The sequence below is a fragment of the Nyctereutes procyonoides genome, unplaced genomic scaffold (genome assembly GCF_905146905.1).
Source record: "Nyctereutes procyonoides isolate TBG_1078 unplaced genomic scaffold, NYPRO_anot_genome, whole genome shotgun sequence".
NCBI lineage: Eukaryota > Metazoa > Chordata > Mammalia > Carnivora > Canidae > Nyctereutes > Nyctereutes procyonoides.
In genome coordinates this window covers 71,258,853-71,402,582 of record NW_026575135.1, presented here as the reverse complement: position 1 = coordinate 71,402,582, position 143,730 = coordinate 71,258,853, and the positions used below count along the sequence as shown (strand labels likewise).

The window sequence follows — 143,730 nt, the reverse complement described above, 5'->3', positions numbered from 1 at the left end:
GGGACCTCTGAGTAGGCGGCGTGCGCGGGTGACTCGGCTAGGAGCCCGGGCCGTGGGGGGAGGTGTGTGTGCCGCCACCTGGGAACGCGAGGTGCGAGGCGGCGCTCGCGGAGGGGGCAGTGGAAGGGGCGCGAAGATGGCAAGCGGGGGCAGGCGGTGGCGTTCTTGGCCCCAGGGACGGAGGACCGGGTCCGGGAGGCAGCGATGCCTTGGGGTGATGGAGAGTGAGGTGAGGCCGCCGGGCGGAGGGGGCGCGGCTTCCCCCTAGGTCCCCCGGGCTTAGAGGCGCCCCTCAGGCCAGAGGGGTTTCAACCTGAGGCCAGAGTGAGTGTATTTTTTAAATTTAAATATTTTATTTATTTATTCATGGGAGACCGAGAGAGAGAGAGAGAGAGAGAGAGAGAGAGAGAGACAGACAGACAGAGGGAGAAGCAGGCTCCCTGCAGGGAGCGCAGTGCGGGACGGCATCCCGGGATCCCGGGATCCCGTCTAGGGACCACGACCGGAGCCAAAGGCGGATGCTCAACCACTGAGCCACCCAGGTGCCCCAGAGTCAGTGTATATTATGCGGCTTTCTGGAAACTGGGCTCAGCCTCTCCCACCTGGCTGTGTGGCTTCTGGCGAATGTCTTCTCTATTACAGGGCTCTTTTTCTCCTCTGTAGAATAAAGGGTTTGTCTCACCCCGGGTACAAGTAAGCACTCTCCAGGGCAAATCCTGCACACAGATAGGACTTGCTCCTATATTGTTTAAAAATTTTGCATTCGTTGCCAACATTTCAGAATTTGCAGATTTCACATTAAATATCCAGATTTCTTGTGTTCTTTTGAAAAAGAGACTTGGTCACCCTGGATCTCCTTCATTCTGTCCAGCAGCAGTTCCCTTGGGCTGAAGTGTGACTGTCACCTCCTGGTAGCTTCACTTCTTTCTTTTTGTAGGTGTCTGAGTGTGATCTCTTCCTAGATCCCTTCTGGATTAGTGTTCTTTCTCAGGACTTGGGGAGCCCATCTCCCCAACCCCCATATATACAAGGTATTATATAAGGTGCTTCAGGGAGTGTACTGTACTTGTGGATGATGTGGCTGCACAACAAAAGATGGTGACACTGGTCTCAGCAATCTGTAACCTTTTCCCTGGAATGTAGACTGCATTTCTGCAGCCACTGAAACTTGACACTGTGGATTCATTTCCCTAGGGCCATATGACAGCTGTGAGAGAAGTGGGTGTCCTGCCCCAGCCTAACCTTGTTTCAGGAGTAGACTAGGGATTACTGGACAACTACTTCGTTTTTTTTTTTTAAAAGATTGATTTATTTATGATAGACATAGAGAGAGAGAGAGAGGCAGAGACACAGGAGGAGGGAGAAGCAGGCTCCATGCCAGGAGCCCGACGCGGGACTTGATCCCGGGACTCCAGGATCGCGCCCTGGGCCAAAGGCAGGTGCCAAACCACTGAGCCATCCAGGGATCCCCTGGACAACTACTTTCTATTAAAAGGTGGCCTTATTAATTCAATCAGCAAAACAACACAAACAGGACATTAGACACTAAGTTTAAAAACATTTCTTTTGAGCAGTACTTTTTTTGTATTTTAATAATTCTATATTTACATTAATATCAATTAAAGTATTTAAAATAGTTATGAACTAAAATTTGAAATAAATTTGAAATAAATTTTCCTTTTAAACTAAGAAAGGGGGAGGGTCTTGCTGGCTTATTTGGAAGAGCAAATGACTCTTGATCTCTGGGTGGTGAGTTCAAGCCCCACGTTGCATGTAGAGATGATTTTTTTTTTAAGATTTTATTTATTGGGGGATCCCTGGGTGGCTTAGCAGTATAGCACCTGCCTGCAGCCCAGGGCATGACCCTAGAGTCCCGGGATCGAGTCCCACGTCGGGCTCCCTGCATGGAGCCTGCTTCTCCCTCTGCCTGTGTCTCTGCCTCTCTCTCTCTCTGTCTCTTTCATAAATAAGTGGCAGACACAGGCAGAGGGAGAAGCAGGCTACCCACAGGGATCCCCAGGACCCTGAGATCTCGAGATGGCCCAGAGATTACTTAAAAACATATATATACAGGGATCCCTGGGTGGCACAGTGGTTTGGCGCTTGCCTTTGGCCCAGGGCGCGATCCTGGAGACCCGGGATCGAATCCCACGTCGGGCTCCCTGTGCATGGAGCCTGCTTCTCCCTCTGCCTGTGTCTCTGCCTCTCTCTATCTCTCTGTGACTATCATAAATAAATAAAAATTTAAAAATTAAAAAAAAAATATATATATATACATATATATATATCTAGAGAGAGAGAGAGAGAGAGACCTGGGTAGCTCAGCTGTTGAGCATCTGCCTTTGGTTCAGGGCCTAATCCTGGAGTCCTGAGATTGAGTCCCACATCGGGCTCCCTGCATAGAGTCTGGGAGTCTGCAAAATTTTAAATATATATATATATATACACACTAGGGCACCTAGATGGCTTCTCTCCCTCTGCCCCTCCCTCCTATGCTTTCTCTCTAATTCAACTAAATAAAATTGTAAATATATAGATTAAATAAAATTTAAAAAATAAAATGTTTAAAATAACACAACTAAGAAAAAAAACTATATACAGAAAAGGAAATGAGAAGGGAACCAAAATAATAACACTAGGGGAAAAAACGAAAAGAAGGCACTAATGGAGAAATATTAAGTGAAAGAAGCTATACAGAAAGAACCATGTATTTTATGATTCTGCTTATTTTTTTGTTAAGATTTTGAGAGAACATGAGTGAGGAGGTAAGAAAGAATCAGAGGAACAGGGAGAAGCAGACTCCTCCCTGAGTGGGGACCCCAAAGCGGAACTTGATCTCAGGACCCTGGGATCATGACCTGAGCCAAAGGCAGATCCTCAACAGACTGAGCCATCGGCACCCCTACATAATTCTGTTTATATAAAATATCCATAATAGGCAAATCCATAGAGACAGGAAGCAGATTGGTGGTCACCAAGGGCTGGGGGAAGAGGGAAGGAGGGAGGAACTGCTTGGCAGATGAAGAGTTCCATTTTATTTTATTTTATTTTATTTATTTTTATTTTTTAAAGATTTTATTTATTCATGAGCGACATAGAGAGGCAGACATAGGCAGAGGGAGAAGCAGGCTCCCCACGGGGAGCCCGATGCAGGACTTGATCTGAAGGCATATGCTTAACCACCAAGCCACCCAGGCATCCCAAGAATTCCCTTTTAGAGTGATGAAAAAGGTTTTGGAACTGTTTGGTAATGGTGGCACAACACTGTAAATGTTCTAAAAGCCACTGAATTGTACACTTTTTTTTTTTAAAGGATTTTATTTATTCATGAGAGACACAGAGAGACAGAGGGAGAAGCAGACTCCATGCAGGGAGCCCAACGCAGGACTCGATCCCAGGTCTCCAAGATCAGGCCCTGGGCTGAAGGCAGCATTAAACCGCTGAGCCACCTGGGCTGCCCAGAAGGAGAAGCAGGCTCCCTGCAAGGAGCCTGATGTGGGACTCCATCCTGGATCCCAGGATTATGCCCTGAGTCGAAGGCAGATGCTCAACCACTGAGCCACCCAGGCGTCCCTGAATTGTACACTTTAGTGAGTTTTAGGCCAGGCGAATTTTACCACAATAAAAAAGAATGTTAAAGGAAAGTGTTTTATATAAAAATATGGAGTAAAAACTATAGGAGCTGTGGCAAAACAGCCAAAATCATAACAGTGATTCAGGAATGCCTAAAGTATAGGGAATATCGCTTTACTCAGAATATTTGAAAATAAATAGTTCTAGAGTAAAGTATCTGCCCTACCAGACAGGTGGGCAGGCAGGGAGCCCCACGTTTAGGGAAAGTCATCCAAGTGGCTAAAGGGCCCAAAATAAATGGAGCAGGATGATATTTTGAGATATCTGACTTTGTTCTTTCTGCTGTGGAATTTCACCCCCTTACAGAGGCAGCTAAACTCATTGCCCCAGGGAGGGATGTGACAGAGCAGAAAGCAGGAACAAAGGACTCTTTGTAGCTTTCACCTCCTCCAGCTCTGAACTCTTAGGGGATAAGACCTCTGCAAAAATATTTTTGGACCTGAGCAGGGAGGTCAAAAAGGCCACAAATTTGTCAACAGCTAGAGGAAAGATGAAGGGAAATGAGAGTAGAGTACCTGGTAGGTCTTCCATCTTGCAAAACCTATCCTTTCTTGACCTGACATACCTTTCCAGCTACTGCCCCATTTCTTCACTTCCCTTTGTAAGGAAACTCCAAAAAGTTGCTTGTATTCACTGGCCTCAGTTCCTCCCTTCCCTCTTCACTCTTAATCCCCCTTGAGTTGGGGTGTCTCTGCATTCCCCCTCTCCCCAGTCTGCTCTCCTCAAAGATGCCATAACTGCCAGTGTTGTTGACTTTGGCCAATTCTTCATCCTCATCTTGGCCCATCAGCAGCATTTCTTGCACTTGACCCCTCCTCGTCCTCCTCAAAACTGTCGTCACCTGGCTTCTGGGGCATTACAAGCTCCTGATATCCCTCCTCCCTCACTCTTCCTTCTCCTCAGTGTCTGGCTGGTTTTACTCTCACTTCCTTTGGGTGTCTGCTTAAATGTCACGGCACCTGAATCCCAGGGAGCAGATGGTATTTGGCCTTTGGCATTGTCACAGATTTCTTTCTTTTTTTTTTTTTTAAGATTTTATTTATTCATGAGAGACACACAGAGAGAGGCAGAGACACAGGCAGAGGGGAGAAGCAGTCTTCCTGCGGGGAGCCCAATGCAGGACTCAATCCCAGAACCCCAAGATCACAACCTAAGTCAAAGGCAGACAATCACTGAGCCACCCCGGTGCCCTGTCACAGATTTCTGCCCCCTTGTTAGATGTTTTGGAACTTCTTGTTATATCTGAGCAGCTCACCTCTGACTTTAGCCACAGCTATGGTAGATGGCCCCATGTACACTGTCAGTGCCTCATTTCAAGTGTCTCCTGTGGCTTTCTCCTAAGCCTCAGAAGCTCTCTCAACCCACAGGCCTAGCCTGGGAGTGCAGATGAGTTAATGCCTTTCTGAGCCAACCTTCACATAAGGGACAGGAGCCAGAATACACTTTGTTGAATTTTCCTTCTACCTGGTATCACTCCCTTTCTCCTGTTTCCTGGATTCATCTCTACCAAATCAACTGCACTCAAGTTCTAGATGCAGGCTCTGCTTTTATGGGGCCTCAAGCTAAAACAGTAGGGAGTAGCCCTAGAAGGGAGACTGTAGGAATAGGAATCTAGAAGAATGGCTCCTCTGCCATTCAGAAGGCAACAATCACCACTCTTGGTCAGGGAGTTGGTGACAACCCCGCATGTCCTGAAGCATAAGATTGGTAGATTGGAATGAGAAGTTGAAGGGAGAGCTTGGCTCATAAATAGCTTTGTCACTTGAAAGATAGGGAAGGGGTGGCCCAGGTGGCTTAGCACTTTAGCACTGCCTTCAGCCCAGGGCCTGATCCTGGAGACCCGGGAACGAATCCTGCATTGGGCTCCCTGCATGGAGCCTGCTTCTCCCTCTGCCTGTGTCTCTGCCTCTCTCTGTGTGTCTCTCATTAATAAATAAATAAAATCTTAAAAAAAAAAGATAGGAAAGTAGCGCTATCTATGAGGATTATGGAGGTGGTTTGTTTTTCTAAGCCTGCTTTAGAAACTTTGCAGAAAGAACGGAAGGCTCAAGTGAGCCCATCCAACACAGGACATGATAGGAAAACCAGAAAGTCCCTTGAGGCAACAAAAGCAAATGTTCACTTTGCAGCCAGAAAGCAGAGCATGCTGACAAGGAGACCCACGAGGCAATCATAAGGGCAGCAGAGGTGCAGAGGAGACCTGTGCATCCTCAACAATTTTCCTGTGCTAAAGTCAGGGCATTGAACAGGGGCGATGGGATCCTGAGGCCTGGCATGGGATGTTTGGGTGAATATACCTAAGAATCGTGAGCCCTAGAGGCCTGGCCAGCAGCTGGTGCTTCCTTCCTCTTGAAAGAGAATAGCCTCATTTTGCCTGGAGGCCATGCAAAAATCTCACCTGAAGTGAGTATCTTCTGAAATGATGCTAATCACTCTCTGGATCACCTCTGCTTGTTGCCTCCAAACCATCAACTAGAATTGGGTCTCAGCTTAGCCTAAGCAGTGAAGCACAGTTCCTACTCTAGGAGGAAATAGCTCGGTCACCCGAAAGTTGCAGGATAGATCTAACCGCAGGACCTAGGGGGGAGCACATGCAGGAGTGGATCTTGAAGGTACTAGATGGGGGAAGGATATATAATATTGGATAGGAGTTGATTGATACAAGAGCATTTGCCATGACTCAAGACCCAAAGTCCTGCCAAGAACATTCAGAGCTTATCCTAAATGACTCCGAAAGTTTGGACATGATGGTGGCCTCAGTCAATGAGGTGGAGATGCCAGAATTGCCTTGGCTGAGTTTGTTTTGTTTTGTTTTGTTTTTTGTTTTGTGCCTTGGCTGAGTTTTAAAGAAGGTGCATAAAGCTCGGAGGAGTGGGGATGTTAGAATAGGTGTATTACATAAAACCAGAAGATTGACCATTTAACTCTTCTTTGGTAGCTTCCCAGAGGATGCTCCCTCCACTAAAGCAGTAGCGGACAAGACAGTGAGGAGGGCATTGAGTCATCCAGAAGCTGTTGGCGGCTGTCCCCTGTCAGCCAGAGTTGACAGCCGGAGATTGCTGCCACGGAGCTGGGTTCCCTCATGTCATTGGAAATGATGGGATTCTTGAATGACATTTAACCGTTCCACTGGTGACATGGTACTTAAGACAGAAGGGCATACTTTGCAGAAGGGCACACTTTGCAGCAAGTTAGAGTGACTGCTGTGGGGGGGGGCGGTGTCTTGCTTCTCAGAGCTCTCTGGCAATGCCATGGTGTCCCTAGAACCAAAATAAATGGGCAGCCAAAGGAGGTAGCGAGGAGTAGAAGGGGTGGAGAGCAAGGACGAGAGACATGCCTGCAGAGACATGCCTTCCTATTTGGACTCGTCCTAAGCAAAGGTAGGTAGGGAAAGCTCCAAACTGAAGCTAGGTTTCTACCACTGCAGTAGAGTGGCAGGTTTGGCATACAAACTAAGTTAAAGAAAAACATTTTTTTTTAATTTCTTTTAAATTTTTATTTATTTATGATAGTCACAGAGAGAGAGAGAGAGAGAGGCAGAGACACAGGCAGAGGGAGAAGCAGGCTCCATGCACCGGGAGCCCGACGTGGGATTCGATCCCGGGTCTCTAGGATCGCGCCCTGGGCCAAAGGCAGGCGCCAAACCGCTGCACCACCCAGGGATCCCAAGAAAAACATTTTTAAAACCACATTTCCTAGCACCCCTGAAAATGTGGAGTAAGACATATACTGGCTACAAATACTAACAAGGAGAGACTAGGCAAGAGGGGACATGGAGAAATGTGACAGTGATGGACCAAATTCAGACCCTTTTGGTGTATCTTAGTTCAGGCTGCTATCAAAATACCACAGACTAGGGCAGCCCCGGTGGCGCAGAGGTTTAGCGCCGCCTGCAGCCCAGGGCGTGATCCTGGAGACCCTGGATCGAGTCCCACATCGGGCTTCCTGCATGGATCCTGCTTCTCCCTCTGCCTGTGTCTCTGCCTCTGTGTGTGTGTGTGTGTGTCTCTATGAATAAATAAATAAGAAAAAAAAACTTTAAGATACCACAGACTGGGTGGCTTTTACACAACAGAAATTGGTGGGAAGTTCAAGATCAGGGGGCCAGCATGGCCAGGTGAGGGCTCTCTTACATTGGCCCACATGATGGTCCTCATGTGACAGAGAACGGAGGGGGGAAGCAAGCGCTCTGATGACTCCTGTGAGGGCACTAATCCCATCATGAGGACTCCATGTCATGACCTCATCAAACCCCATTCAGCTACGAAGGCCCCACCTCTCAATGCCATCACATTGTGGGGGCAGGGTTTTGCCACATGAATTTGGGAGTGGGGGTGGCTTGGACATAGTCCATAACAGGAGGCAAATGTCAGATCCAGAAGCAGGCTCAGCAGGCAGTGTCCATGATCCTGGGACATGCATCTCAACCCACCCCAGCAGCCCAGGTGATGGAGAGCAACTAGGCAGTAACAGTGGTCAATAAAGATGGTAAGTGGTTCAAGCGATCGGGGATGGATGGTGGTGATTGTTGCCGCTGTGTACCCTCCAAAATGGTGAAGATGGTCAATTTGTTGTCCTCTGTGTCTTAGTGCAATGAAAAGCAAGAACACATGGTTAGTGGTGACTGTGTAGAGCTTGGGTCCAGGATGGAATATTAGCCAGATCATAAGAAGCACAGCCATGAGGGGGAAAAACAGGCCATATCTCAAAAACTATCTCTCCAGAAGACAGCCTGCAATTCCCAGACAGATGTGCTCCTGAGAACACAGGTGGAATCCCAGGGGTGAGGAACAGATGTGAGCACTGAGCCATCACAGATGGTGATCTGATGTCCAGGAGGGTTGCACAGTGACATCTCGCTGACTATGACAGAACTTTGCCTCCTGCATTTCGTGGGGGCCCAGCCGGCCCAGGTGTCTCCTGCATGATCAGCTGCTTGCCTGGGGTCTGAGGAGTGAAGTGGCCGTGGCCTCACAGCAGTTTTCCACTTGTCCTGCTTCCACTGGGCTTCAGTGTTATACAGCTGTCCATGGTCACATTACCCCCACCCTCCATCAGTTCTGACACAGGCAGACCTCCTTTCTTGTACCTGGGGCTACTCCTACCAGGGTGGGCCCCCTTCACTATGCAGGCTGGGAGGCCACCCACATATACCCCCATCCTGCTGTCCTCTCTCAAACATGTCCAGGTCAAGAACAAGAGCACTCAGAAGGCTGTGCCCAGGATGTCCTATATGCATCTCCACACACGTGGGCCCAGATTGCCACAGCAGCCTGTGGCAGCCAGAGATGGACTGGATAGGGAGCAAGGGCCCACAGAACTCACTTGGTCACCAGGAACAACTGAGAGCAGCACAGACAGGGAGAGAGGAAGCCTTGCAGTGGACCCTGGGAGGCAGGAGTGGCCGAGGGCAGCTAACTGGCACCGCTGCCCATATGATACTATAGTATCATATAACTCAGTCCGTTTCTAACTGGTCCATATCCCAGCTCTGATCAGCCAGGGGTGAATTGAAGTAAGGGAAGGAGCAAAGTGTTGAGGATTCTGCGGGCTCACCTGGGGTGGGCTGGGTATGGACCCTTGACACCCATGCCCTGGGACTACACCAGCAGGCTACACAACTCTTCAGGGAAAGTCTAAGGCCAGTTAGTGGCCTGGCCTGAGAAGTGAAATCAGGTGGAACTGTGTGGCATGTACCCTCACACACTGGGCCTCCAAAGAGACACATCATCCAGTTACAATGTATAGGCATTAATTGGCTCCTGATTTTCTTTTTTTTTTATTTGTCTATTTATGATAGTCAGAGAGAGAGAGAGAGAGAGAAAGAGAGAGAGAGAGAGAGAGAGGCAGAGAGAGAAGCAGGCTCCATGCACCGGGAGCCCGACATGGGATTCGATCCCGGGTCTCTAGGATCGCGCCCTGGGCCAAAGGCAGGCGCCAAACCGCTGCACCACCCAGGGATCCCAAGAAAAACATTTTTAAAACCACATTTCCTAGCATCCCTGAAAATGTGGAGTAAGACATATACTGGCTACAAATACTAACAAGGAGAGACTAGGCAAGAGGGGACATGGAGAAATGTGACAGTGATGGACCAAATTCAGACCCTTTTGGTGTATCTTAGTTCAGGCTGCTATCAAAATACCACAGACTAGGGCAGCCCCGGTGGCGCAGAGGTTTAGCGCCGCCTGCAGCCCAGGGCGTGATCCTGGAGACCCTGGATCGAGTCCCACATCGGGCTTCCTGCATGGATCCTGCTTCTCCCTCTGCCTGTGTCTCTGCCTCTCTCTCTCTGTGTGTGTGTCTCTATGAATAAATAAATAAGAAAAAAAAACTTTAAGATACCACAGACTGGGTGGCTTTTACACAACAGAAATTGGTGGGAAGTTCAAGATCAGGGGGCCAGCATGGCCAGGTGAGGGCTCTCTTACATTGGCCCACATGATGGTCCTCATGTGACAGAGAACAGAGGGGGGAAGCAAGCGCTCTGATGACTCCTGTGAGGGCACTAATCCCATCATGAGGACTCCATGTCATGACCTCATCAAACCCCATTCAGCTACGAAGGCCCCACCTCTCAATGCCATCACATTGTGGGGGCAGGGTTTTGCCACATGAATTTGGGAGTGGGGGTGGCTTGGACATAGTCCATAACAGGAGGCAAATGTCAGATCCAGAAGCAGGCTCAGCAGGCAGTGTCCATGATCCTGGGACATGCATCTCAACCCACCCCAGCAGCCCAGGTGATGGAGAGCAACTAGGCAGTAACAGTGGTCAATAAAGATGGTAAGTGGTTCAAGCGATCGGGGATGGATGGTGGTGATTGTTGCCACTGTGTACCCTCCAAAATGGTGAAGATGGTCAATTTGTTGTCCTCTGTGTCTTAGTGCAATGAAAAGCAAGAACACATGGTTAGTGGTGACTGTGTAGAGCTTGGGTCCAGGATGGAATATTAGCCAGATCATAAGAAGCACAGCCATGAGGGGGAAAAACAGGCCATATCTCAAAAACTATCTCTCCAGAAGACAGCCTGCAATTCCCAGACAGATGTGCTCCTGAGAACACAGGTGGAATCCCAGGGGTGAGGAACAGATGTGAGCACTGAGCCATCACAGATGGTGATCTGATGTCCAGGAGGGTTGCACAGTGACATCTCGCTGACTATGACAGAACTTTGCCTCCTGCATTTCGTGGGGGCCCAGCCGGCCCAGGTGTCTCCTGCATGATCAGCTGCTTGCCTGGGGTCTGAGGAGTGAAGTGGCCGTGGCCTCACAGCAGTTTTCCACTTGTCCTGCTTCCACTGGGCTTCAGTGTTATACAGCTGTCCATGGTCACTTTACCCCCACCCTCCATCAGTTCTGACACAGGCAGACCTCCTTTCTTGTACCTGGGGCTACTCCTACCAGGGTGGGCCCCCTTCACTATGCAGGCTGGGAGGCCACCCACATATACCCCCATCCTGCTGTCCTCTCTCAAACATGTCCAGGTCAAGAACAAGAGCACTCAGAAGGCTGTGCCCAGGATGTCCTATATGCATCTCCACACACGTGGGCCCGGATTGCCACAGCAGCCTGTGGCAGCCAGAGATGGACTGGATAGGGAGCAAGGGCCCACAGAACTCACTTGGTCACCAGGAACAACTGAGAGCAGCACAGACAGGGAGAGAGGAAGCCTTGCAGTGGACCCTGGGAGGCAGGAGTGGCCGAGGGCAGCTAACTGGCACCGCTGCCCATATGATACTATAGTATCATATAGTATCATATAACTCAGTCCGTTTCTAACTGGTCCATATCCCAGCTCTGATCAGCCAGGGGTGAATTGAAGTAAGGGAAGGAGCAAAGTGTTGAGGATTCTGCGGGCTCACCTGGGGTGGGCTGGGTATGGACCCTTGACACCCATGCCCTGGGACTACACCAGCAGGCTACACAACTCTTCAGGGAAAGTCTAAGGCCAGTTAGTGGCCTGGCCTGAGAAGTGAAATCAGGTGGAACTGTGTGGCATGTACCCTCACACACTGGGCCTCCAAAGAGACACATCATCCAGTTACAATGTATAGGCATTAATTGGCTCCTGATTTTCTTTTTTTTTTATTTGTCTATTTATGATAGTCAGAGAGAGAGAGAGAGAGAGAAAGAGAGAGAGAGAGAGAGAGAGGCAGAGAGAGAAGCAGGCTCCATGCACCGGGAGCCCGACGTGGGATTCGATCCCGGGTCTCTAGGATCGCGCCCTGGGCCAAAGGCAGGCGCCAAACCGCTGCACCACCCAGGGATCCCAAGAAAAACATTTTTAAAACCACATTTCCTAGCACCCCTGAAAATGTGGAGTAAGACATATACTGGCTACAAATACTAACAAGGAGAGACTAGGCAAGAGGGGACATGGAGAAATGTGACAGTGATGGACCAAATTCAGACCCTTTTGGTGTATCTTAGTTCAGGCTGCTATCAAAATACCACAGACTAGGGCAGCCCCGGTGGCGCAGAGGTTTAGCGCCGCCTGCAGCCCAGGGCGTGATCCTGGAGACCCTGGATCGAGTCCCACATCGGGCTTCCTGCATGGATCCTGCTTCTCCCTCTGCCTGTGTCTCTGCCTCTGTGTGTGTGTGTGTGTGTCTCTATGAATAAATAAATAAGAAAAAAAAACTTTAAGATACCACAGACTGGGTGGCTTTTACACAACAGAAATTGGTGGGAAGTTCAAGATCAGGGGGCCAGCATGGCCAGGTGAGGGCTCTCTTACATTGGCCCACATGATGGTCCTCATGTGACAGAGAACGGAGGGGGGAAGCAAGCGCTCTGATGACTCCTGTGAGGGCACTAATCCCATCATGAGGACTCCATGTCATGACCTCATCAAACCCCATTCAGCTACGAAGGCCCCACCTCTCAATGCCATCACATTGTGGGGGCAGGGTTTTGCCACATGAATTTGGGAGTGGGGGTGGCTTGGACATAGTCCATAACAGGAGGCAAATGTCAGATCCAGAAGCAGGCTCAGCAGGCAGTGTCCATGATCCTGGGACATGCATCTCAACCCACCCCAGCAGCCCAGGTGATGGAGAGCAACTAGGCAGTAACAGTGGTCAATAAAGATGGTAAGTGGTTCAAGCGATCGGGGATGGATGGTGGTGATTGTTGCCGCTGTGTACCCTCCAAAATGGTGAAGATGGTCAATTTGTTGTCCTCTGTGTCTTAGTGCAATGAAAAGCAAGAACACATGGTTAGTGGTGACTGTGTAGAGCTTGGGTCCAGGATGGAATATTAGCCAGATCATAAGAAGCACAGCCATGAGGGGGAAAAACAGGCCATATCTCAAAAACTATCTCTCCAGAAGACAGCCTGCAATTCCCAGACAGATGTGCTCCTGAGAACACAGGTGGAATCCCAGGGGTGAGGAACAGATGTGAGCACTGAGCCATCACAGATGGTGATCTGATGTCCAGGAGGGTTGCACAGTGACATCTCGCTGACTATGACAGAACTTTGCCTCCTGCATTTCGTGGGGGCCCAGCCGGCCCAGGTGTCTCCTGCATGATCAGCTGCTTGCCTGGGGTCTGAGGAGTGAAGTGGCCGTGGCCTCACAGCAGTTTTCCACTTGTCCTGCTTCCACTGGGCTTCAGTGTTATACAGCTGTCCATGGTCACATTACCCCCACCCTCCATCAGTTCTGACACAGGCAGACCTCCTTTCTTGTACCTGGGGCTACTCCTACCAGGGTGGGCCCCCTTCACTATGCAGGCTGGGAGGCCACCCACATATACCCCCATCCTGCTGTCCTCTCTCAAACATGTCCAGGTCAAGAACAAGAGCACTCAGAAGGCTGTGCCCAGGATGTCCTATATGCATCTCCACACACGTGGGCCCAGATTGCCACAGCAGCCTGTGGCAGCCAGAGATGGACTGGATAGGGAGCAAGGGCCCACAGAACTCACTTGGTCACCAGGAACAACTGAGAGCAGCACAGACAGGGAGAGAGGAAGCCTTGCAGTGGACCCTGGGAGGCAGGAGTGGCCGAGGGCAGCTAACTGGCACCGCTGCCCATATGATACTATAGTATCATATAACTCAGTCCGTTTCTAACTGGTCCATATCCCAGCTCTGATCAGCCAGGGGTGAATTGAAGTAAGGGAAGGAGCAAAGTGTTGAGGATTCTGCGGGCTCACCTGGGGTGGGCTGGGTATGGACCCTTGACACCCATGCCCTGGGACTACACCAGCAGGCTACACAACTCTTCAGGGAAAGTCTAAGGCCAGTTAGTGGCCTGGCCTGAGAAGTGAAATCAGGTGGAACTGTGTGGCATGTACCCTCACACACTGGGCCTCCAAAGAGACACATCATCCAGTTACAATGTATAGGCATTAATTGGCTCCTGATTTTCTTTTTTTTTTTATTTGTCTATTTATGATAGTCAGAGAGAGAGAGAGAGAGAGAAAGAGAGAGAGAGAGAGAGAGAGGCAGAGAGAGAAGCAGGCTCCATGCACCGGGAGCCCGACATGGGATTCGATCCCGGGTCTCCAGGATCGTGCCCCAGGCCAAAGGCAGGCGCCAAACCACTGCACCACCCGGGGATCCCAGCTCCTGATTTTTTTTTTAATTTTTATTTTTATTTATTTATTTTTTATTTATGATAGTCACAGAGAGAGAGAGAGGCAGAGAGGCAGAGACACAGGCAGAGGGAGAAGCAGGCTCCATGCACCGGGAGCCCGACGTGGGATTCGATCCCGGGTCTCCAGGATCGCGCCCTGGGCCAAAGGCAGGCGCCAAACCGCTGCGCCACCCAGGGATCCCCCCGGCTCCTGATTTTCAAACAAGCTAACTAAAACCCACCAAACCCATTCACCTCCAACACATAAGAAAATGGGAAAAAGATGAAAACACTGAATATCTGATGATACTACAGAAATGATAAATTTGTGTAGGCATGATATATAAGGGTTACATTTTGTGTTTTTAAAATCCTTATCTTTTGGTGAGACCTAATGGAATACTTTCAGATGAAATTATAAGATGTCTGGGACTTGTTTCCTGGTGGTCTATGATATGGGTAGGAGAAGTGGGTGGGGGTACAGATGAAAAGATGTCGTTATAAGCTGTTGATCATAGAAGCTGGGTGATAGGTACATGAGGGCTCACCATACGATTCTCTCTACTTTTGTAGGGTGGATATTTTCTGTAATAAAATTTTATCAGAAGTTAAAAAGAGATGGCTGAATTTTCCCTGTAACCATTAAAGAGATTTAATTAGTCATTACAAATCTCTCTGCAAAGAAGATACTAAGGCCAGCTGGCTTCATAGGCAGGCTCCACCAAACTGGCAAGATCATTTCAACCGTACAAGAACCCTCTTCCAAGAGAACAGAAAGAACATTCCTCAGGGCATGGCCAGTGTTGCTGAGAGCAAAGTGAGGCAAGGACCATGTGCCAAAGAAAGCCACAGGCCATTCTTACCAGGAAAATTGAAGCAATTAAATTAGCTAATAATAAAAAAAAATGCAAAACTTCCTACAAATTGGGCAGCCTGGGTGGCTCAGCGGTTTAGCACCGCCTTCGCCATCCTGGAGTCCTGGGATCGAGTCTCACGTTGGGCTCCCTGCATGGAGCCTACTTCTCCCTCTGCCTGTGTCTGCCTCTCTCTCTCTCTGTGTGTGTGTCTGTCATGAATAAATAAGTAAAATCTTAAAAAAAATCCTACAAGATATTAGCAAATCAATTTCAACAGCATATTAAAATGGTGACATGTCATGATCAAGTTGCATTTATCCCAGGAATACAGAGATGAATTAATGTTAGAGAATCTCTAAATGTGCCATACAAACAGGTTAAAGAAGGAAAAATATAATAAATAAATAAATAAATAAATAAATAAATAAATAATAAAAAGGTATTTGATATTTCACCTGAAAGAAAAATTCTTACTAAAAATCTAGAAATAGGAGGCATTTGGGTGGCTCAGTCAGTTAAGCATCTGCCTTCAGCTCAGATCATGATCTCAGGGTCCTAGGATCAAGTGCCATGTTGGGCTTTCTGCTCAGCAAGGAGTGTACTTCTTCCTCTCCCTCTGCTTGTAAAAAAAAAAAAAAGTATATCTTTAAAAATAAAACCTAGAAATAGAAAGGAATTTTTAACTAGATAGAAGATATCGGGACACCTGGCTGGCTCAGCCTTGGAGCATGTGACTGGATTTCAGGGTTGTGAGTTTGAGCCCCACGTGAGGTATAGACATTACATAAAAATAAAATCTTAAAAAAATGTCATCCAAAAACTTACATTCATTGTTTTAAATTTTTTAGGTATTGTTTATTATCTCATTCTATTTTGTGAACAATTAACTGCAGATATCCCAAGTGTAAAATTTGATGAGTTCTTATGTATCTACCCAAGAGACCGTCACCACAATCAAGAAAATGAGCATATTCATCCCACCCCAACATTTCCTCATGCCCCTTAAGGGGCATCTCTACCCTCTCCCCTTTCCCCAGGGCCATAAGGATCTGCTTTCTATCATTATAGATTACTTTTAATTTTCCAGAATTTTCTGCAAATGGAATAATACAGTAGGTACTTGTTGAGAGCCTAATTTCTTTTACTCTCCAAAAGTATTTCATGATTCATCTATGTTGTTAGGCACATCAGCATGCCTTTCTACTAGTAAGTACTATTACATCATGTGGAAATACCACAATTTATCCGTTCCTCTGCTGGTAGGAATTCGGGTTGTTCCCAGTTTTGGGGGGGCTGTTATAAATAAAATGGCTCTAAATATATGTATAAAAGCCTTTGTGTGGACATGTGTTTTCATTTTTCTTGGATGTGCTAGCTCTGTTTCAATTTTTTTTTAAAGATTTTATTTATTCATGAGACACACAGAGAGAGGCAGAGACACAGGCAGAGGGAGAAGCAGGCTCCATGCAGGGAGGCGGATGTGGGACTTGATCCCTGGTCTCCAGGATCAGGCCCGCACTGAAGGTGGCACTAAACCGCTGAGCCACCGGGGCTGCCTTCTGTTTCAATTTTTGAGGAAGCTATACTCTTCTCTAAGCCACACCATTTTATATTCCCACTAGCAATGTGTGACACTTCCATATTTTTCATAGCCTCATCAATAGTTACTTTCCAGGGTTTTGTTTTGTTTGCCTTTTTAATATACCCATCCTAGGGGAAGAAATCTAAAAAATCACCAGCCCTCTTGGAGGCGCCTGGCTGGCTCAGTCAGTAGACATGCAACTTGTGATCTCAGGGGTTGTGAGCGTGAGCCCCACATTGGGTGTAGAGATTACTTAAAAGCAAAATCCTTTTTTTTTTTTTAAGATTTTATTTTTTCATGAGAGAGAGAGAGGGAGAGGCAGAGAAATAGGCAGAGGGAGAAGCAGGCTTCCTCCAAGGATCCTGATGCAGGACTTGATCCTGGACCACAGGATCATGCCCTGAGCCAAAGGCAGACACTCAACCACTGAGTCACCCAGGTGTCCCTTAAAAATAAAATCTTAATCAGGCACCTGGGTGGCATAGTTGGTTAAATGTTTGACTCTTGGTTTCGGCTCAGGTTGTGATCCCAGAACACTGATCTCCTGAGATATAGCCCTGCTTCAGGCTCTGCACTCAGCATGGAGTCTGCTTGAGGTTCTCTCTCCCTTTGCCTCTCCCCCACACCTCTCTCAAATCTATATTTAAAAAAAATCACCAGCCCCTCTAAGGCTATTCTTATTGAGATTGCAGAGAAATCAATCAAATGAACTCTAATTACATTTTTTAAAAAAATTGTATGCACATTTACACATTTCCGAATGCAAAAGTATAAAACAAGATAGGTATGGAGAGGTCCAGCCACACCCCTGTCCCTTCTAGACTGATCTTTCTTCCCCACTAGGTAAATGTTTGTACTGATTTATCTTTCCATTGTTTCTATTTGAAAATATAAGCTATATTTGAAAATATATAATTTGTATTTCTTCCCTTTCTTGGATGCTGGAGCATACTGTAAAATCTGTAAAGCCTTTGCTGTCTTCACTTAGTGACATATCCTGAAGACCACATCTCAGCAGGACATAGAGATGCCCCTCATTCTTTTTTTTAGCTGTATTGTATTCTACTGGGTGAATGTAGCATATTCTATTCCTCTACAAATTCAAAGTTTCTTGTCGCTTTTTGTTGTTTCTTTTTTTAAAAAAATTGTGAAATTCACATAACATAAAATTTTCCATCTTAACCATTTTTAAGTGTATAGTTATGAATTCCATTCACATTCTTGTGCAACCATCACCACCGTCCATCCCCATAACACTTTTCATCTTGCAAAACTGAAATTCTGTCCTCATTCAATATCAACTTCTCCTAGCCCCCGGCAACCACTACTATGCTTTCTGTCTATGATTTTGACTACTCTGGGTATCTCATATAAGAGGAATCATACAGTATTTGTCCTTTTAGCTGATTTTAATTAACATAATGCCTCAAGGTTTATCCGTATGGTAGCATGTGTCAGAATGCTTTTTTAAAAAAATATTTATTCATGAGAGACAGAGAGAGGGAGAGACACTAGCAGAGGGAGAAGCAGGCTCCATGCAGGGAGCCCAATGTGGGACTCGATCCCAGGACCCCTGGATCACACCCTGAGTCAAAGGCCGATGCTCAACCGCTGAGCCACCCAGGTGTCCCAAGAATGATTTTTAAGTCTGCATTATTTTCCCTTGTATGGCTACACCACGTTTTGTTCATCCACTCATCTGTCAATGGACAGGTGAGTTGTTTCCACCTTTTGGCTGTTGTGAATGGTGTTGGTATGAACATGGGTGTACAATAATCTCTTTGAGACCCTGTTTCAAATTCTTTTGGGTACATACCCAGTGGAATTGCTGGATCAGATGATACTTTCATGTCAAATTACTTTAGGAATCACCAAACTATTTTCCATAGTGGCTGCATCATTTTACATCCTCACTAACAGTAGACAAGGATCCCAGTTCTCCGCATTCTTGCCAACACTTGTTATTTTCTGGGCTTGTAGTGTTGTTGTTTTAAGATTTATTTATTTATTTATTTATTTATTTATTTATTTATTTATTTATTTATTTATTTATGAGAGACACAGAGAGGCAGAGACACAGGCAGATGGAGAAGCAGGCTCCTTGCGGGAAGCCTAATGCAGGACTCAATCCCAGGACCCTGTGATCACGACCTGAGTTGAAGGCAGATGCTAACCCACTAAGCCACCCAGGTGTCCGCATATTGTTTTTTAATAGCCATTCTGATGGGTGTGAGGTGGTGGTATCTCATTGTAGTTTTGTGTTTCCTGTCTTCAGCTAATACAATTAATACCGCAATAAAAAGTCTGGTGTATAAGGTGGGATGCTTAATCCTGCTCATGAGAACCGAAACACAAATTAAAAATACATTAATATGTCATTTCTCACCTATCAGATCAACAAAACCCCAAAGATTTGCATTGTATTCTGTTGGCAAGGCTGTAGGGAAGCAGGAGCTCACTAACTCACTGGAGGAAATGCAAAATGGTACAACTGCTTCATATCAGTATCTGACAACATGTAGCAAATTTCATGTGCCTTTACCCCAAACAAGCAATCCCATTTCCCAGAATCTATCTCAGACATATATCCTAGTACGGTGCTTAGATGAAGGGTTTGGTAGTTACTGTGGATGATTTCTCTAGTCACCCTGTTTCCTTTGGGTCCCTCTCTCTGGTGGGGTTCCGAGGTCACGTGCACCTCTTCAGCCCTCGTATCATGAATCCAGCCCTTGCTGGGGGAGCATCCTGAGCAGGCTTTGTTTGCACACGTGCAACTAACTGGACAGAATCTGCTCCAACCCCCACAGGCCTGTGCTGGAGGAAGGACCAAGAGGCAATGGATATGTCCTCCTCTCGTCAGGAGGATGGTTCTGTGACATTTCTATAAAGTGGTCCGGAATGTCCAGGGAGAGGGAGCAGGGAACGACCACGCTGGTGATACGGAGTTGTGTTAGCTCTCTCCTCTCCTGGTCACACTCCTTACCGTGACATCTTCTTCTTCTTCTTCTTTTTTTAAGATTTACTTATTTGTTTATTTATTCATGATAGATGGAGAGAGAGAGAGAGAGAGAGAGACAGACAGACAGACACAGGAGGACGGAGAAGCAGGCTCCACGCTGGGAGCCCGACGCGGGACTCGATCTCGGGACTCCAGGATCGCGCCCTGGGCCAAAGGCAGGCGCCAAACCGCGGCGCCACCCAGGGATCCCCCCGTGATATCTTCTGAAGCAACTCCCCACAGGCTCTGCTTTCTGGGGAGCCCAGGCCAAATCAGATACAGAAGATGCACCCAATCACATAATGGAAGCTTGTAAATGGGTCAAACAATATGTTTAGTATTTAAAGATAAAAACAGGGCAGCCCGGGGGGCGCAGCGGTTTTAGCGCCGCCTTCAGCCCAGGGCGCGATCCTGGAGACCCCGGGATCGAGTCCCACGTCGGGCTCCCGGTGCATGGAGCCTCCTTCTCCCTCCTCCTGTGTCTCTGCCTCTCTCTCTCTCTCTGTGTGTCTCTCATGAATACATAAAATAAATTAAAGGTTTAAAAAAAAAGAAAAACAAAAGTCCTGCCGCGGACCCAATGCAATCCCACGGGAGCCGGTGAACCTAGAGCACTACCTCAGTGCGCCACGAGGCAGAGGACCTCGCGCGGCGTCCCCTGCCCGGGGGCGCCTCCCACCCCGCCCTTGTTCTCCGGCTTTCGTGAGGGGCTCGGGCGCCCCCTGCTGGTCACGCGGAGCCGAGCCGTGGGGCCTCCTACGGGGGCGAGTTGCTCTGCACGTTCCTGCTCACCGGGCTGCTTTGAGCTTCTCAGAGCTCCCTCACGGGAGAGGCTCACCAGCCAGGAGCCCAAGTCCTCTCCCCCGGCTGCCCCATGGCCCTGAAATGCCCCTTCTTCCATTGCCTTCCCCGGAGCTTGCAACCCTAGTGTCCCTTTTGGCCAGGTGCCCTCGCTGTGACAGGCTGGAGTGGTGGAAACGGCGCTGGGTTTGGACGTGGAGGCCAGTTCTGCTCTGCCCGCCTGCTGGATGTCTGTGCATCTCTTTGAGCCTGTTCCTTGGAGATTCGGGACTGCTGAGAGGCTCCAATGGGCAGAGATGGTGGGGGTCCTTGATCCCAGCTGCCTGAACTTGTGGGTACTCCTTGCTCTCCTCCTGGAACCCAGGCCCCCAGCTCCTATCTGTCCTCTCCCCACAGTGGTTTTTTCTACTCAATTGGAAAGTTCCCCCACCTCCCCACCATTGAGAGTGACTCTGTCCTGCCCTTGGGCTTGACTACGGGCTGCACTTTATTTCTCATACTAGCCAGGGCCACAGGGAAGTCTTACCTTACTCAGACTCCTTTGACTCAGTAATCCCGCAACTCTAAAATAATTATTTGTCTGGGACGCCTGGGTGGCTCAGTGGTGGAGTGTCTGCCTTCCATTCAGGGTGTGATCTTGGGGTCCTGGGATCTCCCTACGGAGAGCCTGCGTCTCCTTCTGTCCCTGCCTCTCTCTATGTGTCTCTCGTGAATAAATAAATAAAATCTTAAAAAATAATTATTGTCAAATGCGAGCACCCAACAACTACATCTAATCAGTTGGCAGAGTCAGTCCTGATTGGGGAAAACCCAGAAGGATGTGGAAGGTAAAAAGGGAGGAAGGGCTTTGCAGAGCCGGCATTCCCAGGGAGGGCAAGTCTTTCTGGGGATGATGCGGCCAGTCCTCTGGCCAACTGCTTGATTGGGCAGGTCCTGACAGAGGTGAGCCCTTCAAAGGCTAACTGAAATTATCTGTGCTACCAAGCAGGTGCTTTTACTGCAAGAAGCATTTCCTTTTCCACGTGTATATACATAAACAGAGACCTAGAGTGGCCATTCCTATTGTTCATTGAGATTCCCAGTTCTTTTTCCAGGACCATGGGAAAGTTTTCATTTCCTGGCCTCTTACAGAATAGTTTCACCATGTGACTTATTTGGTTAGCAAACTGTTGACCAGATGTATTTGTGTCACTTCTGGGTGGAAGCCTCTGAGCACCACAGTGATGGTTCTGGAGACACCGTCAGTCTGAGTCCTTGAGGGAAGCAAGATGGAACAGCGCCTCCCTGACCTAAGCTGGACATGAGGGCTGAGCAGTGAGAAATCAACTTTGTGTTGTTAAACCCCTGAGATTTGGGGTTGTTACTGTACCTTCATAACCTTCCAGGTCTTCCAACTTGCAACTGTTCTTCCTTTCCTCCTACATCATCATGTGTCATCCCTGTTCCTGGCTTCTTTGCCACCAGAACCCTGACCGTTCAGGGTTCCACCTTTGCAGAGGGAGCCCTTTCCCCAGGCTTGGGGATCAATCCTGACTTACCTAAGCCAATCACAGCAGAACCATCTCCCTGCCCTTGGTTGGCTGTGGCTGAGCATGAAACGCAAGTTCTGACCTACAGTCAGAGGGGCCGATATCTACCTAGCCTTGCGGGGTGCTGGAAAAAAGAGACACGGGGAAATAAATTGAATTTGTTATCCAAACCTTCCCCCAAAGAAAAATCCAGGCCCAGATGGTGTCTCATACAAACCCAGAGAATAGAGGATGAGGAGGGGGGGGATACTGACTGTTCAGTTCCTTTTCTGAGGTCAGTATAACCCAAGACAGAAAATTAGCAAAGAGATTACAAAAGAAAGTTATAGACTAATAGGTCAGGTGAATACAGACTTAAATATCCTTGTCAATTATTAGCGAATCAAGCTCAATGTTCTATGAAAAGATAATACATCATGGCGTGACAAAGCAGGATTTATTCCAAGAGTGCAAGGTTGTTTTAATATTTGAGAATCAGCCAATGCACCCTTCTCTCGCTCCTCATTCCTACCAGCCCTGCAGATTAGACAGCTAGAAGCACTTATTCAGAATCCTTATGCTTCCATCCTGTGTTTCAGAATGCAGCACTTTTTGGATTGTAGAAATTATATGACACCCTCAGCAGGCTCTGAGGCAGCACCTCCTAATCAAATGCATTAATCAATCATTCTGCAGCAGAATATAAAAAATATTCTCTCTAAGCAAGATGAGCCAAGACTGCAATTGGCCTCTGATTAGCTCAGGTTAAAGTCTTGCTGATGAATGAATTGGCCTCAGATTTAACAAAGCCAAAACATCTTACTATTTTTCAAGACTGTGAATTTGGGTTGAAGGTCAGAGATTTTGTCTTTTCTTTTTTTTTTTTTTAAGATTTTATTTATTTATTCATGAGAGACACACAGAGAGAGGCAGAGACACAGGCAGAGGGAGAAGCAGGTTCCCTGCGGGGAACCTGATGTGGGACTCGATCCCAGGACATGGGATTATGCCCTGAGCGGAAGGCAGACGCTCAGCCACAGAGCCACACAGGTGTCCCTATTTATTTATCTATTGAGGGACGGTTGAGTTGCTTACATATCTTGGCTATTGCAAGTAAAGCTGCAATAAACATAGAGGTGCACATGTCTTATTGAACTAGTGTTTTTATTTTCTTTTTCCTTTTTAAAATTTCAGTTATTTGAGAGAGAGAGAGAACAGCAGGGGGAGAAGCAGAGGGAGAGAGAGAAGCAGATTCTCTGCTGAGCACGGAGCCCAATGTGGGGCTCCATCCCAGGACCCCGGGATCACGACTTGAGCTGAAGGTAGATACTCCCTCAACCACTGAGCCACCCAGGTGACCCTTGTCTTTTTATTGTGATAGGTGTGTGGTGATAGCTCACTGTGGTTTTGATTTGCATTTTCCCTGACGATGTGTGATGTTAAGTTCTTTTTATGTGTCTGTTGGCCATTTGTATGTCCCCCTTTGAAAAATGTCTATTCAGGGAAGCCTGGGGAATGGGTCCAGGGCCTGATCCTGGAGACCTGGGATTTGAGCCCCATGTCGGGCTCCCTGCATGGAGCCTGCTTCTCCCTCTGCCTGTGTCTCTGCCCCGCACCACCCCCTCCCCGTGTCTCTCATGAATAAATAAATAAAAAAAGAAAGAAAAATGTCTATTCAGGTCCTCCGTTCATTTTAAAATTGGATTATTATTATTATTACTGGTGTTGGGTTGTATAAGTTCTTTATAGAGTTTGGACATTAACCCCTTATTGGATATGTCATTTGCAAATATTCTTCTTCCATTCAGTGGGTTGCCTTGCCATTTTGTTGATGGTTTCCTTCACTGTGTAGAAGCTTTTCTTTTCTTTTTTTTTTTTTTTTAGGGTTTTACTTACTTACTTACTTAATTTTAAGAAAACTCTATACCCAACATGGGGCTTGATCTCACAACCCTGAGATGAAAGAGTTACATGTGCCACCAACTAAGCCAACTAGGTATCCCTGCAAAACCTTTTTATTTTGGTGTAGTTCCAATAGTTTTGTTTTGCTTTTATTTGCCTTGTTAGAAGGAGACATCTAGAAAAATATCTCTATGGCTGACATCAAAGAAATTACTATGTTTTCTTATAGGAATTTTATGGTTTCATTTTTGAGTTGCATGTTAGGGCTTTTGACTCTTTGTTTTTCACATATTTGATACATATTTTCTCAGCTTGTCATTCGCTTCATATATTTTCTTATAGCTTTTTCTAGGAAAGTTTAAAATGTATGTGTGAACATATCTTTTTCTTTTGGCTTTCTGGTTTCCAGACTTACTTAGCAGATTTTTTCCCACTCCAAAGTAATATAAATGTTTTTTTTCCCTTCTATTATATTGCTTTTTAAAAAATATTTATTTATTTATTCACGAGAGACACACAGAGAGACAAAGACATAGGCAGAGGGAGAAGCAGGCTCCCTGTTAAGAGCCCGATGTGAGACTCCATCCTGGATCCTGGGACCATGCCCTGAGCCAAAGGCAGATGCTTAACTGCTGAGCCACCCAGGTGTCCCTATTATATTGTTTTATATTTATTTTTTTTAATTTTTATTTATTTATGATAGTCACACACAGAGAGAGAGAGAGAGGCAGAGACATAGGCAGAGGGAGAAGCAGGCTCCATGCACTGGGAGCCCGATGTAGGATTCGATCCCGGGTCTCCAGGATCACGCCCTGGGTCAAAGGCAGGTGCCAAACCGCTGCGCCACCCAGGGATCCCTGTTTTATATTTAAATATTTATTATGAAATCTTTAATGTATCAGAAAAGTATTTTGGTGTTTTGTGTTAAAGATTTTATTTATGTATTTATTTGAGAGAGAGAGAGGGAGAGCACAAGCAGGAGGAGGAGCAGGAGGAGCAGAGGGAGAGAGAGAATCTTAAGCAGACTCCATCCTGAGCAGAGTTTGACACAGGGCTCAATCTCATGACCCTGAGATAATGACCTGAGCCAAAACTAAGAGTCGGATGCTTAACTGACTGAGCCACCCAGACACCCCAGGTATTTTGTGTTATTTTAGAACACAATTTCTCAACCTCAGCACTAATGACATTTGGGACCAGATAATTCTTTGTTGTGGGGGCTGTCTTGTGCATTGTAGGATGTTTATTAGCAGTATCTCTGCGTCTACACACTAGAGGCCAATAGCACCAACCACAGTTGTGACAACCAAAATGTCACCAGGTATTGCCGCATGTCCACAAGGAGCAAAATCCCCCCAGTTGAGAACCACTGAGATCGGTCCAGCTTTGTTTTTTTCCCCCATAAGCGTGGCCAATAATGTCAGCACCACCCATCAAATTAATCATTGGGGCACCTGGGTAGCATAGTAGGTTAAGTGTCTGAGTCTTGGTTTCAGCTCAGATCATAATCTTGGGGTCATTAGATCAAGCCCTGCATCTGGCTCTGAGCTCAGTGTAAAGTCTGTTTGAGTTTCTCTCTTTCTCTCCCTCTACGCCTCTCTCTTGTGTTCTTTTTCTCCCTGCCTCTCTCTTTAAAATAAATAAATAAATCTTTAAAAAAATTAATCATCTCTTTTTTCCATTCAACAGATATGCCACCTTAGTTATATATTAATTTCCCATATATATCTGCAAACTGTTTCTGAATTTGTCTCATCTATCTTGTGGCCTGTCCCACTTTACCACCATTCTTCAGTTCCCAAAATTCTGGGATCTACTCAGGCATATGTTCTTCAATTGAACTTTAAAATCATTTAAACCAGTTCTAGGGGTGCCTGGCTGGCTCATTCAGTAGAACATGCAACTCTTGGCCTTAGGGTTGTGAATTTGGGCCCCAAGTTGGGTGTAGAGATAACTTTAAAAAGTCATTTAGGGTGCCTGGGTAGCTCAGTGGGTGAAGTGTGTACCTTCAGCTCAGGTCATGATCCCAGGGTCCTGGGATTGAGCCCTATATGGGGCTCTCTGCTCAGTGGGTAGTCTGCTTCTCCTCTGCCCCTTTCCCTGCTCATGCTCTCTCTTGCTCACTCTCTCTCTCAAATAAATAAATAAAATCTTGGGAAGTCTGGGTGGCTCAGTGGTTGAGCACCTGCCTTTGGCTCAGGGCTTGATCCCAGAGTTCCTGGAATCGAGTCCCATGTCAGGCTCCCTGCATGGAGCCTGCTTCTCCCTCTGCCTATCTCTCTCTCTCTCTCTCTCTCTCTCTCTCTCTCCCTGCGTCTCTCATGAATAAATGAATAAAATCTTTAAAATAAATAAAATCTTTTTAAAAAATAATTTAGGGGAATCCCTAGGTGGCTTAGCGGTTTAGCACCCGCCTTCAGCCCAGGGTGTGATCCTGGGGTCCTGGGATCGAGTACCACATTGGGCTCCCTGCATGGAGCCTGCTTCTCCCTCTGCCTGTGTCTCTGCCTCTCTCTCTCTCTGTCTCTCATGAATAAATAAATAAAATCTTTAAAAAAATAAAAAATTAAAAAATCATTTAAACCAGTTTTTTTTTTTAAGATTTTATTTGTTCATGAGAGCCTCACAGAGAGAGGCAGAGACATAGGCAGAGGGAGAAGCAGGGTCCCTATGGGGGACCCTGATGCAGGGCTTGATCCGGGAACTCTGGAATCATGCCCTGAGCCAAAGGCAGACGCTCAACCACAGCCACCCAGGTGCCCCTTATTTAAAATAAAATATTTTTTTCTTTTTGAAAAGAAGAAATAGAGAATTCTATTGTGTCTGTCTTTTTTTTTTAAGATCTTATTTATTTATTTATGAGAGACACACAGAGAGAGAGAGAGAGGCAGAGACACAGGCAGAGGGAGAAGCAGGCTCCATGCCGGGAGCCCGATGCGAGTCTTGATCCCAGGACTCCAGGATCATGCCCTAAGCCGAAGGCAGGCGCCAAACCGCTGAGCCACCCAAGGAGCTCCTCTTTCTTTTTTCTTTATTTTTTTTTATCAAGTGCCTTTCTGAGTATCCATGGATATAATCACAAAATTTTTCTCCTTGATTTGCAAGAAAATGAATTATCCTTTTTATTTCCTGGAGTACCACCTTCCTTTATTTTTTAAAGATTTTATTTATTTGGGGATCCCTGGGTGGCGCAGCGGTTTGGCGCCTGCCTTTGGCCCAGGGCGTGATCCTGGAGACCCGGGATCGAATCCCACGTCGGGCTCCCAGTGAATGGAGCCTGCTTCTCCCTCTGCCTGTGTCTCTGCCTCTCCCTCTTTCTGTGTCTCTCATGAATAAACACAGAAAGAGGGAGAGGCAGAGACACAGGCAGAGGGAGAAGCAGGCTCCCTGCAGGGAGCCCGATGTGGAACTGGACCCTGGACCCCAGGATCACGACCTGAGCCAAAGGCAAACACTCAAGCTCTGAGCAACCCAGGTGCCCCTATATTGCTTTCCTGTTACTGCTGTAACCATAAGCAATAAAATTACTACAAATGTAGTGACTGAAACCAACACATATTTATTACATTGTGTTCTAAGAAGAGTGTGCCAGTGTTGTTTATGCCCTCCCTTACTCTTCTCTGCACCCTGCTCTGCTTTCCACCCCTCTGCTCCACCTAACCTGCTCTTGCTAAAGGCACCAGTGACTTCCATTGGCCAAATTCCAGAGTCCCCATTCCTCCATCTTCTGAGTCCTCTCACTAGAATCTGGTGGTGTGGACCACATTTTTCCACTTGTCTTTTTTGCTACCTTTGTCATCTTGATGGTTCCCAAGCTTTGCCCATCTCTCTGGCCACTCATTTTCAGCCTCTTTTGCTGCCTGCCTTTCTTCCTTCTTTTCCTTTTTCTTTCATTGACGCGACCTCCCAATCTTTAACTTGTGTGATGCCTGATGTTGGAATAGAATACTATTCTCTCTCTCTCTCTCTCTCTCTCTCTCTCTCTTTTAAGATTTTATTTATTTATTCATGACAGACAGAGAGAGAGAGAGGCAGAGACACTGGCAGAGAGAGAAGCAGGCTCCATGCAGGGAGCCCGATGTGGGACTTGATCCCAGGTCTCCAGGATGAAGGCGGTGCTAAACCGCTGCACCACCGGGGCTGCCCGACATTCAGATTTTTATATCCTGCCTAGGCTACTCTTGTGGGCTTTAAGCTCATAAAACTCCAGCCACTTGTACGACATCTCTGCTTAGACATCTCAGCAGCATCTTGAATTGAACATGTTCAATTTTAGTATATGTGCTGCCGAAGCGAGCACGAATTGAACATGTTCAAAATGGATCTACTGACATGCCCCCTCCTTTCTGCCTGCCTCCAGCTCTCTGCATCTTAGCAAATGGCACCTTCATCCACTGAGGGCATTGACCTTCACAGGTCCTTCTCGCTCTTCTCTTTAATCCTTCTCTCATCCAACACTTGCTTGTTAAAGCCTGTTACGTGCCAGGCACTCTGTCCCAGTGCTTGTGATATACCCAACATTTTGGTGTGGGGAAGAGCCAAGAAAAAGTAATCATGTAAATAAACAAGATGATCACATGGTGTAAAAAAGGGTATGAATGACTCAGATAGAGGAATTTGATGGAGGAAGGTCCAAAGAAGGAGCTGCTGCTGATAGTATCTGAGGGAGAGTGCTCTGGGCAGAGGAATCCGCATTTGCAAGGGCCTGTGGGTGGGAAGGAGCAGAAAGGTCAGTGTGGTTGGAGCATAGGGAAGTGGGCAAAGAGGTCATGAGAAGATGGGAGGTACATAGGAATCACATCATGCAGGAGCTTGTTGACCATGGCCAAGAAATGACTTAACTTGAAGTACCCTGAGAACCCTTGAAGAATTCAAAGCGGGAGACTTGTGTGATCTTGATTTGCAGTTTTGAAAGCTCACTTTGGACTGATCATGAGTAAGGGGTTTCTTTTTGTGGATGATGAGAATGTTCTAAACTTAGAATGTGGTGATGGTTGCAAAATTCTATGACTACACTAAACGATTGTATGGTATGTGAATTATATCTCAGGAAAGCTGTCAGCAGGAAAAAAAATCATTCTGTGTTGAGTGAGCTGGCAAAGGACAAGAGGATAGTCCAGGAGATCAACTGTATTCATCAGATAACAAAGTGTAGGATGATGGAGCCTGGGCCAGAGTGGTACCCACCTGTGGGTGCAAGGTGGGATGTGGTGACTGTCAGGTCGGTGGGGGAGGAAGGAGGATTCCTTTATCAAACTACTGACAGCACAACAGCAAGAATAATCTTTGAGGACATAAATTGGATCACGCCACTGTGCAACTGGATCCTTTAGTAGTTTCCTGAGTAGAACCATGTCTGGCCTCAGGCCTCCCAGCCTCCAAAAGCTGGGTTGCCTCTGCAATACACTCTGTCTTGTCCAGGCCCTATCATCTCTGAAATCCCAATTTAAGTGCCACTTTTGCAGCAGCTTTCTCCAACCTCAAATTATGTGAGAGGCTCTTGCTATCCTGCACAGCACTTCTCAGAATCTGTAGTTATGGAAGTTGCAGAATTATTTATTTTTGTTGTTGTTGTTCACCTCCCCCACTAAACTATAAACTCCTTCAGGGCAGGGATCTTTTCTCCTGTGATTATGCCTCCAGTGGTCATCCCCAGCAAAATATATGGAATGCACTGGAACATTTTTTGGGTGAATGAGTGTGTGAAATGAATGCATATGTGAGAAACTAGTAAGCAATGGGTCAAGGACACTTCTGGAAGGAGAATGAATTTACAAAGACTCAAAAATGTAAGGGACAGGAGCACCTGGGTGACTCAGTTGGTTAAGCATCTGTCTTCAGCTCTGGTCATGATCTCAGGGTCCTAGGATGGAGCCCTGCTGTTGGGCTCCCTGTGGAAAAGGGAGTCTGCTTGGGATTCTCTCTCTTTCTCTCTCTGCCCCTTCCCCACTCATGCATGCACGTGCACTAAAAATAAGTAAATAAATGTTTTTTTAAAATGTAAGGGACGATCCACAGAATGAGAGAAAATATTTACAAATCATATATCTGATAAAGGATTAATATCCAGGGGATCCCTGGGTGGCTCAGCGGTTTGGCGCCTGCCTTTGGCCCAGGGTGTGATCCTGGAGTCCCGGGATCGAGTCCCACGTCGGGCCCCCGGCATGGAGCCTGCTTCACCCTCCTCCTGTGTCTCTGCCTCTCTCTCTCTCCTCACTGTGTCTATCATAAATAAATAAATAGATCTTAAAAAAAAAAAAAGATTCTCAGAACCACTATTCATTATGGAAATACAAATGAAAACCAACGGGAGATATTACTTCACACTCCTTAAGACAATTACTGTAAAAACACAAAAACAAATACGAAATCCTGAAAATAACTATTGTTGCTGAGGATGTGGGGAAACTGGGAGCCCTATGCGTTGCGGGTGGGAATGTGAAGTGGCTCAGCGTCTACGGAGAACAGTGGTTCTTCAAAAAAGGTAAATATAGGGGCAGCCCCGATGGTTCAGCGGTTTAGCGCCGCCTTCAGCCCAGGGCCTGATCCTGGAGACCTCGGATCAAGTCCCGCGTGGGGCTCCCTGCATGGAGCCTGCTTCTCCCTCTGCCTGTATCTCTGCCCACCCCACCCCCTCTCTGTCTCTCATGAATAAATAAATGAAATCTTAAAAAAAAAAAGGCAAATATAGTATTACATGTGATCCAGCAATTCCACCACTAGGTAGATACATGAACTAATGGAAAGCTGAGAACCAGCTTCCAAAGTTCAAAGCAGCATTATTCACAATAGCTAAAACCCGGAACCCAACTCCAATGTCCACTAATGGATGAATGAATAAACAAATGTATGGGACTCCTGGGTGGCTCAGTGGTTGAGCATCTGTCTTTGGCTCAGGGCGTGATCCCAGAGTTCTGGGATCGAGTCCCATGTCGGGCTCCCCGTGGGGCACCTGCTTCTCCCTATGTCTCTGCCTTCTCTCAGTGTCTCTCATGAAGAAATAAATAAAATCTTTAAAAAATATGTAGTATATACATACAACAATATTTAGTTTTAAAAATAAATTTTGGGGGCAGCCTGGGTGGCTCAGCGGTTTATTTATTTTTATTTTTTTTTTAAATTTTTATTTATTTATGATAGTCACATTGAGAGAGAGGCAGAGACACAGGCAGAGGGAGAAGCAGGCTCCATGCACCGGGAGCCCGACGTGGGATTCGATCCCCGGTCTCCAGGATCGGGCCCTGGGCCAAAAGCCGGCGCCAAACCGCTGCGCCACCCAGAGATCCCTGGCTCAGTGGTTGAGCACCGCCTTTGGCCCTTTGGTTATCCCAGGGTCCCAGGATCAAAGTCCCATGTCAGGCTCCCTGCATGGAGCCCGCTTCTGTCTCTGCCTGTGTCTCTGCCTCTCTCTCTCTGTCTCTCATGAATAAATAAATAAAATCTTTAAAAAAAAAATTCTGGATGTCTGGGTGGCTCAGTCAGTTAAGTGTCTGCTTGTGGCTCATGCCAGGATCTCAGGGTCCTGGGATGGAGCCCCGTGCCAGGCTCTCTGCTCAGCGGGGAGTCTGCTTCTCCCTCTACTCCTCCCCACTGCTCCTGTGCTCGCTGTCTCACACATACTCTCTCAAATAAATAAATAAAATATTTAAAGAAGAAATAAAAAAGGAAACTGACATATGCTACTACAGTGGACCTTGAAAATATTGCATTGGGTGGAATAAACCATACACAAAGGACAAATATTCTACCATTCTGCTTACATCAGGTACCTAGAATAGGCAAATTCCTAGAGACAGAATAGAGGTCACCAGGGACTGGGGAGGGAGAATGAGGAGTTAGCACTTAAATGGCAGCTTTTCAGTTTAAGATGATGCAAACCTTCTGGTGATGGTTGGTGGCCATACTTGAACAACACTGTGAATGTGTTTGATCCCACTGAATTGTACATTTAAAAGTGGTTAAAATGTTAACTCTTTTGTTACGCGTATTTTACCACATTAAAAACTGTTTTAGGATTTTATTTATTTACTCATTTTTAGAGAGAGAGTGTGGGGGAGTTGGGGGAGGGGTAGGAACAGACTCAAAGGACAAGCAGGCACCTTGCAGAGCCTTGCAGGGCTGGATCTCCCAACCCTGAGTTTCTGACCTGAGCTGAAACCAAGAGTTGGAACTCAACCCATTGAGCCACCCACATCCCCACCACAATAGAGAATTTTTATTTTTTAATGTATTTATTCATGAGAGACACCGAGAGAGGCAGAGACACAGGCAGAGAGGGAAGCGGGCTCCCTATGGGAAGCCGGATGAGGGACTCAATCCCATGACCCTGGGATCACATCCTGAGCCAAAGGCAGACGCTCAACCACGGAGCCACCCAGGTGCCCCAGTAAAAAAAACCAAATGTAAGAAATGACATTAGCCGTAAGTGCGTCTTGAACACCTGGCTTAAGGATTCAACCACAATGAGAGGCTGGGCTAAAGCCTTGGGAGACCACAGTCAGCACCTAGAAAGTTCAAAACAATGGTAGTCGCGTTCGGCCTCAGAGGAGATGCTGGCAGCAAAGCGAAGGGGGCGCGGCGCGCCCCTGGTGCACCCCACTCCTCGGGGAGAGCCAGGCCCCTCCCCCAGGACGCTCCGCCTCCGCCTTTGTTTCTGCGGCTCCGGACCGCCGGCAGCGGAGAGGTCGGCGAGGTTTCGGGGCGCGCTCGGGGCCGGGCAGGGGCGACTAGCCCTGCGGAGGCCACGTGGCGGAGGGGCGGGATGTACCGGCTCCCGCCGCTCGTCTGGAGGCGCTAGGAGGGAGGGGAAGACGCCCGTGTCCTGCGGTTCTCAGGCTCAGTCACAATTTATTTTTTTTTTAATTTTTTTTATTTATGATAGTCACACACACACACAGAGAGAGAGAGAGAGAGAGAGAGAGAGAGAGAGAGAGAGAGAGAGAGAGAGGCAGAGACACAGGCAGAGGGAGAAGCAGGCAGAGGGAGAAGCAGGCTCCGTGCACCGGGAGCCCGACGTGGGACTCGATCCCGGGTCTCCAGGATCGCGCCCTGGGCCAAAGGCAGGCGCCAAACCGCTGCGCCACCCAGGGATCCCTCAGTCACAATTTAATGTGAAGTTTCATATCTACAAATGACAAGTGTTGAGCGTTAAAACGATGGGAAACACCAAGAAACAAAACAAGGCAATTCACGCATGCTCACATCACCTAAAGTCCCTGTAAGCATTTTGGATGATATTTTGTGTGTATTTACACATAAACATTCTGTACGTGTGTGATTGTAGTACATATTTCAGAAAACTGAGCTATGGATTATTTTTCACACAATGAATATTGTAAACATCATTTCAAAAATATACACTTAAATCACCGTGTTTTTTTTTTTTTTAAGATTTTATTTATTTATTCATGAGAGACACAGAGAGAAAGGCAGAGACACAGGCAGAGGGAGAAGCAGGCTCCGTGCAGGGAGCCTGACGTGGGACTCGATCCCGGGACTCCAGGATCACGCCCTGAGCCGACGGTAGGCGCCAAGCCGCTGAGCCACCCAGGGATCCCCCTACTTTTAAATTTTTATTCACTTTGAGAGAGAGGTCGTGTAAGCAGGGAGGAGAAGCAGAAGCAGAGGGAGAGAGAGAATCTCAAGCCGACTCCCTACTGAGCACTGAGCCCAATGGGGTGCTAGATCCCACAACCATAAGATCATGATCTGAGCTGAAATCAACAATCAGAGGCTTGAAATTAATAGTCAGAGGCTTAACGGACTGAGCCACCCAGGCATCCCCACTATTTTTATTTCATTGTTTTATTTTTTTAAAACATTTTTTTGAATATTTTATTTATTCGTGAGAGACACAGAGGGGCAGAGACATAGGCAGAGGGAGAAGCAGGCTATGCATGGGGAGCCACTAGGGGACTCCATCCCAGGACCCAGGGATCAGGACCTGAGCTGAAGGCAAACGCTCTACCACTGAGCCACCTAGGTGTCCCATCCCCATTATTATTATTATTATTTTTTTTTTATGATAGTCACAGAGAGAGAGAGAGAGGCAGAGACACAGGCAGAGGGAGAAGCAGGCTCCATGCACCGGGAGCCTGACGTGGGATTCGATCCCGGGTCTCCAGGATCGCGCCCTGGGCCAAAGGCAGGCGCTAAACCGCTGCGCCACCCAGGGATCCCCCATCCCCATTATTTTTAATGACTGTGGAGTATTCCATTATATAGATCAATTTTTCTCAACGTTTTTTTATGATTGCCACCCAAAAGAGACTTTTGTTCAGTTTTTCCCCTCATGTTTCCCCCACATGATATGTTAATTGCATAGATATACTGTATATTTTTTTAGGTGGCCATAAACCATTGTAATAACGAAGATTGTATTTGCCTACCCTCCCCCCACTAGAGAACCAGTTTTTGCCACTTTCAGAGGCACTAACCCCCTTTATATCCATCATTTCCACTTTTATCCATTTATTTCGTTTATAATCCATAAACTTATTCCTAAATTTTATTTACCATATATTCATATACATCTTCTTCATCAAAAAATATAATACAATAAACAACAAATCATAAAACATCCACCCCCCCCCCACAAAACCCCTTACCCCTCTCCATCCATTACCCTATACCACTAAACAACCCACCCTCTCCAAACAAATAAAACACCCCAAACCAACAAATATTCCATCCAAAATACCTAAAAAAAATCCTACCTAACACCCCCCCTTTACCCACACACTAAACTTTTACACATTCACCAACATCTCCTCAATCACCCAACCCCTTCACACACACTACACACAACCTCAAAAGTGTTTACGATTTATAAAATTTTAGTGTTAACTATTATTAGTGGTTAATGTAATTGATAATTGGATAGATGTTTCATCCTGTGTGTCTAAGTGTCTACAAGTAAGTAGATATCTTTTCTTTTCACTAAACTATCCTAGTGTGATACTGTGTCTTCTATCTTTTCTACTGCAACTATTTATAGAAGATATCTTACTCAATATACATATACATACCAACCTATCAAACCAACCTAAAAAAAAAACTTCGGGAGTTTGACCGAGAGCAATAATATATTTCTATTCCCAAGTACTAAGACCAACTATCCATATACTACAAGTTAGCATACCACATACGCCACGAGCACCGATGGCGACAATCCAATTCCTATGAGTTCGCGCTGAGTAGCTAGAACCAGACGCCAGGCAGTTCCACTTCAGTGCCCAACCAGACGTGTGCCTCCATCGGGTCTCCAGGATCAGGCCCTGAGCTGAAGGCAGCGCTAAACCGCTGAGCCATCTGGGCTGTCCTCCAGTTCTTTATTACTTGTTTTAACAGTCATTACTTTGTAAATTAGTGGTGAAAGCTGTTGTACTGTTATTTCATTTAATTTGTATTTCTTTGGTCACAGTTTCTTTTTTTTTTTTAAAGATTTTATTTATTTATGAGAGCCATACAGAGAGAGGCAGAGACATAGGCAGAGGGAGAAGCAGGCTCCATGCAGGAAGCCTGATGTGGGATTTGATTCCAGGGCCCCAGGATCATACCCTGAGCTGAACAGACTCTCAACCACTGAGGCACCCAGGCGTCCCTGGTCACAGTGTTTTAATGTAACATTACTATAATTTTGTTTTCTGCTCTTTCCCCACATACAATTATGACAAACATTTCTTCACAATATCAAAAAAATCTATAAAAATATTTTAATAGCTTGCAATATGTCATTAAAAAACTAAAAAGTGAAAAAAAAAAACCCTAAAAAGTGGAATATACCAGTTTCCATCAAAACTAAGATGTTGGGGCACCTGGGTGGCTCAGTTGGTTAAGCATTTGCCTTTGGCTCAGGTCATGATCCTGGGATGGAGCCCTGCATCAGGCTTCCTGTTGGGCGGGGAGTCTGCTTCTCCCTCTCCCTCTGCCTGCTGCTCCATCTACTTATGTCGTCTTTCTTTCTCTTTCTCTGTCAATAAATAAGTAAAATCTTAAAAAAAAAAAAAAAACAACCAAACTAGGTTGTCATCGATTTAAGACAAACCATTATTTTAGGTACCAGTAAGAAAATAATTGCTGCCAATTAAACTATAACATGTCATTCTTTTTTTTTTTAAAGAATTCCTATTTTAGAGAGGTTAAACGGTGAAGAAATGTTATTTTAGAATTGATGAAAGAGATAGATGATGAATAAACACATCCTTTACCTCTGTATGGGAAACGGCTTTCTAAACTTAAAGATAAAAGAAAGTACATCTTGGGGGGGGGGAAGGAGAGGAAGTGAGTGCTTTCATCATGAACTTTTATGCAGTTTGTGTTTTTGTTTCTTGTTAAGGTCAAAGATCACATAACTGCCAGGGCAGGGCAGCTGGGTGGCTTGGTGAGGTAAGTGTCCGACTCTTGATTTTTGCTCTGGTCATGATCTTAGGATTGTGAGATTGAGACCCACATCGGGCTCCTGGCTCAGTGAAGAGTTGGCTCAGGATTCTTGCTCTCCCTCTTCCTCTACCCCTCCCTCAAAAATGAATACTAAATAAAACATATTTTTTAAAGATTTTATTTATTTATTTATTTGTGAGAGACACACAGAGAGAAGCAGAGACACAGGCAGAGGGAGAAGCCAGCTCTGTATATGTTGGGAGCCTGATGTGGGACTCAATCCCCAGACCCAGGATCTCACCCTGAGCCGAAGGCAGACACTCAACCCCTGACCCATCCAGGCGTCCCAATAAATAAAATCTTAAAAAAAAAAAAGATTACAAAACCATTATATAAAAAAAGATAAAAGACAGTAAAATTAATAAGAGAAAGTATCCATGGCTTTGACTTTATCAAAATTAAAAATATCTTTGTTTCTAATTATTAAAACAGGGGTGCCTGGGTGGTACAGTTGATTAATTGTGGGACTCTTGGTTTCAGCTCAGGTTGTGATCTCAGAATCATTGAGACTGAGCGCTATGTTGGCTCCACTCAGCACTGTCTGATTGAAATTCCCTCTCCCTCTTTCTCTGCTCTTCTCTCTAGTGCTCTATCTCTAAAACAAGTAAGTCTTTAAAAAATAAATATTAGAACAAGTAAAAGATAAGAAAACAGAAAAATATTTTAGGTAGGGATTAATGGCCTTAATAAGGACCAAAAGATCACTGAAGAAAGAAGAAAAAGTGACAATCTATATAACAGGGAGTTGGCTATAAATGTATAAAATTCATCCTACCTCACCAGTATCAAACAGATGCAGATTAGAGATAGGGTTTTTCTCAGTATTACATTAGCAATGATTAGTGGACAGGAAATTTTCAGTGCCAGCAAAACAAGACGTATGGAATCCTCACACACCACAAAGAGGTTTGTGAAGTGCTAGAACCTTTATTAGTGGCCTTCAAAAGATTTAGATCCTTTTGTCGAATAATTTTACTTCTAGAAATTTATCCTAAGTGATCTAGTCTATGATGATCATACAATTACATTTATTTTTTTAAGGACTTTATTTTTAAGTAATCTCTACACCCAATGTGGGGCTCAAACTCACAACCCCAAGATCAAGAATTGCATGCTCCACCAACTTAGCCAGCCAGGTGCCCCCATTCTTATTTATTTATTTTTTAAAAGATTTTATTTATTTATTCATGAGAGACACAGAGAGAGGCAGAGACACAGGCAGAGGGAGAAGCAGGTGCCATGCAGGGAGCCGACGTGGGACTCGATCCCGGGTCCCCAGGATCACACCCTGGGCTGAAGCCTTCGCTAAACCACTGAGCCATCCGGGGTGCCCGCTCCCATTCTTATTACGTTAGAAAATCCTAAGTAAACTATAGAAAAAAATTAGGAAAAATAAACATCTTGGAAGTGTGGCCATATTGTTAAAAGGTAAAAAACATGATTTTAAAAATTTATTTTATTTATTTTTTCTTTTTAAAAATATTTTATTTATTCATGAGAGACAGAGAGGCAGAGACACAGGCAGAGGGGGAAGCAGGCTCCATGCCAGAAGCCCAATGTGGGACTCGATCCCAGGACTCTGAGATCACGCCCTGAGCCAAAGGCAGACACTCAACTGCTGAGCCACCCAGGCGTCCCTATTTTATTTTTAAAGATGTTATTTATTTATTTATTTATTTATTTATTTATTTATTTATTTATTTATTTATAAAATTATATTTATTTATTTATGATAGTCACAGAGAGAGAGAGAGAGAGGCAGAGACACAGGCAGAGGGAGAAGCAGGCTCCATGCACCGGGAGCCCGACGTGGGATTCGATCCTGGGTCTCCAGGATCACGCCCTGGGCCAAAGGCAGGCGCCAAACCGCTGCGCCACCCAGGGATCCCTAAAGATTTTATTTATTCATTCATGAGAGAGGCAAAGACAAGCAGAGGGAGAAGCAGGCTTCATTCAGTCGGCTGTTTCAGGACTTGATCCTAGGACCCCAGGATCAAGACCTTAGCCAAAGGCAGACACCTGAGTTAAAGGCAGACCCTTAACCACTGAGCCACCCAGGTGTCCCAAAAACGTGACTTCTTAAAACACCCTACCTAAAGGGATCAGGGGTTTTCCCCCTCATCTGACCATAAACCAGTGTTCTTTGCTCATTTAATAAGACCAGAACTCTCAAATGCTGTAACCTATTAAGACATTGCCAGATGTTAAAGTTATATCCCAATTAGAACAAAAAATTAGGGGGCCTGGATGGCTCAGTTGGAGAAGCATCTGCCTTCAGCTCAGGTCATGATCCCAGGGTCCTGGGACTGAGCCCCGTGTGGGGTTCCCTGTTCAGTGGGAGTCTGCTTCTCTCTTTCCCTCTGTCTGCCACTGCTCCCCCTGCTTGTGCACTTTGTGTCAAATAAAATCAAATCTTAACAACAAAATATTTTAAGGAGAAGAAACGTCTGGGAGGTGTCTTTGTGATATTCTGGAGAGAGCATCTAAGAGCAAAAAGTGTTCTTTATTTTGAATCCCCCAGAGATAGACCTATACTGTCTGGAAGATTTGGGAGTCCCACATCTTGGTGACTCCAGCCAAATTGCCATTTCCTCTAGCTCTGCTTTCACCTGAGGGCAGGCAGCATTACTCACACTGCCTGATCCTTCTGGGTCCCTATTCCTCCCTCCCCGTTTTCCTTGACAAACAGCTCCTGTTGCTCACTGTTAAACAGCTGGTAATGCTTTCCCCTCGCTCTCGGGGTTAACTGTTGCCAAGACCTAAATGGTCGGCCAAGATCGTTCCCAGGTCCGGCCCTTCGCCACCTCTGGGGTTCCTCTCTTGGATCATGGATCCTCTCTATTCCATGGATGTCTTTCTCTCGTTTTCTCGGACCTGCCAAATCTGGATTTGGCCTCCAATGCCATTGCGCTTGGGCAGGAGCACGCTGCGCCTGCATCTTCCAACATCAGGGAGGCCTACCCTAAGGGCTCCACGTACCTTACTTACTGCTCACGTGTTCATGGCCTGTGTCCCCCGGGCCTGAGCCGCTGAGGACAGGCAGGTCAGTTTCCCGCAGTGCCGGCGGGAACCACGAGTGAGTCTCACGAGTCCCGTACCATGTGCGCACACGGGGAGGCCCGGGGGTCCCGCTTAGCCTCTGAAGAAATAAGCAGGAGCCCACTTGGGGGAGAGCGGAGCCCGGCGCTCACCAGACACTACGGGGGACGCGACATCCGCGGCGTGCACGGCCGGCCTAACCCGGGGTGCCCCCCGGGATGCCGCGGCGAGGGTCGCGGGGGGCGAGTTCGTTAGGGCAAAAGCGGGTGCGGGCCTTAGGCACGGGCACTGGGACCCCGCGCGGGCAGACAGAGGCAGGTAAGAGGAGTGGAGGCACACACACCCCCGGCGGGCTCCTGACCTCGCAGCCCCGCGGAGGGGCCCCGCTGGTCGTGGGCTGGCTCTAGGGAGACAGGGTACAGGCGGCCCCAAGGCGGGGAGCGGCTGTCCCTTCGGGTCGGCTCCGAGCACGGATAACAGGCCAGGACAGCGGTAGGGGCCCGGCCGCCTCCCACAACCCAGAGCTCGGGACTGCCTTACAGACCGTACCCACTGGGAATTGATTCCCACCATTCCCCTCCCCCACTCCGGCGGGGAAGGCGACCGAACGGTTTGCAGGAAGACGCATGCGCCTGAAACTAAAATCATCAACCGCGGAGGCTCCAAGTTCAATAATCGCGGGATGACGCAGGCGCAAGAAAGCAGAGCGGGTTTATTGAGGTGGGGGGGGGGAGACGTCTAAGACGCAGGCGCGTAAGAGCTCGCTGGCGGCGGGGGGCGGCTCAAGAAAGTACGCATGCGTCGGAGCTCCCTGTGACGCAAGGGGGCGGTGCGAGCACTTCGCTGCGCGTGCGCAGAGCTTGTTCAAAGGGCCTTATTTAGGTTGCGCAGGCGCCCGCTGGCCATTTCTTCTCAGCCACGCCGAAGTCGTGTGTTCAGGTGAGTGTTTGCCGCTTGGTGTTTGCCGCCCAGTGATCCTCGAGGATGCCATTTTTGGGAGGATTGCTTACCTCCAGACCTCTGTAGAGCCTGGGGGTGACCGGCGAGGTGCGGGCTGCCGCTTGGAGCCAGGAATAGTTGGCTGAGTAGCGGCGGGGCCGTGGAGGCCTGCAGGCCGCGTCGACTCTATTGTGTGAGATGTCGGAGGAGGCGGAGCGGAAGCGGCCGCCGCCATTTCCTTGCATCCACGCTGGCGCCAGGCCAGGGCCCCCTCGCCTCGGAGCGTCGGCACCGGGTGTCCAGAGCGGCTTTGGGGGCCGGGCCGCTGGCCGAAGGGGTGCTGGGTGTCGGAATGGGCAGGGTTCGGGCGTCCGCACGGGCTCGGCCCCTCTGGGGCGCCGCGGGCCGCCCGGCGCCTCGAGGTCAGAGGGCAGTTTAATTTTGCCTTTTCCTCGTTCTCTGACGCTCGTCGCTCGTCTTGCAGCCTGTGTCGGCCCCGAGACCCAGTAGGAGACGATGATGTTGGGCACCGAAGGCGGAGAGGGGTTCGTGGTGAAGGTCCGGGGCTTGCCCTGGTCTTGCTCGGCGGATGAAGTGCAGCGTTTTTTTTCCGGTGAGTTTGAAGCGGAGGCGGGAGTTGGTGGCCGGGGCCGGCGGTCGGGCCGGCGGTCGGGCGGGGAGGCGGGCGGCTGGGGCGGGGCGGGGCGAGGCGGGCCTGGGGCGCCCCCTAGCGGGGCGCGGGCGGCAGCCGTTCCTGCTGGGCTGCTCGCGCCTGGCGGGCTGCTGTTACGCAATGGAAATTGCGAAAGCCCCGCCCGCCCTCCGAACCCGGGGGGGTGGGTGGGTCCTGCCTCTGGCGGATTTTTTTTTCCTTCTTTACCTACTTTTAAGCCCTAGTCTTTTCTTTTCTTTTCTTTTTTCTTTTCTTTCTTTTCTTTTCTTTTCTTTTTTTTTTGCCCTAGTTTTTTCTATGGCTGTTTTTTCGAAAGGATAAATGGAATTTTTCTTTCCATTTTGAGAAAATTGTCCAATAGTTGGGCAAACAATACTAAACATTTTGCAAATCCTTAAAGTATAACAGTTTATTTCCAATTTCGGTATGCCCTTGAAGTGGGGGCATTCGACTTCAGAAAGTTAAAATGTCCCTTCTTAATTTCAGACAATTTTCCTAATCAAGATTTGGTAATTGTGAAAAGTTCTTGCTCATCTAGTTCTTGATCTGGCTCACTTTACAGTTGACATTGAAGCCCCAGGGAAGTTCACTTGTCTGTGGCTTTTTTCCAGTAAGCAGGTTTCCTGAATAATTTCTACAAAAATGTCCTTATTGTTAATGTGAGTTTAGACTGAGAAGGGTATATTTGGAAGAAATTCACAGGTTTTGGAAGGACACTTGTAGTATTGGCTGAATTTAGCGTTGGTAATGGAAAAGGACCTGTAAAACGAGAACCAAGTACACTGGAAGCCACCTTGCAGTGAGCAAGACTGGGTTTGGCTTCAGCTGTGCAACTGGAGCATTTTAGCTTGCTAACATTGATCCCCTTTTAGGTGAGTATTGGCCCTGCAATTTGGATTCGCAGGAGAAATTGTATGTTGCTGCTAGTAAGGTAAAACCATCACGTGCCCCAGATCAAAACTTGAAACCAGACTCCGTGGCATAAAATTAGACTCCAGACTTTGTTTATGAGAAGTTACTAAAGATGTTCAGTGGAGAGGACTTGGAGATAACTTTAAGAAACTGCTTTGGCTATTGGATTTTCCTGATGTAATGGGAACATGACTAGGGAATAAGAAAGTTTGGGAGAAGATAAATGTTTAAGTACTGGCAAGCAGCCCTGGGAATTGGTAATATGAGTCATTCTGTGCTTTGCAGAAACTTTACTTTGTAGCAGGGGCATGAACAGGCGTTTCATCTGTATCACCCAGAGGTGGTTTTTTGTTTTGTTTTGTTTTTTTGTTTTAAATTCCGTATTAACGGTTGTTTTCTTTCCAGACTGCAAAATTCAAAATGGGGCTCAAGGTATTCGTTTCATCTACACCAGAGAAGGCAGACCGAGTGGCGAGGCTTTTGTTGAACTTGAATCAGAAGATGAAGTCAAATTGGCCCTGAAAAAAGACAGAGAAACTATGGGACACAGATATGTTGAAGGTTTGATTTATGTTGCCCTAGTAACAGTAAATAAAACATTAAACACATAGAGCTCTATCTTACCCCTTCTGAATTTTAGGTATTTGACCGCATGGAAATGGTCATCTAAGGGAGTTTATGGCAGCTCTTCCTAGATTATCTAAAGACCCAGGAAGTCTGAACTTTGTTCTCTAACTTTCCAAAATTGACTAATTCTAAGCACCTCTTTCAGTATTCAAGTCAAACAACGTTGAAATGGATTGGGTGTTGAAGCATACTGGTCCAAATAGTCCTGACACGGCCAATGATGGCTTTGTACGGCTTAGAGGACTCCCCTTTGGATGTAGCAAGGAAGAAATTGTTCAGTTCTTCTCAGGTATGTAGTTCTGTTTGATGCTGAGCAGTGAGTTCTGGCTAGTTTCTGGCAACTTGTGATTTAATAGACCTTAAAGTCGAGTAGCTTAGATATTTAAACAAGTGTGAGTATATGCAGATGAATTAAATGTTTTCTTCTTCCTGGAGACCTTCAAATAATTTAAGCCCATCTTAAAGGTGGAAATTAAGTACTTCCGATATGCTAACTTTGCCTATACTTAGTGTTGTAGTTAGAGTAGATCTTTAAGGATTGTCCTCAACAGCTTTACTTTCCTCACAATGCTGTTCAGCAAAGTGTACTTCAAGTTAAAGGTAAGATCACTTAACATTAGATTAGTATCAGTTAGGTTGTTGTAATTTATGGCAAGTGCCTTTGTCTTAAGACACATTTGGGTCTTGGGCCCAGAAATGTCTCTAATGGTCTAATTAATTTTCTGTAAGAAGAAGAAAAAACTTATGGAAGGAGCTGTTGGTTTTTTTAGCCAGGGAATTAAATATAAACCAATCTAATGTAGGAGTAGTTTGAATGTAGTCTCAGTATCTGAGATACAGAAAGTGTTTTGAAATTGTTCTGGGCCTAAAGTATTTGAATGTTTTTATGCTGAAGAGCTGATAAAATTGCATGTTTAGCAGAATGTTAAATCATATTTTCAGTAACTTTTAATATACATGATGTGATAAAGTGGAATTAACAAGAAATCCTTTCATGGTTTAGTGTAGTATGTAATAAAATCTTAGAAATGTATCAAGTCCTAATGTTTTGCCAGAATTTTTGAAATCAAGTCTGTTTTGATTGTTTTTGTCTAAATTGGTGAGAATTGAATGCTATCTGTCAACGTTAAATATGAACATAATTTCATATCTTCTAGGAAAGTGCTTTAAGCCCTTTTTGTAAGCTTGGGAATGTATCCACGGAAAGGATTTTTCATAGACGGAAATTCCAGAAGTGAATCATACTACTGTTAGAGCATAAGAGTGCATGATTGTGCTGTGTAGATCAGTTGTTTGTTGAAAAGTTTAGATTGTATGTTTGTCAATTACATGACTTAAGCAATGTTTCAATTTGTATATAAAATGTTTGAATGTATATTTTTTTTAAAAAAAGTTGAAGTTCCACTAACTTAAAACATTGAAATATAAAATGAGGTAAAAGGTGTGTTTGAAGTTTAGTAATTGTTGTATATATTGCTTGAAAATTATATTAAATTCTTGTGTAAATCTCAACATTAATTTGCATAGATTAGAGTGTTAATTGTTATTCTTAATGCATCCTGTGTTCAAGTGTTTTTGTTTTTGTTTTTAACATACTATGCCATGGGGTGTGTTAAGAATTGAGTTGTACTTTGTAATAATGGAACTTCATATTACAATGCATATGTAAACAGTACTGTTGAAAGCATACCGTTCACCTAAAGTTAAAATTCTGGTTTATTTAAAGCTATAAGAAGAATCATTTCTGGGCTTGTGATGTTAATATTGCCCCCCTACTGGGGTTATTTGTCCTTGGGTTGAAGGGTTGGAAATCGTGCCAAATGGGATAACATTGCCGGTGGACTTCCAGGGGAGGAGTACGGGGGAGGCCTTCGTGCAGTTTGCTTCACAGGAAATAGCTGAAAAGGCTCTAAAGAAACACAAGGAAAGAATAGGGCACAGGTGGGGATGGATGGTTGGTTGGATTTGTCACTTTTCTTATGGTAAACAATTAAATCCATATTCTCTCTGCTTAGAAGAAAAATATATTTTCTAGTCCCCACTAATTGATGTTTGCCACAATTTTCAAATTTTCTTTTAAAGTCCCATCATACATTGAGATGAAAGTTTAGGTTTTAAAATTGCCCCCAGTTAATTTGATCTCCCTGTCAAATATTGTAAGATTCCTAATTCTAATCAATAGAGTTGAGAGACTATGGCTTTAAAAAAATGTTAATACAAACCTGGCTTTAGCTGTAATAACACCCACCTAGTAAATTAATATTACCATAAGAAAATGTGATACTTTCTGATCTTGTTTTTAAAGTTGAAATGCAACAAACTTTTTCTTGCTGTATAAATATTCTGCATATGTATTAATAAGCATAGCTTTCAAGAAATTGTCACAAAAGGTTTTATTCTCTTTGCTTGTGACTATTTTTCATTGAAGCATGCGCTTACCTATGCTGATTCCTACTAAAAGCATAGGCCTGGGGTATTACTGGCGAAATGAAATGTGTAGTGTGGGCTAGACTGTTGGTGGAGGCTGGCTTTTTAGCCCACTTGCTATACATGCTGCCAATGGATTTAAGACCTGAAATGTTGAAAGTTGAGTGGAACTCTTTCCCTCCTAAGACATTTATAGTACTCCTCTTTACCTCTAAGGTTGGGCTCTGCCTCAGAGGAGTGTTTTACTCTCTATATAAAGTTTACATTTATAAAAATCTTACATTTGAGTGAATTTCTGGTCATTGCCTATGCAAATATAAGAAATCTGGCTTTAAATATTAGTCAGTTTCATGGCTATGACTACATTGTTTTCTTGTGTAACTAAATACCTGTATGAAGTGGACTAATGTTTTCTCTCCCCTCCCCATCCCCTTCCCTCATGAACAATGCTTTAGGTATATCGAAATCTTTAAGAGCAGTCGAGCTGAAGTTAGAACTCACTATGATCCACCACGAAAGCTTATGGCCATGCAGCGGCCAGGTCCCTATGACAGACCTGGAGCTGGCAGAGGGTATAACAGCATTGGCAGGGGAGCCGGCTTTGAACGGATGAGGCGTGGTGCTTATGGTGGAGGTACGTGAGAATATGCAGGCATCACAGGGTCTGTTCCTCCTGTAACTGTTTTCATTTGATTGATTGTACTTACTGTTTTTCAGGTTATGGAGGCTATGATGATTATAATGGCTATAATGATGGCTATGGATTTGGGTCCGATAGATTTGGAAGAGGTAAGGTAAGAATTGAACTTCTCAGCTGAAGAGTACTTACACTCTTGTCAATCTAGACCTCAATTACTGTTTTTCAGGAATGTCTGATCACAGATATGGGGATGGTGGCTCTACTTTCCAGAGCACAACAGGACATTGTGTACACATGCGGGGATTACCTTACAGAGCTACTGAGAATGACATTTATAATGTAAGTGTAAGATAAATTTATAAGTTTTCTGTTCCAGGATAGCAGTAAAACTTCAGTCTTAACTCTAAGTGAAACATTAAGCTGTAAATTGTTTTTTTTTTCTTGTAACAGTAGATATTTGACTTTGTTCTCTGAAATACCTTGTATTTAGTTTTTTTCACCGCTTAACCCTGTGAGAGTACATATTGAAATTGGTCCTGATGGCAGAGTAACTGGTGAAGCAGATGTCGAGTTTGCAACTCATGAAGATGCTGTGGCAGCTATGTCAAAAGACAAAGCAAATATGCGTAAGTGTGGTTTTGAGTATCTTGGGGTCTCTTTTAACAGTGACCAGACCAATGTTTGTGTATAGAGAAGTAATAAGGATGTGTGAGAAATTTATTTTCCAATAATGCGTTAGTTCTTTGGTGTGTGTTTAAAAAGCATGTGGGTTTTAAAAATTAATATGATTAGTATGATGGTAACACAAACTTGAAGTATATTCTTAATTGACAAACGTAAAACAATTTAGGTGAATGTTTAAATCAAAAGGCTGGTTTTTGAAACCAGTGTAGTTCTTAATCCTCTGAGAAGCAGCTAGAATTATTTTTACCAAAAGTATTTGAAGTTCACAGATCTACTTGTTTAAGAACTTAAAGTGCTTATCTTTTTTTCTTTCACCAACACTTTCAAAATTTTTTTTTTCTCATTTCAGAACACAGATATGTAGAACTCTTCTTGAATTCTACAGCAGGAGCAAGCGGTGGTGCTTACGGTAGCCAAATGCTAGGAGGCATGGGTTTGTGTAAATATCACTTTAGTGTCTTTTTTTAAGCTAACCTTGTATGCCTTTTCTCTCATTTCAGAACACAGATATGTAGAACTCTTCTTGAATTCTACAGCAGGAGCAAGCGGTGGTGCTTATGGTAGCCAAATGATGGGAGGCATGGGCTTGTGTAAATATCGTTAGTTTTTTTAAAAACCAAAACATATCTATATAAGTCAATTATATAAGTTTATATTTTAATGAGTTTAGCATAATGCAGTTAAGCGAAGAGGTTTCAATTTGGATTTTGTGTCTGGCTAATTTAAATCCTTGTGAGTTAAAATGTTTAGATAACTAGTTTTAAGTAGTTTTGGGGGAGGGGACTGCGGAAACTAGTTGAATTATCTTAAGTATGAAGTAGAAGTCTGAAATTAATGATTAGTTAAAAGCACAAGGTCAAAGTTTTGGGCATGGTTAGTTGGGTATAATTAGGTGTTCGGTGATCAACTGTATGACATAACCTTACTTACAAATTATGGGGGAAAACCCCACTAAATCCAGTTAAGGAATATTCTAAAATCTTCTCAATGCCTCTACCTACTGGAATCACGTGAATTTAGTCCTGCTGATGTGCATATACTGTTAGCCTTTTGGTTTATAAATGTTTGTCTAGTTTATATGGTGGATAGAAAGGTAGTTTGGTCATAGGTAATAGGCAGAAGGAGGCAGAGGGTTATAGTGATATCAGATCAAGACTGGAAAATCATAGACTTAGAATTACAAGCCCGGTACCACCAGGTACCACATTACATATGGAACAAGGTTCTAATGTTCTCTTAACTTAACAGCAAACCAGTCCAGTTATGGTGGCCCAGCCAGTCAGCAGCTGAGTGGTGGTTATGGAGGCGGCTATGGCGGCCAGAGCAGCATGAGTGGATATGGTAAGCATGTTTTTTTATATACTTGAAATAAGTTTTAGGCAGGTTTCTTAGTTGGGAGAATATGCAGGCTCCTTTTGGTAAAACTGGGTTAATACTTGCTTTTGATCCAAAAGTAACTTGTTCTTATTAGCTTAATTTTCAGAACCAATCATGGGGAGGGGGAAGTGTTACAGAAATTGAAAATAGTCATTGCACTTGGAATAATGTCGAGCCAGAAAACATCTGCCTCCGTTTATTAAAAAATTAAACTGTTTTTTTTTTTTTTTTCTGTCTTTGGTTAGCATTAAATCCATTTTATATGGAGGGAGAATTTTAAATAGTAGAATGGTGGTTGGGTTTAGGACCGTATTTACTAGTCAGGTTTATCCTAGGATTGCTTTATTTTTATTTTTTTTCAATTGGTCTAAAGAATGGTGATTTTGGTATTATAGTCTTACCCTACAAAATCCTTTTGCAGACCAAGTTTTACAGGAAAACTCCAGTGATTTTCAATCAAACATTGCATAGGTAAATATTTTCTCAAAAAATATAAATTCCCAATAGCAAATACTGATATGTTGTAATATTTCTATAGCAGTCAATGGCTCTGACTTAACTCCATGGAGGCTGCCATTTTGGGCACAGTGAGTTGCCTTTAGTCCCAGCTTTTGTCATCTCACTTCCTGCCCACCATGAATAGGAAAAGCAAGAGACTGCCCCTGTCCTCCCTATTCATATATGCCATTCGATGGACACATTGTGAATGTTTATGGTAAAATTTTTTTTTTTTAATGCCTTGCTTAGCTTTAAAAACAACATGAAGTAATTTTGCAATTTTTGAAAAACACTAGTTTTCCTTTAAACTTAATTTTCTATGTTGATCCTGAAGCATCCAAATAAATGGTAGCACAAGAGTCTGGCAAGTTGGTACTGCAGAGAGAAGGGGTTAATTGAGACTTGTTTGGAGTCGGGAGTCCCCTTTCCCAAACATGCTTCTCGCCACTTGGACAGCAGCCATTTGTACTCGTATACTTTTTAAACTTTTTCTTGGAATGCTATATTTTATTAGCCTGTTAATCTGATGATTCTGCTGACTTGTCACCTGGATCTCTCTGCAGGCAGCCAAGGAGCAGTGAGCAGCAGCTACTACAGTAGTGGAAGCCGTGCATCTATGGGAGTGAACGGAATGGGAGGGATGTCTAGCATGTCCAGTATGAGTGGTGGATGGGGAATGTAACTGATCCTGATCACTGACTCTTGGTCAACGTTTTTTAAAGAAAAAAAGTTTAACAGTTTTGCAATACAAGCTTGTGATTGATGCTTCTTACTCTAAGTGGGAATCAGGATTGTTTTAAAGACTTAAGGTTCAGTATTTTTGAACACAAACATTCATCTAGGATGTAACACCTGAGTAAACTAGAACTGTTAGACAATTTTCAGCTTTTCTCTAGTTCTATTGTAGGATGTACTTAATAAGCAGCAAGTGTATTTAGGTTAAAGCAGTTGAATTATGTTAAATGTTGCTCTTCTACCACGTTAAATTGAACAGTTGGGATGCATGTTGAAAGACATGCTTTTTTGTAAAACGCAATATAGGAGCTGTGTCTACGATTAAAAGTGAACACATTTGGCATGTTTGTTAATTCTAGTTTCATTTAATAACCTCTAAGGCACGTAAGTTTAAGCTTTTTTTTTTTTTTTTAAGTTAATGGGCAACTTTGAGACGCAACACCATACGTTAGGATTTTGGTCTTGGTGTTTGTATGAAATTCTGAGGCCTTGATTTAAACTTTTCCTTGTATCGTGATTTCCTTTTAGGTGTATTGCGCTAAGTGAAACTTGTCAAATAAATCTTCTTTAAAAACTGCACTTTGTCTTGTCTGTGCTTCAGTGTCATGTGGACTGTTTCTTGGTGCTCTCTTCCTGCCTGGGGCGTAGGTGACAGTGGCCCGTGTCTCTGGCTGTGGCAGGAGGCTCGGCAGTTGAGGCCATTGTGTAGAGGTCGGCCGACTCAACTGAAGGTAAATGTCACTTTTGGGCCCTTGTGGAAGGGCTGTGTGATTGGCCTGGCTGCACAGGATCTAACCCAAATTGTCTAAATGGCTGCGTGCTTGCACAAAACAAAGGGAGCAGTGGGAAGTATGCTCACTGCATGTTGTGCATGTTCTTGGAGTCCTTTAGCAGTGTGGCTAAGGAGGCAGGGCCATAGGCAAGGGGATCCTGAGGAGGAGCTGCCCTTCCCACCCTGGTGGCCTCTTGAAGTTTATTGCTTGCATGGGGTGGGGGTCCTTCAGAAGAACTAGCTTATTCAGTGATTTTCAGATGAAGTTCTTCGATCTTAATATTTAATTCCTAAGGACCACAAACTGAGGAGCAGAATTGATTCCTTATGTGACGTTTCTGAGGTAGAATACCAAATCCTAGAAAGGACTAGTCGTTATAATGCAGTAATTGAAATCCGTTTGTTTTGGCAGAACTCCCGGTTACTCTTGAATAGATGGCACTAAACACTTTTAAAGGTATGGTCCCCCCCCAAAAAAAACAAGAGGTATGGTCCCCAAAGAATTCAGTAGATCCTAGATCCTAGTAAAGACTCCAAGCTTGAGCCATATTGATTTTAAGCCATTTTCACTTCACTGGCTGTGAACAGTAAAGATGTTCTTTGATCTGGGATGATTAGGATCCTAGCTGTTTTTAAAGTGTCTACAGATGGCAGCATTTCAGAATGTTCCACAGAACTGTGTGAAGGGTTCCAAGGATCCTGCCAGCCTGCTGCAGGCCCTCAGAGGACTGGGTCCCCCCACCCCCCCATCGGCTCGTGGTGGAGAAGAAAGGTCTGCAGTCAGGCTGGGGTACAAAAGTCTTGTACTTGGAATGTGTCCTGTAGGCTGTCTTTTGGGTTAGAGTAACTTTACAGGGGAGGTGTAGTTCTGGGGTTGCTATTCAGCTGTGTTCCAGGCCTAGTACTGCCCCTGGGATCCTGCATGGAGTTGTGTGGGGAGCCGGCTCATGGAGGGCTCCTTCCCCAGGCCCATCAGCTAACTTGGTTTATGGGAGGGTTATCTGTGTTACAAAGGCCTGTTGGAGGAAGAGAAGGAACTAGAAGTGGGAGGAAGGGTAAGTTCATGCAGAAAGAACCATTTAGCTTTGGAAAAGTGAGTCTTGGGACCATTCTGCTTTTTTGGAACCTTGTGTTCCATCGGCCTGCAGTACTTGTTGGCCAGGACCAGAACCCCTCCAGATGCTGTGGGGAGTTGGCCCCTGGGTAATGAGTGGGTGATTCAGCTGGAGGAACACTGGCCTTGGCCATCTGTGGTCCCTTGTTGCCCAGGGTCGGGAAGGTTGCCAGACCAGTCTGCATGCAGGTCCCAGAGTTCAAGTGCATATCCGATGCATGAGTAGGAAAGTTCTGTTGCATGCTGCTGAATATTTGTAACTGGCTCTGTGATCTTTGAATAGTGCTTGTCTAGTACTTGTAGGTGGGGGAGGGAGCAGGAAAAGAAACCTGGGTAGGATACAGGCAAGAGCACTGAACACCCTGCCTGGTGGTCTAGGACTCAGGTATTCTCCTGCTTCCCTTTTTGTGTGTGCAGATGAGCGCTAAGGCACAGAGGTGAAGTGACCTGCCCAAGGCTCCCCAGCAAGTTGGAGTCCAAATTGGGTACCCTGAAAACCAGGTACTGATAGCTCTTTCATGCTAGACCAGCGGGGGGCAGTGCAGCGGTATGTATAAAGGTTCTGGAAAAAGCTGCTCAGATGAAGTGATGGAAGGGGGCCCCTGGCAGCTGCTCTGGCTGCCATGTGCTTCTTGATTGGATGGGAAAACCTACAGCTCGCAAGGAACAAGGACTTTGTACCTGGGCCCCGCAGAACCCAGGGACCTAACTTTGCTGAGCTGTCCAGGCTCCTATTCTCCTAACGGATGGATTTCAGGGAGCGGTGGCAGATTTGGAATCAGCTAGGCTGTGGGGACCCTCCTGCAGGGTGAGAGCCCAAGACGAACCAGGCCAGCCTAGAAGACAACAGGGAGGTGGGACTGGGCAGTCCCCTGAGGGCAGGTGGATGGACTAAGTCTGGACAGCGTTACAGCACTTAGTTTTGGTTCCTTTTGAACATTCGAGGCCTTGGTCCCGTTGGGGATGGGGGTGAGCATGCGTGGAGTCCGTTTTCACAGCTTATAAACAGTACCTGTCCTAGCATGGCTTTGGAAGTTAAAAAATGACTGCCCTGGCAGGTGCTTTCCACAGGTGTCTATCTGGAATCCACTAGATCAACCCCCATCGTTTGTGTCAGCTCCCTGTTGTGTAAAGGAACAGCATCTGAGCTCTGGTAACAGGAATAAGGTTATCTCCTCTGTGCCCATTGGTGGAAACCGGGCAGGGCACAGCCTGTGCCTGAACCCAGCAGATGCACCAGCCCTCACCTCCCTAGGGTCTTTATTTAGTCCTAGGCACTGAGGCCAACCCCTTTGAAGCCTGACACAAGAGCCTACAATTTTCTGCACCAGAATGAAAAATAAAGGGTTTTATTGTAGGCCCAGAGACATATAAGGGTGTGACACGGCAAATCTCTCTGAAGCAGGGAAGGCACAGTGCAGGGTTGGGGGTAGGAGGAGAGGAACTGGATTGCTCACTACACTAATATATAGCTGCTGAAAAACTGGTTAATTTTTTGAAAAGTGAAAAATGACAGTAGCAAAATCATGAAATTATCATCTGAGCCAAAGCCGGCAATGTAGCCGAGTGAGAAGGTCCCCGTGGTCTGTCCCCATGGGTTAATTCCAGACAGCATGGAAAAGTGCGTACCTCCCAGGCTGGAACATGGTTCCGGAGCGCCCGCAGACCCAATGGGGATCGGAGTCCTGCCTCTGATTCCCTCAGGAAACACTTTCCCGCCCCTCCCCACCCCCCCACATCAGCCCCTGAGACCGAGGTTTGGCACTGTTCCAGGGTTGCCCTGGCACTGAGACAGGCCCTGTGGAGGGCCCTATGCCTAGGAGCCAGTGGAGGAGCAGCGCTGCAGGAGCAGGGTGTGGCAGCTGTCGCACACGCGCACGGGCTTGGGGTAGGAGGGCAGGGCCAGCTCGTTGCTGGAGCACATGTTGCAGAAGATGTGGCCACAGTGGCGGCAGTGGTGCTAGAGAGCGGAGAAGAGGCAGTCACAGTAGGCCTTTGGAGGTCTGGCCCTCCCCCAGAAGCAGGTGTCGAAGTGGAAGGGGTCCTGGTCAACCCTGGTTTCTAGGTTTGTGTTCCTCTAAGGGCCGTGAGGTACTGGTAGAGGGCGTGCCTTTGTGTGTCTGCATGACTGAGGCTCTCCTGCTCTAGCACGTGTCTTACTGGGGTGGCTGGTGGGCCCTGTCCCCTGTACTCCCTGCAGTCAGCTGGAAGAGACTCCAGGTTTCTTTAGTCAATGCTGCCTGGTGGCGGGCAGCTGCCTAAGCCCTGGGCACAGGTCAAGACAAGCATCCCTGAGCCTGCCTCCCTCAGGCTAGACACTGGACCTTGACCTCAGGGTGGGGCCAGGTGTGGGGTAGCCTCAGGACCTGCGGTGAGGCACGGGTGAGGATTTGGGGATTTGGGGATGGATGAAAATGCACCCCCATGCGGTACTGTTTGCTGGCAGGGGAGGGGTCTGTGGCCTTGCCCCCCCTCGTCCTGCCGAACTAGTTCAAAGCCTTGTCGACCTTGGGCCAAAACTCACCTAGTGTTCTCAGTTACTGAAAGATTGGGTGGGGACAAGCAGGAAGGCTTGTGTGCGTGGGCCAGGACCCCAGCGGGCACGGTCACAGTGCAGTAGCCCTGACCCACAGGCACCCACAGAATGGGCGGAAGGGGCCCTCCAGGAGCTGGTGGGAGACCTGCCCCATGTACCTTTCTCCGGGAGATGGAGAACTCCTTCTCACACTGCTTACAGTGCGTTGCCTCGTCGTCCTTCAGCCACGTGTGGCCCTGAGGGGGAGAGACCACAGAGAAGCTCACTTTACGGCAGTGGCCGGGCCACTCTTCTAACAGTGCTTTGGAGGGAGGGTGGCCTCTTCACGCACGACGCAGCCTCCCAGGCTGTGGGCGCTTGGGCTTCTGGGTCCCTGCAGGTCCCCTCTGGGCCTCAAGCCGGAGTCCCTGGCTTCCTGTCACCCTGAGCCTCTCCCACCCCTTCCTTGGGCTGAGGTAGCAGAGTTGGGGTCTGAGGAGGCCTGCTCCACGGCGGCTGCTGGCTGAATGGGGTGGAAGGAGGGGCCGGGCCCATCACAGACCACATCGACCTGCCACTGTGCCCCTGCCCACACGCTAAGCCTCAACCCTCAGAGCAGAGCAGGGAGGCGGAATCTGAGGCTTTAAAGCGCCTTTCTGGAGATCTAAAGGAAAATGAGAATGTGCCATTAATTCAGCCCCAGGAACTAAATGCTCAAATGATAAGCTTTTCTGGCTCCTTAGCATCCTTTAGCCATCACTTTCCCAGTGACAGAGTGACCTTAGGAGCTGCAGCGCTGGTCCCAACAGCTCCTTCCTGTGGTGCTGTCACTGACACATGTGGGCAGCAGGGACAGCAAAGATAAGCAGCTCATAGTAACCACATCCAAGGAGCTTTCCATCTATGAGGGAGGGTAAAGCTGGTGATGCTAAAGGACATGTCCGGGGCTGCCACCTCAGACCTGTGATTTGCCTGGGTCTCTGATCCAGCGGGGGCCTGAGGGCAGACATGCCTGTCCCAGGCAGGCCACCCCTTCCTCTCGCCCGTCTCTACCTGGCCAGATTGGCACCCATACTGGGTCATCTGGTTCATAGGTTCCTGCTTCCTCCCCTGGAGATAGTCCAGAAATGTGGCCCAGCTCAGGGCCTGGGCCTGGGCTTGCGTGGTCCTCAGAAGCAGCACAGAGCACTGCAGCAGGGCAGGGTGGCTCTGGGCCCCTGCACTTACAGGGAGAGGTCTCATGCTCCCTATTTAAAAATCCCAGGTCTCTTTCTGCCACTTTCTGTGTCCTTGATTTGGGCACCCATGCCTTAGGCTCACTGCCGACCCACGGCGGCTAGCTGAGAGGGGCTGGAATCAGGACCCAGGTGCTGGGCTGGGCCCTGCCACCCATCAGCATCACGTGTCAGATCACGTGGTTCTGGGCAGCACTGTCTGACCTGTCAACAGGTGACAGCCACCCCTGCCGCCTCTAGGACACTTCCTCACCTGACTTGAGAACCTGAGCATACACAGAGCATGAGCTGGGCTAAGCTGGAAGCAGTGTCTGATGGTAATAATGTTAATAATCCAGTACCTTCAGTGCCTTGTTTACTTCCTTGATGTCTTCCATCTTGAGCTTTGACCTTAAAAAAAAAGAAAAAGAATTTACAGGTGAGAGAAGCTCTCAGATGCAGCAAGTCCACAGTGACTGTCTGGTTTGGGGAGGGTGACGGGTCTTAGAGCAGTTCCAGAACACAGTTTTCACCTTTTATCATCCCAGAGTCGTATCATGCTGGCTCATGCCTGCCACACTCTGAGGCTGAGCCTGTGACCAAATGTGGCCCAAAACACAGACTGTCAGCCCGTAAGTTTTAAAAAGACTTTGAAAGGGGATTTCCTGGGTGGCTCAGCAGTTTAGCGCTTGCCTTCAGCCCAGGGAGTGATCCTGGAGTTCGGGGATCGAGTCCCACATCAGGCTCCCTGATGGAATCTGCTTCTCCCTCTCTGTCTCTCATGAATAAATAAAAAAAATCTTTAAAAAAATAAAGACTTTGAAATACTAGGGACCACTTAAAAATTGAGAATAAGGGATCCCTGGGTGGCGCAGCGGTTTGGCGCCTGCCTTTGGCCCAGGGCGCGATCCTGGAGACCCGGGATCGAATCCCACGTCGGGCTCCCGGTGCATGGAGCCTGCTTCTCCCTCTGCCTATGTTTCTGCCTCTCTCTCTGTGTTACTATCATAAATAAATAAAAATTAAAAATTGAGAATAATTTCCTAGAGTCAGGTTTCTGGCTTCTCTGGGCAACCTTCCTGCATGGGACATGTGCTTGAGTGGGGGTGTAGGGCTTCTGTGGGGTGGGACTCCAAGTCTGCAGGGCTGGCCTAGCCCCTCCTACTGCTTGCTCCACCTATAATCCTCCTGCACAGAGGTCAGGGCCGCTTGCTGTTGCCCTAGCTCCTGAGCTGTCTACACAGAAGACAGGCCTGAACATGGTCTAAACTGGTAGAACTGAACCAGTGTGTATTTCTAACTGTGGGGTGGGGCGGGGGCCTGAGCCCTTTTGTGAAAGCTGAGATTGGCCGACACTGTCAGTGGGGTTAACCTGATCTAAGTGTCAAGAGTGGCAGGGTTCTGAGCCACGAGACTCAAGGGCTGGGAAACAGCGCTAGGGCCTTCGTCCCACCGGGAGCGGCTCAGACCAGAGGCTGCTCAGATGGCAGCCTGAGTGTGCAAGCACATCCCTGGGAATCCCAATTGGGGAAGGGCCCGGATGCTGCCGAAATACAGAACCTGGGCCGTGCATCCAGCTGGAGGAGGGGAGGGATATGAGGAGAGCCCTGTCCTCCTATCACGTGGTGTGGGCTTGCAAGATGCTGGGGTGGGGGGAAGCAGCTCCTTGGGGACCCCTGCCCATGTCCTATGCTCCTGACATGGCGAACCCTACGCAGCCTGATGAGGGATGTCTGGGACATGCGCCACTGCTGTGTGTTCCCTGCTGCTTCTGGGTCACTGTGCTTGGGGCAGGCGCTAGAAGAGGATGCTTGTGGCGCTGTGGGAGCCCAAGCCACCTGTGAGGGAGCAGCGGATGGACAGCCAAGGTAGGAGTGAGACATGGGTTCCGGATGGCTTTTTTGGCTCAGTATGTGAGTTGGATTTCTGTCCCTCTGTAACCATGAATCCTGACTCATAAGGGGATAAGGCTCCCCCAACCATCACACAAATAGGCAAATCCTACCATGCAGAGACTGTGACCTATCAGATGGGCAGAGCAACCTGGCGGGACTGGGACACCAGGGTGGACAGGTGTCAAGTCAAAGGAGAGGCAGAGGTTCCAAGGTCTGTGCTCCTTGAGCAGCACCAAGGACAGACTAACAGATGCTGGCAGGTGAGAACATCCAGAAAGGGAGGTAGGGATTTGTGCTTACCCTGTGGGGGGGCTGGAACCCTCAAACCATGGGGCCTCATCTGGTCTAACTGCAGCCCAGCCAGCACCCTGCTTGCTGCCCCTGCCCACCTGGCTCCCTTGCGACCTAGAGGCTGAGCTAGTGGACAGGAGGGCTCACCAGGGGGATTTCTGGATGCCTCAGTTGATCGGCGCTGGGCTCTGAGGCCTGACTTCTCCTGGGAGGTCGCCCTCCAACACTTGGCAGGCCCCCGGACCAGCCCTTCCTCTTGTGAACAGCAGAATTTGGTCTGGGGCCCAGTGGACAGGCTAGTGTGACTGTTGGGGTGGGGGGAGTGGTGGCCCTGACGCAGGTGGGAGGGCAGGGAGGGTGGGCTTCTTACTGGCTGAGGTGCAGGCCCATCTCCTGGAGAGCTTGCTCCTGCTCGTCACAAACCTTCTGCAAGTCTGCCTTCTCGTCCTGGAGCTCCCGCAGCTCCTAAAATGGACCAATCGGAGGCTTGTCACCCTGATGGCAGCAGCAGGGAGGTCAGGATGTTTTTCAAGAACAAAGAGCAGTTTTGTGGAGTTGATCTCACTCGAGCAGGGGTTATTTTGTGGATTACCTCTGCTGAGTGGCTCTCCTGTCCCAGTGCTGTGGGACAGGAGAGCAGAGGCCCTCACGGGGTGAACCAGGCCTTGCCGGCTGAGTGACTATAAAAGACTATTTAAACAGAGAATGGCCTCTACACCTGCACAGCCACGACTCCTGCAGAAGCACAGCGAAGGCTTATCTAAAGAAACTGATTTCTGGGAAGGGCAGGTCTGTTGGAAACGGTCTAAGACACTTCCTGGGAGTGAATGACCAAGGCTGACGGAGGCCACATGTGAAATCTCATTCATGGCCTAAGAATGGAAAGCCTTCTGGAGCCCCGAGACCACCTGTGCATGTGGGCAGTGAAGCTCACATGTGGACACCCGCTGCCATCTGTGTCCTGTGCCCCTTGAGGACACAGGCTGGCGACGGCCCAAATACCCAGGAGAGTGATTTGGGGTTCAGGGCTGATGAGGGGGAGCCTGAGTGGTGGGCACCTCCCTCCCAGCTGCCCTGGGGCCTTCTCCCTGAAAACCTGATGACACAGGCACATGAGGGCCCTTTGACCACGTTATATGTAGTTTGTTTCTTGTGTATGTAAGTGCAGGTGGGGGATGGGGAGGGTGTGAAATTCAAGTGTTAGACCAAAGAGAGCCTCAGAAGCCCCCAAGGAAGCTCTTCCCCTCCCCAGTGGGCTCCTCTGGGAGAGACTCTTAGACACTTTCCAACAAAGATCAAAGGGGGTTGGTTGGCTCATTGGGGCCGTGCAGCAGCGCCCATCACCACGTTCAACACAATGAAATCCCCAAGGGTCCTCTGCTAGGGCAGGTGTGCAGCGGATGGTGTACCAGTCCTGCTGGGAGCAGCTGTGGAGGCCACAGACACCCCCTAGCAACCCTGGCAGCAGCCGGCTCTCACTGGCACTGTGGGGGAGACAGCTGGGGATTTTATCCTGAGGAGAACTCACAGCCTGCCTGGGGCCCCTGGGGGGCCTATTCTGCAGGCAAAGATGCCCTTCGGGTAACCTACTTCCCCATGCACTCTGAAGCCTTTGCCTCAAGATCCAGGGCTCACCTTCTCCAGAGAACTGAGGGGACTCCAGAGAGACACTAGACTCAGGTCTTGTCTAGCGGGGTGGAGGGTTCTGGTTAGCTTGGCTTCCCAGGCGTGGCCCAAGACCAGAACCAGATGGTTCTGGGGAACCAGGATAGCCAACCCTGGGCAGTGGCCAAGCCCCTCTCGGGGGAAGCCGTGGACTGGCACTTGCTGTAAAGTATTCACGTTTACTGTTTCCTCTCCTGCAAGCCCAGCCCCCATCCACACAGTAGCTAGTGACCATCCTAAAACCGAAAGGGATCCAACAGCTTCCTACTGCGCTCAGGATAAGATCCAAATCTCTTCCAGAGCCTTCGGGGGCCCATGATCAGGGTGTCCACCCAAGGCTGCAGCTCCAGTGCCTCCTTCCTCCACTCGCCACTACTCGGCCTCACTGCTCTCTGCTCCTTCTCCATGACAGACCTTCACGCTTCCTGTGGCCTGAAAGGTTCCTGGCTTGCATCTCTCCGTGGCTGTCCCTGGGGCGTCATCCGAGCCTCCTCCCTGGCACTCTTCCCGGACCCCCTCCCAGTGCAGCCATCTCCCTGTGTTATTGCACCCCTAGCAGGGCTCCAAGTGGCCAGGCTTCCTGGAGATGCCGGCAGCTCTTCTCCCCAGGATGGCTGCCTTACCTTTTTTAATCCTTCCACTTGCTGTAACTCGGCTCGGAGTAGGGAGGAAGTGTCTTTCTCCTGTTGTAATTCTCGCTGAAGAGCCTGTCTCTGCTCTTTTTCTGATTTCAACTCTTTCTCTAGACTCGAGCTGTTTTCCCAAAATGAACTTGAGTTAGTCTCAGAGGGAGAGGTGAATGGAAAATGTACAACCTCCAACACATTTTCCACCTGGGAAATGGGAATTCATAGCAATCAGAACTGCCATACGGGTGTTTGAACCCGTCACCTGCAGGGATCCGTCTGCCCTTCTAGAGGGGACACCAGGACCCTGCAGGGAAGCAGGGCAGGCACACACTTGATCCCACGTGAGTGGAAAGAAAGGAAAAGCACCCTAAACACTTTCTACTAAGGGGGGGGGGGACTGCAACACGTGCTCTGCTTTCTCTAACCCACAGCCAGCTTCCACTGGAGGACACAGGATGGGGGTGGGAGAGAGCTACTGCACACCTCCTGTCACCAGCTGCGGGGCCCAGGGATGTTCCTGAACCCCAACCCTCTCCCTGGAACTAGTGCCCTCACTTATGGAAGGGGACACTGGCACTTCTCATCACTGGGCTGGACACGTTCAGAAGGGAGCCCCCAGGGAGTGCCCCCTCCCCTTCACCTACCACTGCTCATGTAGCTGCGAGAGCTGCTGCTGCAGTGCGCATGTCTGGCCGCCCAACTCCTGCTGCACCTTGAGGCTCCGCTCCTCTGCCCCTTGCCGTGCCCTTTCTGAGAGCTGTAACCTGCACCCGAAGAACCAGGTGTGCGTGAGAAAGCTGCCCTCATGACTGACGACTGGCGGTGGTAGTGTACCTTTTCAGACTCCTGTGGCTTGGGTTTTAAATACACAAACAGTAAAACTAACTCATGGCTATTGCAGCAACCAGGAGGATCAGGAGACCAGGACACATAACAGCTCTGTCACCCTGGAAGGCTCCCTAGCGCTCCCCTCTGTAGTCACCCCTAAACCCTGGCAACCACTGATCTGTTCTCTGATACCATGGCTTTGTCTTTCCAACAATGTCCTTCAAATGGAATTATTCCTCCTATAACCTTTTGAGACTGTGGCTTCTGCTCAGCATGGTATCTGAGATCACTCTCAGTCTGGGTATTAGTGGCTCCTTCCTTCCAACGGGCCAGTATTATTTCACTGTATAGAGTGCTGGTTTGTTTATCCTTCACTAGATGAAAGACTTCGGATGCACTTCTAGGTTTGGCAACTATGAACAGACCTGCTGTATAAATGTTTGTGTAGGAGTTTTTGTGTGAGCATTAGTCTTCACTTTCCTTGGGAAGGTCCTATGGTAAGGGTATGTTTAAGCTTTAAAAGACTGTTTCCAAAGTGGCTGTACCATCTTGCATCCATGCAGGTAATGTAGGGGAATTCCAGTCACTCTGGAGTCTTCTCAGAACTCACCACTATCATTAAAAAGCTCTGGCTGTTCCAGTAGGTGTGCATTGGTACCTCTATGTGATAATATGCGCAGCCCTGATGGCTAGTGACAATGAATATCTTTTTATGTGCTTGCTTGCCATCCATATGTCTGTCCTTTTTGGTGAAGTGTGTGTCCAAGACTTTTGTCTATTTTTAAAGTGGGTTGTTGAATTTTGAGAGTTCTTTATATATTCTGGATACAGGTCGTTTGTCAGTTATGTGATCAATTTGTGGACATTATCTCCCAATCATTAACAGTTTTATTCTCTTAACCATGTCTTTTTTTTTTTCTTCTTTTTCTTTTCTTAATCATGTCTTTCACAGAACAAAAGTTTTACATTTTGATCAAGTCCAGTTTATCAAGTTTTCCTCCCATGGACCCCAGGCTTTCATGTCTTGTCTAAGATCTCTTTGACTAATCCAAGGCCACAAAAATTTTCTATGTTTTATTCTATAAGTTATAAATTTTAAGTTTTCCATTTTGACTTATGATCCCTGTGCAGATGATTTTTGTATGATGCATGAGATATAGACTGAGGTTCATTTTCTTAAAGTTTATGGATGTCTGATTGTTGCAACATCATTGATTAAAAATACTTACCTTTCTCCACTGAAATGCCTTTGCACCTTTATAAGAAAATCAGTTGCCACATTTGTGTGGGTCTGTTTTCAGACTTTTGTGATCCACTACTGATTGATGTGTAAATATGACAGTGACAAAGAGCTCACTGTATAGGTCTGACCCCCTGAGAAGACAATGTGATAGTCACTCAAACATTGGTTAAAGGAATATACACTTAGGCAAGGCTGGCAATCAGCCCCCTTGCTCAGCAGGACTAGGTCCCAAAGGACCACCGGAAGGAAGTTGTCTGTCCTTCTGAGAGAGACTTCAGGTCCAGAGAATGTCCCATGTGTTCTAGGGAGTATTTGCCAGGGGGAGTGATTACCTTTCTTCCATCTGTTTCATGCTGGACATAACTTGGTTGTTTTTTTCTTCAAATGATGTGATGGCGTCATTCTTCTGCTGTAAACAGCTCTCTGCATTCTGCCAAGGCAAGGAAAAGGGGTCATACTCTGCCTCTCTCTTACCATTGTGCCTACTCGGAATTAAGAGCAGGTTTGATTTTATCCTCTGCTTTAACAACACTTTCGGGAGCATTTCATTAATTGCTGCTCTTCCCCACAATGTGGGTCACAGCTCCCAGCTTCATCAACACAAAGAAAGGCCCTGAATGAAGTAATGAGCCTTTCCTCTACGAAAGGTTCATGTTTCTTTTTCAAAAAGGAACTTCAGAGTGGGATCTGACCATGTTACTGAGCTGTTCCCATGTGCCCAGCATACAGGTGAGCTCATCTGGCCTTGGAGGGATGGTTAGCCCCCTTCTCTGGGCAAAGGGAGGCTCAGAGAGCGCGCCTGGGTGGAGACTAGCATGGATGAGTGGTGCAACAGGTTCACACCTGCAACTATGTGACTTCTGAATCCAGGCTTTGAACCAGGGCAGGTGCTGAGGGAGCAGGTGGACAGGGTGTGGCAAAAAAGCACATCTCTGTGTGTCTACAAGAAGACACTCCCCAACCCCTCTCCCCAGCAAGCTTCATTTGAGAGACAGTGTGCTCACAGGTGTGTGTGTGTGTGTGTGTATGTATGTGAGGGGCAAAGAGAGAAGCAGATTCCATGTAGGATGCAGGGCTCTATCCCAGGATCCTGAGATCAGGACTTCAAAATCAGATACTTAACCAACTGAGCCAAGAGACACTTTAAAAATAAAAGTTCTTGGGGATCCCTGAGTGGCTCAGCGGTTTGGTGCCTGCCTTTGGCCCACGGCGTGATCCTGGAGTACTGGGATTGAGTCCCACATCGGGCTTCCTGGATGGAGCCTGCTTCTACTCTGTGTCTCTGCCCCTCTCTCTCTCTGTTTCTCATGAATAAATAAAAATCTTAAAAAAAAAAAGTTCTAATACATTGTTAAGAATAATATACAGACTGTATTCTTGGATCTTAATCTAAAACAATTAGACATTAACAACAAAACAATGACTAAAACCCCCTCATATCTTGGAAATGAAACTAAATGGCATATTACTAGAACCATTGAGCTAAAAATATAAACCAGAGGAATAATTATGAAATAGTCAGAGGTAAAAGCTAGTGAAAACATTATGCAATATTGTGTGGTACTGAAGATGTACTGAGTGTTAAGATGGGTCTTAATTTTATATACTACTAAGAAAGAAAAACCTGGTACTTCGAACACATCATGCCACTGACTCTAAGATGCATCTAGGTTTCAGAGATGCTAAGATGTGAAAAATGTGCTTCTTAGATGATATGCTTTTGTTAAAATTTGAGGACTACAACTAAAGCTGCACTTGCGGGTAATTTTTAACTTCAAATAACATTTTTGTTATTTTTATTTTCTTAAGTAAATTCTGCCCTCAGCATGGGGCTCAAAGTCATGACCCTGAGATCAGGAGTCACACTCTATTGATGGAGCCAGCCAGGCACCCCCATATAACATTTTTTATGATATTAAAGAAAAGATAAAACGGATAAGCCAAGCATGCATTTCAGAGGTGAAAATGAAGTACAGAGCAAACGCAAAGAAATCAGAAAGAATATAATAAAAGTAAGGGTGGAAATCAACGAAAAACATTAAACGATAGACAATACAGAATATTAGGAAAAGAAGGTGGTTCTTTGAAAAGATTATTAGAGAAGACACTTCAGGCAAGAAGGGATACAGAAAACACAATCCAAGTAAGAAAATCCTGAATGAAAGAGATTTAAAAACTCTGTAAAAGAACATTATAAACAGCTCTGAGCTAAAACATTTGAGAACCTTAACAAAATACATTTTGTAAAAAATATATCAAAACTGTCCAGAGAAGAAATAGAAAGTACAAATAGGTTAGTAAGCATTTAATAAATTGAAATGGTCATCAGAGTCTCCCTGCTCCCAAAGCCTCAGACCCGGGCGAGTCCTGTTACAGAGGTGGGTTCTCAAAACTCTTTGAGAACAGACATTTGTTATCTTATATGAATAATTCCAGAGAAAGCGAGCTTTAAGAGAGCAGGAAAGCTTACGGTGCCAGCCCAACCTTCTGAAGGCAAATAAGGTTAGTAAGAGGAAAGATAACTAGAAGTCCACCTAAAAAATAAACATCTATATTATATACAAACTATTGCTAATGGTACTGAGTCTATTTAAATATATCATAAGCAGGTAGGATTCCAGGAATGTTAATCAATATAAATTACAACATAAATAAAGAGGAAAAAATATTATGATTATCAAAAGAGATACAATACAGAGGAAAAAAAGCATTTAATAAATACAATACTCAATCATGATAAAACTTCTGAGCAAACAAGAAACAGAAGTGAACCGCCTTAACTCACTGAGGATCACACAGCAAACATCTAGCAAGCATTACAGCTAATGGAGAAGCTTTTAAATACATTCCTTTTAAGATCAGGACCTCAAGTTTGCCCATGGTTTCTGCTACTGCGTAATGTAGTCTTGGACAGCCTGGCCAATGCTCTAAGAAACAAAAACTGAAGGTAAAGAAATTAAACTCTATTTACCAATGATATGATCAATTACACCTAAAGCCAACAGATCAACAGAGAACTGTCAGGTCCTGGTGATGTGCAAAGGTGCTAACAGAAGATCAAGCGCGCAAGCACACGAGCTCTTTCCTGTATCAGTAAGACCAACCTAGATGATACAGCAAAATTAGGCACAGTCACATGAGCAACAACAATTATAATCCAGGAACTCACCTGGAGAAAATGTAAGACACTTATCCAGTAAAAAGGACAAAAAAAAAAAAAAAAGAAGAGAGAGAGAGAGAGAGAGAAAGAGTATGTGACTCAATGAAAAGCTATCCCATACTCTTGGGATGGAATGACTTTTTATACTATGGAGATCAATTTTTTCTCGAATTAACCTATAAATCCAATGTAATCCCTATTTATGAAATTCAGTTGAATTTTTTTTTTTTTTTTAATAAATTTACTCTGGGACCTCCTACCTTAATCCTGGGCTCCAGTCCCACCTGCCCCTGCTGCTTGTACTGCTCCAGCCTGTGGGTCCAGTCACAGCTTGGTTCAGGCTGGATTATTTTTAAAAAAATTTTTAAAAAGATCTCTTTATTAGGGACGCCTGGGTGGCTTAGTGGTTGAGCATCTGCCTTTGACTCAAGAACATGATCACAGGGTCCTGGGATTGAGTCCCACATTGGGTTCCCTGTGAGGAGCCCGCTTCTCCCTCTGCCTGTGTCTTTGCCTCTCTCTCTCTTTCTCTCATGAATAAATACATAAAATCTTAAAAAAAAAAAAAGATCTCTTTATTTGAGAGAGAGAGAGAGAGAGAGCACTCACACACACAAGTTGAGGAGGGGCAGAGAGGGAGAGAGAATATCCCAAGCAGACTCCCTGCCAAGTGTGGAGCTCAAATCCCACAACCCTGAGATCACGACCTGAGCCAAATCCAAGAGTCAGCTGCTCAACTGAACTGCCCAGGTGCCCATCAGCTTGATTTTTAAAAGGAACTTTATAAACTGTTCTAAAATTTGCGTCAAGAATAAAGGTTTACAAATAGAGTCAATCTTAAAAAAAGGAGGGGGAGGGAATAGGGGGGAAGGAGGGCAGGCTTGTTCTCTGTAATGGGTTGAGTTCTGTACCTCTCAAATCTGTACATGGCAGTCCTAACCCCTAGTACCACACAACATGACCTTATTTAGGAAGTGGGCCATCATGGACATAATCAGTGAAGATGGCATCATAGTGCAGTAGGGTGGGCCCTTAATCCAGTATCACTTGTGTCCTTGTTAAGAGGGGAAGTATGGACACAGTCATGCCTGCAGGATCGTATGTCAAGTGAAGGATTACATATGGTGGTCAGCAACCACCATGAGCCAAGGAGCCAGGGGTGCTCCGTCCGGTCTTCCTCACAGCTCTCAGAAGAAGGCAACTGTGCTGACACCCAAAGTCAGACTACTGGGCTCCCGAATGCAAACCAATGCAGCTCTGTCAAGCCACTTGGTCTTTGGTACTTCGTTACAGCAAGCCAACAGACATGAAACTTACTACACAGAGCAGTGCTGATTAGGTAACTCAAACAGGTAGACAGACTCAAGAGAGACCTCAGGGGCAGTTCCCCTCACATAGGAACCTGATCTACGATCAGGGCTGGCACTGCCAATGTGAACGAGAAAAGAGAGGATTAGTTTTGTGGTGGCTGACTGTGTAGAGAAAACCAAAAGCAGATCTGTAAGACTGAACATGAAAGTTAACTCTAGATAGTTTCAGAAACCTATCTGTCAGGTTCATCAAACTAGTGTAGAATGTCTTTGACACACAGGCTTGGGAAAGGGCTTCTTAAAATCCCAACTTCAGCCCATGACGTGAAAAGTTAGCACACCTGGCTACATAAAAAATAAGGACTTGAGGACACCAGAGGAGGAGGAGAGGGGATATACTGTATTCGAGGAAGTAAGGGACTGATATCCAGACTACATGCAGAATTAATGCTAATCGGAAAGGACAAGACAAGGGGAGGCTCTAAGACGGTGATGCACAAGACCGTAACCTCTCCTCCTCCAGACACACCAAACCTACACCAACACCTACTGTGATTTCCCCCTAAGAACATAGAGCTGACCAAACAGTTTCTGCACACCAAACAGAGGGACCACACGGAGAAGGGCAGGAGAGGTGGGGACACAGGACGGTAACCCAACCCTGGTGTTGTACCTGTGGCAGGGTGGGAGAGCACCAATTGGCCTATGTGCATGTGCACCTGCCCTGGGGCACGGGGAAAAGCTGCAGTTTAAAATGGTAGCTGGATTGTGCTGGATTGTGGGTGAACTCCCAGAGTATCTGCCAGGCTCTGGGGGAGTTTGCTGGAATGCTCCCCAGTTGCTGGGGAGCAGGCGCTGGTGAGGACCATTGTTGATGGTCCCCCTTCACCTTGATAGCACAAACAGCAGTGTGGTCCAGCCATTCTGGACAGCCCAACACCTCAGTGAGCCCCAGTTCCCCAGCTCTCATCAGCCCTCAGCGTCTCCGAGGGGCCCTCCCAAGCTCCAGCTGTCCTGCCAAGGCGGAACCAGTGCAGCACACACTGGATACCCTGGATGGTGCCTGCTACAGCTCCAGCTGTCCTGCCAAATCAGGCCTATACCTGCTTCGGCTCTATATGACTTGCCAGGGCACGCACTGCCCAGAGCACCCTAGGACCCCACCTTCTGCCTTGTCTATCCCCACTTCAGCCATCCCACCTGGCCCTCCACCCCACCTTCAGACCTCCTGGCCTGTACCCATTTAAGCTCCAGCCATCCCACCAGGATCTTCACTATGCAGAACATCCTGGGACCCACCCCCCCAACTTCTTGGAGTATCTTGGGGCCCCCTGGCCCATGTCCTCCATCAGCTCCAACTTCCATGGAGTGCCCTGGGAGCCCCAGCACACGTGCTTGATGAAGCCCCAGCACAAGACCTCAGACACACGCAATCTACACAGGGCACAGTCCTATACAAGGTCAGTCACCTCTTTAAGACCTGAAGAGGTAGCTATTCTGCCTCATACACATAAATAAGCACAGGAAGTCAAACAAAATGAGGAAACAAAGGAATATGCTCCACATGAAAGAACAAGCCAAAACTTTAGAAAAAGAACAAAAGGAAGGTAAGCAGTCAACCTGATAAAGAGTTCAAAGTAATGGTCATAAAGATGTTCACCGGACTTGCCAGAAGAGTGGATGACCTCAGTGAGAACTTCCACCAAAAGAAATTTTATTTTTAAAAAAATTTTTTAAAAAAGAAACAGTAAGAGTTGAAGAATACAATGACTGAAATGAAAAGTATACCAGAAAGACTCAACAGAGATCAGGGGATGCATAAAATCTGGCTCAGTGATCTGGAAGACAGAGGGAAAATTGAAAGCATCCAAGCTGAACAGCAAAAAGAGAAAAGAATACTACAAAAAGGTTAAGGAACTTTTGAGACATCAAGCATGCCAACATCTGAATAATATATATCCCAGAGGGAGGCGAGAGAGAAAGGGGCAGAAAACTTATTTTAAGAAATAATAGCTGAAAACTTCCCTAACCAAACCTGGGGGAAGGAAACAGACATCCAGGCCCAGGAAGCACAGAGAGCCCTAAACAAGATGAACCCAGGGAGGTCCACACCATGATACATGATAATTAAAATGGCAAAGCTTAAAGATAAAGAGGGGATCTTAAAAGCAACAAGAAAAAGGCAAATAGTTACATATAAGGGAAATCCAATAAGGTCATCAGCAGATTTTTCAGCAGAAACTTTGCAAGTGGGACGCCTGGGTGGCTCAGCAGTTGAGCGTCTGGCTTTGGCTCAGGGTGTGATCCTTGAGTCCTAGGACTGAGTCTCACACTGGGCTCCTGCATGGAGCCTGCTTCTCCCTCTGCCTCTCTGTGTCTTTCATGAATGAATAAATAAATAAAAAGAAAGAAAGAAAGAAAGGAAAAGAAAAGAAAAGAAAAGAAAAGAAAAAAGGAAAGAAAAGAAAGAAGAAAGAAGAAGAAAGAAAAGAAAAGAAAAGAAAAGAAAAGAAGAGAGAGAGAGAGAGAGAGAGAGAGAGATAAAGAAAAACTTTGCAGGCCAGAAGGGAGCAGCATTATGTATTCAAAGCACTGAAAGGAAGAATCCTACAACTTAGAGTACTCTACCTAGCAGGAGAGATAAAGAATTTCTCAAACAGAAGTGAAAGGAGTTCATTATGCCTAAACCAGGCTTACAAGAAGTATTTAAAGGAGCTTCTTTGGTGGAAGAGAGGCCATTACTACAAGTAAGAAAATTATGAAAGGGAAAACTTAAAAAAAAAAAAAAAGAAAGGGAAAACTTTCACTGGTAAAAGCAAACATAAAGTAAGGGTTGGATCAATCAGTTATGAAGCTAATAAGAAAGGTAAACAAGAGTAGTAAAGGCAATTATATCAGGAAGTAGTTAAGGGATACATAAAATAAAAGGATATAAAATACATCATATACATAAAAAGGGAGTAAAAGTGTAGTGATATATATTATTGTATATATATATAATTGTGTGTGTGTATATATATATATATTATTGAAGCTCAATTTGCCAACATATAGTATAACACCCAGTGCTTATCCAATCAAGTGCCCTCCTCAGTGCCTGTCACCCAGTCACCCTATCCCCCAACCCAAAATATAGTGATTTTTAGAATGTGTTCAAACTTGACAGACCTTAATAGACATTAAGAGAACTTATTATAAACTGTTTATATTCAGAATGTTATATATGAGTCTCATGGAACTACAAATCAAAAACCTACAACACGTACACAAAAAGTAAAGAGAAAGGAATGTAAGCATAACACTGTGGAAAGCCATTAATCACAGGGGAAGAAAGCAAGGAAGAGAGAGGGACGCCTGGGTGGTTCAGCGGTTGGGCCTCTGCCTTTGGCTCAGGGTGTGATCCCACAGTTCTGGGATTGAGTCCCACACTGAGCTCCCTACAGGGAGCCTGCTTCTCCCTCTGCCTGTGTCTCTGACTCTCTCTCTGTGTCTCTCATGAATAAATAAATAAAATCTTTTAAAAATAAAACAAAAAAGGAAGACAGAACTACAAGAATCAACAGAAAACAATGAATAAAAAGGCAGTAAGTACATACTTGTCAGTAAGAACTTTATTCTTTATTTATTTTTTAAGTTGTATTTATTTATTTTAGAGAGAGAAAGAGCACATGAGCATGGGGAGGGGCAGAGGAAGAGGGAGGAGCAGGCTCCCCACTGAGTAAGGACAGCAACTTGGGGCATGTTTTCATGACCCTGAGATCATGACCTGAGCCAAAATCAAGAGTTGGACACTTAATTGAGCCACCCAAGCACCCCTATCAATAGTAACTTTAAAATATTTTATTTATTTGAGAGAGAGTGAGCACGAGAGTATGCAAGCAAGGGGGAGGGCGAGGAAAGCGGAAAGAATCTCAAGCAGACTCTGTGCTGAGCGTGGAGCCCAATGCAGGGCGTGATCTTACAACCCTGAGATCATGACCTGAGCTGAAACCAAGACCCGGATCCTCAACTGACTGAACCATCCAGGCACCCCATCAGTAATAACTTTAAGTGTATATGGTCTAAATATGCTCCAATCAAAAGACATAGGGTGACGAATGATAAAAAAAAAACAAGACCCATCTATATGTTGTCTTCCAGAGACTCCCTTCAGACCTAAAAACATACACAGATTGCAAGTGAAGGAAGGGATAGAAAAACATACTGCATGCAAATGGAAGCAAAAAAACCCAAATCAAACCAAAAACTGGGGTAGCAGTACCTATTTCAGACAAAATAACATTACATAATGATAAAAAGGGATCAATCTAGCAAGATGAGCTAACAACTGTAAATATCTGTGAACCCAACACGGGAACACCGACTACAAAGAGCAGCTATTAACAAACATTAAGAGAGGACTGATAAAAAAAAAAAAAAAAGACTGATAGTAATACAATAGTTGGGGACTTTAACACCCTACTTACATCAATGGATAGATCATCCAGGCAGAAAATCTATAGGGAAACAGAAGCTTTGAGTGACACACTGGAGTAGATGGACTTAACAGATACATATAGAATATTCCATCCTAAAGCAGCAGAATACACATTCTCTTCAAGTGCATGGGACATTTGCCAGGAGAGATCACATGTTAGGCCACAAAAGGAGTCGCAATAAATGTAAGGAGTCTGAAATCATACCAAGCATCTTTCTCCACCACAACAGTATGTAACTTGAAATCAATTACAGGAAAAAACCCAGAAGAAACACAAACATGTGGAGGCTAAACATGCTACTAACAACAAATTGGTCAACTAAGAAATCAATGGAGAAATTTAAAAAAGTACCTGGAGACAAATGAAAGTGGAAACACAATGGTCCAAAACCTTTGAGATGCAGCAAAAGCAGTTCTAAGAAGGACGTTTATAGTGATAAAAGCCTCCCTCGAGAAAAAAGGAAAAATCTCAAAACCAACAATCTAACCTTATACATAAAGCAACTAGAAGAAGAGCAAAAGCCCAAAGTCAGTACAAGGAGGAAATAATAAAGAGTGGATATAGTGAAACAGAGACTAAAAAAAACAATAGAAAAGATCACATGAAACCAAGAGCCACTTGTTTGAAAAGATAAAACTGATCAACTTTTACCCAGACTCAATGAGAAAAGAGAGTGGGCTCAAATAAATAAATTCAGAAATGAAAGAAGAAAAGTAACACCTAACAGCACAGAAATACAAAGGACTGTAAGAGGGAGGCCTGGGTGGCTCAGTGGTTGAGCTCTGCTTTTGGCTCAGGATATGATCCCAGTTCGGGGACTGAGTCCCACATCAGGCTCCTTGTAAGGAGCCTGCTTCTCCTTCTGCCTATGTTTCTGCCTCTCTCTGTGTCTCTTGTGAATAAAATAAATGGATTCTAAGAAACTTATGATCGTCTAAGAATGAATCAGGAAGAAATAACCAGTTTCAAAGTGGTGAAACTGAATCTGTAATAAAAAAAACTCCCAACAAACAAAAGTCCAGGACAAGATGACTTCACAGGGGAATTCTACCAAATAGTTATTTAAACAGAGTTAATGCTTAATCTTCTCAAACTCTTCCAAAAAACAGTAGAGGAAAGAAAACTTCCAAATTCATTCTATCAGGCCAGCAGTGCCCTGATACCAAAACCGGAACAGAGGTACTATAGGTCAACATCCCTGATAAATACAGATGCAAACATCCTTCAGATATTGGTGAACTGAATGCAACGAGCTATTAGAAGGATTATTCGCCACACTCAAGTGGGATTTCAGGATGCAGAGCTTGCCTGATATCTGTAAATCAATCGTGATACAACATATTAACAAAATGACGGGTAAAAACCATACGATCATCTTCATAGATGCAGGAAAAATATTTGACAAAATATAATATCCATTCATGATAAGAACTCTCAACAAACTGGGTTTATTCCATCTCTTTTTTTATTTTAAAGATTTTATTTATTTATTTATTTTTCAAGATTTATTTTATTCATGAGAGAGAGAGAGAGAGGAAGAGAGAAAGAGGCAGAGAGATAGGCAGAGGGAGAAGCAGGCTCCCTGTGGAGAGCCTGATGTGGGACTCGATCCCGGAACCCCAGGATCACGACCTGAGCCTAAGGCAGATGCTCAACCACTGGAGCCATCCAGGTGCCCCTACTTATTTATTCATAGAGAGAGGCAGAGACACAGGCAGAGGGAGAAGCAGGCTCCATGCGGGGAGCCCGACGTGGGACTTGATCCCAGGTCTCCAGGATCACACCCCGGGCTGCAGGTGGCGCTAAACTGCTGCGCCACCAGGGCTGCCCACAAACTGGGTTTGGATGGAGCATACCTCAACATCATAAAGGCCATAAATGACAGAACCACAGCTGAGCATCAGACTCAGTGGGGAAACACTGAGGTTCCTTTAAGGTCAGAAACAAGACAGGGATGTCCACTCTTCCCACTTTTATTCAACAAAGAACTAGAAGTCTTAGCCAGAGTAGTCAGACAAGAAAAAGAAGTAAAAGGCATCCAAGTTGGTAAGAAAGAAGTAAAATTGACACTATTTGCAAATACATGATACTCTATACAGAAAACTTGAAAGACTCCACCAAAAACCCGTTAGAATAGATAAATGAATTCAGTAAGGTTGCAGATAAAAAATTAATATACAGAAATCAGTTGTATTTCTATATACTAATAACAAGCACAAAGAAAAACTAAAAAACCACCCCATTTACAATTGCATCAAAAATAATACAATAGGAATAAACTTCCCCAAGGAGATGAAAGACCTATATTGTGAAGATTGTAAGATATAGATTAAAAAAACTGAAGATTATAGAAAGAAAGACCATGCTCACAGATTGGAAGAATTAATATTGTTAAAATATGCAGAATCTGTAGACTATCCAAAGCAGTCTAGAGATTCAATGCAATCCCTATCAAAATACCAACAGTATTTTTCATAGAACTAGAACAAATAATCTTTTTTTTTTATTTTTTTTTAATTTTTTTTTTTATTTATTTATGATAGTCACACAGAGAGAGAGAGAGGCAGAGACATAGGCAGAGGGAGAAGCAGGCTCCATGCACCGGGAGCCCGACGTGGGATTCGATCCCGGGTCTCCAGGATCGCGCCCTGGGCCAGAGGCAGGCGCCAAACCGCTGCGCCACCCAGGGATCCCTAGAACAAATAATCTTAAAATTTGTATGGAACTACAAAGGACCTCAAATAGCCAAAGGCATCTTGAGAAAGAATAAAGCTGGAGGCATTGCAATCCCAGCTTTCAAGCTATACTACAAAGCTGTAATAATCAAAACACTATGGTACTCAAATGAAAACAGACACCTAGATTGATGGAACAGGAGAGCCCAGGAGTAAATCATATGGTCAATTAATCTATGACAAAGGAGGCAAGACCATATAATGGAGAAAAGACAGTCTCTTCAACAAATGGTGCTGGGAAAACTGGACAGCTACATGCAAAAGAATGAAACTGGACGACTTTCATACATCACAAAATGGATTAAAGATTTAAATGTGAGACCTAAAACCATAGAGCATAGATTGCAATCTCTTGGCACACTGGCCTTTGCAATATTTTTCTGGCAAAAGACAAAGTACAGACTGTTGGGATAACATCAAACTACAAAGTTTTTGCATAGTGAAGGAAGCCATTCAACAAAATAAAATAGCAACCTACTGAATGGGAGAAGATATTTGCAATTATGTCTGATAAGGAGTTAGTATCCAAAATATACAAAGAACTCCTACAATAAACAAGAACAAAACCAATCTGATTAAAAATGGACAGAGATACCCGAACAGGCGTTCTCCTACAGAAAATATCCACATGGCCAACAGCAGGTGAAAAGATGCCCATCATTACTAACCATCAGGAAAATGAGAATCAAAACCACGCTGAGATGTCACTGGACACTGGGGACAATAGCCAGTGCTAAAAAGATAAGAAATGACAAGTGCTGGTGGAGGAGGAGACCAGCTTTCTGATGATCTGTTTGCTGGCCTGGAGGTTGCATTCGGGACCAGTCACAGATGTTCTTCATGCCTGACTCGTGGTTTCTTTGACGATACAGTCCCCTCAGTCATTGTATCTGCTGTTTATTTCCCCTCAATCCATGTGTCGGTGACTACAGTTTACTGCTTCATTTATTAAACACAGTTCTTGTGCCTGCCTCACTGCACTGTGTGGGCAGGGGCAGGTTGTAAACTGGTGTAGCTACTGTGAAAAACAGTCTGGAAATTCCTCAAAAAATTAAAAATAGGGGACACCTGGGTGGCTCAAGCAATTGAGCATCTGCCTTTGGCTCAGGGCATGATCGTGGGGTTCGGGATTGAGTCCCACATCAGGCTCCCTGTGAGGAGCCTGTTTCTCCCTTTGCCTATGTCTCTGCCTCTCTGTGTCTCTCATGAATAAATAAAATCTTTAAAAACAGAAATATTATATGATCCAGTAATTTCATTGGAGAAAACACAAGTTCAAAAAGATATCTGCACCACTACATTCGCTACAGCATTATTTTACAAAGGACAAGATGTGGAAGCAGTCCAAGTGTCCATCGACTGATGAATGGATAAAGAAGAAGTGGTCCATATATAAAATGGAATATTAGTCTTTGAAAAGAATGAGACCTGGACAGCCCGGGTGGCTCAGTGGTGTGGTTTAGTGCCACCTTCACCCCCAGGGCCTGATCCTGAAGACCTGGAATTGAGTCCCACGTTGGGCTCCCTGCATGAAGCCTGCTTCTCCCTCTGCCTGTGTCTCTGCCTCTCATGAATAAATAAATAAATAAAATCTTAAAAAAAAAAAAAAAAAAAAGAAAAAGAAAAGAATGAGACCTTGTCATTTGCAACAACATGGATAGATCTGGAGGGTATCATGCTAGGTGAAATAAATCAGAAAGTCAAAGACAAAAACTATGATTTTCCTACTATATGTGGAATCTAAAAAACCAAACAAACCAGAAAAAGACTAAAAAATACGGAGAACAAACCAGTTGCTTCTAGAGGGGCAGAAGATGGGAGAGGTAAAATTTCCACTTCCAAATTAAGTAAGTTATAAGGATGGAAAATATAGTGCAGGGAATATAGTCAATAACAATGTAATTGTGTCATATGGTAACAGATGGTGACTGCACTTATTGTGACGAGCACTGTGTAACAGAACTCGATTCACTATGTTGTACGCCTGAAACTAGTGTCAGCTATACTTCAATTCAAAAAAGAAACAAGGACAAGAAACATGACCCAGCAAGAACAGGAAACATGAATGGCTAACAAACATATGAAGGGACGCTAATACTTACTAGGCTGACAAATGCATATAAAACAAGCATGCTCACAATACAGATGTGGCCAGACAGGGCTGGAGGGGACGGTGTGTACTGGTGCAGTCCCCTGGAAAGCAACACAACTGGGCTTCCACAAACCAAGGACACAAAGGAAGTGTTTGTCCGACAGGCACTCCACTTTCTATCTGCTAGAGAGACCCTCCCAAGCCCCCTGGGGGGATGTGTACCCCAGTGTTAGTTTGTGCCAGTGGAGTGGCAGGAACAGAACACTGTCGCAGTGGGAATGGGCAAGAGGCAGTGATGCATATACCAGGACTAACCACTTTGAAGCCCAAACCAGATACACCCAAGATGCATGTAGCTCTGAGGGAAAAAAGATGAGATGAGAGCCATGCACAATACCACCTATATAAATTAAAACGCACATACTCAAAATGATGTGTGTTTTAGAATGACAAATACCCATACAAAAATAAACATTGTGGAATATGGGCCCAAAAGGACAAGGATGAGAGTAGGCATGAGGATAAAATAAAACGGGAAGTGTTTTATTATAGCGTACCCTGACCTGAGGGACAATATCAAATCCCCTGCCTGAAACCCAGCCGTACAAGAGGGAAGGTGGGGGGTGTGCTGCTGCCCCAGGAAATGTACTGCACGCAGCACTGACTCAGCAGTCCAGGGCTCGGAGCGTCCAAGCAGCTGTGACAAGCCCAAGAGCCGGTGACCGTTGTTAATTATGGCAGACAATTAGCAAAAGTGTCACTTGCCCAAACCTGGAATTCACACCAAGTGTGCGGGGGCTGCAGTGGCTGTAGAGAGCCAGAGAGCTGGTCTGGGTGGCAGGGCAAACAGTCTGGACAGGGGCCATGAGTGAAGGGTTTGCAGAGAGGTGGGACAGGAGCAGAGTCCAAGGGCAGGGGCATGACAGGTTAGCAAAGCCACCTGCTTCTGTGCCCTGAAGTGAGTGAGAGAAACCACAAAGTGAACACTGAAGGTCCCAGGACACCCTGCAGTAGAGATCCGAGGTACAGGAAAGGAAAGCACCCGTTGGCCTATTGTTGCAGATCACTGGCCGCTGATAGGAGGGAGGGAAGGACTAATGGAGTGAAGCAGTGAGGCAGGTACACGGGACAATGACCTGCTCACTGACACCCAGATGAGGGGAAACAGACGGAGACAATGACTCAGGGGACTGCACTGCAAAGAAACCATGAGTGGGGCCTGAAGACATCCTGTGACTGTTTGATCCTTAAGACAACCGCAGGCCAGCAGATAGACACTGCCGTGCAGCCAGCCACTGGGAAGGCCGCACTCCCTGAGAGCCCACTTCCAATGGGCCATGGAGATGGTGGACCTCTCAGGGGCCAGAGGTGGGCTGACTAGTTCTTCAGCCGACAGAGGAAGGGGAGCCAGATGTGCCAACAAATGGAGCCCCCGGTACCCTGGGCAGCCTTCACGGTTCCTCCCCAGCCGACCCAAAGATGGCCACAGCTGGCTGGGGTCTGCCCTGCATGTCTCTCATTTCCCTTTGCAAACAGGCACCTGGCAGTCCTGTTTCAGCTCTACTGTCTGATGCTGGGTGGGATGGGTTAACATGAGGAAAATGGTTCATCTTGTGGTTCGAACACAGGCCTCCCAGGCTCTATGGGGAGTGCTGCCTGTCACCCAGGGGCTGTGGATGGTGAGGATTCTGGGACTGGATGGGACTTCCAGGAGCTCAGTGGGGCTGATGGTGGTAATGACAACCAGGTCTCCCAGCCCTGATGCTACCCCCTTTCTGGCTGGCAGCCCAGACATGGCAGCCTCATGGCCCCCTCATAGCCACGCCTGGCCATGCTACCTCGCCCTTGGCTGTGCAATTGAACGGAATGATGTGTCCAACTTCTCTGCTGTTGTCTGGGAGGAAATCCTGGCTCTGGATTTTTGCTCTTCTTTCCCCTTCGGGTGGCAAGAATGGCACCCACTAGAGTGGCCTGGACAGCTGGAGCTGCCACGAACCGGGGTCCCTGCATAGCTATGAGGAACAAGACTGCTGGTCTGGAATGCTCTCTACTTTAGGGTCTGCTAAGTTATTACAGTGGTATGGTTTCCCCTGACGTGCATTTAATATTAAGTTTACAGACTGGCCCAAAGCAGAAGAAAACACAGATTAAAACAGAGAGTGTGTCAGGAGGGAACACAGTGAAACTGTTTCCCATTTTCTCCCTATGCTTTAATTTCCATGGCTGCTATTATTATAATGTCAGTTATATAACAGTTTAAAAAAGGCAGGGCAAAAGAACACGTGTGTCTGCCCTCACGCCTTCTCTCACACAGATGCAGGAGAGTCAGAGCACAGCTAGGGAGGAGGAAGTGGGTCAGTCTGAACATTAAAAACAGAAAAGAGAACTTCAGAACAAGAAAGAAGTTTGGAGAAGGACAGAGGATGATTCCAGGGACTGCCGTAGCTTCTGGGCAAGGAAGCTCTGCCACCTCAGATGCTACTTTCAAGCTGTGGCATGATCCCTTGGAGATGACAGGAGAGGCGACCTGCCAGCGGCGAGGCTGGAGACCCAGCTAGATGAACATCACGGCAAAGCCTGAGAAGGCAATACTAACTTCTAGGGCGCCTCATTCCGCTTCTCCATCTCCTCGGGGCAGACAAATGATAGAGACAGCAAAGGGAAAGACAGGACAGGTTCAACTTTGGATTCAGAAGACACTGTTCCGTTTTCAGGCCTATGTATTAGCTGTGCCAGTCCGGGCACTTGACACAGTCACTGGGTTTGACCCTGTCCTTAGGCCCCCCACCCTGTTACAAACTTTTCTTGGGGACCACTGGGAGGCTCAAATAACTAAGCGCAGGAAGGTGCGACAGGGCCTAGGGACCAGGCCTCGCAGAGGTGTCCTCCTCTCTCCTGCAGAAAGAATGGGGATGGACGTAAAGGCAGCATGCAACAAGCAGCAGAAAGCCAGCCTGCGGTACGGACACGCAGCCCACTCACCTGAACTTTGTGGAACATCTGTAAATTAATGGCTTTGACTTCTTCCAGCTGCTGGCGGAGGGCAACCAGGGTGTCCTGTTTCTCGTGGGTGTCCTTCTCTAGCAGCTTCATGGCAATTTCCATTTCTGTCTTCATTCCAATCTGTAACTCCAGTTCTTTTTCCAGTTCCTTCAGAGCATATTAATAAGGCAAGTGTTATTGAAGTAGACAGAGAGATATGTTTTTCTAAGGTGTCTCTTGGGCAGGGCCAGAAATACAAACCCCAAGTCAGAAGAGGTTAGGGAGATCTAGGAGAGTCTGTCTGGAACAGAACTGGATTAAATTTTTCCCTTTTTCTCATTTTATAGTGACTGGCTCCGTAGCAGTCAATAGAAAGCTGGCAGGGACACCTGGGTGGATTAGTGGTTGAGCATTCGCCTTTGGCTCAGGTTGTGATCCCGGGATCAAGTCCCACACTGGGCTCCCTGCATGGAGCCTGCTTCTCCCTCTGCCTCTGTCTCTGCCTCTCTCTCTGTCTGTCTCTCACGAATAAATAAAAATAAAATCTTACCAAAAAAAAAAGAAAAAAAAAAAGAAAGAAAAAAAAAGAGGCAAGCTGGCAGGTGGCACTCTGAGACTCGAGTTCTACCAACAATGTTCATTAAACCTGAAGACCAGGATGCACAGTCTCAGAAAATGTCTGCCCAACAATGCAACGCTGCAATGTTGGAGTTTTGGGACTCTGTTGCTAGATTATGGCAATAAGGGTGTGACCATGTTGAACCAGCTCCGTCCTGGGTAATTCAGGACATATGTCTCCACATTCGTGCAATGAAGCAAAGAAACAAAGCATGTCTAAGAGCTGGGTCTAATAAAAAACACTGGCTGGGCGCCTAGCTAGATCAAGGCGCCTGTGAGTCTTGATCTCTGGGTTGTGAGTTCAAGCCCCACGATGGGCGTGGAGCCTACTTGTAAGAACACAAAAAAACAAAACACTGGTCACTGGCATATAGATTGAGTGGAAAGAAACAGACCAGAGGCTGTGACTGAGGGAAGTGTACTGGCAAAGCAATCACGATTCTGATCTCACGATGATCCCTGACAAAGGCTGATAAAATTGGCAAAAATGCAGAACTTCGTGGTAAACTAAGTAAGCCCTTAAAAATATTTTATTTTTAAAGATTTTATCTATTTGAGAGAGAAAGAGTAAGTGAGAGTACAAGTGGCAGAGAGGAAGAAGCAGTCTGCCCATCGAGCAGGGAGCCTGATGTAGGGCTCTATCCCAGGACTCCAGGATCATGACCTGAGCCTAAGGCAGACACTTAACTGAGTGAACCATCCAGGTGCCCCACTCCCAAATTTTTTTTAAAGGGACGATCTGATTCTCCGTAAATATATTTTTTCACCCTTGAAAAAATTTATATAAAAGACTCATTTGTTTTTAAAAAGCAGATCTAGGGATGCCTGGGTGGCTCAGTAGTTGAGTGTCTGCCTTCGGCCCAGGGCGTGATCCTGGAGTCCTGGGTTAGAGTCCCACATCTGGCTCCCTGCATGAAGCCTGCTTCTCTCTCTGCCTGTCTCTGCCTCTCTCTGTCTCTCATGAATAAATAAATAAAATCTTAAAAAAAAAAAAAAAAAAAAAAAGGCAGATCTAAGCAGGTGTGTGAAAAGTACCGACAAAGAACCTGGCGGGCTTCCTGGGGAATTCCTTCTAAAGATGCTCAGTCCTGTACACTCACCAAACGGACTTTCTTCTCCTCTTTCAGCTGCTTCCATACGTCACTATACATTTCATCCAGACCTTGCCGAGTTTGCTTGTATGTCTCCAGCTCAACTTTTGTATCTTGCTTTGTTATCTGTATCAAAAAGAATGCCAAGAGGAATGGTTTGCTTATGGAAGTGAGCTAATTACAAAGAATTTAACTTTTTTTTTAAAGATTTCATTTATGGGATGCCTGGGTGGCTCAGCGGTTGAGCACCTGCCTTTGGCTCAGGGCATGATCCCAGAGTCTTGGGATCGAGTCTCACATCAGGCTCCCTGCAAGGAGCCTGCTTCTCCCTCTGCCTATGTCTCTGCCTCTTTTTCTCTTTGGTCTCTCATGAATAAATAAAATCTTAAACAAAAAAAGGAACAGTTTCTTTTAAAAAAAATAAAGATTTCATTTATTTGAGAGAGAAAGAGAGAAAGTATGCGCACAAGTGGGGGAGAGGCACAGAGGGAGAAGCAGGCTCCCTACCAAGCAGGGAGCCCAATGCAGGACTTGATCCCAGGATCCCAGGACTGGGACCACCCAGGTGTCCTACCTACAAAATATTTTAAAATACACCCTAAGGATGTCTGATTGGCTCAGTCGGTAAAGTTTGTGACTCTTCATCTCAGGGTCATGAGTTCAAAGCCCTAGGTTGGGCATAGAGCCTATTTAAAAGAAGAAAAAAGGAACATTAAAAAATATGCCACAATTTTTAAAGATGTAGGATAATTTCTATTTTTTAAAAAAAGATTTTATTTATTCATGAGAGACACACAGAGAGAGGCAGACACAGGCAGAGGGAAAAGCAGGCTTCCTGCGGGTAGCCTGATGTGGGACTCACACCCAGGACCCCGAGATCATGACCTGAGCCTACTAAGGCAGATGCTCAACCACTGAGCCACCCAGGTGCCCCTGTTTTTTAAGCATAATAGAGAAAGGCTAAAGGCTATTTCAAAAATATCTTTGGGACAGCCCCGGTGGCTCAGCAGTTTAGTGTCGCCTTCAGCCCAGGGTGTGATCCTAGAGACCCACATCGGGCTCCCTGCATGAAGCCTGCTTCTCCCTCTGCCTGTGTCTCTGCCTCTCTCTCTCTGTCTCTCATGAATAAATAAATAAAATCTTAAAAAAATCTTTGAACTCGAAGGATAAAAGCAAGCCAATAGACTTTTGAATAGTTAGGTTTGGAAAATAATTTATATTTAATTTTCTTTAAAGCAGAGTAGTACTTAGTGGGGAAAGGCCTCCATTCAGTGCATCATTCAGCATGGATTTTCACTTATCCGGCATGATCTTTAGCACTGGGTGGATTTCTCTAACAGAGGGAGGCACAAAGAGCTATGGGAGTAGGGGCAGGGGGCCCAGGGCTACAGATGGGCACCAGGGGTGGCATCACAGAGGACCAGCCTGTGAGCAGAGGTTTCAAGTGCAAAGGCCCAGAGGTGAGGAAGTGGTGGTCCAAGTGGCCTGCAGGTGGGGTGAGAGGGCAAAGACGCCCCAAACAAGGATGCCCCAGTGAGGCCAGGATCTCACCTCCACGCTCTTCTCACTTCTTTCACGAATTAACTCATTTTGTTCTCTTAATTGTTGCTGCTCTTCTTGAAGTGAACAAATCCGGTCTGTTGCAGCTGAAAGCTGATAAAGAAAGATTTTATGTTCCTTAACATCAAAACTCATCTTACTGTTCAAATTAAAAGCTGATGTTTGGCATCTTCACAACTGGCGATGGATTTCTGCATTATTTGCTATTTTGTTTTTTATTTTGTTTTGAATAGGAAATACATTCACATTAAAAAAAAATGAGAGCAAACTAGTTAACATGGGCAAAATGTATGGACACAATGATAGGCACTTGCATGTCCAATACTGGAGAGACTGTTTAATTAATGACAGTAGGAGCGTCAAACAGACACGTAGTGAGTAAAATGTTTGCAAAGGATTCAAATGACTTGAGAACATACTCAGGGTATAATATCAACAGGGGTAAAAACGTGGGTCATATAGAATGTTCTCACTTCTAATTAAAAAAATCACCCTATGTTAAAAATGCTTAGGAGAAGTTGGGGATTATATAAACGCCAATGACGACAGTAGCTCTTGCTTAGCAGAAGGATTATGGGCTTTTTTTCCGGAGTCTTCATTCTTTTCAGTTTTCCTAGCTGATAAGCAAAAAGATATTTTATCAGTAAAGGGAGAGTGAAAATCTTCTGGAGGGAGGAATCACAACCAAACCATTGAGGACGGGCGCTCGAAAGTCCTCTTCCTGTCCCCAAAGGAGTCACCCTATTTTCTGGCAAAGTGTGTACAAACAGGATGCCTTACAGACCCGCAAAGGGGGAGGCTCTCAGGAGAGGCGGCCAGAGAGGTGTGACCACACCTGCCTGCCTCTCCTTCTCCAGCTTCTACACACAGCCTGGAGAGAGGGGCAGGCTGGGGAAGGGGCAAGAAGATGAGAACTTGGCCTGTGCTCCTGGCATCACTCAGGGAGGGAGGCCCTGGAGCTCTGAACTCCTTGCTCCTCTTTGTCACCAGCATCTAAGTCCAAGCGGACTCAGGACCCATAACTGGGGTCTTTCAACACAAACTACTGTGCTCAAGTAAGAAACCTGAAGGCTTTAGGAGTTGCTAGCTGCCACAAGGGAAGAGGCAGGCGAAAGCCATATGCTAACTCCTGTTCCCCTCCCTGAAGACTGAGAGAACACACCCTGGAGAGAGGGACGTTTCTCTAAAGCATGTTTTCTCTTCCAACTGTTGGCCTTTGAAGAAAAAAATAACCTGGTTGTCTAGTTTCTAAAGCTAAATGAGACCTTCCTTGAAAGTATGCCACCTCACCAGGGAGAACAAAGAATCAATGTTTGTTCTAAAATCAACTAACTAATGTCTCCACATGCCAAGTGTTGTATTAGGCACATTTATATAACACAGTGTTAACTTTTACAAGGACATTGGAAGGTATGGGTTATCATCCGATCTGGAGATGAGAACCTTGAGGCCCAAAGACCTGCCTACCTAAACTGAGGCCCAGAGGCCCACCCACCCAAAGGAATCTCAGGGCCTCTGATTCTAAGTGTGGTGAAGCTGCTCCCGTGAAGCTCATCTGTGAATGCTTTCTCCTCACACAAATCTGAGCTCCTCTCATTAAAACTCTTCAGGCCTGGCCCCGGAGGGGAGAGAGCAGTCAGTTCAGAGTAAGCCTTCAACTGGGCTCTCCATACAAAGACATGCTCTGTGTTTCTCCTTTGGCCATAACCTGCTTCCACACTGAGGTGGGGGGTCACATCCTGGCCCCTGTCACAGCCCTCTTCCTCCCCAGGGAGACCTGGTGGGGAGGCCCGAGCAGCCAGGGACCGCTACCTGTGGAAAGCCTCAGAAAGGCTGAGCAACCCCCCTCCTGCTAACAGGAGACAAGATGTGTCCACCAAGGAGACTGCCGGGCAGCGGGCAGCAAGCTTTCTTCCTCGGCCTCAGCCCTCCTTCTTCCTGTCCTTTCATTCTCTCTCTTCCTAGTGAGAAAGCAGAGAAAGACCACACTGTGGGGAGACTGGTTGCATGCTCCTGAGAGGCCGAAACACAGAAGGGGTGGGCAAGGGTGACTTTTACCTCATAACAGAGTCTGTGCCTTCTGGGCAGCAGGGGGACAGACTATATCAGAGGAAGGTGGGTAAAGAGGAAGAGAAAAGCACATTCAGCACAGAAGCTGGGCTTTCCCGAGGAGGCCTGGTCTTCCCCGGGTCCCCTGGGAGGTGCTGAAACCTAAGTCACTTAGAACTGGCTTGAGGGAAGCCCTGGACAGGGTGAAACACAGACACCCTGAGGACGCAGCACTCTGAGAACCCATGACCCCCCTGCCCTGTGCCGCTCAACCCAAGCTCAGCAATTCCCACTCCGATCGGCGAGCGGCTCTAGTCCGACACCTCAGTCACACCATTGCTCTTCAGCTTGGGCCATTCTGTTCTATGAACTTCAGTAAGTTACAAACCTCTTCTTGAAGTTTTGAATTTGTCTTTTCCAAGCCATCAATCTTGCTTTGAAGATCCCCAACGGTGCAGCTAGAGAAAGCAACACATTAAGTAACAGTGAGCTTCTAAAGGCCATCTCCCCAGCCTGAGAATGAGGAGGACGGATTCCTAGGTCTCCTGCATGGGATGGATATAGAGCTGAGGATCTCCAACGAACCAAGAGAGGAGAATTCTAAACACGTGTGTGTGTGCGTGTGGACACATTTACTGAAAAGCTCTCAAAGTCTTTCCCCTGAAATATGCTATCCAGGGATGCCTGGGTGGCTCAGGTGGTTAAGTCTCTGCCTTCAGCTCGGGTCATGATCTCAGGGTCTTGGGATGGAGCCCACATCAGGCTCCCCCCACAGTGGGGAGTCTGCTTCTTCCTCTCACTCTGCCCCTCCCCCCACAAAATTAATTATAAATTAATTTTTATTAATTTATAAATTAAATAAATTTAATTTATTCATTAAATAAATAAATCTTTAAAAAATGCTATCCATTTCATTTTTAGCCAACTAGAAAGAAAATAGTTTTTCCCCTCCTAACACAATAGATGGGAACAAAAAAAATGTGCTGGCAGTCATATATCTCAATCAATATCCATAACAAGACATTGGTACTCTGGGGTTGTAGGATTGAAGGTGGTTTTTAAATCTTTTTATACTTTGCCTCGTTTTTCAAATATTCTTTAAGCCATCTGTACTATTTTCCTACTCAAAAACATGTCAAACAAATGTAACCTGATAATAAAAGTAATGGCAACAATAATGAGCAGTAACTTCCTTTTTGGATGACGTGCCAGGCCCTGTTTGTTCTAACCACTTCAAATGCATCAATTCACGTGACCCTCCCCATGATTCCAATTCTGTGAGTAAATCTTATTGCTGCCTATTTCACAGATAAGGAAACAGGAATTTACAGTGGAAAACTCACTCATGTCCATACCCCTCTGTCTGGAGGGGCACAAGAATGTGAACCCAGGTGGTCTGACTCCAGAGCCTATACTTTTAGGTAAAAGGGCTCGACTGCCCCAAACTGGTGCCTTTTGCCAGGGGGGTGGGTAAAGAAAGAAACCTGGTAAGGCTAGTGAATCAAGGTTCAAGCATTGGGGCGGGGGAAATTAAAACACAATGACACAAAATGAAAGAGGAACACAAACAAAAGATATGGAGGGAATAACAAGATTTTTGTTTTTGTTTTTTTTAAAGTAGATGCCACACCCAGTGTGGAGCCCAACCTGGGGCTTGAACTCATGATCCTGAGATCAAGAGTTGGCTGCTGAGGGCAGCCCGTGTGGCTTGGCAGTTAGGCGCCGCCTTCAGCCCAGGGTGTGATTCTGGAGACCCAGGATCGAGTCCCATGTTGGGCTCCCTGCATGGAGCTGCTTCTCCCTCTGCCTGTGTCTCTGCCTCTCTCTCTCTCTCTCTATCTCTCATGAATAAACAAATAAAGTCTTTTTTTTTAATAGACTTTAAATTATCTTTAAAGGTGGCACCCTGATAATTACCAGTTTTAAAAATATACAATTTCAGTTCTATTTCAAATATATAACTTAGAAAATGTCACTAAAATTTATATTTTTCTTAGAAAAATGACCAAAAAAGACATATCTTCAGGAGAAAGAGACCTCGATAAACAAACAACTTAGGAAAAACTGAAAAGCTGGCAAAGCACTGCCTCAATAAATGTTTTGCATTTCATGTTTTCTGTTAAAAAAAATAAATTTTGTTTTTAAAAGTTATCTTTATGCCCAACATGGGGCTCAAACTCATGTTCTTGAGATCAAGAGTCACCTGCTTCCCCTGACTGAGCTGGCTGGGCACCCCCATCTTCATGTTTTCAAGGAGCAAATAATGCCCACAAACCAGAAGCTCTTCTTAATTCATTCTGTGAAGCTGCATAACTCTGACACCATGCCAGAGGGGAAAAACTACAGAACAGTTAGGTCAGTTTACATATTAAAAAAAATGATTACTAAAACTACGATCAAGTAGAGTTTATGCCCATGATACAGAAATGGGTCAGTATGAAAATATCTACTAATCAGATACTTCCCATCAACAAATTAAGGGATAAAAGTCATGATTACACTAATAATGCTAAGGGACCTTTGATAAAATCTGACATCTGTTCCTCAGAAAAACAATCAATGGAGGACCTATCAAGAATCTTTCACAGCAACTGCCAACATCACACCTAAGCAGCTCTCGGAGCAGCCTTCCGCAGGCATGTTCTATGGCATGCTGGCTCCTTTGGCTGTTTGGCTGGCACTTGGGGCCAGGGGAGCAGCTCCCGAGGAGCAGGGCTGATGCCCACAGCACACTCTCTGAGGGGACTCAGAGCTGAAGAAGGCAATGGGTCTCCCAAACACATTTGCCTGAGAATCTCTGCCCACTCCACCAACACTGCCGCTGGCGGCTAGAGTTTCATGAAACACAGCAGCGGCTTTCCAATTAAAATGAAAAATCAAGGCATAGATGTCTGCTACTTGCTCCTGAATTGTCACCAAAGGTCTATCCCGGTGGGTTTTCAGCCCTATTATCCTGCCCCAGGCACCCCAGAGGGATGTGTGTTGATTCCCAGTGGGAAGAGTGCTTCCCGTGGCAGTGACTTCCAACTAGGGGGCTGAGGAGTATAGAGTACAGGTTTAGTCTGGTTGCTTTCTACACTGTCTCTACTTGCAGCAAAGAACCAAAGAATTTCCAAAACTCCTTGGTCAAGAAATCGTATTTCTCCAGTCTGCAACCACGAGCACAGCATGATAACTGTTCCTCTTAGTCTGGAGACAGAGTCTGTTATGAACATACGGCAAGTCACAAATGCTCCCCGAAATAGCACACGGGCATCGAGAATGAACTGTAACGTTGGAAGAAGGAGTGAGTCCTACCTTAAGTGACGGTTAAGTTCTTCCACATAATTTTTCTGATCAAGGACATCAGTAATCCTTTCATGCCTTTTAAAAAGAGCACAAGAAGAGAGAAATTCCTTTTACTCATGGCTAATACTTTATTACCGTCCCCAACATGCCAGTCACCTTGAGGAAGTACCAGTGTCATCAAGAAACCAAGGGACAATCGGACCTCAGCAATAACATCTGCCTGGTCCCCATCCAGGAGTGGATGGAGAGCAAAGTGGGCAAGGTGCTGGTAGGGCGGGCCCAGCAGCTAGGGCCTTGGGGGATGCAGAACCATCAACAGGCCTCCTCCTGCAGACCCCCCCCCCCCAACCCAGCCCAGGAGAAAGCCATCTGGAACACAAGGTGCAAACACCACCACAAGGTGCAAACACCCCTGGTCAGGTGCAAATGGCCCTCCCTTGAGGTGGCAGATGAAGCAGCCTTTGTCATGTTGAATGGAAAGAGGATGGCTCCAAAGAGACCAGAGGCTTTTCAAAACATAAAGCTGACCACTCTGGTTTTTTTTTTTTTTTTTTTTTAAGGCTTTATTTAACATTTTAAAGTTAGGCTCTTTTCCACTCCCAATTTCTGTATGTACACACAGGGGTTCATTCTACACAGGTGCTGGATTATTCAGCATGGTCAATTTTTTTCTGTGTTCTGCCCTTCACGTAGCTCTGCAGGGTAACCCACCTTAGTAGTCTGTTGAGCCTATATGCATAGGATCACAATGACTGTATTATCTATATAGATATGTAATTGAAACATAAAAAATTTATCAGGAATTTCTCAGGTTTGTTTACAAAGATGATACACAGGTGACCCTTAAAAAATGCCAATTCCTGAGCAGTAGAAAGTCTGCATATAACTTTTGATTCCTCAAAAACTTAACTACTAATAGCCTACTATCGACTGGAAGCCTTACCAATTATGTAATCAATTAACATATTTTGCATGTTATGTGTATTATACCACAGCCTTATGATGAAATAAGCCAAAAAAAATGCTATTAAGAAAATCTTAAGTGGATGGGTGCCTGGATGGTACAATCAGATACGTGGCCGACTTGGTTTTGTCTCAGGTCTGATCTTGGATTTTTGAGATGGAGCTCCACAGCAGGCTCCACTTTCAGCATGGAGTCAACCTGAGGTTCTTTCTCTCCCTCTCCTTCTGTCCCTACTCTAAAATAAATAAATAAACCTTAAAAAAAAAAAAAAGAAAATCATAAGGAAAACTCAGTTAATAGTACTGTACTTACTGAAAAAAATCTATGTATAAGTGAGTTTGTGCAGGTTAAACCTGTGTTGTTCAGGAGTCAACTGTATAGGGCAGCCGGGGTGGCTCAGCGGTTTAGCACCACCTTCAGCCCAGGGCGTGATCCTGGAGACCTGGGATCAAGTCCCACATTGGGCTCCCTGCATGGAGCCTGCTTCTCCCTCTGCCTGTGTCTCTGCCTCTCTCTCTCTCTCATGAATAAATAAAATCTTAAAAAAAAAAAAAGAGTCAACTGTATACACTTCTCAGCATCACTCAAGAAAAGCATCACTCTTCTCACTCGATTATACATTGGGGAAATCCCTGTAAGTCTACTATACCCAGTAGGTCAAATTTGTTCTTTTCTGTCTACATAATATATCACAGAATGGAATACTTTGAATGTTCCATAATTCATTCAATTATTCTCTTATTGGTTGATAATGTTTATTTCCATTTCTTTACATTAAGACTATATATGTATCTATTTTTTTAAATTTTTATTTATTTATTTTTTTAAAAATATTTATTTATTTATTGATTTATTGATTTATTGATTTATTTATTTATTTATTTATGATAGTTACACACAGAGAGAGAGAGAGAGAGAGAGAGGCAGAGACACAGGCAGAGGGAGAAGCAGGCTCCATGCACCGGGAGCCCGACATGGGATTCGATCCCGGGTCTCCAGGATCGCGCCCTGGGCCAAAGGCAGGCGCCAAACCGCTGCGCCACCCAGGGATCCCTTAATTTTTATTTTTAAGTAATCTTTTACACCAACGTGGGGCTCGAACTCACACCAGGATCAAGAGTCATATGCTCTACCGACTGAGCCAGCCAGGTGCCCCCAGAATGTATTTTTGCTTAAGGTTCAAGTGGTTGAATCCTCAAACTCAAGACACCTGAAAACATTAATGGGATTCTCACTGCCAGATAAGGCGTGGTGCTAGGGTACCAAGACCATGAGAATCCTTATCAGAAGACATTTAAAAGACAGGTAATAGATGCATGTGGTAAAATATTTAAATACAACCCAAGGACTTACAGGGAAACTCCCTCCCATGCCTGCTTCCCAGCCTCTTCCCCATCAGATAGCCACTGTTGACAGGTCTATATTCTACTCTAGAAAATGTCCATGAGTATGGAAGTACAACATACAAATATAGATATATATTCTTTATCATAACACAAATGATAGCATGTAATACAAATAGCTTGCTTTGTTCACTTTTCTTTTTCCCCAGAATAGCTCCTTTAAAAAGAATGCTCTTGGGGTGTCTGGGTGGCTCAGTTGTTTAAGTGTCTGCCTTTGGCTCAGGTCATGATCCCAGGGTCCTGGGATCGAGCCTCATGCTGGGCTCCCTGCTTATCAGGGAATTTGCTTCTCCCTCTCCCTCTGATCCTTGCTCCCACTTGTGCACTCTCTCTCAAATAAATAAAATCTTTAAAAAAAAAAAAAAAAGCAGAGGCTCTTATTAACAAACATGAGGGAGAGCTACCCAAGACACACCAGGATCAAAGAACAACTCTAAAGGCAACTTATTATGTATATATAATAGTACCACCCTATTTATATTCATTATATATTTATATATGTAAACCATAGGCAAATTATACTGCCAACAAATATATACCTGCAAGGCATTTAGAAAAGCTGTGGGAGGAGACACTAGCAGCCTCCTCTTAGGGAGGAGCCAGCCTGGGATTGAGCTGGGGGGGGGGGGGGCAGTGTAAACGGGGACATTTCACTTGTCCAGTCTATTCGGCAAAGCTCAATCCCTTGCATATGGGAATGCCAATGTATTACCGCTGTAACTCAAAATGCCTGATGAAAATGAAAACGTCAAACAAAACAGAAACAAACGTAGCGTTCTTTGCCAGAATTTCATAAAATGGAAAGAGCAGCAGCCTGCAGTGCAGTACTTACTCTTTGCCACCATCAAGATCCTGCACATCCTTAAGGTAGAGGGAAAAATCAATCACTCCAACCTGGTTGACATAAAATGTACAAGTTTAAATAAAAGAAATTTTCCCTGTTTTCCACAAAACTTACATCTTTAAAATTCAGGCCATTTACATTCCTGTCTCTTTCGTGCAAACATTTAGTTGAGCTACTCAGCTCAACAAAATAGCAACCAACTGAACCAAGAGAAAACCAAGAGAAAAATAACCCAACTACCTTCTAGAAGAAAAACTTATTAAAAACCAGAATTTAGGACAGCCCCGGTGGCGCAGTGGTTTGGCGCCGCCTGCAGCCCGGGGCGTGATCCTGGAGACCCGGGATCGAGTCCCACGTCGGGCTCCCTGCATGGAGCCTGCTTCTCCCTCTGCCTATGTCTCTGCCTCTCTCTTGGTCTGTGTTGCTCATGAATAAGTAAATAAAATCTTTAAAAAAAAAACAAAAACAAAAACAGAATTTAAGGAGGATATTCTGAAATTTCACCCCCTTGTCAGGATTTATTCAACAATCAAGTTGCTGACAAAGATCAGCAAAGTTCTTTGGGTACAAAGTTATTTAAAAAAAAAAGGGGGGATCCCTGGGTGGCTCAGCGGTTTAGTGCCTGCCTTCAGTCCAGGGTGTGATCCTGGAGTCCCGGGATCAAGTCCCACATCGGGCTCCCTGCATGGAGCCTGCTTCTCCCTCTGCCTGTGTCTCTGCCTCTCTATGTCTATCATGAATAAATAAATAAAATCTTAAAAAAAAAAAGATTTTATTTATTTATTCATGAAAGAGAGAGAGGCAAAGACACAGGCAGAGGGAGAAGCAGGCTCCCTGTGGGGAGCCCGACGTGGGACTTGATCCCAGGATCCCGGGATCATGACCTGAGCCAAAGGCAGAGGCTTAACCACTGAGCCACCCAGGTGCTCCTGACAGGCATTATTTAAATTTAAAGAAAAAAGGGGCCGTGTGTGATTCAGTGGTTGAGCCTCTGCCTTTGGCTTAGGGCACAATCTTGGGGTCCTGGAATCAAGCCTAGCATCGGGCTCCCCACTTCACTGGGGAGTCTATTTCTCCCTCTGCTCCACCCCTCAGCAAAAGCACTCACTCTAATAAAACTTAAAAAAGAAAAAAGTAAAAAATACACAGTTGATTTTAAAAATTAGGTTAATTTTTGGATGGAGAAGGACCTTCCAAGAATAATACCTTAGAAGGTATAAAGAAAAAGTCCATTAAATTTGACTGCAGGGGTGCCAGGCTGGCTCGGTCAGTAGAGCATGCAACTCTTCATCTCTCGGTTGTGTGTTCCAGTCTCATGGTTGGGGGTAGAGATTGCATAAAAATAAAATCTTTGAAAAAAACAAATAAATTTGACTGCAAAAAACATTTTTTCCCCCTTGCAGGGAAAACTAACTGAAAGAAAGCAGAAAAAAAAAAATTTTTTTTTGAGAGACAGAGACACAGGCAGAAGGGGAGGCAGGCTGTGTGCAGGGAGCCCGAAGTGGGACTCGATCCCGGGTCTCCAGGATCATGCCCTGGGCTGAAGGTGGTGCTAAACCGCTAAGCCACCCAGGCTGCCCTATAACCAAATTCTGACAGTTATTATCATTAATGTGTAATAAAGGAATGGAACAAAATGGAAGACTCAGAGAAATGGGTGGAATTGGGACGTGGAGTCACAAAAACTGAACCACCAATGGCAAATAAAACATGTAATAAATACCTGACCTACAGAGTTCTTAAAAATGTAAATATGAGGGGCACCTGACTGGTTCAGTTGGTGAACATGTGACTCTTGATTTCAGGGTCATGAGTTCAAGCATGGAGACTACTTTAAAAAAATAAATAGGAGTACCTGGGTGGCTCAGCCAGTTAAGTGACTCTTTTTTTAATTAGTTTTATTTTATTTTATTTATTTTATTTTTTTATTTTTAAAGATTTATTTATTTATTCAGAGAGAAAGAGAGAGAGTGAGGCAGAGACAGACACAGGCAGAGAGAGAAGAAACAGGCTCCATGCAGATCACACCCTGGGCTGCAGGCGGTGCTACACCGCTGCGCCACGGGGGCTGCCCTAATTAGTTTTTTTTTTAATATTTTATTTATTTAAGAGAGAGCAACAGAGAGAGGGAAAGAGCTCAAGAGGGCAGAGGAAGAAGCAGGCTCCCTGTTGAGCAGGGAGCCCAATGCAGAGCTGGATCCCAGGATCCTGAGGTCATGACCTGAGCTGAAGGCAGATGCTTAATCATCTGAGCCATCTAGGTGCCCTGCAACTGACTCTTGATTTTGGTCAGAGTTGCGAGTTCGAGCTCTGTGTCAGGCTCTGTGCTTAGTGGGGAGTCTGCTTGAGATCCTCTCCCTCTGCCTCTCCTCCAGCTTCATGTGCACATGGTCTCTCTCTAAAATAAATAAATAAATCTTTTAAAAAGCCTAAACATGCTTATAACAAAATGTGAATGTGAGATGAGCTGTTTTGCTCTATTAGATTGAAAAAGATCAAGAATGCTCATTGTGGGGACAGCCCCAGTGGTGCAGCGGTTTAGCGCCGCTTGCAGCCCAGGGCGTGATCCTGGAGACCCGGGAGTGAGTCCACGTCGGGCTCCCTGCATGGAGCCTGCTTCTCCTCCACGTGTGTCTCTGCCTCTCTCTTTCGCTTCGTGTCTCTCATGAATAAATAAAATAAAATCTTTGGGCAGCCCCGGTGGCGCAGCGGTTTAGTGCCGCCTGCAGCCCAGGGTGTGATCCTGGAGACCCCGGATCAAGTCCCACATCAGGCTCCTTGCGTGGAGCCTGCTTCTCCCTCTGCCTGTGTCTCTGCCTCTCTCTCTCTGTGTTTCTCATGAATAAATTAAAAAAGAAAAAAGAAAAAAGAATGCTCATTGTGATGTCACCATACTATCGTATAATGTTTACTTTGACACAGTAATCCCAAAATGTATCCTAAGAAAATGAATGGATAACAGTGCAAAGAGGATGAGGCTGTGTATAATATTGCTGTTGTAATATGGAATCAACAGCAGGTAACAAGGTACTGGTTAAACAAATTACAGTATGGTCGTAAATGAAATACAGACATACCTTGTTTTATTGCCTTACAGCACTTCCCAGACCCTGCATTTTTTGCAGATTGAAGGTCTGTGGCAGCCATGTGTTGGGCAGGTGTTATCAGCACTGTTTTCTCAACAGCATGTGCTCACCTCCTGTCTCTGGGTCACATTTTGGCCATCACGTATTTCAAACTTTTCTTATTACTACATTTGTTATGATGATCTGTGATCAGTGATTATGACATGCTGAAAGCTCAGATGGTCAGCATTGTTTAGCAAGAAAGTATTTTAAAATTAAGGTATGAACATGGACTATTTATTTAGCTTATTTTTATTATTTATTTACACTTAAAAATATATATATATAATGCTATCGCATACCTAATAGGCTATAGTATAGAGTAAAAATAACTTTTATATGCACTGGGAAACCAAAAAAGCCATGACTCCCATATTGCGATATTTACTTTACTGCAGTTGTCTGGAACCCAATCTGCAGTCTGAGCCATGCTTGTACTGTGCAGCCATTTAAATGGCTCATATCTCTCACTGACATTGAGAGCCATGTGGGACATAGTGTTAAACAAAAATAAATTCCAAAACGGTGTGCCCAGAATAATTATGTTTTGGTTTAACAAAAAAAGTCCAAATATCTCTAGAATATATAAACACACATACACAATCTTACTTATGTGCCAGAAGGATAGATATCAGAGTGTAACATTAAATTAGTTAGCTGTCTCTGAGCAATGGGATTGTGTGAGGTTTTCTTTCCTTCAAAAATACTTCCCTGTATTTTTTGAAAAATTTTCAACATGCAGAAACAACAAAACTACTGGAGAAAAAGGGAGGAGAGTTTACAAGAAAAAAAAAAAAAAGAAAAAGAAACAAAAGCTGGCCTTGGCATGGAGGGATTAGGGGAAGCTACAGATTTCTCAGATCTGTGCCCTGAAAAGGGGTAGCGGTGGGGAGGCATCAGGGGGTCTCTTCCCCTTACGCACTTCCCGTCCCCACCACCAGCTGAGGCCCTAGCCCTGGGCACCTGCACCCAGGCAGGAAGAAAGCATCCCAAGAGGGTTGTCCCCACAGTCAGGGTGCTCTGCTCCTTGATGCCTGCTTCCATTTAGCGCTCTTGCATCATCTCCCCTTCCCAGTCTCTCCTGGCTCTAACTTCCCAGTCCCCACCTAATCTTGGGGGACGTGTCTGCCCAATGTTTTTGCTGTCTCCACTCTTGGCCACTTCCAACTCATGACCTAGATGGTTGCCAGATTGATCTTTCTCAAACCTGGCCCTAAGTAGACCAGTACACACTGCCTAAAAACCTCCAACAGCTTCCTGACGTTCCAGAGACAAAAGGATGGCCTTTAGCATGGCACAGATAGCCTGAAAACTGAGCCCAGCTTCCACCTACGTATGCCTCTGTGCCTTGGCCCAGACTTCCCCTTCCCCAGTGTTTCCCCCTCTGCCCTGGCATGGCACCTGGCACAGCCTTCAAGCAAATACCCTCTGCCATCTGCCCCTGAGAAGGTCCAGCACAAGCCCACAGTCCTGTGTGAAATCCCCAGCCCAATGGAGGCATTCTACCTTGAGCCAAGATTCCCGTCCTACCTGAGAATCCAAGTCTTCTCCTTTTAAGCAGAGATTGGCATCAAGAACATTAAGTCCCACCAGCAGACCAACAATCACCATCCCTTCTTCCTCCATCATTAATGCCTCAGGCTCATAGAACTCACTGAAAGAGATGGACACAACAGGCTCAGGAACGGGTGCTCACCACCCCCCCCCCCGACTTGCCCTGCCTTTTTTTTTTTTAAGATTTTTATTTTATTTTATTATTTATTTATATTTTGTTTTATTATTTATTTATATTTTATTTTATTATTTATTTATATTTTAGTATTTATTTTATTTTATTTATTATTTTATTTTTTATATTTTATTTTATTTATTATTTATTATTTTATTATTTATATTTATTTTATTTATTTTATTTTATTTTATTTTTTATTTTATTCATGAGAGAGACAGAGAAAGGCAGAGACATAGGCAGAAGGAGAAGCAGGCTCCCCGGGGGTGGGGGGGAGCCTGATGCAGGACTTAATCCTAGGACCCTGGGATCATGACCTGAGCCAAAGGCAGATGCTCAACCGTGGAGCCACCCAGGTATCCCCTGCCCTGCCTTTTCACCTCTCAGCCACCTTCACCAGATGCCACAAACTCCCTGATATCTTTTACTTACTGCCTTCTGCGTTTTATCTCCCACCCCTGCTTTGAGTGCTATTTCTTCTCTGGCTTCTTTTCTCTTCCTGTGGCTGATGATAGGCTCCTCCCACCTCCAGTCTGAGGCTGACTCTTCCATCTGGACCCTAGACCCCAGTCCTTCCTATCTCCTCTTGGCTCCTGTGTTCCTGATCATCACTCTGCCCCTCCTGTCCCCACTGGCGTCTTCTTCCACACTGCTATGAACTATGTCTACACTCATGAGAAAGAAGGATCCCATACTGCTCCCCCACATCCAAGAATGAAACCCTTCCCTCTTCCCTGTGTTCCATGGAGCAACACTGGCTGCTCTGACTTCACTTCCCAGTTGCTTCAACTTTCGCAGTGTGGCTCCATCCCGTCTACTACTGCTCTAGGTCACCAATGATGTGCTTGTTTATCCATTGTATATGTGTGTGTGTGACTGCTGAGAAACTTGGTGTCTTAAGGGTTAGTTCAGCAGGTTATGAGGATGTAAGGTGCAGCATAGGGAATGTAGTCAATGGTACTAGCATAACTTTGTATGGTGACAGCTGGTAGCTATGCAACACAACATAACAGCGAAGACTTGTGGAATCACTCTGTTGTATTCCTGATACTAACATTAGATATTGACTACACTTCAATTAAAAAAAGAATTAGTTCACTAGAACACAATCTGTACCTCAAAGTTACTCAGTGTGATTGTACTCAAAGCACAAGTACACAAAGTATTTGAAGAAGTGTTTGAAATCTGTATTTATCATGCAAAGATACATTCAACAATAAGCTGTGACTTGAAAATGATGAAAAATTTTGAGTGGCAAGCCGTATGTAAAAGATATTTTTGACTCAATCACACAAAAAAATGAACTCTAGAAAGATTCCTCCCTTACAAATTTTCATATTCTTGAAAAAAACCCCTTTTAGGAGGATTATTTTTGTTTATATATATTTATTAGTATCTAAAATGAATTAGTCATAAATTCCAGGGACAGCCAATTAGTCATTACTGATGCTGAGAGAAAATTTTACAAAATGGATATGGAATCCTAAAATAGGTACTATTATAGGTATGTTCCCTTACAAAAAAGCAGGCTTTTATACTTTAAAATTATCCACTGCACCTAGTTTTAAAGTCATTTGTCCCCCATGTCATCAACAAATCCAATATGTACATTTTGTTGAAGCTTAATCGAGTAGGCTGTCAAGTACTGAAATGATTTTTCAAAATGAAAATATGAAACTTCATTCATAATGACTTTCAGATAGCCATGCTTGAAAATGAAACTCTTTAAAAACTAAGCCATAGGATGCTCACGATGAACAGTAATTCGAGTAAAAGCTGTGTATGCTGTACACTTGTTTTAATTCAAAACAGTCTCCAGAACTATGTTCTAAATATTTACAAAGCAAAAGACAAGCAAAGATGGGAGGTAAAATACCTTAAGAGATGTTTATTGTCTATGAGCACTTTCAGATAATCTGCCAGTTTCTTTTGCATGAGTGCAAGATACAGCCAGGCTCTGCCTCTTCCCACAGCTGTCCTGGAATTTAGAGAATTGAACTGTTAAGGCGTAACACCAAAACCCCTCAAACACCTCAGTTATCTAAAGAGATACACATATCCCAGCATGTACACGTGTGTTAACGCAGGGACACCGTAAGAATAGCAGCTTTGGGGCCTGGGTGGAGCACAGTCTGGGAAGGCCCAGAAAACCACTTTCTGAAAACCTCTGGGTACGGTTTGAATTTTGTATCATGGACATGTATTTTTGGTTGGTTGGTTGGTTTTGACAAGAGAAAAAAAAACTCTTACGCCACAAAAAAATCTGATTTCTGGAATAAACACAATTAGATAAAACTTTGCATGTATTCATAAAATTTCACAGGAGGCCAGCAACAATCTGGTTAGGTCTGTATAATGGATAAACATTTCTTTAAAAAATTAGTACGTAGGGGATCCCTGGGTGGCTCGGTGGTTTGGCGCCTGCCTTTGGCCCAGGGTGCGATCTTGGAGTCCCGGGATCAAGTCCCGTGTCGGGCTTCCTGCATGGAGCCTGCTTCTCCCTCCTCCTGTGTCTCTGCCTCTCTCTCTGTCTCTATCATAAAAAAAAAAAAAAAAAAAAAAATTCTTAAAAAAAATTAATACGTAAAACAGTGTTGAACCCTCACATTTCTAGGCATTAGCTCAAAGATGCAGTTTTATTTTTAGTTGTAAAATACACAGAATAAAAATTTGCCTTTCCTTTTTTTTTTTTTTTTTAAGATTTTATTCATTATTCAAGACACACACAGAGAGAGAAGCAGAAACACAGGTGGAAGGAAAAGCAGGCTCCCTGCAGGGAGCCCAATGTGGGACTCCATCCAGGACCCTGGGATCATGACCTGAGCCAAAGGTGGATGCTCAACCACTGAGACACTCAGGTGCCCCTAAAATTTACCTTTTCATGTGTACCCTTCATTAGTACATTCATGCTGTTGTGCAACCAATCTTAGAGATAATTTTGCAAAGGCACGCATCAAGAGTAAACAAAAAACTTCCCAACTGTAGAACTAACAGTGCTTGAGAAAAGAAAGACTCTATTCTAAGCAGAATGAGTGTATTTAGTATCTTCATCAAAGGGAGCTGTGGGGGTTGAGGGGTTCAGAGCCAGGCGCATCTAATCCAACTCCATCAATACAAAAGGCTTTGAAGCCCCTCCTCCCCCAAACAAATGAGGTTAAACCAGAGTAAAAAGGAAAGGAAATAAAGTAGAAAAAAGAAAGATGCTGAAAGTTGGCACCATGTGGTGAATGGATGCAGACACTTGCAGCATGCCAGCCATGTAAATCGGCAGCATGCCTTGAGCTGGCGATTTGATGGGGTTATCAAAATCCTACGTCTAGTAATGTGTACTAAGGAAATAATTTAGGATGCACATGTATGTATGTGTGGTGATGGTCTGCACACTCTTTGGATAATGAAAAACTGAAGACAAGCAGAAAGCCCAAATGGCAGTTAAACAAATGAGCTATATAAATGAATGCCATGCAGGCACCTCAAAAATGATGTTGTGGGGTGCCTGGTGGCTCAGTGGGTTAAGCATCTGCTTTCGGCTCAGGTCATAACCCTGGGGTCCTGGGATCGAGCCCCACATCAGGCTCCCTGCGCAGTTGGGAGCCTGCTTTACCCTCTCCCTGTGCCTCCTTTGCCCCATGCTCTCTAATAAATAATAACCTTAAAAAAACAACAAACAAAAAAACTGACTTGAAAACAATGAAAAATTTTGGGTCATGGGGTCATACTGCAAAAGATATTTTCATTTCAATTAGGGGGACTAAACGCCAGACTAGAGATTCCTCTCAGGATACAAAATGCATCCTGCAAGTTTCAAACAACCCTTCCACCCCAAAAAACACTAGTCATAACCTCCAAAATAATGTCAAAATTTCAGAAGGTTACTATTTAATGAAAGAGTGAAAGAAATACCTCTCTCACAGAGACTACTCCTCTGGAGGCCTCAAGAGAAGGGAACTACTGTACGTTTCCTTTTTGGCGACAGGGGATGATTTCCATACCTAAGCCTATCACTTGTGCACAGCCACAGAGCAATAAAGGGAACAGAGGTAGTGGGGTTTAGTGCTCTTTGTTAGCATAAGACTTTGAAAATGCCTCCCATGCATAACTGGAAACAGAGGTCTGAGGGTAGGAGAGCCAACCCAGGTCTGCTCCAACCTGGACACGCTGGAACTCCATCTCTACTGCTTCACTCATGAGGGGGGGTGAGCTGGTCAGAAGGGTTGGGCAGCAGGACCACAGAAGGAACTGCTGAAACAAAGCAGACCTGGGGAGCTCCTGAGAGGTCAACAAATACGTATATGAATGTTGTCATGGTGCAAAAGGCTTTTGCCTTCTGTGGTACAGGCCCGAGGGCTGAACTACGGACAGGGACAGAGGTTCAATTTCATCGAGAAGACTGCACAGGGCTCCGTAGCAATGGAGGTCAGTGGGATTTAGAGGATTCGAGTCCCACGGAGCTGTGTTCCCTTCCTGGCTCCACCATTCCCTTGCCAAGGGACCTTGGGCAGGTTACTTAGCTGCTCAGTGTCAGTTTCTGAACTTATCAGTGGGGATGCCAACAGCTTTCCTGGAGACTCTGTTGTGTGGGTTTAAATGAGATCCTACAATGTCCTTAACACAATGCCTGGCACACGGCAGGCTCTTGGTAAATGCTATATTACTACCTGAAGATGGAACAGGATGGCTCTACAGGAGAAGCATCAGAGGCTGGACAGCGGTGTCCCCCTCTGGGAGACTGAAGACTGCTCTTCTGCATGGGCCCAAGGATCTCTACTTCCCCCTCTAAATGCAGATTTCATGATGACGCCTTGTTTGTAGTCTATCTGGTTTTTTTATTTTGAACCTATGCATGGGGATCCCAAGGGCAAACCCAGACATGGCAAATGATTTGTCAGTCTCAGTTTTTTACAAATGTCCCATGTCTCATAATCTAAAATCTGGCCTGAATTATATTATTCAGAAAACTGCCCAGATGCATCCAAAGCATGGATTCCAAGAGCATAAGGATGACCTCTTTTACTCTTGTAGTTGCTCCTCAGGTGACAACATCTTTCCTTTTTTAAAATAATTTATTTATTCATGAGAGACACATACAGAGAGACAAAGACATAGGCAGAGGGAGAAGGAGGCTCCCTGCAGGGAGCCTGATGTGGTACTTGATCCCAGGACCCCGGAATCATGACCCAAGCCAAAGGCAATCGTTCAACCACTGAGTCACCTAGGTGCCCTTTTTTTTTAAAAAAAATAATCTTTATGATCAACATGGGACTTGAACTCATGATCCTGAGATCAAGAGTCAAGTGCTCTATGGACTAAGCCAGCCAGGTGCCCCACACTTTTTCAAACTATACAACCTCATTTGACATATAGGAATTGCTGTCCCCATTTTAAAGATAAGGAAACTGAGGCTCAGGGAGGGGCAAATCTTGACTCAAAATCCTGAGGATAATGAGCAGCAGAGCTGGGACTGAAGTTTAAGTGGAATATGGCTCATGTTACGATTTGTTCTAAATCAGAAAAAAGTTTTTATCAGCAAGGAATTGAGAAATTGGTAAATACGAGGGAGTTTTTTTTAAACATTAATTCAGTGTTAACTACTTGTCACTCACTTTAATTCTGGCAGATTTCTGACACTAGTGGCTATATCTGCTGCTTCTGGACAAAGTTTCTCCACCAGCTCCAAAGGACCAAAGAAAGATTTATTTTGGCCAATAAAACTCTTCTTAACTAAAAGGGAAAACAAAAGTGTTATTCATAAGAACAGGTTGTAAAAATGTCCTCAGGCGCCCACAGTCTCTCCCAAAAGCCAAATGGACAATTCACAGCTCTACTGCTAATTCTGAGTTAGTCCTGGGGACTCAAAGGTTAACAAATGACCTCTCCTTTCTCTGGTGACAGGGTTTCTGTGATATCCTGACTATCCTCTTACTCCAATGAAATAAAACAAGTATATATGTAAACGTATACAGCTTATAGAAATCCTTCCCCTTTCTAAATCCTACCTGATACCAACATCAGTGCTGGATTTCATATCAGCACCACCATCTCTCATCTGAACTGCTGCCAATAACCTAGTGGGTCTCCATGCTCCTAATATAGCCACCCCCTCCCTTCACAATCTCTTCACACACGTGGAAGTTCTTTTAAAAATTTAAGTCAGGTCAGTTTTCCTTTGCTTAAAATCCTGCAGACATATACTTAGAATAAAATTTAACTCCTCACATGACCTATAATGGCTTCTATGATCCAGCCTTTCCCCGCCTGGCCAACTGGTTTCCCTGACCTCATCTCTTTCCACTTTCCCCAGAACCCACTGGCATCTTCCTCAAACCAAGCTTGGTCTCACCCAGAACTTCTGCCCACCTGTTTCTCCCCACCCCTGCAAGGCATGCTCTTGCCCCAAATCTCTGCACAGCTCTTTCTCCTTTAGGTCTCAGCTCATAGTTCACCCCCCCCACCTCCGCCAGCAAGACCTCCCCTCTCACTATAGCCAAAACCCTTGCTGCTTCCTTGGATGTGTAGCATTTTGTAATTAGTGTGTTTCTGGGTTTATTGTCTGTCTGGTCCCTTAGAACTGTGCTGTCTGCGAGAGTCACTGGCCACATGTGCTCCTGAGCACCTGAAATGTAGCCAGTGCAATTGCGATGAGCTATGAAACAACACATGATGGGTTTTTAAGCCTTAGTAGAATGAAGTAGAATTTAAAATAAAATATCTCATCAATAAGGCTTTTAAATACTGCTTCAGTGTCAAAATCATAATATTTTGGATATACTGGGGCAATAAAATGTGCTCTTAAATTAATGTCAGCTGTTTCTTTTTATTTATTTATCGTTTAACGTGGCTACCAGAACGCTAAATATTGTACATGCCGCATGCCTGGCATTTCCCCTCGGACGGACGGTGCTGCTCTCCTGGCGTCGGATCTGGCGAGCGGGCACCCCGCCTGTTTTGCACCCTGCTGTCATCCCAGCATCCAGAACAATGCCCAGCACTGATGAATACGTGCCGAGCACACAGCTGGCCCCAACTACCGGACTCCGAACGCCCTCTCAGGCTCACCTTTCAGCCCGTGTTTGAGGCAGTGCTCCATCACTACAAAGAACTGCTGCAAGGGGGCATGGTCTGCATCCAAACTGCGGCCCAGGCTCAGGGCAGACTGGAGCAGGACTTTGACGCTGAGTTTCATCATGTGCATCAAGTTGGTACGCTCCTCCATCATCTGGCACCTGGAAGCTGTTGGGGCAGAAATCAGGACAGCCTCGTTAGTGGACTGACGGTGGTCCGCGGTGAGGAGGTTGGTCAGGACCGGCCAGGCGGGGGGGGGGGGGGGGGAGGGCAGGGGGCAGGTGATGTGTCCGCAGCGCCGACGTGAGGCTGGACGGATAACTGGGCTTCGCCGCCAACCCGCCTCTGATTCCTGGAGGTCACGGCTGCACCTGGGCACCTGAGCCGCTCTCCGGTCAGGCTCCGGAGACCTCTCCCAGGCGGCTCCGCGCGTTGCTAAGGCGACAGCCCTACTAAGACCCACCGCGATTGGCATTTCACCCAGCATTTCATTTTCGACCAATGGAAGGCGCCAAACTCCAGAAAGCCCGCCCCAAGCTAGAAGGCGAGCTGGGGAGCAAGTGTTCCGCCGCTGGACATCCCGATTGGACGGGCCCAGCTGGAGGCCACGCCCACGAAGCTCCCGGCGCGATATTGCAAACTGCCGCCGGGAGCTTCGTGGGCGTGGCCTCCAGCTGGGCGCGTCCACTCCGGGTCCCCGGAGCCTGTTTACTCCGACGGTGTCAACTCAAGTGCTTCCAAGGAAGCCTCTGCCCCTGAGCCACAGTGGAAAACAGGAGTTTTACGCTTTTTTTTGGTATGTCAAACCGCTAGAAAAGAACTCAGCTACGTTTCCACTTCAACTCCCATTAATGTTGCTTTGCGTTGAGAGTAAAAAAAGTTTGTGATGGGGATCCCTGGGTGGCGCAGCGGTTTGGCGCCTGCCTTTGGCCCAGGGCGCGATCCTGGAGACCCGGGATCGAGTCCCACGTCGGGCTCCTGGTGCATGGAGCCTGCTTCTCCCTCTGCCTGTGTCTCTGCCTCTCTCTCTCTCACTGTATGACTATCGTAAATAAAAATAAAAAAAAGAAAAAAGTTTGTGAGCTATCAGTATCAGATACTCCACGCTGTGCACGAGTCCTGGCGGGGGAAGGACCCCAAGTCCTCCGCACCCCATCCTGACGCGGGGGTAGGGGTGGAGTCGCGTCCTGCCAGCGGGCACCTGTCTACTACTGAGGTTAAATAGCTTTCCATGTTTGTTGTCTGCCAGGACTCTGAAAGCAGCATGGGAAACCTTTTAACTTTCTTGCTCAATTGTCCTTTGAACTATATACTCTGTATAAAGTAATGTTGATAGGAATCCTTTGCTGATAGCTGTTTGCCTTCATTATCATTAATATAAACCTAAAGATAGGGGCACCTGGGTGGCTCAGTGGTTGCGCATATGCCTTCTGCCCAGGTCGTGATCCAGAGGTCCTGGGATCCAGTCCTCCATCGGGCTCCCTGCAAGAAAAGTTCTCCCTCTGCCTATGTCTCTCTGCCTGTGTCTCTCATGAATAAATAAAATCTTAAGAACAACAACAAACAACAAAAAAGTCCATATAGATAGTTAAAAGAGCGCACACATAGCTACATCAAAGAGAACCATATGATCGTGAATTTATAATAAAGGTATTAAGTAAATAAATATTATTGAGACTTCCAACAGCCTGGGACTAAAAATTCTAAAGTCTCTCAAAACACCCACGAAAGCTGCTGGGAAAGAAAAATCGGTCTAGACGTTTCAACAGAGAAAAATGGGTTGATTAAATGGGTGGGGGTGGTGTAATTATTTTAAATTTTGAAAGAATCCTATGTATTCCATTTATAAATTCCAAGTGTTAATGGACTGGTTAATTGGCAAAGAAAAAAATTGTAAAACCTCATTAAGAGGAGGGTGAAACCCTGAATAGGTCAATAAACATAGAAGCAGTTTGTAAAGATTTACTGAAGAAGACACCACGCCAGATCTGTAAACCAGAGCTCTGCTCATCAGAACAGGGATGTGCCGAGCGCCAGGCAAGCCCAGGTGTTTGAAAGAGATCCTTTCTGCCCCTCAAGTTCACAGCTCTACAGGTTAGCCCCATGTGAAAGAGGGCTTCCTTCACTTCCACTTTGACCTCAGTCTATACTTTCTAATTGATTAAATTCTTTCCAGCCTCTCACCTGCAGCGAAAGACTGTGGGCAAGGCACCCCCTGATGGGAACCCAAACTACCCCCTCAAGCAATAAGGACTACCCCAAGCCAGCCCGATCCCATGTGACTGAACCCAAGACAAGGATCAACGTGACCTGACCACTCGCCCATACCAACTGTCCTTTGTCCCACATTTTTCTTATATAAATCTACAGTATTTTCAGCACTTTGTAGACCACCTTTGAGACGCTACCCCACCGTCTTCCCGGTATTGTCACACTGCAATAAATTCTTTTCCCGTTTCACCACCACTCGTTTCTCTACTATTGGATTTTACCAGCAGCCAGGGGCTGAACCTCGTCTTGTTTGGGACCCCCAGAGCCAGGATGCTCTTGCACTCCAGTCCTGGCAGCCTGGTTATAGATTCACTCCCTATCCCACATCTTCCTTCTGATGCATCTGAAGAGGGAGCAGAAGGCAAGCTGAGGACGGAGCACTAACTGACACATCGCATCCCTCCCACCCCAGGTGGGATATCTGTGATATTCCCCAGGCACTCCTGGTGGCCCTAAATCTAAGGGAAGTGAAAAAACGGTTATGGTTAACTGATCACAGTCCTGCAGGACATGAGTCTCCATCGGTTTGCCAATGTCTTAGTGATTTAAAAGGAAAAAGCATCCTGCTACCAATAGCCTAACTTCCAGAGACCCATAGTCTCAATTTCCTGGAGCCCTAACACCACCCTCCCCTCCATAAAGATGTAGGAAACCAAGGCAAAAGGGAATGCAAATAAAATTAAATTTCCCTATAACCTGCAACCCATTAACCAATACTTGAGGCAGGCAAGAGTATGACACGCCTCCAGGAAGCTCCCAACCCTCTAACACTAATGCTTTCCTAGAGGGAAAAGCAACCTTAGTTTGACAATAGCAAGGCCTCAGGTATCCGGAGTCGTCTTTAGCATATGAAGTCCCTTTGGACACCTTTTTCCTTACCTCCCCCAATTCCCAAGAATATAACCAACCATTCTTCATAAACCCCAGTGCAGCAGCCCTTTCTGTCCATGGGTCCTGTCCCATTAAAAAAAAAAAAATCCCCTTTTTGCACCAAAGACGTCTCAAGAATTCTTTCTCAGGGCACCTGGGTGGCTCAGTGGTTGAGGGTCTGCCTTTGGCTCAGGGTGTGATCTGGGGGTCCTGGGATAGAGTCCTGCATCCGGCTCCCTGCAGGGAGCGTGCTTCTCTCTGTTTCTCATGAATAAATAAATAAATAAATAAATAAATAAAAATTTTAAAAAAATTCTTTCTTGACCATTGGCTCCCTGGACCTCACCAACAACACTACTCAAAACTGTATCACATGGACCTGGGGTCCAGAGAGTCACAACACCAAGTGGAAGTGAAGCCTCCTTCAAGTCACCCAAAACATGAAGAGCGTCCAATCTCTCACTGCTTTACTGTACTCAGTTAAGAAAACCTGGTCTTGGAGTGGTTTTTTAAGTTGTTGTTGTTTTTTTTTTTTAAAGATTTCATTTATTCATGAGAGACACACACACACACACACATACACACAGAGAAGCAGAGACACAGGCAGAGGGAGAAGCAGGCTCCATGCCGGGAGCCAGATGTGGGACTTGATCCCGGGACTCCAGGACCACGCTCCGGGCCGAAGGCAGGTGCTAAACTGCTGAGCCACCCAGGGATCCCCTGGTCTCTAGTTTTCTGCGGCTAGCCTGAATTTAGAAGGTTAAAACATTTTTCCCCATGCATACACGTAATTATTCTCAGCCAGTCTCAATACTCCTCCCTAGGATGTACCATTAACTTGATGAACATGTTCCATAAATTAGATGGAAAACTGTAGGCCAAAACTGTAGCTCCATGTTTTTGAAGAAAATGGATTTGAAATACACATAAACTAAGTCTTTTTGTCAAAAAATATCATATCGGCAAAGGCGTAATGAAATAAGCAACACTCAGGGGTCTCCAACCATTTGGAGTGCTCTGGATTAAATAAGGTAACCAAGTGAAAGAATTACAAGTATAATTTTCTTTCTTTTTTTTTTTAAGTATAATTTCTTTTGATAAGTTTGGGCAAAGGCTTTTTTGGGGGAACATTTGAGACTGAGAAATGTCTTTAATATGACTGGGTTGCATCCTTTTGCAAGTCAGGTGATAGTCATTTGTTTTATTTATTATTATTTATTTATTTTTAAAATTTTATTTATTTATTCATTACAGATAGAGAGAGAGGCAGAGACACAGGCAGAGGGAGAAGCAGGCTCCATGCAGGAAGCCTGACGTGGGACTCGATCCAGGGTCTCCAGGATCACACCCCAGGCTGAAGGTGGCGCTAAACCGCTGGGCCACTGGGGCTGCCCAGTCATTTGTTTTAAACAAAAATAAAGGAACAAAAAATAATTTCTGACAACAGATCAATGTGACTTGGGGCATATAACTTGTAAGGAATTCAAAAGCTTGACAGGGGCACCTGGGTGACTCAATCAGTTAAGTGTCTGGTCTGCCTTTGCTCAGGTCGTGGGATGGAGCCCCAGGTAGAGAGTCTCTTTCTTCCTCTCTCTCTGCCTTCCCCTTCCCTTGTGTGTACGCTCTGTCAATAAATAAATAAAATCTTTTTTTTTAAAGATTATTTTTATTTTTTTTAAAGATTTTATTTATTTAGGGATCCCTGGGTGGCGCAGCGGTTTGGTGCCTGCCTTTGGCCCAGGGCGCGATCCTGGAGACCCAGGATCGAATCCCACATCGGGCTCCCGGTGCATGGAGCCTGCTTCTCCCTCTGCCTGTGTCTCTGCCTCTCTCTCTCTCTCTCTGTGACTATCATAAAATAAAAATAAAATTAAAAAAAAAAAGATTTTATTTATTTATTCATGAGAAACACAGAGAGAGAGAAGGGCAGAGACATAGGCAGGGGAAGAAGCAGGCTCCCTGCAGGGAGCCCGATGTGGGACTCCGGGGTCTCCAGGATCACGCCCTGGGCTGAAGGCAGACGCTCAACCACTGAGCCACCCAGGCATCTCTTTTAAAAGATTTTTAAGAAAAAAAAAAAATAAAAAAAAATAAAAGATTTTTAAGAGAAAATTTCTATTGGTCATCCTATCATATATCTCAGGAAAAAAATGTAAATAAATTAAAATTCAATAAACTTTTCTTGTGACTAAAGTTCTAAGTGTATAAAATATTTTTCTTATGGCATGAATTACCATTAAAATAATAAGAAATGATGGGTGCCTGGGTGACTCAGTGGCATAAGCATCTGCCTTCAGCTCAGCTCATGATCCCGAGGTCCTGGGATTGAATCACACATTAGGCTCTCTGCTCAGAGGGGAGCGTGCTGTTTCTTCTGCTCCTCCCCCTGCTCACGCTCTCTCTCTCTCTCTCTTGCTCTCTCCCTCTCAAATAAAATAAATAATAAACATTTTTTAAACATATGGAAGTGGAATTCAAGTTCAAGGAATAAAAGGGAAAATATACAGTTTTCAGGGGCACCTGGCTGGCTCAATTGGTACAGCGTGCACGACTCTTGCTTGACCTTGGGGTTGTGAGTTTCAGCCCCATGCTGCACTCAGTAGACATTACTTAAAAATAAAAATCTGTAAATAAAATGTAAAGTTTTCAAATAACTTGTCATTTATTTTTAAGATGGATGGTAGTACTTATCAAATCATTTAGGTATTTACATACCACTTAAAGAATGATGTAGCACTTTTATTTTAAAAAGTTAATATTTAAAAAAATAAAAAAATAAAAAGCTAATATTTTCAATTAGCCAGAAAATATAAACTTTGGGGATCCCTGGGTGGCGCAGCGGTTTAGCGCCTGCCTTTGGCCCAGGGTGCGATCCTGGCGACCCGGGATCGAATCCCACGTCGGGCTCCCGGTGCATGGAGCCTGCTTCTCCCTCTGCCTGTGTCTCTGCCTCTCTCTCCCTCTCTCGCTGTGACTATCATAAATAAATAAATAAATAATAAATAAAAAATTAAAAAAAAAAGAAAATATAAACTTTAAAATCATGATGAAGAATTTTACATGTCAACCTTAAAAGCTGAAGATTTTTTTTAGGGGCTCATATGAGCAAAAAACATGAAGGCTAGTGTTTCAGGTGATCAGAACTGGGTGGCAGTGGTTCCTATTGATGAGGAAAGATGTTGGGGTGCGGGACCGATGGCCAAGAAAGAATTCCTGAGACGTCTTTGGTGCAAAAAGGTGGTTTTATAAAAGCACAGGGACAGGATTTGTGGGCAGAAAGAACTGCACTGGGGTCATGAGGAGTGGCCCATTATATGCTCTCAAGTTGGAACGGGGTTAGGGATAGCCTAAGTTTCTAAGGAATTTTGGAAGCAAGGTCTCCAGGACCTTGAGGGGGCTAGCTATTGTTGGGGAAAGGTCATTTATTACCTTCTAATAAACCGTAAGTCGTAAGACCCTTCAGATATATATCGGTGGACCATATGCTTGGGGGATGACTGCCAACATGGGTCTTGGGAGAGTAGAGACAAAGGAAGCCTGGCTCAAGTTTCCGAAGTAATTTTTATTTGTTAAAATAGACTTACAAGACTCTGGGGTTTGGGCTAAGATTACCTTTTGCCCTTAGCAAAGTGTTAACTAACACAAGGCAGCTGAGTCCCTAGAGGAATGTCACTCTGCCTGTTTCAAGGACTTGTCAGCAGGCTGTAGGCTGTAAGGAAATTTAAATTTTTTTTTTTTTTTTTTTGCCTTTGTTCCCCACATCACTATCACCATTCCTGGGTACGTGGCTGTGTTCTGCAGCCATCCTATCCATCCCTCTGCTTTATGACTCACCTGTTCCCATCAGTGCTCCATTTAGAGAGCTATGGAAAATGTGAAGTGTATCTTTAAGCCATTCCATCTCTCAGTTTTACTGGTTTTGTGACTTTGGTCAAGCTAGTCACCTCTTAAAGCTTCATTAATAATAGCACAACACACAGAATGTTACCAAGTTCTACATTTCCTGAATTGCCAAATAAATAGTCTGCTCAGGGATCTGGATCTTGACTGTTGTGCAGGAGCCAGGCTGGGAACATAATCGAGTGCTGCTGAGGGAGGATGAGGTGGAGGGGACCTGGGCCCCATAGATACCCAGGGAGCAACCCAGCTGAGCACCACCCTCCAGCAGGAGAAATGCTGGTCAACAGTGTCGGATGCAGAGTTTTCAGAAGCTGGACATCTGGGTTTTTAGGTAGTCTGCTCATTGGCTAACATTTTGTTTTGTTTTGTTTAAATGTTTTTATACTGTGCAGCATATAAAATGCAACTACCAGACACAGAGAACTCATAGGGCTGCCAGCTTGTCACCTTTGGTATAGAGAGAGAGAGTAGCCACAATGTCTAGTGGGCGGTACAGGTTTTTTTTTTTTATTGTTGTTGTTGGGCTCTACATTATAGAGTAGATTCTTTATAAACTTGAGTTTTAGTTTTGAGTAGCCCTAGGGTGTCTTGGAGAATCTTACAATACAGTACAGTGTTCCTCTCTACTGACAAGGAAGAAAACTTTAATGCTTTCCCAACTGTCAGGAATTTCCACTCATTATCTCAAGGGCTAGCTGGATTTCAGCAGCATGACATGGAAAATGTTACTGGGCTTCTCCACTGGCTGGGGAGGGTCACTTAGACACACCTGTTACACTTAGACACATGGAAAATAAAATTTCCCACGGACGAGAACAGAGAAAGGCACAATCATACATATCACCTGTCTGACGCAAATACATATCTAAGTAATTATAGAAGAAAAGAGCACCCATGCGCAAGCATTGTGCTGGTCATGTTAACTCTTAGGAACAAGCAGGCTTTGCAACCACTCTCTGAAAGCTATGATAGGATTGGGGACAGTTTCTGCACAGGAGGACATACTCTACACTGATATTTTGTATGGTGATTTCTTTTCTTTCTTTCTTTCTTTCTTTCTTTCTTTCTTTCTTTCTTTCTTTCTTTCTTTCTTTCTTTCTTTCTTTTTTTACCACCTCCCTTTATTACTTAAAACAACAGCAACAACAACAAAAAAACCCACCAAACAAGTCAACCACAGAGTACAGGATCACAGTGGCACGCTGCGCTAACAGGACCCATGGGGGATAACGTTTTAAAACAACTATTCAGGGCAGCCCCGATGGCGCAGCGGTTTAGCGCCGGCTGCAGCCCAGGGCGTGATCCTGGGGACCCTGGATCAAGTCCCACGTTGGGCTCTCTGCATGGAGCCTGCTTCTCCCTCTGTCTCTCTCTCTCTCTGTGTCTCTATGAATAAATAAATAAATTCTTTTTAAAAAAATAAAACAACTATTCAAAGCGTTCCACACTAATCCACATCAGTTTCCTTTAACCTCCATCACCAATGGATTTTTATCTGGCAAGAGCGCTGCTCACATTTAATCTCTGCTCCTTCACTGCTCTTCTGAAAAATCTCTGTCCTCACTGCTTGTGTATGTGGATCAGTGGAAAAGAGATGAATGAGCTGGCCCTGGCCTGGCCCTGGCTGAAGTGGTGGCCACTGTTTTCTCCTGACCTGCTTTTCTGAAGCCTCCTTCAGAGCCTGCTGCCCCCCATCCCTATTCCTATACTACTTGATGGCTTCAAATTCTAGTTACCTCTGCACTGGCCACACAGCCCAGCAGTTCTTCAAACTGCCACCCTGGGTAAGCCATGTTCATTCACCATTTGTGTCAAATCCGAGGGTAGTTATTCCTTTAATGTTATCCTTATATTTAAAATAATCCCTATGGTATATGGCATTCTGCTTTTTTTTTAAATTTTATTTATTTATTTATGATAGTCACACAGACAGAGAGAGAGAGGCAGAGATACAGGCAGAGGGAGAAGCAGGCTCCATGCACCGGGAGCCCGACGTGGGACTCGATCCCGGGTCTCCAGGATCGCGCCCTGGGTCAAAGGCAGGCGCTAAGCCGCTGCACCACCCAGGGATCCCTGGCATTCTGCTTATACAGGTATTGAGGCATTGAATGTCATGATTAAGCACAGGCTCGAGAAACAGCCTGGCTCAAGCCCTGGCTCTGCTACTTTGAAGTAACTTGGTCAAATTACTTCCCTTTAATTCGGTTTCCCTCTTTATAAAATGGGGTTAAGCACATGGGCTGGCACATAGGCTGGCTCCGTGGGTGGAGGTATGGAAGTTCCCTCTCCCCTTTTAAAGGCCCTAGGGGATTGCCACTTCCTGCAGAGATGAAGTCTGTATCTGGTTGGGTTGGCAAGGGGACACCCAGCCAAGCCCTGAGATTCAGAGGGCACAACCCCAACCCTCCCTGGGCTAGCAGTGGCCATGGAGCAGGGGCTAGGGTGGGCAGGCAGAAGCCCCAGGGCAGCTGCAGCAGGTACCCCTCCCCGCCCCCCACCGCCTGTGGCTGTGGAAGGTGGGACCATACACCAGCTGGCTCCAAGGCCCCTCAGGGCTCCTCTGTCCCAGTAGGCTTCACTTACAAAACACACATTTGAAGATAAGAATTTAAAGTGTGGGGCACCTCACCCAGTACCTGGGTGACCACATTGGCCAAAGCAGGCATTGATGCGCACCCAGAAGCCAGTCCTGCTCTCACCTGGGGTTATTTTGAGGGTTAAATGAATGTAATGCAGATACAGATCTAAGACTAATACCTGGCACCTAGTAAGCATGAAACAAATGATACAAATGTTGGCTGCTACTTTTAGCGCCACTATAAATTGAAAACAAGCGTTTTCCAAATACACGTGTTCAACTGATATTTATTATTATTCTGTGCCAGGTGCTATTCTAGGTACTGGCACATGTCATTTATCAGTGTATGACTAACATTTATTATTTGCTTTTGCTCCATGATCTCAGAAGCCTCCAGAACGCCTCATGCCTTGACTTTTGGAACTCACCGAAAGCCATTGGAAGCAATGGCTGGTTCACAATCAAACACCCACAGGTGTGTGCAAAGGCAGTGCACCAGTGGGAACTAGATTCCTGTGTGAACAGCCGCCCTCATTACCTTCTGCACCTCTTTGCCACTGCCAGAATCTCAAAACAAGTCCGTTTGTAAACTTTCCTCTACTCATTACTTTCCCAACCCCTGAAATTCTCAGGATTCACTATGCTGGTTCAGTGATGACTTCTAAACAGCAAATTTACCCGTGGGGAGGAGGGAATCACGAATCTTCGATGGCACATCATGATTCTTAGCACTACCGACTTCCCTCTATTTATTTTAAATTTTACTTAAATTGTATTTGCCAATATATAGTATAAAACCCAGTGCTCATCCCATCAAGTGCCCTCCTCAGTGTTTTTTTTTTTACCACTTTTATTTATTTTTATTTATTTATTTCAATTTAAATTCAACTTGCCAACATATAACACCCGACTTTCCTCAACTCTGCCCCACAGCACTTTCTATGAAGACGGAACTGAATTTTTAATTTCCATTTAATGTTTTAAAAAAGATTTTATTTATTCATGAGACACAGAGAGAGGCAGAGACACAGGCAGAGGGAGAAGCAGGCTCCCTGTGGGGGCAGCCCGATGTGGGACTGGATCCCAGGACCCCGGGATCACGCCCTGATCCGAAGGCAGATGCCCAACCCTGAGCCACCCAGGCGTCCCTTAATTTAACACTTAAGCATTGCTTACGTGTGGCTGTTCTGTTGGTGAGCACAGCTCTTCATATCTGGCTTTTAAAAGGCTTTCCAGTTCACACTCAAAATCATCATTTAGTATTTCCATTATTTCCATTCTTCTAACATGCTTAAAGTCTATCCCAGATAACAAGGGCTGAAAAGGAGAAGAGCTCCCTGGGGAACCCAAAAGTCCCCATTGCACAGTCTGGGCATCAGACAGCGAGCTGGCTGCACGGCTCACCTGGAACCACCGCCTCCTGACTCCCACGTCGGAGCGCGCATCTCGAGGTTCACCGCGCAGAGCGGAACTGGAGACTCAGTTCCTCAGTTTTTAAAAATGAATACAGACTACGTAAGCTTTAACTCGTGCATTTTCTTATCCAGCACCGAGGGTCAGGATGTTGCCTGGTGCGGGAGCGGAGCCGCCGGACCTCGGAGCGCCCAAACCCGCGCATTTATCTTGGCTCGGCTTGCACAGCGTACAGAACACGTGCAGCAGGTTGGTTCTGCATAACTCGTCTGACGAGCCTCGGAGCCTCGACGCCCTCGCCAGCCCGGCTCCCCACCGGCTCAGCCAAACGGCCACCTGCTCCGCGGGCGCGCGCGGCCCCTCCCCCCGCTCCCCGCCCCCTCCCCCCGCCCCGGCCTACCTGCGCGCGCTCCGCTGTCCGCGCCGCCGTCCCCGCCGCCGTCCGCGCCGCCCAGCGCTGCGGCCGCGCGCAGCGCGAGCCCGCAGCTCGCCGACAGGTTGCCCGTGGCCTTCCGCGCCAGGGTCAGGATGGGCGCCGACCAGCCCTCCGACCCCGCCTGAGGCTTCGCCGCGCTCCGCAGTTCGCCAGGGCTAGGCAGCTGGCTGCGGTCCACGATCTCGAACCCTTCTCCGGGTTCCGGCCTCGGTTCCCGCCCCGCCAGGGAGCCGTCTTCCCCTTCGGCCATCTTGGCCGCGTCACGTGGCCCCGGCGGGCGGAGGACTGGGCGCGGGCGGGCGCGCGGGCGGGCGCGCGGGCGGGCGGCGGGCTCCGTCCGGGCGGGCAGGGTTTTTTTTCCTCCCCATCTTCGCGAAGTTCTCCTTCCTCTTCATCACCCTCCTTCTCTCCTTTCTTTAACCTTAAAAAAGTCCAGGAAAGTACAAATCCTAACCTAAAAAGCAGCACCCATATTCCTGGCAGTTGAGAGGACTTGGGTCCAGAAAATGACTCTTGCCCCGCTCCTGCGCCCCCTGCCCCTGGCTTGGAACACAGCCCGAGGGCTTTAGTTTCGTCGTGGCTCGATTTCCTCTTTCTGATTTTCGTTTCATGACTTACTTTTTCTATTTTGACACTTTTCTGCAGCACTCTTCAGAACAGGCTCTAGGCGAGGTAGAAAATCAAGATTTTTTTTTTTTTAATTAAAAAATCCTACGTAGGGACACCTGGGTGGCCCAGCGGTCTGGCTTTGGCTCAGGTAGTGATCCCAGGGTAGTGGGATCGAGTCCTGCATCCGGCTCCTTGTGAGGCGCCTGCTTCTCCCTCTGCCTGTGTCTCTGCCTCTCTCTGTGTCTCTCTTGAATAAATAAAATCTAAAAAAAAAAAACAAAAACAAAAAACAGAAAAACAAAAAACAATACCCGTAATGTCCCACCAGGGATTTTAGGTACAAGTGTCTGGTTGCCTTATTTCTTTTAGCGGTAATTGTGCCTTATTTATATATTGAAATACACTTTACAATTGATTTCTCCTTTATATAATAGGACTTTATATTAATTTTTTTGGAATTTGGAGTGTTGGCAAGCTTATTATCTATGGATTGCATTTTAGAATAGTCAGTGGGCATTATAAAAAATGTATTATCTTGGGGGATCCCTGGGTGGCTCAGCAGTTTAGCGTCTGCCCTTGGCCCGGGGCGTGATCCTGGAGACCCGGGATCGAGTCCCACGTCAGGCTCCCTGCATGGAGCCTGCTTCTCCCTCTGCCTGTGTCTCTGCCTCTCTCTCTGTCTCTCTCATGAATAAATAAGTAAAATCTTTAAAAAAAAAAGTATTATCGGGAATGCCTGGGTGACTCAGTGGTTGAGTGTCTGCCTCCTGCTAAGGTCATGATCCCTGGGCCCTGGGACTGAGTCCCACATGAGGCTCCCTGCAAGGGGCCTGCTTCTCTCTCTGCCTATGTCTCTGACTCTCTCTTTCTGTGTCTCTCATGAATAAATAAATAAATAAATAAATAAATAAATAAATAAATAAATAAATAAAATCTTTTAAAAAAATGTATTATCGAAAGGTTATGATGGGCCCCATAGAGAAGGTAACTGAATTTGCATGTAACTATTTCAAGCCTAGCAACACACAGTAGTTTAAAATTCTTTGTAATTTTACTGTATATGAGGCCAACTTTGGAGAAAATTTGGTAAGAGGAACCTGTGGTTTGGAGCCCACTTGGTGAAGAGGATGTATATGATTATTTTAGGTACAAATAGTAAAACTTAAAAAACACTGTACGGGTTTGTTATTTTCTATAATTTTTCATATGCTTGAAATGTCCTATACTAATTAGAAAGGCCCTATCCCCAAACATGTAGCTCAGTCCCCCCTCCCCATGTTTTCTCCACATCCTCCTGGTCCTTTCTTCAATCTTCTCCAGACCTGTTCTTCTATGCCTTGAATTTCAGCTGCCTGCTGCCTCCTTCTGAGTGTGAGTCTACCCTCTGCCTCATTTTTCTTTCTAATTGTCTGAAGGATTCTCACTACATTTCTCAGACTCCATCTGTCACTCACATCTGGCCCAGCCCTTCTTTTCCCAGTGCCCCTGCCTGCGTGGACTCTCACCTCGCTTTGCAGACACTCTCCAGGACATCTTACATCTTGGGGCTTTACTTTCTCTGTTCTAGGCGAGATTGTTCCTCTGTTCCCAAGACTTAGGCCCGATCCTTTCAGCCCCTTGCTTATAGCTTTCTCTCACTGCTTCCCATTGCAAGAGGCTTCGTGTTTGCATGCTGTGGTTGTGGGCGGCTCATTTTCTCCATGATGTGGACTTTGAATTGAATTAGGCAGCACGGCAGAGTGGGTTCAGTGACTTGCCCGTTCCAAAGTGGTATCCAAAGACATGGAACCTCGTGGCTTCATTGGTATGATGAGTTGGCCCATCAGCTGAAAGCCCCTGTATCTCACATGTAGATGTTTACACTTTTGTTGGCATTTTATAATCTTCAGTATCTGGCCATAGCTGGTACTCTGGCCAGGAATGGCCCATTGAAGCAAATGGCTCTTCTGAACGATGCAATGTGAAGCACACAACATTCTATAATGTTGTGCCTCCCCCCCTTTTTTTTAACATCAAGACCCACCCAGGACACGATAATATTTGCTGTATAACACAGCATTATGAATGGACAGAGGTAACACTTGGGGAATCTGGCTTCCTCAGACTTTACCAGGTCACCCCTGGGCCAAAGGCATCAGTATCTCTGCACAGCTAATAGCCCAAGAGCCTCACTAGTTGAGAAGCTTTGCTCTGCTTTAAGGGGAGTGGAAGTCTGTCTACTTCCCAGTAAAGAATATTACAAATGCTTTTAAATTTCTGCCAAAGGAAAACCAGAACTGAGTAACAAATATCAATGTTTGGCTCCATCTAGTGGTCCAAAGTGGATTTGACAATTTCTGTCCATCCTCATGTAGCCATTGCAGTCTACAAGGCCCTGTGTGATCTGACCCCTGCCAACCTTTCTGACTCCATTTCATTATCATTATCTGTAGATTTCTTTTTTTTTTTTAAGACTTTATTTATTTGAAAGAGATAGTGAGAGAGCACTAGCAGGGGGTGGCGAGAGGGAGAAACAGACTCACCATTGAGCAGGGAGCCCAATGCGGGGCTTGATCTGGGACTCTGGGATCATGACCTGAACCGAAGACAGATATTTCACCGACTGAGCCTCCCAGACACCCCTATCTGTATATTTATTAAGTCCCACATGATTTCTTTCTGTTTCTTAAGCAGACCACATTTATTCTTTGCATATGTTTTTCCCTCTTTCCTTGGAATGATTTTCTCCTAATCTTAGCCTGATTGACTCTTTATCAACATCTTTCATACTCAAGCTCAATTCAACTTTCCAGAGACACAGTCCCTAACTGCTCTAAAACACACACACCTCCCAGCCTCCAGGCCCTCTTGGGCACTTGACCCAGTTTTATTTCCTCTATCAGTTCCTGACGGGTAAGGAATAAATTACCTTAAAAAATTCAACGGGAATGATGGTTTCCTGCCGAATTTTATTTAAGTAGGGTTATCTCCCCTTCCTACAATGGAGCTCAGAGGGAAACTTGTCCCTCTGGGTCACTGCTATATTCCTGGGGCTCAGAACCACACCCATGTGTTAGTGACTAAACAACAAAAGCTTATTTCATGATCACGCCACACAGCTACCTTCATTGCCGGAGTTTCTCCCCATCCTTTCCTCTTGGGCAGGGGGCTGGAAGAGGCCCCATCCTGTGGAACTTCTTTGTTATCCCAGCAGCGGGAAGGAGCAGAGGAATAGTGATCTCTGCTCCTAAAGGCTTCGTTATAGAAGTAACCCAGGTTCTTCTGCTCACATTCGGTTGGCCAGAGTGGACACATGGCCAGGCTTCACTTCAAGGGCATGGGGGTATGCAGTCCTACCATGTGCCACGGGAGGAACCAGACTGTTTATGAGCTCTGATAATGCCAACAGCTTGGTCATCATGAAGTTGATGTGTTGTAATTTCTTTTGGAAATGGATCACAATGGCCTGGTTCTTTCTATATTAAAGAGGCATGAGTCCTGGTCACTTGGCTAACACGTCATTCAGTCCTCAAAGCCTTTGGTGTCCTGTTTGGGGTCAGAGCCACACATGTGCATGTTGAGAGTGAGCCCAGGACTGCATATACAACTTTATGGGACTCCAAGGAGAGAGATGAATAAGAAAGCACAGGGCTGAAGCTTCAAGACCAAGCTTACTTGGGATCGGGGCCCAGAGAGAAAAACCAACCAACCCACCAACCAAGGGGAGTCCCTATTCTCTCTATCTCTTATATATAAGGGTTCTCTGCTTGCTCCACAGACAATAAAGGGAGGGCTTCTCTTAGAACATTTTTTTTTTCTCCTCTTGGAGCCATTTTTGTTTGTATCCTGGATATAATTCTAGAATCTGTGCTGCCTTTGAACCTGGACCATGAGATATGGGAGAAAAAGACCCCAAGCGACTGACTGCCAGTTTCTTCTCCAGTCTGTCCATCACCATTTATTCTTCAGAGACCTCAGAGAACTGTGGCATGGATTGTGTCTGGAATTTTTGGCTACATTCAGTGGCAGAGATGGAGTGGACTGTGTTCACTCTATTTTCCTTGGGGCCAGAATCTCTAAATACTTTTTAAGAAGATCTAAGAGATATCTTAAGTTGCATTTAAATTTTTCCTTTTTTCTTGTGGGAAGTTTGGCTTAAATCAACCAGTCTGCCATTGCTAGGATCAGAATTTCAGGGTCAGTTTATCAAGCTCTATAATAAATCCAGTTGGAGTTATAGTGGAATTGCATTAAATTTATAGGTTAATTTGAGGGAGACCTTTATTAATTAATTAATTAATTAATTAAAAATTTTAATTTTTTTAAATTTATTTATGATAGTCACACACAGAGAGAGAGAGAGAGAGAGGCAGAGACACAGGCAGAGGGAGAAGCAGGTTCCATGCACCCAGAGCCCGACGTGGGATTCAATCCCTGGTCTCCAGGATCGCGCCCTGGGCCAAAAGCAGGCGCCATCAAACCGCTACGCCACCCAGGGTTCCCTGAGGGAGACCTTTAAAGTGCTGCTAAGCTCCTTCTTCGGATGATCTTTTATGTTCTTTTAAAAAAGATTTTATTTGGGATCCCTGGGTGGCTTGGCTTTTTGGCACCTGCCTTTGGCCTAGGGCGTGATCCTGGGGTCCCAGGATCGAGTCCTGCATCGGGCTCCCTGCACGGAGCCTGCTTCTCCTTCTGCCTGTGTCTCTGCCTCTCTTTCATGAATAAGAAAATAAAATCTAAAAAAATATTTTTTTAACTTATTTATTTACTTATTTGAGAACGAGAGAGAATGAGCAGAGGGGGAGGGGCAGAGGGGAAAAGGGGTGGAGCAGAGGGGGAGAGAAGCAGATTCCCTGCAGAGCAGGAATCCTGACTGCAGCAGGATCCCAGGACCCTGAGATCATGACCTGAGCTGAAGGCAGATGATTAACAGAGTGAGGCACCCAGGCGCCCCTTTTTATGTCCTTTAAAATAGTGTAAGAGTGTTAAAGGTTTCTCCATAGTGGCCTTGTACAAATGGTTAATCTATAAATTCTTTTTTTATAAATAATTTTTATATTTGCATATATATATTTGCCTTTGTGTGTGGTATCTTATTTAAATTAATTTTGTGGGGCAGCCTGGGTGGCTTAGCGGTTTAGCACCTGCCTTCAGCCCGGGGCCTGATCCTGGAGACCCAGGATTGAGTCCCACGTCGGCTCCCTGCATGGAGCCTGCTTTTCCTTCTGCCTGTGTCTCTGCCAATCTCTCTCTCTCTCTCTCTCTGTCTCTCATGAATAAATAAATAAAACCTTTAAAAAAATAAATTAGTTTTGTGTTGGTTCATGCTAGTGTAGACCAATGTTAATTAACTTGGATATTTTTATAAGGAACACAGGGTGCATCTTTAGATTTCACGAATTTACAGCTGAAAAAGGAGATCCACATACTCGCTTTGTTTCAAACATCTGGAAAAGCTTTCGAGTAGATGCATCCATAGATCGCACACTTGAGGTTCTACTTATATGACATTCTGGAAAAAGCATAACTATGGAAACAGAGAATAGGTCAGTGATTGGCAGGGGTGAGGGGTGGAAGAAAGGTTTTGCTAAAAAGGAGAAGTATGAGGGACAGTTGTGAGGCTAGAGAACTGTTTTCCATGTGATATTGGTTACATGGTCCTATGCATTTTAGCAAAACTCACAGAACTGCATACTAAAAGTAGTGAATTATAATTTACTTCATGCAAATAAAAAAGAAACTAAAAAGATTTCATGACTGAATAAGTTTAGGAAGTACTAAATTTAATTAACATTTAAAAGTTTTCCAGAGGCACCTGCGTGGCTCCGTCCCCATCCCCGTTAAGCATCTGCCTTCAGTTCAGGTCATGATCCCAGGGTCCTGAAATCAAGCGGGGAGCCTGCTTCTCCCTCTCCCTCTGCTCCTCCCCTCCCCTGCTCCTGCTATCTCTTTTTGTCAAATAAATAAAACCTTAAAAAAATTTTCCCCAATAATGGAATTCAGTAGCAGTTGTTCATTTAAACTTAAATTTAATGAAGATGAGCTAAACATAAGAATTTGCTTTCCCAGTTCTATTGACCACATTTCAAGGGCTCAGAGCCACAGGGGGCTAGTGGATAACTGTATTAGATGGTGCAGTTCAAGAGAGCAACTTGTATAAGAGAACTAATTGTTGCTTGTAAGTCTGGAAGGATTCCACCTGTAAAACAACCAGGCCAGAGCCAGGCTTTTTTCTTTTTGTCTAGTCTTGGGTGGGAGGAGGTCTTTGACCACCATTTCAATGAAGACAAAATTATTAATCTAGTCAAATTATCTTTCCTTCTTGTGCAATTTTGGTCTTTTAAATTTTGTCTGTGAAAGTATCCATTTTGCCCAGATTAAAAGTTATTAACATTTTTTTATTTTTATTTTTTTAATTTTTATTTATTATTATTTATGATAGTCACAGAGAGAGAAAGAGAGAGAGGCAGAGACATAGGCAGAGGGAGAAGCAGGCTCCATGCACCGGGAGCCCGACGTGGGATTTGATCCCGGGTCTCCAGGATCGCGCCCTGGGCCAAAGGCAGGCGCCAAACCGCTGCGCCACCCAGGGATCCCAGTTATTAACATTCTATAATTTTATGAATATCTATCATCTTTACTACTCTTTTCTGTTATCTTTTTATCTGCAAGTCTTTTCATTCTGTTTCCCTTTCTCGTTTCCTTGGATTTCGTCTGTTCTTCTAGTGTTTGGAGTTGAATGCTTATTTCATTTATTTTTAATACTTCTTGTTTCCAAATAAATACCTTTAGAGTTACACATTTTCTTTCTTTCTTTTTTTTTCAAAGATTTTATTTATTTACTCATGAGAGACACAGAGAGAGGCAGAGACATAGGCAAAGGGAGAAGCAGCCTCCCTGCAGGGAGCCTGATGTGGGACTCAATCTCAGGACCCCGGGATCATGCCTTCATCTCAACCACTGAGCCCCCCAGGTGTTCCTACACATTTTCTTTCAAGTACCATTAGTTGTATCCCATAAATTTCCACATCTCTCTGGTTCAGTTTTAGACATTTATTAATTTGCCTTCTAGTAAGAATGATTTAGTAATACATTTTTTTACTTCCTAACCTTTCTTAGTTTCCTTCTCTCCCTCTGTCCCTCCTCCCTCCCTTTCCTGGTCCTTTCTTATTTTTCTTTTGTGGGACTCTTATTATCCAGGTATTGACACTCCTACTTCCATCCTCTAAATCTCTTTCCATTCCTTTTAATATTTTTCTAACTCACTAACGTTTCTTGATTCCTTCTGGGAGGGGTCCTTCATCTGATATTCCAATTGACCAGTTCTCTCTTCAGTTTTACCTTTCCTATTATTTATACCATCTATTGTGATCTTTCTTTTATTATTATTTTATTTTAAATATTTTTACTTATTATTATATTAGTAATTATTATTTGCTATTATTTTATTATTTTTAGAGAGGGAGAGAGAGAGAAAGAGACAGGTGGGGAAGAGGCAGAGGGAGAGGGAGAATCTCAAGCAGACTCCATACTCAGCATAGAGCTTGACACGAGGCTCGATACCATGACCCTGAGATCATGACCTGAACCAAAATCAAGAATTGGACACTTAGGGGCACCTGGGTGGCTCAGTGGTTGAGATCTACCTTTGGCTTGGGTGGTGATCCTGGAGTCCTGGGATCGAGTCCTGCATCAGGCTCTCTGCAGAGAGCCTGCTTCTCCCTCTGCTTATGTCTCTGCCTGTTTCTCTGTGTCACTCATGAATAAATAAATAAAATCTTAAAAAAAAAGAAAAAAGACACTTAATTGACTGAGCCACCCAGGTGCCCCTCTACTATTATATTTTTGACATCTAAAATTTCCACTTATTTAAAAAATTGTTGTTGTTGTTGTTATTTCCTGTGTGGCTGTCCACTTCAGGCAGGTACTGACATATTGTGCTTTTTCCCTTCTTCATTTCATGGTCCTAGGGAATCCTTTTGAGGCCATGGGTGGGGCTGCAGGAATGACCCCAAAGCAGTAGGGATTGGTACTAGAAGATCTGATCCTGAATTATTTATTTGGGCTTTCTGGACCCGCTCAGGCCCACCTCCTATATCCTATTTCCATGTTATAATGGAAAGTTGGGAATTTCATGATTTGGTGGAGAGGTAATACCCAGCTTCTCATGCACAGTGTGGTATAGTTAATTCATAAAGCAGGTTATATATATATTTTTAATTTTTAAAAGTTTTTTTATTTATGATAGGCACACAGTGAGAGAGAGAGAGAGAGGCAGAGACATAGGCAGAGGGAGAAGCAGGCTCCATGCACCGGGAGCCCGACGTGGGATTTGATCCCGGGTCTCCAGGATCGTGCCCTGGGCCAAAGGCAGGCGCTAAACTGCTGCGCCACCCAGGGATCCCAGCAGGTTATATTTTTATTAGATTTACCACTCACCAGTATTTCTTATATACAAGTATACTTGTGTACTTTCTCCTACCTTGAGGTCATTGTTCTGATTTGATTTTCATCTTGATAAGAATGTCCTTTGAATAATTTCCTCAGAAAGGGTATATGTATGGTGGATTTTTTGATGAATATGCTAGAAGTGTGATATTCTTTGGTGAGTATCTTGTTCTTCCTTTTTGGAAAGCTGTAAGTTTTTGGTTTTGGTTTTTTGATCACTGTAGTTTAAAAATTCCACAGGAAATGCCTTTGTTTATGACTTTAAAAATAAAACTCTGTGGGGGTTCCTGGCCGGCTCAGTCAGTAGAGCATGCAGCTTACTTGTGGTTGTGAGTTCTTGGGGTTGTGAGTTCAAGACCCATGTTGGGTATAGAGATTACTTAAAAAAATAAAATCTTTAAAAAATTAAGAAAAAAAATGAATTCTGCCTGGTACTTAGGCATTTGACATTTTCAACTGGAACATTATTATTTTTTCAGATAAGGATGTTTTCATGTGTTGTATCTTGTATTATTACTCATCTTTGCTTCTTTCTTTCATCTTGGGGTTAACATTCATTGTTTGTTGTCCATGTTGCTTTTCTTTTCATGAATGGCTACTTTATCTTTTATTGTGTTTGGAGAGTTATTTATTTACATATTTATTTGACAAACATTTGAGGACTGCTTCTGTGCCCAAATATAGGCATTTGGGTTATATCAATGAACAATCAAAGAAACACACCTTCATGGGACTTACATTTTAGTGTGAGGAGACATAATGAATAAAGAAGTAGGTTTTATGACATATATGAAAGTGATAAGTATTAAGGAATAAAAAGACAGGTAGAATTGGGTTAGAAGGATTGGGAGTGGCAAGATGGGAACTTTCTGTAATTTTAAAAAGGGTATTCAGGGTAGGTTCCTTGGGAAGGTGAGATCTAAAAAAAATAAGCTGAGGGAATGAGATTTTCAGGACCTGGAGGAAGAGTGTTCTAGGGAGAAGCTAGGATAAATGTCCTAAGACAGGAGTGTGCCCTACACGTTGGATGAAGAGCAATGAAGCTGGTATGCCTGGGCCAGAATGGGTGCGGGGATTCTAATGGCTAACACAGTTAGACTCTCTATGGTCTTGTGGCCACAGTAAAGACTTTGGTTTTATTCTACCTAAAATGAGAGGTCATGATAGGATTTTGAGAAAGAACGACTTGATTTGACTTTGGTTGTAAAAGGCTTTCTCTCACTAAGCTGCTAGGAAGAGATTGTATAGGTAGAGAGTGTATAGAAATAGATCGTTAAAGTAGGGGCAGGAGCCCTAATTGGAGGTATTGTAGCAATAGGTGAGATCAGGGAGGTAGCAGTGGAGGCTGGTAACTATGGACTATGGTGGTTGGTAGAGTTGCCACCAGGTGAAATGAGAAATTTGTGGAGGTAAAATTAAGAATTCGGTTTCGGATACATTAAGTTTGAGATGTTTCACATCTCAGATGGAGTGTTTAGTAAGCAGGTATATATATTTAAGTCTGGAGTCTAGGAGATAAATTTGACTGGATCTATAAACCTACGAGTTATTGGCATGCACATCGTATTTAAAGCTGTAATACTGGATGAGGTGGCTGTATTGGTCAGGATAGGTTAGGCTTCTGCCTTGGTAACAAGTAGCCCCCAAATCCCAGTGGCTGGACACACAGAAGCCTATTGCTCAATCATATGAAGCCCGACGCAGGTCCAGGCTCATTTCCAGGACATCTGTCTTTCATAGAGTGACTCAATGATCAGGCTGCTTTGGTTTTTTTGTCCCGCATGTCAATGTGAGGATTTCTCCAAGTAGCTGTGGCAGGGGAAAAGACAGCTGGAGAGTCATATGTCAGGCTTTGCTGGGAAGTGACCTGTGTCTTCTCACAACTCATTGATAAGAGCCAGTCACATATGGTCTTCCACTTGCTGGGATGAGGTGGGAGGGTCTCTGCATGAGCAGTCACCAAAAAAGCCAGGGGAGGTAGAGGGGAAGAGAAGGTCATGGAGAAGAGGAGAAGCCAGCCAAGGAATCAGAGAAGGAATGTTTAGATGGGCAGAGGGAGGCCCAGCAGATAGTATGAACCCAAGGAGGAAAATGCTACAAGGAGAAAAGAGTGACCAAGATGATGTATTAGATGGTGACTGAGGACTGGCCATGGGATCAAGGTGGAAATAATCTGTAACCTTGAAAAGGTCAATTTGTCAGAACTGTGTGCAAAAAGCCTGGCTGAAGTAAGTTGAAGAGAGATGGTGGATGTGGAGGAATTAGAGATAAGTATAGACCGGAAATGGAGCAGATACTGGCAGGGGAAGTAGGTACAAGCCAGGGTTTTTTCATTTGTTCTTCTTGGTTGGAAGAGATAACAGCCTTTTTATATGCTGTTGAAGATCTTGTAGAGTGAGAACTGATGAGGTAGGAGAGAGGGGAGCATTGTTGGATTCAAGCCTTGGAAAAGTGAGGAGGGAACCGCTGTGAATCTCAGGTAGTAGGTGGGAGGAGGGGAGGTGGGACAGATTCTGGGGGTGGGAGGGTATGTAGGGAGGAGGAAGCGTGGACCAGCCTTCTGCACCCCAACTGGTGGACAGAAGAGGGAAGCGCAGCGTGGCTCGGGCAGGTTGCATTGTCTCTCGAGGTTCAGAGGTTCACGGTCAGGTCCATGTGGCTTGTGACTTTTTCCAACCCCCTTCTGCAGGAAAGTTGGATTTTTTTTTAAAGATTTTATTTATTTATTCATGAGGGACACAGAGAGAGGCAGAAACACAGGCAGAGGGGAGAAGCAGGCTCCATGTAGGGAGCCCGACGTGGGACTCGATCCGGAGTCTCCAGGATCACGCCCTGAGCCGAATGCAGTGCTAAACTGCTAAGCCACTGGGGCTGCCCTGGGAGAGTTGGAGTTAACCCAGTTGGGGCTTTATCACAAGAGTTCAAGGAAGTGAGGGAAGGGGCAGGATTTGGGGTGTGTGCAGGGGATGATGATTGGGAGAATGTTAGCTCTTTTTGACCTTTTGGATCATGAATTATGTTACCAGCAACATATAGTTTATTTTCTACCACCTCTACTGAATTTTATAACCTGGATGTATGTTTGTTATATATAATATATGTATGGGTATGTATGTATAAAATAAATAACTGTAATAAAAATAAATAAAAATAGAATATAAATATAAAATATGCAAAAAACAAGAAATGTATAACTAAATGAAAAAGTTAAAATTGTAACAAAAATTTAGAAAGGAATTATAATGAAAATTATTTTATTACTATTATTATTTAAAAATTTTCTTTATTTGAGAGTGAGAGAGAGAGAAAGAGCACAAGCAGTGGGGGGCAGAGGGAGAGGGAGAAGCAGACTCCCCACTGAGCAGGGAGTTTGACCTCGAGCTCAATCCCAGGACTCCAGGATCATGACCTGAGCCTAAGGCAGACACCTAACCAAATGAGTCACCCAGGCACCCCTGCAATGAGAACTCTTAAGGAGAGTCAAGAAGATATTACCAGGAAACAATAAGAAAAAACAAAGATTTTGGAATATATCTATTCCAAATCTATATCTGTATCTATATCTACATCTATGACTATATCTAATCTGTGTATGTATGTATATGTTTATCCATCCATATCCATCTATAGTGACACATCTATCTTGTTAAAAGTTCTCATACAATTGCTTCTCTCAATGCTACCTTTGTTTCTTCTCTGAAGACCACCTCTCCAAGTGTCTCTGTCCCCCTCCCTCAAGCCACTGGCTCCTTCACACAATGTGGTCTTGGACCAGTGGCACTGGGACCACCTGGAAGCTTCTTGGAAAAGCAGATTCCCAGGCTCTTCCCTAGACCTCTGTGGTGGGGCCCAGGTATATGCATATATACTACCTCCCCAGGGATTCTGTTGAGAACATCTGCTTATATTGCCCGTGGCCTTTGCCTTCCTACTCATGTCAAGGAAATGGGCCCTTCCAGACTTGCACTGGTCGGGATCTGGTGAGCTGGCACGAGGCATGGAAGTGAGTCCTTCCTTCCTTCAGGGCAGGGGGAAGATGGTGGTGTGCAAGCTGGCCAACAAGGATCTGGCTCCCTGTTTCTTGGGGGCTCCAGATATACATTTTGGTCATATTGGCATGTGGTCGGTCCCGTACATGTTAATTACTGTTTTAACCTTCACTGTGGTCCCTTTGGGCTTTCTCAGGGCTTTTCCTGGGCCCAGCCAAGGGAAGACGCAGTGCAGAGATCTCAGACCCAGAGAGAACAAAAAGCCAGTAAGTTTCTACATAAGATATGAGAAATTCACAGCAGAGGCAACATTACTTTGAAAATTGAGGTATTTTTTATTTGGTTTGACTCTCGAGAAACAAATCCTGAAGGACTCTGTCTAAATGTTTTCCTGCATGAAAAAGCAGAGTGGGGAAGAATGGAGGTTGATGCCATTGCTGGGAGGTAAGCCCACTGGCAGGAGAAGCCCCCAGGGCTGGGCAGTGTATATGTTGAGAAGGGCACTTGGCCAGGAGACCAGGCAGGCCAAAAGGTCCCAGGAGCCCAGGGGCTGAGAAGGAGAGCAGCTGTGTGTCCCTGGATCTCTCTCTCTTGAATCTCTGGAGTACTCACAGCGTTTGGCAAAGCGTGCAGGATGCTTCTCCTCCCAGCAGGTGGCTGTGGTTGGGGGTGGGCTGGATTTCAGTGGGTGCTAGTGGGTATGGGTGCCAACCCAGGAGGGGGCTGGGGACTGGGGGCAGGCATTCATCGCCCCAAGGCCCTGGTTCCACCTGAGGAAAAGGGGGAGGACTGAGTGGGATGACTCTGCCTGAAGTGCTGAGTGACCATAGACAGGGCTGTCTTTCTGGGAGGAACTAAATTATGCTTACAGAAATTGGAATCAGAAATTAAAATTGAGGGGCACCTGGGTGGCTCAGCGGCTGGGCATCTGCCTTTGGCTCAGGGAATGATCCCGGAGTCCTAGGATTGAGTCCCACATCGGGCTCCCTGTAGGGAGCCTGCTTCTCCCTCTGCCTGTATCTCTGCCTCTGTGTCTCCCATGAATAAATAAATGAAATCTTTAAAAAAATTAAAAATGAGTTATGAAAAATAGTTACATTTTGTGCACTTGACTTTTGAGATGGAGAATTTGTACTTGCTCTGTTTACACTTGAATGTGAAAGTATCTTGCATGGTGCCGGGCATCTCATTGGTGCCTTGTAGGGGAGAGATCATATCTTTCCAAATTTGCAGGGAGCCTAAGCATGTGCACACACACCAAGCATAACTGAGCAGAGAGGATGCCATGGTAATGCTGTCATATTATTTTTCTTCAGAAATTCGTCTGCCTTTTAACACATTTTTTGATCATATGCCATTGATGATTTTTTTTTTAAAGATTTTATTTATTCATAGATACAGAGAGAAAGGCAGAGACATAGAGAGAGAAGCAGGCTCCACGCAGGGAACCCGATGTGGGACTAGATCCCAGGACTCTAGGACCACGCCCTGGGCCAAAGGCAGGCACCAAACCGCTGAGCCATCCAGGGATCCCCCCATTGATGATTTTTTAATCTTAGAGATAATCCTCAATACAAAGTGATTAAATACCACAGTCGGGTCTGAGTCCTGGGCCTACTACCACTAACTAGTTCTGGAACCTTTAGCAGGCACTGCACGTTCAAAAGTCTTCCTGGTGCTCAACTCACCTGGTCCCACCAACTTACCTAGGTAACTTCCAAATCATCCTGAACACCTACGAATTAGACCTGAGATTTAAAGAGAGAACAGCTGGAACACTACAGAGAGAAGGATTTTCACCTCTAGCAAGGTAGGAAGGCGGAAAAAAATAAAAAAAGAATCAAGTGGGGGAGGGGCACCGCTAAAGCCGGGGAGTGAAAGCCTCTGGGACAGGAAAGCCCAGCCCCGGAGAAGTGGGAACTTTAAAAATAATAAAAATCCACACCGGATTCTTCCTGGATAGAAAAGTGCTTAGCAGGGAAATCAGAATCGCAGGAGGGGCAGTGGAGCCTCCAGTTTCCCGGAGTCACTAATAGAGGAAGTTCCCCCTGGGGAAAGCACACCCAAACTGTGGGCCGGTCTCGGTCTCCGTAAAGGGCTGGATTGCCTGCCCTGTGGGGCATCAGGAGAAGTCATAGGGTCAGGCGGGGGCTCCGGACGGAGGGGGCTGTGCCCTGCTGCCTTCGGAATCAGTGGCCCCAGGAGCTGGATTCCAGCAGCACAGCCTCCAGATCCCAGGGTGCTGGGGGACACAGCCCAGGATCCTGTGCTTCCCCCGGGACAGGCAGAGGCAGGGAGGGCACAGGACAGCAAGGACCCTCCTGCTGCCGCCGGGGGGCCCCCAGGCTGTGCTGATCAGCGCCCCGCCCCAGGAGCATCAAGGCCAGTGAGGACTGGGAGACTGTGGTAGTTACTGTGGGAGCTGACTCAAGGGCTGGAGAGCTGGCCGCCGTTAGTGTGGTTCTTCCTCCTGGTGTCACCCTGTGCCTGGGAGGGGTGGGGCCACCAGGGAACAGGGGCCTCACAGGATAAAGAGTTCCCACTGAGCCCAGCACCCGCAGGGGGCGGGGCAGCTACACACACCTGAGAATCAGCACAGCAGGCCCCACCCCCAGAAGACCAGCTGGAAGGACAGGGGAAGAGCAAGTTCTTGACCAAGCAGCACTGGACTAAAAATTTCCAGTATTTTTCCTCTTTTCCTACCTTAATTACAATATTCTACCACCTCTTCATTTTTGAGTTTCTTTCTTTTTGACTTTCATATTTCTACAATTACATGTCTTAGATATATTTTCCACTTCTAGATTCCCTTCAACATACTCAGTTTAATTTGGGGAGATATACGAGATGTGTTTTGTGTGTGTGTGTGTTTTGTTTTCTCTGCCTCATTTTGTTCTAAATGTTGGAAGTTAATATCTTCTAAAACATGACCAGCATGCACCCAGAACCAAGTGGAATACTCATTCTGTGAGATTATATTCTCTCTTCATTCCCATTCTGTCCCTCTCTTTATCTCATTTATGTTTTGATGGTCAATGTTGGGGCTTTCTACAAGTATTCCTGGCTTATATAAATTTGGAACTGAGCATCTTCTAACATACATAACTTAGTACACTCAGAACCAAGAGGATCACCCGCTAGGAACCCTCAGAATCATCTAGGGTGAAATTTACTTAGGTTGTTGTTAATATTCTTGACTCAGCATGCTCATACAGCCACATATAACATAACACCCAGTGCTCATCCCGTCACGTGCCCCCCTCAGTGCACATCACCCAGTCACCCCATCCCCCAACCCACCTCCCCTTTCACTACCCCTTCTTCATTTCCCAGGATTAGGAGTCTCTCATGTTTTGTCACCCTCTCTGATTTTTCCCACTCATTTTCTCTCCTTTCCCCTATAATTCCTTTCACTATTTCTTATATTCCCCGTATGAGTGAAGCCATATAATGATTGTTCTCCGATTGACTTACTTCACTCAGCATCATACCCTCCAGTTCCACTCACATCGAAGCAAATGGGTATTCATCATTTCTGATGGCTGAGTAATATTCCATTGAATACATAGACCACATCTTCTTTATCCATTCATCTGTCGAAGGTATTCGAGGCTTCTTCCATAGTTTGGCTATTGTGAACATTGCTGCTAGAAACATGGGGGTGCAAGGGTCCTGCCGCTTCACTGGATCCGTATCTTTGGGGTAAATCCTCAGTAGTGCAATTGCTGGGTGGTAGGGCAGTTCCATTTTTAATTCTTTGAGGAACCTCCACACAGTTTTCTTTTTTTTAAAATTTAAAAATTTTTTTTAATTTATTTATGATAGTCACACAGTGAGAGAGAGAGAGAGGCAGAGACATAGGCAGAGGGAGAAGCAGATTCCATGCACCGGGAACCCGACGTGGGACTCGATCCCGGGTCTCCAGGATCGCGCCCTGGGCCAAAGGCAAGCGCCAAACCGCTGCGCCACCCAGGGATCCCTCCACACAGTTTTCCAGAGTGGCTGCACCAGTTTGCATTCCCACCGACAGTGCAAGAGGGCTCTCCTTTCTCCACATCCTCTCCCACATTTATTGTTGGGAAGGAACTCAAATATGTGGAGGTTAAAAAGCATCCTACTAAAAGATGAATGGATCAACCAGGAAATTGGAGAAGAATTAAAAAGATTCATGGGAACTAATGAAAATGAAGATACAACCATTCAAAATCTTTGGGATACAGCAAAAGCAGCCCTAAGAGGGAAATATATTGCAATACAAGCATCAAAATATTGGAACCAACTCAAATACAGAAGCTAACCTCGTTCTTAAAGGAACTGGAGAAAGAACAGCAAATAAAACCTACACCAAGCAGAAGAAGAGAGGTAATAAAGATTTGAGCAGAACTCAATGAAATAGAGACCAGAAGAACTGTAGAACAGATCAACAAAAACAAGAGTTGGTTCCTTGAAAGAATTAATAAGATAATAAACCATTAGCTAAACTTATTAAAAAGAAAAGAGAAAGGACTCAAATTAATAAAATCATGAACGAAAGAGGAAAGATCACAACCAATACCAAGGACATACAAATGATTCAAGAAATGTATTATGAGCAGCTATACGCCAATAAATTAGGCAATCTAGAAGAAATGGATGCATTTCTGGACACTACAAATTACCAAAACTGGAACAGGAAGACATAGAAAACCTGAATGGGCCAATAGCCACGGAGGAAATTGAAGCAGTCATCAAAAACCTCCCAAGACACAAAAGTCCAGGGCCAGATGGATTCTCAGGGGAATTCTATCAAACATTTAAAAAAGAAACAATATCTATTCTACTAAAGCTGTTACGAAAGATAGAAAGGGACAGAATACTTCCAAACTCATTTTATGAGGCCAGCATCACCTTAATTCCAAAACTAGACAAAGATCCCACCAGTAAGGAGAATTATAGACCAATATCCCTGATGAACACAGATGCAAAAATTCTCAACAAGATACTAGCCAGTAGGATCCAACAGTACATTAAAAAGATTATTCACCATGACCAAGTGGGATTTATCCCTGGGATGCAAGGCCGGCTCAACACTCGTAAAACAATCAATGTGGGGGATCCCTGAGTGGCTCAATGGTATGGTGCCTGCCTTTGGTCCAGGGCGCGATCCCGGAGTCCCAGAATTGAGTCCCACGTCAGGCTCCTGGCATGGAGCCTGCTTCTCCTTCCTCCTCTCTCTCTCTCTCTCTCTCTCTCATAAATAAATAAATAAATAAACAAACAAATAAATAAATAAATCTTTAAAAAAAGAATCAATGTGATAGATCATATCAAAAAGAGAAAAAACAAGAACCATATGATCCTCTCAATAGATGCAGAGGAAGCATTTGACAAAATATAGCATCCATTCCTGATCAAAACTCTAGAGCGCAGGGATAGAGGGAACATTCCTCAGCATCTGTAAAACCATCTATGAAAAGCCCACAGCAAATATCATTTTCAGTGGGGAAACACTGGGAGCCTTTCCCCTAAGATCAGGAATACGACAGGGATGTCCACTCTTACCACTGCTATTCAACATAGTACTAGATGTCATCGCCTCAGAAATCAGACAACAAAAAGAAATAAAAGGCATTCAAGTTGGCAAAGAAGAAGTCAGATGACGTGATACTGTACATAGAAAATCCAGAAGACTCCACCCCAAGATTACTAGAACTCATACAGCAATTCGGCAATGTGGCAGGATACAAAATCAATGCCCAGAAGTCAGTGGCATTTCTATACACTAACAATGAAACTGAAGAAAGAGAAATTAATGAGTCAGTCCCATTTACAATCGCACCCAAAAGCATAAGATACCTAGGAATAAACCTAACCAAAAATGTAAAGGATCTATACCCTAAAAACTACAGAATTGAGGAAGACACAAAAAGATGGAAAAATATTCCACGCTCACGGATTGGAAGAATTAATATGGTGAAAATGTCAATGCTACTCAGGGCAATTTACACGTTCAATGCCATCCCTATCAAAATACCATGGACTTTCTTCAGAGAGTTGGAACAAATTATCCTAGGAATTGTGTGGAATCAGAAAAGACTGAATTGCCGGGGGAATATTAAAAAAGAAAACCAGAGCCGGGGGGCATCACAATGCCGGATCTCAGGTTACACTACAAAGCTCTGATCATCAACACAGTGTGGCACTGGCAGAAAAACAGACACATAGATCAATGGAACAGAATAGAGAACCCAGAAATGGGACCTCAACTCTATGGTCAACTAATATTCAACAAAGCAAGAAAGACGATCCACTGGAAAAAGGACAGTCTCTTCAACAAAGAGTGCTGGGAAAATTGGACAGCCATGTGCAGAAGAATGAAACTAGACCACTCTCTTACACCAGACACAAAGATAAACTCAAAATGGATGAAAGATCTAAATGTGAGACAAGAATAGAGGAGAACACAGGCAACACCCTTTTGAACTTGGCCACAGCAACTTCTTGCAAGATTCATCCATGAAGGCAAGGGAAACAAAAGCAAAAATGAACTATTGGGACTTCATCAAGATAAAAGCTTCTTCACAGCAAAAGAAACAGTCAACAAAACTAAAAGACAACCTACAGAATTAGAGAAGATATTTGCAAATGACCTATCAGATAAAGGGCTAGTATCCAAGATCTATAAAGAACTTATTAAACTCAACAGCAAAGAAACAAACAATCCAATCATGAAATGAGCAAAAGAAATGAACAGAAATTTCACAGAGGAAGACATAGACATGGCCAGCAAGCACGTGAGAAAATGCTCCACATCACCTGCCACCAGGGAAATACATTCAAAACCGCAATGAGCTACCACCTCACACCAGTGAGAATGGGGAAAATTAACAAGGCAGGAAACAATAAATGTTGGAGAGGATGTGGAGAAAGGGGAACCCTCTTGCACTGTTGGTGGGAATGTGAACTGGTGCAGCCACTCTGCAAAACTGTGTGGAGGTTCCTCAAAGAGTTAAAAATGGACCTGCCCTATGACCCAGCAATTGCACAGCTGGGGATTTACCCCAAAGATACGGATCCAGTGAAGCGGCAGGACCCTTGCACCCCCATGTTTCTAGCAGCAATGTCCACAATAGCCAAACTGTGGAAGGAGCCTCGAATACCTTCGACAGATGAACGGATAAAGAAGATGTGGTCTATGTATACAATGGAATATTACTCAGCCATCAGAAATGATGAATACCCATTTGCTTCGATGTGAGTGGAACTGGAGGGTATGATGCTGAGTGAAGTAAGTCAATCGGAGAACAATCATTATATGGCTTCACTCATACGGGGAATATAAGAAATAGTGAAAGGAATTATAGGGGAAAGGAGAGAAAATGAGTGGGAAAAATCAGAGAGGGTGACAAAACATGAGAGACTCCTAATCCTGGGAAATGAAGAAGGGGTAGTGAAAGGGGAGGTGGGTTGGGGGATGGGGTGACTGGGTGATGTGCACTGAGGGGGGCACGTGACGGGATGAGCACTGGGTGTTATGTTATATGTTGGCAAATCAAACTCTAATAAAAAATATACAAAGAAACAAAAACAAAACAAAAGCAAAAGTCTTCCTTGTTAAGAGAGGTTATGCCCGAATCATGAGGCTGGTGGACAGTGAGCCTCTCCTGAGGACTTACACCTGCCCAGCTCCATGCTGTGCACCATCATAGATGTCTCCATAACCAGAAAGCACATATGCAGGGTAGGCACATGTACTAAAGCCGATGAAGTAGTAATTCCATTCTCCTATATACAAGTCCTGAACACACACACACACACACACACACACACACACAGCCAGATATACAAACATGCCACATACAATGTAACACATGCATGCAAACACATGTACCACACACACCATATGCAAAGAATACCACATACAGGCAACACATGCACACATGACACACATCTCATACTACCCACAGATACACTTATCAGTGTGGACATGATTCGTGATCACTCACACACACACACACACACACACACACACACACACTATACCACAAGCATGCACATACACTACACCATAAGCACACACACCACACCACAAGCACACATGCACACACTGCCTCACAAGCACATACACTACACCCCAAATGCGTACAAACACCTCTGGTCGCCAGGAATTGTAATAATTAGAGACACCACTAGGGGGCATCATGACACTTTGATTCAGAAAGGTTTCTCTCTGCTTTTACATAGCTGTGATTATACTCTAGAGACGCTAGCAGTACCCAAAGTGTGGCCAAAACTATTTTCATAATAACATGAAGATATCATTTGCCTTTTTCACTCTTTCTCCCTTGAGCATGCAGTGGAATTTTCCAGAGACCACATTCTGTGTGACATTGCAGCAGGTAGAAGGCGGGAATAGATCCGAGAATCCAGCTGTCTCTCTAAAGCCAGACATTTAAGAGATTCGCAAATGTGAGCAGAATGCCACCTTTCTCACTGAAATGATCAAAAACATGCTTATTTTTCACAGAAATGTTATTTACATTAACATGGGCTGGGATTTTTAATTGCCATTTTAAAATAAATAAATATTTTGAAATCTCTATCTTAATATCTAATTCAGCTAAAATTGATAGGTGTAATTCACAGAAACAGAAGTTCTTCAGGGTATTTCCAAGAATTTTTCAAGAACATGAGGCAAACGTACAGGTGTGTGAGTATATGCGTACAGGATATGTATGCGCGCATATGTGAATATACGTACAACACGATACGAAGCAAAACGTTTGGCGATCATTGTTCTCTGTGTAATCACATGTCCACAGATATGTTTCAATGTTTTTAAATTATAAAGTTATGAAGAATAAACATGTACAGAGAAGGGAAAAATCACTTGTAATCTTATCGCTGAGAGATGGAAGACAGTTGCTACTGACATTTTGTCCTGTTTTCTCTCAGTTGTGTTTCTGCACATATTTCTCTGTGGTTGATACCTTCTGAATATAAGCTTGGAGTCCCATGTAGTGCCAGCCCACAGGTCCAAATGTGGTCTCATGCAGTCTGTCTGCACGTGAACTTGGCTGCTCCAAGGTGCCACGAGCGCACGTTCACCTGCTGGTGATGCAGCCCAGGCTCCTGGGGTGTGCCCATCTCTCTCCATCTTTCCAGGGCTTTCAGGGAGCCTTACTTGGGTAATCCCAGTTACATCTGGGTTGTCACCTTGTGGGGTCTGGCTAAGGTACGTCTCCAGGTGCTCCTTCCTGCCACGCAGCAGCCCTCAGCCCTCCCACCTTGGTCCCTCCTGGCCTCTGTGGGCTGGGAGGGAGCCTCTCATCCCCTCAGAGGTGGCCATGGCCTTGCAACACTCTGCTCTTGCTCTGCTGACCTCTGCTTGCCCGGGTCAAGGCCCCTGTCCTGACCTACCACCAGCTGACACTAATTTTAGGCCCCCATGGTGTCCACTTCTCTAACACCTGGGGCAGGGCCAGCTCTGTCACAGTCACCCAAGACCCCCCACCCCATCTCCTCTTGTGAGAGCGATGAGGAAGCCTGCCTGGTCCATGTTCAACTCACAGAGGGAATGAGCCGATAGAGCTGCATAAGACCCTTGTCGAGCCATGGTGTGGCTGGGACCTCAGAAAGTCTAGAGAAGTGGCTAGATCCCCAAGCCCCACAAAAAAGCACTCCAGACTGTCCAGGAGAGCATCAAGCTTGGTCTGCCCAGAGTCCGCTGGGTCTTGGGGGTTGTCCAACTCCACAGATTGGCCTATCTGCCCCTCAGCTTCAGTGGGACATTGTATCCAACTCCACTGATACACATTTAAAAATTGAGGTACAGGGCACCTGGGTGGCTCAGAGATTGAGCATCTGCCTTCGGCTCAGGTCGTGATCCTGGGGTCCTGGGATAGAGTCCCCCATTGGGCTCCCTTCAGGGAGCCTGCTTTTCCCTTTGCCTGTGTCTCTGCCTCTTTCTGTGTCTGTCATGAATAAATAAAGAAATAATGAATAATCTTTTATAAAATAAAAGAAATAAAGAAATAAAGAAATAAAGAAAATCTTTTAAAAAATTGAGGTACAGTACACTGAAGTACACAGATCTTAAGCGTAGAGTTCAATGATTTTTGACAAATATTTATATATCTATGTAGCTCACACCACAATCAAAATATGGAACACTGTCATCACTGCTGGAAAATTCTATCCTTTTTCTTTCCACTCTAACTGTTCTCCCTCCCCAAGCAACCACTGTGCTGATTTCTATTCCAAATTATTAGATTTTTGTGTTTTTTTTCTTTCTGGTTTTCTTTTCTTTTAAAAATATTTTATTTATTTATTTGAGACAGAGAGAGAAAACACAAGTGGGGAGGAGGAGCAGAGGGAGAGGGAGAAACAGACTGTCTGCTGAGCAGGGAGCCCAATGTGGGGCTGGATCCCAGGACCCCAGGATCATGACCTGAGTTGAGGGCAGACACTTAACCAACTGAGCCACCCAGGTGCCCCTCTTTCTGGTTTTCAACTTCATATTAATGTATCATAAACTATGTGCTCTTTTGAATCTGTCTTGTTTAGCTATAACACACTTTTTAGAGATTCTCCCTTTGCATCAGCAAACCATTCCTTTTAAAATTGTTGGGTGGTATTCCATTGAGTGAATACACCACTGTTTATTTATCCATTTCCTTGTTGAGCATTCCAGTTGTTTCAATCTGCAATCAACATTGTTCTCCAAGGATTTGTGTGGATACATGTTTTCATTTCTCTTGGGTCAATGCAGTGGGGTGGAATTGCTGAGTCATCAGGTAGGAGAATGTTTAACATTTTAAGAAACTGCCAAAGAATTGTCTACAATGCTTGTGTCAATTTACACTTCCACTAATAATGTATGAATTCCACAGCCCAGCAAACACTTGGTCTTGTCAAGTCTTTTATTTTTTTAAATTTCTATTTATTTATTCACGAGAGACACAGGAAGAGAGGCAGAGACATAAGCAGAGGGAGAAGCAGGCTCCCTGCAGGGAGCCTGATGTGGGACTCGATCCCAGGACCGCAAGATCATGCCCTGAGCTGAAAGACGCTCAAACACTGAGCCACCCAGGCGTCCCTTGTCAAGGCTTTTAAATGTGAGCGTCTCTAGTGAGTGTGTAGTAATACCTGTAACTTTAATTTGGTGTGCTTGATTGTGTATGTATTTGTTTTTGCTTACTGCTTTATTCCAAGATTTGAGATGGTTAATTTGTGTTCTACTTTTTTTTCTGTATAGCTTTATATCATCATCTATTATTGAAGCATTTAAAAATGATTGTGTACTTTATTTTTAAATGGCTGCATAATATTTTGGAATGTGAATGAATCATGTATCTTCTTTTGGCCATTTTAGGTAGTGGAGCATGGAGGTTAAGACCATGGGCCCTGGAGCCAGATGTCTGTGTTTGAAGGGCCTCGGGAAGGTGACTCTGTCTCTCAGTCTTTCTCGGCAAAACTCTCAGAGTTTGTAAGCATTGAAGGAGAAATGCATGTGAAAACCATAAAAGGGTAAGCGTGCAGTCACTGCTTCTTTCTATTAGAAACCACATTGCCATCGTGCATAAAGCTTTTCTGCTTTTTAGGATTACTCCCTTAGGATCAGTATTCAGAAATGAAATTAACTGGGTCAGTAGATGTGAGCATTTTTTAGGATCTTCTTCTTTTTTTTAAAGTAAGCTCCATGCTGGGTGGAGCCCCATGTGGGGCTTGAACTCACAACCCTGAGATCAAGACCTGACCTGAACTCAAGAGTCAGGCACTTAGCTGACTGAGCCACTCGGGTGCCCCACATTTTTTTAGAATCTTGATGGTCATCTCCAAATTGCTCTTTGAAAGGTACTCATCAATCAGCAGCATATGAGAGTGACTGTGTCACCACTGCATTCCCAGGAAGCAGCGACTTTTGCCAGAGTGGAATGTTCTACCTACACATGAGGGAAGCCATGTTAATAAGGCAGCGATTCAGTAACAGCTGTTCCCTGCCCCTCCAAGTATCAGCTAGCCATTGCCATAGTTATGCTGCATAACAAATCATCTCCAAATATCAATGGCGTACAGTAATGATTGCTTATTTCCTACTTGTGGGTTTGCGGGTTGGCTGGTGTGGCTCTGCTTCATGCTGCAGGCAGGCCAGGCAACTGTGCTCCTCATGTCTCTTATCCTTCTCTGGGGACGGGCAGGGACATGCTCATCATGGGTAATGGTGGGGGCCGAGAGAGGGCACACCTCAGCACAAAAACATATTTCATATTTTTGCTTGAATCATATCTGTTCACAATCTATTGGTTGCATGAAGGAGATGGGAAAGTGCATCCCACCCACAATGAGGTTGTGGCAAGGATGTAGAAGGGCTGAAGAATCAGGTTTAATAATTCAGACTACAACTCCTGCTTCTGATTGTTGTAAATCAAATAAGTTTTTTCCCCCTTATTTAAAAAAAATTGAGGTATAACTGACTATCGCATTATATTAGTTCCAAGTCTGCAACACAATCATTTGATATTTGTACATACTGCAAAATGATCACCACAGTGAGTCTAGTTAACACCCTTCACCACCTGTAGTTACATAGTATTCCTCTCCTATGAGAGGAATAAGAGGAAGGAATAAGAGTATGAGAACTCTTAAGATTTATTCTCTTAGCAACATTTAAATATACTATACCAATATACTATACCATATTATAAACTATAGTCTCCATGCTGTACATCCCAGAACTTACTTATTTTATAACTACACATTTGTACCTGTGGACACCCTTCAACCATTTGGTCAACTGCTCCTCACCTCCCCTGCCTCTGACCACCACCAATTGGTTCTCTGTATCTATGAACTCAGTTTTAATTTTTAGATTCCACCTATAAGTGAGATAATATGGAATTTATCGTTCTCTGTCTGATTTATTTCGCTTAGCATAATGCCCTTGGAGTTCATCCATGTTGTCACAAATGACAGGATTTCATTTTTTTTTTTATGGCTGAGTGTGGGTATATACCACCTCTTCTTTACCCATTCATCCATTGATGGACATTTAAGTTGTTTATTGTAAATAATGCTGCAATGAACGCGGGGGTGCAAATATCTTTTTTGAATTAGTGTTTTTGTTTTCTTCAGATACATACACAGAAGTGAATTGCTGGATCATATGGTATTTCTATTTCTAATTTTTTGAGGAACCTCCATACTGTTTTCCACAGTGGCTGCACCAATTTACATTCCAACCAACAGTGCACAAGGGTTCTATTTCCCTACATCATCACCAACACTTGTTATTTCTTGTCCTAAAAGAAGTTTCTTTATTGGACTTGAAAGGATGGAAGAGATTTCTGTTTAATTTGGTATGTTGATGTATTAGGAATTCTTATTTTCCTTTTTCAAAAGATTTTATTTATTTATGAGAGAGAGAGAGAGAGAAAGAGAGAGAGAGAGAGAGAATGATCAGGGGAGGGGCAGAGATAAGCAGACTCTCTGCTGAGCAGGGAGCCCAAAATGGGGTTGGATCCCAGGACCCTGAGATCACAACCTGAGCCAAAGGCAGATGCTTAACGATTGAGTCACTTAGGAGCCCCAGGAATTCTTATTTTTCATATTTTATCAACCCAGTGCTCTTTTTAAGAGAACTTATCAGGATACAGCGTTTTCTGTACAGTTCCTAATCATATGTGGTCTCTCTTCCATCCCAGGCAGCTCTCCATCTAGCACAACTTGACATACTGTGGTTTAGAGGGTGCTGAAAATGGTATGCGATCACTGAAATGAATCTCTTCGATGTACTCCCACCTTAACCCTGCCCTTGAGTAAATTCAAAGGCAAAAAATTTATGAACACCTTCATTAACTTAGACAAGCTAAACTGGCTTTCTAGTCCAATTATTTTTTTTCTTTAATTTTTTAAATTGGAGTTCAATTTGCCAACATATAGCATATCACCCAGTGCTCATCCCATCAAGTGCCCCCCTCAGTGCCTGTCACCCAGTCACCTACCCCCTGCCCGCCTCCCTTTCCACCACCCCTTGTTCGTTTCCCAGAGTTAAGAATCTCATGTTCTGTCACCCTCACTGATATTTTCCACTCATTTTCTCTCCTTTCCCCTTTATTCCCTTTCACTATTTTTATGTTCCCCAAATGCATGAGAACATATGTTTGTCCTTCTCCAATTGACTTATTTCACTCTGCATAATACCCTCCAGTTCCATCCACGTCGGAGCAAATGGTGGGTATTTGTCGTTTCTAATGGCTGAGTAGTATTCCATTGTATACATAAACCACAACTTCGTTATCCATTCATCCTTCGATGGACACCGAGGCTCCTTCCACAGTTTGGCTATTGTGGACATTGCTGCTAGAAACATGGGGGTGCAAGGGTCCTGCCGCTTCACTGGATCCATATCTTTGGGGTAAATCCCCAGCTGTGCAATTGCTGGGTCATAGGGCAGGTCCATTTTTAACTCTTTGAGGAACCTCCAAACAGTTTTGCAGAGTGGCTGCACCAGTTCGCATTCCCACCAACAGTGCAAGAGGGTTCCCCTTTCTCCACATCCTCTCCAACATTTATTGTTTCCTGCCTTGTTAATTTTCCCCATTCTCACTGGTGTGAGGTGGTAGCTCATTGCGGTTTTGAATGTATTTCCCTGGTGGCAGGTGATGTGGAGCATTTTCTCACGTGCTTGCTGGCCATGTCTATGTCTTCCTCTGTGAAATTTCTGTTCATTTCTTTTGCTCATTTCATGATTGGATTGTTTGTTTCTTTGCTGTTGAGTTTAATAAGTTCTTTATAGATCTTGGATACTAGCCCTTTATCTGATAGGTCATTTGCAAATATCTTCTCTAATTCTGTAGGTTGTCTTTTAGTTTTGTTGACTGTTTCTTTTGCTGTGAAGAAGCTTTTATCTTGATGAAGTCCCAATAGTTCATTTTTGCTTTTGTTTCCCTTGCCTTCATGGATGAATCTTGCAAGAAGTTGCTGTGGCCAAGTTCAAAAGGGTGTTGCCTGTGTTCTCCTCTATTCTTGTCTCACATTTAGATCTTTCATCCATTTTGAGTTTATCTTTGTGTCTGGTGTAAGAGAGTGGTCTAGTTTCATTCTTCTGCACGTGGCTGTCCAATTTTCCCAGCACCATTTGTTGAAGAGACTGTCCTTTTTCCAGTGGATCGTCTTTCTTGCTTTGTTGAATATTAGTTGACCATAGAGTTGAGGTCCCATTTCTGGGTTCTCTATTCTGTTCCATTGATCTATGTGTCTGTTTTTCTGCCAGTACCACACTGTGTTGATGATCAGAGCTTTGTAGTGTAACCTGAGATCCGGCATTGTGATGCCCCCCGGCTCTGGTTTTCTTTTTTAATATTCCCCCGGCAATTCAGTCTTTTCTGATTCCACACAATTCCTAGGATAATTTGTTCCAACTCTCTGAAGAAAGTCCATGGTATTTTGATAGGGATGGCATTGAACGTGTAAATTGCCCTGGGTAACATTGACATTTTCACCATATTAATTCTCCCAATCCGTGAGCGTGGAATATTTTTCCATCTTTTTGTGTCTTCCTCAATTCTGTAGTTTTTAGGGTATAGATCCTTTACGTTTTTGGTTAGGTTTATTCCTAGGTATCTTATGCTTTTGGGTGCGATTGTAAATGGTATTGACTGATTAATTCCTCTTTCTTCAGTCTCATTGTTAGTGTATAGAAATGCCACTGACGGGATCCCTGGGTGGCGCAGTGGTTTAGCGCCTGCCTTTGGCCCAGGACACGATCCTGGAGACCCGGGATCGAATCCTACGTCGGGCTCCCGGTGCATGGAGCCTGCTTCTCCCTCTGCCTATGTCTCTGCCCCTCTCTCTCTCTCTCTGTGACTATCATAAATAAATAAAAAAAAATAATCAAAGAAATGCCACTGACTTCTGGGCATTGATTTTGTATCCTGCCACATTGCTGAATTGTTGTATGAGTTCTAGCAATCTTGGGGTGGAGTCTTTTGGGTTTTCTATGTACAGTATCATGTCATCTGCAAAGAGGGAGAATTTGGTTCTTCTTCTTCTTTGCCAATTTGAATGCCTTTAATGTCTTTTTGTTGTCTTATTGCTGAGGCTAGGACTTCCAGTACTATGTTGAATAGCAGTGGTAAGAGTGGACATCCCTGTCGTGTTCCTGATCTTAGGGGAAAGGCTCCCAGTGTTTCCCCACTGAGAATGATATTTGCTGTGGGCTTTTCATAGATGGCTTTACAGATGCTGAGGAATGTTCCCTCTATCCCTACACTCCCAGAGTTTTGATCAGGAATGGATGCTGTATTTTGTCAAATGCTTCCTCTGCATCTATTGAGAGGATCATATGGTTCTTGGTTTTTCTCTTGTTGATATGATCTATCACATTGATTGTTTTATGAGTGTTGAACCAGCCTTGTGTTCCGGGGATAAATCCTACTTGGTCATGGTGAATAATTTTCTTAATGTGCTGTGGGATCTGATTGGCTAGTATCTTGTTGAGAATTTTTGCATTTGTGTTCATCAGGGATATTGGTCTATAATTCTCCTTATTGGTGGAGTCTTTGTCTGGTTTTGGAATTAAGGTGATGCTGGCCTCATAAAACGAGTTTGGAAGTATTCCATCTCTTTCTATGTTGTCTAGTCCAATTATTTAAGGAATCAGTACAGTTTAGTAAAAATCCCAAATTAGGTTATTTTGGAAGTCTGGCAGTTCTAATGGGGTAACTTGCAAAAAAGATCCGTTCTTGCAGTAAGATGGTAATATGTGGACCTGTGTGTGATTTTGCTTCTTTTTCTCCTTGCTGCTCCCATTATACCTACCACACTGAGCGCATTTAAGACTTTAATTCCAGACTGAAATTTAACTTTTTAAACAACCTAACACATCCACTCTAAGTTTCTACTTTGTTTTCTCTTCTGTTATTTATTGGATCCTGTATCTTCCACTTTCTTGGATTCTTGGGGGGCAGTTTACAGGTGGCATGAACCTACACATGCTCAAAAATGTCTTTATATTGATCCCCACTTGAATGCTAGTTCATCTGGGTATTGGATTCTAGGTTAAAAATGTTTTCTTTTTTGTTTTTCTTTTTTTCTTTTTTTCTTTTCAGAACATTATCTTCCGGTGTTCAGGGTTGTTGGTGAAGACTTCCAATATCAAGCCGATTTTAATTCTATTGTGATAGCTTATTTCCACTCTTGAAAAGCTAGTGGGGTTTTCCTCTCATCTTTGATTTTTCCAAACTCTTACCATGGTGTGTCTCTTACCATGATATGCCTAGATTTCTGAAAATTCTCTTTCACTTTTCATTCACTCTGCTTGGTACCCAGTTAACCCTATTGGTATGAAGACTGGTGTCTTTCTTCAACTCTGAATCCCCACCTACAAACCCATTCTTTCTTTGAGTACTTTTTTACTTTCATTTTATCTGTTTTCTCTCTTTGGAACTTCTGTCATACAGATATTGGAATTTCTTGGTCTACCTTCCACATCTTATGACTTTTTTTAAAAAAATTTATTTATGATAGTCACACACACACAGAGAGAGAGGCAGAGACACAGGCAGAGGGAGAAGCAGGCTCCATGCGCCGGGAGCCCGACGTGGGATTCGATCCTGGGTCTCCAGGATCGCGCCCTGGGCCAAAGGCAGGCAGGCGCTAAACCACTGTGCCACCCAGGGATCCCATCTTATGACTTTTTAACTGACATTTTTCTATTTGTTTGTCATTTCACACTAAGCCTGA

The 143,730-nt window shown here is 45.1% G+C and overlaps 2 protein-coding genes across 12 annotated transcripts; one reads left to right on the top strand and one right to left on the bottom strand.

Moving 5' to 3' along the window:
• Positions 1-40,198: 40,198 nt before the first annotated feature.
• Positions 40,199-49,198, top strand: HNRNPH1 (heterogeneous nuclear ribonucleoprotein H1). Of its 7 annotated transcripts, none has more exons than XM_055302796.1 (14): positions 40,199-40,284; positions 40,769-40,897; positions 42,275-42,430; positions 42,642-42,785; positions 44,299-44,437; positions 45,379-45,557; positions 45,641-45,712; positions 45,769-45,902; positions 46,054-46,189; positions 46,597-46,656; positions 46,748-46,807; positions 47,496-47,588; positions 48,046-48,095; positions 48,686-48,823. In XM_055302796.1, exons 2-13 carry the CDS (start codon positions 40,801-40,803, stop codon positions 48,093-48,095), a joined length of 1,320 nt encoding a protein of 439 aa, XP_055158771.1. In that variant the 5' UTR covers positions 40,199-40,284; positions 40,769-40,800; the 3' UTR covers positions 48,686-48,823. The 7 variants fall into 7 exon arrangements, with proteins under 7 accessions (XP_055158771.1, XP_055158770.1, XP_055158768.1 ...); XM_055302795.1 differs by having other exon boundaries at positions 46,748-46,837; XM_055302793.1 differs by lacking the exon at positions 48,046-48,095 and having other exon boundaries at positions 48,686-49,198.
• A 2,878-nt stretch (positions 49,199-52,076) lies between these two features.
• On the bottom strand, positions 52,077-113,231 carry RUFY1 (RUN and FYVE domain containing 1). Of its 5 annotated transcripts, XM_055302787.1 has the most exons (18): positions 112,946-113,231; positions 101,508-101,681; positions 100,055-100,172; positions 96,328-96,429; positions 94,253-94,376; positions 89,586-89,647; positions 86,396-86,461; positions 83,487-83,556; positions 81,041-81,142; positions 79,499-79,615; positions 77,781-77,948; positions 61,356-61,453; positions 59,597-59,716; positions 58,947-59,076; positions 57,029-57,123; positions 54,835-54,883; positions 53,438-53,515; positions 52,077-52,703 (listed from the first exon to the last, which is right to left on the bottom strand). In XM_055302787.1, exons 1-18 carry the CDS (start codon positions 113,229-113,231, stop codon positions 52,560-52,562), a joined length of 2,103 nt encoding a protein of 700 aa, XP_055158762.1. In that variant the 3' UTR covers positions 52,077-52,559. The 5 variants fall into 5 exon arrangements, with proteins under 5 accessions (XP_055158762.1, XP_055158761.1, XP_055158763.1 ...); XM_055302786.1 differs by having other exon boundaries at positions 52,571-53,515; XM_055302788.1 differs by lacking the exon at positions 112,946-113,231 and adding an exon at positions 112,537-112,713 and having other exon boundaries at positions 52,571-53,515.
• Between the last annotated feature and the right edge of the window lie 30,499 nt (positions 113,232-143,730).

Excerpts from the sequence above, each read along its gene's own strand:
- RUFY1 (XM_055302786.1), bottom strand. The coding sequence starts at position 113,231 with ATGGCCGAAGGGGAAGACGGCTCCCTGGCGGGGCGGGAACCGAGGCCG. Across the intron at positions 77,949-79,498 it reads AGGAGAAGAAAGTCCGTTTG|GAACTGGAAAAAGAACTGGA; the intron begins GTGAGTGTACAG and ends TATGCTCTGAAG. Across the intron at positions 57,124-58,946 it reads AAGTGGAAGGATTAAAAAAG|GAGCTGCGGGAGCTCCAGGA; the intron begins GTAAGGCAGCCA and ends GGTCCATTTTAG.
- HNRNPH1 (XM_055302792.1), top strand. The coding sequence starts at position 40,801 with ATGATGTTGGGCACCGAAGGCGGAGAGGGGTTCGTGGTGAAGGTCCGG. Across the intron at positions 42,431-42,641 it reads GGGACACAGATATGTTGAAG|TATTCAAGTCAAACAACGTT; the intron begins GTTTGATTTATG and ends CACCTCTTTCAG. Across the intron at positions 47,589-48,685 it reads GAGCAGCATGAGTGGATATG|GCAGCCAAGGAGCAGTGAGC; the intron begins GTAAGCATGTTT and ends ATCTCTCTGCAG.